Below are 144,179 nucleotides of genomic sequence, written 5' to 3'. Positions count from 1 at the left end.
ACCCTTCCGACCAGTAAAATTGCGTACAATTACGCGTTCTAAAAGGGTTTATGGGGAGAATTAGGGCTAGGTTCTTGACCTGCCTTAAAAATTCAATATTTTTTATGTTGTATGAATCGATGGTATTACATAAAGTGCGATTTAGTTTTCGTGCTACTTTTAAAATGAAAAATAGTATTTCATTCGATGATATTATGAGATCTTATTAACGAATTTATTTGTATATTTTATAACTTGTATTATCAATGTTTTTTTTTTTGTTGTTTATTGTTTTGAAACATCGTACTTATGTATATTATTTTAATAACAATATTTATTGCTTAGATTTATAATTTATTTTCGTACAAGATAACTGAGTATAATAATGAGTCATAAGCGATTAAGTATGAAGATAAGTAATCTGTGAGATTTTTGAGTAATTAATATTCAGGTCTGTTTTTCGTGTAACTTCTAGAAATTGAAAATATTATACATACGTATAAAAAACGCGTTAGTTAATAGTTTCTTAAACAGTACTGAAGATGAGAAACATATATTATATAACCATTCCAATCAATCGATTTTTTTTATAGCAAAGTTGAAAGCTGTGTAAGTGCTGTTATGTTTTTTCAGGCGCTATATAAAATATTCTCAAACAGAATTCACCGCTTATTCTAGAAATAGAAAACTGTATAAATATGACTATTACTAGTAAGGTATATAAATGTCTTTAGTAGCGCCTACCTGTCCCCGTGCAGCGCCGCGACGCCGGGCGCCGCTGACGGCGTCCGCGTGACGCCGCGCCCTTGTCCCTACTCCCCATTTAAATTATTCCTGATTACATCAAACGTAGCCCCTTGCTTTTAATATACATGTTTATATTAATATTACAATAGACCAAAGATTTACACATACTACTAGAGTTAAACAAATATGTTATATTAATTAGAATTACAAACATCTATATCATCATATATGTTTTCATACAAATGTTTAATGTGCAATGTGCCTCCTAATATATGCATAGCATTGTAATTGCATTAATTTTTTTAAATTTTGATAAGCAAATTTTAATAACAGAAATAATTAGAGGTGTCACTTGTTAAAGTAGTTTAAGGATTCAGCCTTTAGCCATTTCTGACATCCAAACCGGATACAAATACAAATATGCATCCTGAACGGGAATCGAACCCAAAAACCGTCGGTGTTTAGGCGCGTATATGGCACACGAACGAAATAAAATAATAAGTTTGAGGCTTATGTTAAATTTTGTTCATTTTTTTATAAAGCATAGGCCCATAGGGTATCACTTGCTACATTGTCATATAAATTTGACATTATACGTAAAATTTTATACAAGTCAATTAGTAAAATTTATAAAGTACGACTTTATAAAATTTTAAATGTTATATTCCTATTTTGACAAGTGGATCTAACTGATGGTAACATTAAAATAAAGATTTTTTTATAATATTTATATTAAATATACGGGTAAATTATAATATTAAATTACACATCATTATTTAGTTCTTTACTACTACGAACTCTCATGATCTTAAATTTTTTTATATTTATTGTCTCATTTGTCTTCATTATACGTTACATTTTTAGTAAAAAAACTTACAGCTAAAAATCACTTTACAGGAGTGTGCTAAATTTGCTCTCATGACTCACTCAAAAATTATTAGTTATTGATAAAGTTCATTATTCAAATAAAAGTCAAAAGCTCCTTATTCAGGATGAATAAATTTGAAAAGAAAAAAAACAATCCAAGGAGATACAACTTGCATAAAAACCGGTAGCACTTGTTGTAACCACAGTTAAACAGCAAATGTGCGGAAGAAACCGGAAATCTTACTGCAACTTTTCGCGCCACTAAATCTATATATTATAACTGTTATTAGAATTTTGTAAAACAAACAAACTATATTTAAACTAGCAATTTTTTTTAAATTACGCTGTTTGTGTAGATAAAATTATAAAGTTTTCTAACACGACGCCACCCTTGCCTGACAGCGATATTTGTACATGATAAGTATGTTTGTAAGCGCCTTTATGTACATTTTACATGCTAATATAAATTCAGTACGTGTTAAGATGACATACGAGTTGCTTTAAATTAAATAAAAAGGGTTTTAAAAAAAGAAATTTACGTTCTGCTCTTTGAATGTTAACGCGTTGGCGCAACGCTCACAGCACTGTTTTGTGGCTGTTGCGTTAGTGGTTGCAAGTTCGATCCCAGCACATGACAAACATTTGCATTTGCCAAACATATGTTTGCCGTGGTCTGGGTGATTGTGCAGTCCTTGCGGGTCTCCCCACCGTGCCTCGGGAAGCATGTTAAACCCTCGGTCCCGGTTGTTATCATGTAGGTACACCTGATAGCGATCGTTACTTACAGTAGAGGATATATCCGCCAATATGATAGATTAAGCTCTGATCCTTCTCCTACATAGGGTAAGGGGCCTATGCCCAGCAGTGAGATATTACAGGCTGAAGCGTAGCGTTTGAATATTGGTAAATAAAGATACGATAGATAATAATTTAATTTGACGTTTAACCAGGTTTTGTTCGTCTTATTTTTAGAGCATTTACGAGTATAAAAGCTCTAGACTCAGCTTACAGCTGCTTTTTAGACCTCACTTTAACAGTGAAGTTACGAAGTTGTGAAACGGTATATTTTAAATTAAAAAAATACGGTGGAGTTCAGTGACAAACACACGCACAGAAGAAATATACATATTTAAGTTAATAAAATAAAAAACAAATAAATATTTAACAAAAAAGTTTCTATATGTGACCTAGTGAGCAGCTACGATTTATAAGTAAAGAAAAATTCGAACCGAAAAACAAATCAATTCGGTGACAATTGTCAAGCGTACATAAGAACTTTGGAATAACAATTTTATTTATAACGAAAATATTTATTTCTATATACTTTAAAGGAAAATATAAAGGTAATATTGATATTTAATTTTATGGTGAAATTGGTAAAAAGTGAAATTTTTCGTAGGTTTAAATGTTTATTGTTCGTGAGCAAACGCATATTTATAGTTTTTAATTGATAATGGGTAAGTCTATAGATTAAGACCCCTTGAATAAAAAAAAAATTAAGCTAACCTATCTAACTTCAAAATTTGACCGTTTATCGTCATAATATCTTTTCAAAATTAATTCGACGGGTCTTAATCTAAAGATATATACATACAAATATATCTTTAGATTGTTATAAATCAATACAAAGTTACATACATACATTAAAAGTACATAAATAAAAAGTTGTAATAATATTCTTATGTAATAATCATGCATTTAAATAAATATTACACTAAAATAAATAAACGAATTACACTCAACGGCCGCCAGAAGGATGGAAAACTGTTTCGGGGTGATAACTCAAACGCCGAGACCACTACAATACATTTACGAGTAGGTATATGGCCAATATGAATATTGTTGTTGCCAATCGTTGGCGAAATAGTCACTAGACTGTTTCGCTAGCGAGTTCATTTGCGCAAATTATTGTTTAGTTTGTAAAAATATTGTCATAGTCGGGGCTTTTATTCTCGTTTGAATGCATGTGCGTGTATTTTCTATTTAAATATAAATCTATTCAATTATTAATGAATATAGGTACCTCTTCTTTTCTCTCTTTTCCTGTATTCCCTTTCCTGTAACCTGTATCCAGTATTCTGTAACAGGATCAGAATGCCAGAGGGGTTGAAGATTTCGCAGAGCGTGTCCCCGGCGACAAGGGCGGGTGCGGGAGACATCTCAGAGAGGGAGCTGAGCAGGGAACTTTGCCACTTGACCACTCCGCCTGCGTGAGACCATTCACATATTTTAATAATTAATACAAAAACTACGTATAGAACCAAATAACCTCTTTTTAATAAAAAAAAGAGTTACGCATTTGTTAATGATTCAACTGTTTAGAGTAAGGGTAAATGTTGAGCCTAAAGAATGAATAAAAAATATTTTTACTGACACTAATTTATTCGTAGCTTACTAGATATTTACTCTTGAAGCTTTAGTCTTGTAGATCTGCATAAAACAAGAATATTAATTCAAAAAATTAATAAAATATTTATTGAAAACAAGACAGTTAAAATTATTATAGTATCCTATCTTTATTCGTCTGTTTGTTTAATAATAATAATATTCTTTATTGCACACCATTAAAAGATACTAACAAAAGACGTACAATTAGAGGAAGATGTACAAAGGCGGTCTTATCGCTAAAAGAGCGATTTCTTCCAGACAACCTTTATTTGTTTAAACGCGATAATTTCAGGAGCTAGTGAGTCGAATTGAAAAGTTATTTCTGAGTTGGATAGTCCATTTACGGAGGAAGGCTATAGATTATTTTATAAAATTGTTGTTTAATGAAAGTAATAAGATTCGAACAAATCCAAATATTTCAATATTTTTTTCAGGTCTTGTGCAAGTGTTTAGGAAATAAAACTGAAATTACTTATTTTAATGGCTTTGAAATACACAGGCCGAAGACGGGCAGCGTCTTCGGTGCGACAAAGCCAGCCCTGCGGTCGCCAACCCGCCTACCCAGCGTGGTGACTATGGGCAAAACACATAAGTTCACGCCATTTTCGACGCGAACTTGTGGAGGCCTATGTCCAGCAGTGGAGTGCGATAGGCTGAAGTGTGTACTTATTTTAAATATATCCAACATTTTGTATAGATTTTGCAATAGTGCATAGACTTATGCAATACTTTTGTTTCTCAGAAACAAAATTTTATCCATCCATCCTCCATTTTATTTTAATGTTTTATTTCAAACGTTTAGTAGACTTCTCTAGCTTGTACATATTCGAGTCCTATTTACAATAAATAAAATTAATTGTACCTACATAAAAGTAATGTTAATGTTTGTTTTGTATTATGTATTAAATTATAACTAGTGGTAGCCCAGAGGTCGAAATTCGTCCATTATTAAAAATTTCAATTAAAGAAAACCAAAAAATAATGAAAATGAAGAACCTTTTTTTAAAAAAAATTCAATTTAACTTCAGACTGACAATCAACAAAAAAGTATAATAAGCGTGTGTGTGTCAAATGCATGGTAGTGTGTGTAATGTTTTTTTTTAAATCGATTTAATGTACTTTTTATGCATAATTTAAAAAAAAAAAATATCAGCACTTTGCACTTCTTCTTTATATAAACTATAAGTTTGCGAAATTTTCTACTCCTCCGTCCGCGTAATTCTCATGAGTACAAAGTTTTTGCTTCACGTATTATAGATAATGATACATAAAAATTATGAAGAAAAATAACATTCGCGGTAATATTTACATAGCAAATAAAGTACCAATTCACGGAGCAAAAGTAGGTTATTTTCATTAAAAAGTACATACCGTTTAACAATATAGAAAGAATAAAGTTTACCAGCACTCAAACACAACTTGAAAACAACTAAGTTCGAAGCAAAGCCGCACGACGTTTTAAAATGTTTTTTTAATAATCGTAAGCAACGAACGCGTTCGTATTCTAAAACAAACGTTATTATTATGTTTATTGTGATGATATTAAGCTATATTTTCCTCATATCGTCCTCATCTAAAGCCGCGTAACAAGTTCCACGTCATGGGGAACAAGTGGAGTCATAAAATCGAACCGAACAATATTATAAGGTAAATTATTATTTTAAAACGTTATGAGACCGATGAATGAAATAATTTAAGGAAAATCGTGGAATTATAATGTTTGAATCATTATAGAAAAATAATTAAAATTCTTGTGTACAATAGTAGCCATACAATATTTATTATGGTCTGGACATGTGACTTTGCGTTTTATTTTTCCAGACGCCCAATATTGGTGGCTCTCTCTTGGGGACCGTTTTGTGTGAGGTTGTTGAGGTTTTAAAACCCACTTGTCTCTTCGAATAATTTTTACTAGTCCATGAGAAAATAATGATAAAAATGGAGTAAATAAAATTTAAAACCATACACTTCGAATATTTATTTATTTATTTATTTACTCTTTATTGTACACCACAATATGCAAATACAAAATAATAATAATACAGACAACTTAAGAATGTGTAGTACAAGAGGCGGTCTTATGGTTAGTTAGCCATTTCTTCCAGACAACCCGAAATAGGATTGAATACTATTTATTTGAGGATCGGGTAGGTGGTGCAGTTATATTGTAATAAACTTACATACAAATATCTACACATTAATACTCACAAGCAATACATATATATACATTTGATTAATATAATAAAATAAACTAATAAATATAACAACAGTATCTCATAGCAGTTACAATCAATTTCGCCATAAATAAAAAATAATAAAAATTAATAAATAAATAAATTTAATTGGAATCGCTCTCAGTATTAAGGTAATGTATTTTAACTAATCTTTTGAACGATGGGAGTGATTTGGCTTCTTTGATAAATAATGGTAAATTATTCCATAGTTTAATTGCCCGAATGGTGAAAGATTGACTGAAAAATGTTGTTTTATGAACAGGCATTTTTAACATAAGTCTCCTCGAAGATCTTAGGGAAGAAGGGTCCCCGAGAAATTCGAACTTATCTTTTAAATAAGGCGGAGCCTTAGGATCAAACAACGCACAGTACAGAAGAGTTAAAGTTTTACATACACTTCGAATATTTAATACAAGCAAGATTTAAATACCAGATTTTAATCTTTTTATACTTTTATCATATCTTAAGATTGCCATTCTTACAATAACTCATTTAACACATTAATTAACATACTCCTTTATTGAGATACCCGGCACTACGTGTTGTAGATATTAATGTAATACTAACTGTGCCCCGAGGTTCCACAAGCTTTAATTTGAGGAAAAAAGACGAAATATTAGAGCTATTCTGATGTCCAAAATAAACCAAAAGATATATCCAAGAAATGCTGTCCAGTCACTATTCCACGCGGACGAAGTCGCGGGCACAGCTAGTGGAAAATAAACATCATTGGCGTCAATAATGTCCTCACACTTGTGACAACTTATAGCCTTCTTCGGTAAATAGGCTATCCAACCAATAAAAATCAGGTCGAAATAGAATTTCTTGAAATTAGCGCGTTTATCCATTATTACAAACGAAAAACTTTTCAACTTCGATATTATTATATAAAGATATAATTCGTGTTGTATATATAAGATAAGGCTGATATAAAAAAGTATGACTGGTTTTTAAGACACGATGAGATAATATATATACAAAATATATACAATTAAAAAGGTTAGATCACCGAAAAACCCAAGCGAGTTGCTTGATTCCACTACAGTCTCACGTCTCGGTACAGATTCCATGCATTCTTTAAAGATATTTACTAGCAGTGAGATTTAACAACTAGTTGTAATATATAGTAGTCATTATAATGCTGTTTCATCTAGGCGTTTACAAAGAACTTACCATAAGAAGCAGTTGTTTTCGACGCCAGTTAACAAGTTTACTGCAAAGACCTCAGTCCCAAGTGCCAACTTGGAAAGGATTCGCAGCTGTTTAGACGAGTACCGGACTCCGTCGAAGCCTGCTAAAATAGGGCCTAAAGCTGTTTCTTTGGAGGACTTGACGCCTACTAAGAAAATCAAAAGTGAAACGTAATTCTAATTTATTCTAATAACTTTATTTAATACTTCATGTGACGTCGATTCTGGTAGTAGATACAGTAAAGCTACCGCGCAGGCAATAGCTCAGCTTGCAGAACGCGATAGTTTTGACTTTTTGAGAATCGCAAACCTTATTCAGTTCTAAATTCTAATCATGTTGAGTCTTAATTATCTTGAAACATATTTGATATTTTACGAGTACGATATATGAAACTCGTAAAATATATAATCATCTTGCAGGTCTAAATGTTTGATTCCCGGTAAAGGACAAAAATATCTAAAATTTCTGTTACTATTAAATTAATATAAAAGTATACAATTTTGCACATTGCATAAAAAGTCAAGTGTAATTACTTTCCAACAGTAAAGATGGTAATTTGCATATTGTGAAGTCACCCGGACTGCACGGTATCGCTGAAGAGCATGCTGCTGCGAGGATTGGGAAATTTATGCTGTTAGTTTCATGGAGAAGGCGACGCGAAGAAATTAGGTGTGTGCGAAAAACTTTGGAGTTTCAGGTGACTGTTTTTTTTTTCTTAATTGCAATTTTAAACCATTTTTGATAAGGGGCTACGGCAGATGTGCCAAACTTCCACAAAATGTGAAGTTTCACCAATTTCTGGACCACTTTTGTCCAATTGTATGACCTAATATCTGAGTATAAATTGTACAAGCCCTGAAAAGACTAATATCATAAAGTAAATAAACGTATAGTTTTTATATTTTTAGTACTTGTCGTATCTCTATATATTTTACTACACGTTCCCATATTTTATTCTAGGTAAGCTGTTCTGAACGGCTACGTATCCAAGTCTGCACCCTTAAGTCTTTGCTGGACTCTGACAATGCTAAAGTGCGTTTGGCGATAAGAGAGTTGGAAAGACTGAAGCAGCTGCTGAAAGAAAAAGAACTGGAGAAATCTATCCTAGAGAAGGTAAGGTTCCTTGAATCCTAAAAGAAAACTCCTATATGAGTAAATTAACTTTAGCTTGAATACTGGTTATATAAACATTTTTTGAATATCATATCAAAAATTGACCGCTCCAGCGGGATTCGAACCCGCGTCTCCGACTGACCGTGTCGGCGCTCTAGCCAATTAAGCTATGGAGCGATGTACCCGCCAGAGCGAAATTTTTGATATGATGATTTTTATTTTCGGTTTAAGCGAACCGTGGCGCCGTCTATAGTGAGTTCTTTTTAATGTTTAGAATCCCTAATGTGTGGGTAAACACAAAAATAAAAATCGTACATATTATGGTTATATAAATCTTGATACTTTGATGACACGAAAGACATTATAATCAGGAAATGCTTTAGCAAATATTTCAGATAATCGTTAAATATTTGTAGTTATGATATTTCAGTTTCATTTCAGGAAAAATACGCGTTGGAACAAGATGTGTGCGCTGCAGAAGATCGCGCGTCTGAAATAAGTATTGGTAAGCTTCAAAGACGTGTTCTATTCGCTATACTAATTTTTTATTTTTTATTATTTACTATATTAATTATTTTACTCTCATTAAAGTATAATAATTAATGATATATAATTTGTGATGAATGATATATAATTTGTTGTCTGGTTACGGCATTAAGAACATAGCTATCTCTTCCCGTGGGCGTCGTAAGAGACGACTAAGAGATAACACAGTTCGACTACCACCTTGGAACTTGAAAAGTTGACCGATGGCGGGATAACCATCCAACTGCTGCTGCGGTCACCAACCCGCCTGCCCAGCGTGGTGACTATGGGCAACACACATGAGCTCACGCCATTTTTGGCGCGAACTTGTGGAGGCCTATGTCCAGCAGTGGACTGCAATAGGCTGAAGTGATGATAAATAGTTCATTTCATAGTAGCTATGAAACAATTGTAGGTGTGTATTAAAATCCTTACAAGCCCGTAATAGTTGCTTTATTCTATTTTATTACTAGGTACATATTATATTAATAATTTTCTGCATCGTCATTCTGATCGACGAGCTTAATGCCAGGAATGTGTCACACAATTGTACCGTATAGTGATTATAGCGATGATCACAAGGACGTACGACTATAAATCACTCTATAAACTGAATAGTTTTTTATTGTATTAATTATATATACTAAAATTATTTTTAGGCTTTTTAGGACAAGTTGGCAATTTCCGCTCTTGATGTACACCACATAGCCTCATGAGCTTTATTATGATGACGATAGGGATTAGGGAACATGTTTTAGATACTGAGGGATTTTGTCCAAAAGCCCAAACGATGACGTTTGAAAGTGGATATTAAAATATATTTAATCTTACATTTAGCTAGGGCTTGGCAAGATATATTTTGCTCAAAATTTGGTTAAATCAAATAATGCTGCTCTCAAGTAGCGTTATACTCTTACGGTGAGTTTGGTGGCCAGAGCTCCTGGGAAGATTGGACAACGAGCTTGTATTGCTTGGTGTTGCAGGCGTCAATAGTAACCGCTTACATCAGATTGTCCGTAAGCTTGTTTGCCGACCTAGTCGTATAATAAAAAAATAAAAATAAAAATAAAACAATTGTCTTACATAATATTTGTAATATAATTTGTGTGTTGATAATTTATCCTATATCTACTGATTATTTTGGAAAAATAAACCTAGATAGTACCTAATTATCGATTTATAAATATTATATCAGACTAACCGTACCCCACGGTTTACACGCGATAATTTGAGGAAAAAATAGCTTCCTTGGTAAATAGGCTATTAGTTATGGAACTAGTGGTCCCTGAGATTAGCGCATTTAAACAAACTAACAAACTTTTCAGCTTTATTACATTAGTATAGATTATAAAATGACGTTTGATAAGTGCTTTTAGAGTCTACTCAAATGAAGATAATTTTGATTTTTAATAAACATAAAAAGAATATATTCTACAGCCTGTAATATCCTACTGCTAGGCATAGGCCTCTTTCCCCGTGTAGAAGAATTAGAGCTTAATCCACCACGCTGTTCCAGTGCGGGTTGGCGGACAAATTAATAATAATAGAATTTGTTTTTTTATTTTATTTAATTAATAAATAAACACCGTATATCAAAATTATAATATAAATTGTACTGTGAAAAACTCTATGATTCATATTTTATAAAAAATGGGTTTTAATAATTATCAGTTGCTCTTAAGATATGAAACTTAAGGGTCGTAAGGTTAAGTTTATTTTAAATGTTTCATCACTTGATAAGAACAAAATAAATCACTTAATTTACGTTAAAATGTAAACACGGAAAATGTGAAGGAATATATCACAGTCACCAATAATATCTATAGATAATAATAATCATAAGCACTTCACACTCAATGGTTCCCAGTACGATTTGCTCCTGTGTCGGGGGTCCGGAAACAAACGCAATACACACGCACAAACTCCCAGACCACGACAAACATATATATGGCCAATAGAAATGTCTGTCGTGTGCGGGGATCGAACCCGCGACCGCGAGCGCAACAGCCAATGCCGCGACCGCTGCGCTAACGCGTCGTTTTATAGGATATCAGATATAGCACGGACGCGGAGCACGAAGAGTTTCGTACAATGACCTTTTTGCCTACTGCCAGTGGTCCTCAAAATTTTTATATAAAGTGCGAAGCTTTAAAAAATCGGTAGAGTTTAGAATTTGGGATGTCTTAGAACTCGTTTTTTGCACACTACACTAAATATTACTGCTGCTGTCTGTTCGTGGATCAGTCTAGTCATAGAATAAAATATTTTTTGTTTAATCATAGCAAGGAACATATATATCATTACAGCCTATCACAGTCCACTGCTGGACATAGGCCTCCAAAAGTTTACGCCAAAAATAGCGTGAACTCATGTGTTTTGCCCATAGTCACCACGCTGGGCAGGGGGGTTGGTGACCGCAGGGCTGACTTTGTCGCACCGAAGACGCTGCTGCCCGTCTTCGACCTGTGTATTTCAAAGCCAGCAGTTGGTCCAAGGTGGTAACGGAACTGTGTTATCCCTTAGTCGCCTCTTACCGAGAAATTCTTCGTGCTCCGCGTCCGTGCTATAGAGCATGTTAGTAGATGTAAGGCACCGGTTACGCTGAGCACGCCCACAGGCTGGCGCGACTGTCGCGGCGAGCTGGAGCACGCGCGCGCCGCGCTGGCCGCGTGCGAGCGCGCGCTGGCGCTGGAGCGCGCCGAGCTCACCGGCGTGCGCGCGCAGCTGGACCGCTCCAGCGACAGGGTGACTGCTTTTGGAACTAACGCTTCCTTACACGCACTTGACTTGGCCAGCGACCTGGTGAATCTGCAACGAGAGCGTTGCAAACATTTTCTTTCTCTCTTACTCTCATAGCCAGTTATGTTTCCGTCGCAGTTTGGGATTACATAGTAACCTGTTCTATACTGAATCTTCCCTTATTTACGTACAGTTTCATTGTAATAGTTTTTGTGCGAAAGATAAACATGCATTCAGTCCCCATCATAAGCAATCGTATTTATGGTATTAATGTGATTAAACACTTTATTTATTTAAACTTTTTTCTTTTACGGTGGACACCACGATTGTCATTTTTGATATTTTCGGTTTTTCGGTGACATTTTAGACGCTATGGTCATTTGTGAAAAATACACGAAGAAGATTGAATTAAGAACTGGGTGACTGGTCTTTTCGTGCTACCTTGCGATTTTACTTACTCTGTCATATCTGTCTCACTACTTTACACAGTCGTAGCACGGCAGTGATGTTTTATCCTGATATCATAGGAAGAAGATATTAACCCTGTGAAAAAACTCCGATATAAAATGTTAAGGTCCATTGGGGATCCTGATATTGGATCGAAAAATGGCCTGATAAAAATTGTATTTTGACGTATCAAATTTGAAAAAAGTATTTGGAATCCCTGCTTCACACACACAATAATTTACAATAACTTCCCATCAATCATCGTGTTTTTTTTTTGGATTTATCTGGAACTTTCAGCCGGGAAATTCAGTTCAGTAACTATAGGATCATTAAAGATCGATTCCGAACAAACAATGTCCCTCTTTTTGACATTAGTTAAAGGGAAGAAATGCATGTAAGCCAACTGTTAGGACAGTTGTCTGCCTCAATACAAATATGTTCGATACAGTTAAAGATAAGTCATTTGTACTGATATCTTACTTGAATGTTTGCCCCGTGGTTTTCTTTTCTACATCTGAAATTCAAAGATCTGAGATGCGAACATCTCCATCAAACTTGTTTATATATAAATTTTAATACACTTTATTTACTATAACATTATATAGATAGCCTCATTGGAAGACGATTTAACGCATCACGAGACGTTGCTATCGGCCAGCGAGGCGCAAGTGACGATGTTGCACAACGAGATTAACAAAATGCAAGAACAACTTGATCAGTCTCGCGAGGAACTGCGACTCGAGCGGGAGTAAGTTATCTTTTTTAATTAAACTCTTATTAAATTTTAACTACAGGGTCTATTATTACTATATTGGCCTTGGTTATACTTGGCAGTGTTTATGTTTACTGAATTTGTTTACTGAATAAAATAAACGCCTCACCCTCAACGGCCCCCACTTGGATTTAGTCATGTGTCGGCAAACATCTGTATGGCTAACATATTTGATAAAATGGTTCGATATCCGAAAATGGTATACATTTAAAGATTAGCCTTTTAATATTTAATTAATTGATTGATTGGTTTTATTCGTTCTGATATTTTATTTTACGTACAATGTAGTTAGCAGTTGACATATTAGGGGGGGTACGAGGAATGGGTTATGAAGTACTTCATGCGCCATCGCAAACGGAGGATCCTCCAACCAGACGGCTGTTGTGTCTGGTGGGCTAACGCCCCGACGGTTGTTGTCGGGTTCTTGTATATATACTCAATAGCTCTGATAACTTTGATATCGCGATGTAGGATACGTCAGTTTTCTCTAGTTGCGTAGTTCGTATGTTGCTCGATAGATGTCACTACACATATATTAAAAATGCTTTAATTAAGTACGAGATGCAGACAAAAACTTCTTTTTGGCTCTAAATATTTCTCGAGTAGACATTGATCGTCTAGAATTTTACAATATTATTGAAGTAAAACTTCTATACGCACGCTTGACTTGGGGAGTAAGCTGATGAATATGTGACGAGAGCGTTACGAAAAGTGTGATCGGGCGAGGCTAAATGAAGGTTTCCGTTCCGGTCATAGTACAATGTCAGCTCTGGTGAAGGTAACCGATGACATACGATGGGGTATGGATAATAAGCGCCTAACGGTACTCACTTTACTTGACTTCAGTAATGCGTTTAATACCGTTGACTTTGACTTACTGTTAGGTCTGCTGCGCTCTCTTAACATATCTCCAGCAGTGGTTGATTGGTTTCGAAGTTATCTTAAAGGGCGCCGGCAACGCATTCGTATTGAAGAGACTTTCTCTTCGTGGTGTGATGTAATGGCCGGTGTACCCCAGGGTGGTGTATTGTCTCCTTTACTTTTTTCATTGTATATTAATTCAATAACTTCCAACATAACTTCTCTCTCACACATGTATGCAGACGATGTACAAATTTATCTCCAGTCTTCTCTTGAGGGGCTACCTACAGCTGTCTCTGTTATCAATAAGGACTTGGAAATTATTTGTGACTGGAGCAGGATGTACGGCCTCACAGTAAATCCTGCTAAGTCTTAGGCTATTGTAGTTGGCAGCCAGAATCTGATTTCTAGAATCGATTGGGTGGAATTACCGAAGCTAAAATTCAACGGAACCGTCATACCATATAGCAAGAATGTAAAAAACCTCGGTTTATACATAGACTCCACGTTATCGTGGACCTATCACATTAAAGAATTAAGCCGAAAAACTATAGCATCACTAAAATCTCTTCAGAGGTTGCGCTATTTTCTGCCAATTCCTACCAAAATTATGCTAGCCCAATCTCTATTCCTATCCATTCTCGACTATGCCGACGCAAGCTATCTCAATTTAACCGAAGAACAAATGAATAAACTTGAGCGACTTCAAAACATCGCCATACGTTTCATATTTGGTTTGCGCAAATATGATCACGTCTCCGAATTTCGTTCAAGGCTCAAATGGTTACCTATTCGTCTTCGCCGGAATCTGCATGTTCTCTCGCTATTGTACTGTGTGTTATTTCACAAAAATGCACCAATCTACCTCAAAGTTAAATTTGAATTTCTTGGAACTCACAATAAAACTCTTCGTTCAGCAGAGAACCTGACACTAAGGGTTCCTGTGCACAACACCAAATTTTACAAATTGTCTTTTTCTGTACAGGCAGTCCAATTATGGAATGCGTTGCCACTCAACATCAAAAAAGCACAATCACTTATCTCCTTTAAAAAGTTAGTTAAAGCCTACTATCTCACTATGATTAATTAATCAGTTTAGCTTTTTCCGATTTGCATCACTTTTACTTATTTTATCTTCTATTTCTATTAACTTTGTTAAATTGTGACGACATGTTATGTATGTATGTATGTATGTATGTATGTATGTATATATGTATATGTGTTTGCATGTAAGTACGTATGCTTTGTATGTATGTAGATATTTTATGTATATATGTCTATGTATGAAGTATTTTTTTTTTCTATATTTTTTGAGTAGGGAACGAAAATGCATCATGTTTGCATGCATAATGTTGAATTTACAAATTATACAGATAATTGCGCTGCTACCTTTTCAATGCATATTATCCTATATCTAAAGGTTGTCTGGAAGAGATCGCTACTAAGCGATAAGACCGCCTTTGTACATTACTATCTCTATGTGTAAATAACTGTTTTATCTAATGTTTTTTTTCCGAGTGGTGTGCAATAAAGTATATTCTATCTATGAAGTTGCGAGGGAGATATAAATTAGATGGAGCTAAATAAGTTTTACTTCAGTCGTGTGGTCTAAAGAATACTTGTTTTTTTAGTAAAGAAATTGTCTACCAATCCACAAAGAAATATAGGGCCTTGACCAAACTACACAGCTCCTGTGTGATGGAGGTTTTTAACCAGCAGTAGAAGGCTTACAGGTATTGGCCAATTGGCCATCCAGATGTTTGCCGCGGTCTGGGCATTTGCACTGGTATATTGTGTATGTTCCCGGAACCCCGACACAGGAGCAAATCTTAGTGAGGGCCGTCAAAAAATATATAAATAATAAATTAATATAATTGTAAAGAAATAGACAAAATTTTCTTTGATTTGAATGTTACGTACTGGCCGTAAAGCAGTGCTGTCAATGCAAATGAAGAGATTATAAATTGATGGATTAGGAAAAAGATGATATTGCGGTTAAGACTAAACCTTATTTAATTTGTTTAGATTATTAAAAAAGATTAATAAAGAAATTGACACTGTGAATAATAAACGTTAAATGTCGTTTCTTTGTTTACAGTTGAGTTTTACTTAAGTTTAGAGTGTAATAGTGTGTAAGTTTCTAATAGAATATAACTCAGGCAAATAAACCTTTGTTTACAGAGAAACACATCGTTTTATTTCATTGTCAATAAGATCCGTACATTATATAATATAATTATAATATAAATTAATTAATTTATTTATTATTGATGTTATTACAATGTATCGTATAGAGCCCACGAGCAGTGCTCACACGAGCGCTCGGCCCTGAGCGCGCGCGTGTCCGGGCTCGCGCTGGAGGTGGCCGCGCTCCGGGTGCAGCTGGAGCGCGAGCGGCTCGCCTGGTGGCCGCGGCCGCTCACCAGGTGAGGTATACGCACACACACACATCAGCCTATCGCAGTCCACTGCTGGACATAAGCCTCCACGTGTTTGCGTCAAAAATGGCGTGAACTTATGTGTGTTGCCCATAATCACCACGCTGGGCAGGCGGGTTGGTGACCGCAGGGCTGGCTTTGTCGCACCGGAGACGCTGCTGCCCGTCTTCGGCCCTTGTATTTCAAACCCAGCAGTTAGTTGGTTATTCCGCCATTGGTCGGCTTTTTAAGTTACAAGGTGGTAGTGAAACTGTGTAATCCCTTAGTCGCCTCTTACGACACGCACGAATACGTAAACTCTGCTTGTGAGAACGAAGCTACTTAAAAAAAGTCAGCTGAAATATTCTGGATATTTCCCCTTAACAAACATACTTTTTTTTTCGAAATGTCACATCCCTGATACATACGCTGCTTTACCTTTTTGCTTAATTTATGAGACGGCAAACGGCACTGGTTCGGGGTGCTAAATCTTAATATACGCCACTACATATCATCTTAATATACGATACAGTATATATTTTTATACCATTATGGTAATTATTTAAACCGTAAATTTTGCATATGGTAAGCGGATTCCATAGCCTTCGTACATCATCTACGGTCCTACCCCAATCTATTAGGCTAAGGTACTATCTCAGACTGGCTGCTTCAAATAGCAGCCAAAGAGCAGGATATTTCCTTATATTTTTTTAAAATATCATATCAAAAATCGACCGTTCCAAAACCTGTTGGGCATAGCCCCGTAAAAGAAGACGCGTAATCACGAAAGTCGTTTTCTAATTTGAAAATTGAAAACAATGTCTGAAACATTTATTTAGTGTAAAAGTAAAATATATTTTATGCCAAATGAATAATAAATAAGATTATATGTCTGAATATTTGCCATAAATTTAGATGTTCTACTAATCTGCAGTAATTTTAGATATAATTTCAATTCAGAATGCTCGGAGTAGCGCGATCTTGGATGCGCAATCCGATGTCTCTACCTGAAGTCGTTCTGTGGACTCTCATCCCGGCAAGACGTGGTTGTTAACAAAACAAACATGTATGAGTAATCAAATAACTAATATAGTTAAGTATATATGTTAGGGGACGTACCCATCCTACGTGACCCTTTTTTTACAAAATTTTTACCCCTTACCCTTCGGTGACCATCCGTAGTATTTGCTCCTCTCCCTCGAGTTTTCACGTAATAATTTAGTAATATGATTTCAAATCATTTATTGCGTATAGGAAGTTGAAAAAAGTTGACCTGCGAGTTTGAAAAGCGCTAAACACTGTGCGCCATATTTGATTATAGCTCGAAAAAGCGTGAGATTTTACGAGAGGATATTGACTATACGACGAAAATCTAAAATCACTAGCTCCCGGGCCCCAGTTTCCCAAGCATGGTATATTTGAAAACTCCCTTCCCCTCCTGAATGAATCACGTTTATGAGTACGTTCCCTTAGTCGTAAAATTATTTCAAAATTATTATTTTTAAAGGAAAAGAAATTCGATAATTGATTGTAATTTACATTCTTTATGAAGAATCATATTTGAGTTTTTCTATTACTTAATTATGTTTATCCTTAAAATCTGTCGTCATTTTTATTTTTATACATTTTTTTTTTGGTACCTATCTATAATCTGTCAACTTTCGCGGCAAAATTGTAAAAATGTTGAATACGATTTTGCTAAATGATATCGACAATTGTTTGAACTGAAATTAAAATATTTTTCGAATAATATGTATAGAAGTTTGGTAAGTATATTAGTGTATTAAATTGTTACTTATTGCTTTCCGCAAGAGGCGGTTTTGGATATGGGTAAGTATTAGAACTTATTGTTAGTTTTTTAAGAATTGTTACCAATTTAGTATATTAAAATACACTATCATTATAAAAGTTTGATTTTATTTCTACTGTTCCTAATAAATAAGGAATAATTGTTTTAAACTTATTATCTATTAGAGTGTAGTGGGCTAAGAAATCATAAACAAGTAAATAACAAAAATTAAAATAAAAAGAGACTATTTTAAACTGTATGTTACCGCTCGGGGGTTTTAGTCGCGTTATCTGTTATCCATTGGGAATGAAATAAACAGTAGTCAGGATACTTTTTATTCACTAGTTTTTGCGTAAATGTGTAGCAAACATCTATCCCCAAAAATAATAGATTTATAATATCTATACTAATAAATGGAGGACAGGTTTTTGGTTTTTTGTTCAGTTATCTCCGAAAACCGATAGGAATAACACGTATACCATAAGTTGCAGCGTGTTTCGAAGAAAGTTTTAGTATATAATATGTTGGTGATTACTTATCGTGTAACAAAATATGGACATACAGAGGTCGCTAGTGACTTATGTAATAACTAACTGACCTTAAGATCTTTATTGAAATTGTCACCTACAACCTACAAACCTTAGACTAACAATAACTTACATATCAAAAGAAAGAATTATCCAATTTGGTGCAGTCATTGGAAATTAAGCGCGTGTATTTAATTTCGGAGATTAATTTTTATATACTACTTACCATTATATACCAGCTGACCTGCCGAACTACGCACCACTCTTTTTTTTTTATTTGTAATAAAACTATCGCGGTCATGAATATATGTTACATATCTGTGCAAAATTTCATTAAAATCAGTACACTAGTTTCGGAGATTAGCCCGAACAAACATCGTGACACGAGATTTATATATGTATACTAGCTGACCCCGCAACCGTTGTTTTGCCATATATTTTATTAACCTTCTCAATCAACCCCCTTCTTATAACTTAGGGGAATGAAAAATAGATGTTGGCCGATTCTCAGACCTACCCGATATGAACACAAAATTTCATGAGAATCGGTCAAGCTCGAGTTTAACTACAAACACCGCGACACGAGAATGTTATATATTACACAGATAGCAATCAAAAACCAAGGTTTAAGCCTGCGCTATCTTAAGTCTCTTAACAATAATGGGGGTTTAGAAGAGGTATAAATAAAACAAAATTTCGTCAATGTTACTTTAATCGTTCAGTCTTACAATTCTATTCAACAATCTACGACAAAATATCAACATTTGGAATGATTTGCTATGACTACAACTTGAGGGTATAGGCCTTAGAGTTTTACTAGAAACTTACCAGAAACGAGTGTTCATTGTGCGTATGAGATGAAATTAAATACAGAATTAAAACGATTACAATTTATTACTTTTAATCATTAACAACTTATTATTTTTGAATTAATCTTTATACATCTGACAACGACAAGATACTACAACATATATGATAAAGGATTGTTCAGATTTGTGATCACATAAGGTCAATGCTTTATACAAATTCCAAATATGAATAATATACTGATTCACACAGAGTAACAAATAAAATTTCGATATCAAATCAACACGAATTAACAGAAATATATCGCTAGTGTCCATAGGCCTGAGCTACAATCTGTTAAAAAACATATTCAGGATTTATAGACTTTCAAAAAACTTAATCAGGATTTTTAGACTTACGCCGAGACAAAAAAAGCAATTTTTAATCAGTTTGAATCATTTTTCTTATTATTTTTTTATTCTTATAAAAAAATATCGATTTAAGTGTAACAAAAAAAAAAAAAAAAAAATAGATAATTAACAATTACCAAACAGAAAAATGTCCCTTATAGAGTACTCAAAAACCGAAAAGGGCAGCGCAATCAGAGATTACTATCGGCTGTAGCCTACCCTATGGAAAAAATCTCATCATAAAAACTGACAAAAAAATGGACAAATACAGTGACGTACTGAGGGTGGGCAAGGGGCCATCATGCCCCGGGCGCTACACACAGAGGCGCCAAATGGTCCGCAAAACAAAAAATTGCTGGACATATTATATGGTTTTCGAATGGGGGGGCAATAAAAAGGTATTGGGCGCGACTTAAGCTCGCTACGTCACTGGACAGCTGCGAGATATTTAACATAGATATATATATTTATGAGTATAGGATTAGGACTGTAGTCGGTAATTATCTGTATTTACCAAGTATTCGTTAAATTACGCAACGTCAGTTCAACCTTTTTACACGTTTTTTATTAGCTTACCTTTGTAAGTTTGAAACCGACTCCTTTGAAATTTATTTTGACCGACTTCAAACGTTCAGATTTCATTTAAACTTAGTAGACTTATCAAGGACCGATGATTATACACTAATTTGATAAGATTATTCCTTTTTAGTTTGGTTTATTTATAAAAGAGTGTTTTTTTAGTTTCTTTAAACTATTATTTATTTTATTATTATATCCATATCTATTTTCCTATTGTCTCATACATCCATACATTCATTTAGAAAGACAGACAGAGGCAAAATAATTTTTCTTAACTTACAATAAATAAATTATTAAAAATTAAATATTTTTTCACAATGACTAGTTCTAGAACAGACTTGTTAGTGAGAATAATAAAAATTCAAGCATATATTTTATAGGCCACATTAGTGTTTATTAATAGCACAACGTGTAAATAAATTCAATTAAATCTAAGAACACTTATTTTTTTGTATATTGATGACTATTAATAAAATGACTTCACCAGTATAAAATAATTTTAATTTGAAATATACTTGATGTTCCCCGCATCTATACCCACGTAGCAGTTAATTATATTTCTAAAGAAAAAGAAACCACTGTATATAGTACCAAATATATTTACCTAATTTAAAATTGTTAGTTTATTATTTAGGGCCTCTTTGTGTTTGGTTTTATAACTTTAAAGTGGTGGACTTTTATAGGAAATTTTACCCATCCCATCCAAAATCCTTTATGGTGTATACTGTATAATTTATAATCGGTCATGAGGCCAACAGTCACTTTCGCTGAATTAAAACCTGTTATTTTATAAGTGTAGAACAAAAAATATTTTTGAGACATATCTTTTTATGCATACATTTAAAATATAATTAAAAAAAAAACAATAAATTAAAACGAATAAATCATACATAGGCTTTATTGAAATTCAACCTATAAAATTGAAAATCTTGGAATATGATTATTGCTGTAACAAACAATTAAATTTTTTTTCATCTAATAACTCGTTTTCAACGGATTATTCCTGATGAAGTCATATATCATTTTAACTATTGGGTATTTATATACAATGGTATATTATATTTTTACAAGTCGGAGATATGGCAACATGTAAACTATCTTTATGCTGCTTATTATTTAAGTGATAGTAAACTTAATTAGACCTTATTTCACAAACGATAAGGAGGCGTTCATAAAATACGTGAGATGTTCAAGGGGGGAGGGGGTCGAGTCAAATCTCATCTAATCTTACGTTGGAGAGAGGGGGGCCTTTTTACAATAACAATCAAACGCCTTTACGTAAGAAACCCACATTTTAAAAGATCTCATGTGAGATTGGGGGATGGGGGAGGGGGTTGAATAAAATCTCACGACATCTCACCAGAGGGGGGAGGGAGGGACAGAAAATTTAAAAAAACACCTCACGTAATTTATGGCCGCCCCCGAATCTTAAGGCATTTCGAAAAATTTATATTAGTTTTAAGGCCGTTAAAAACAAAGAATGCTTTCTTAGACACCTACCAAAAAAGTCGTACCCAATAGTATTAAACTAATTTTAATATCTTCTACCAAGCAATCGATAGCACATATGATTATTTAAAAAAATACTTAATTTCGACGTATTTAAGATACTTATTGCTTTTTCTTTTAATTTATACAAGCCGTTTCTTCTATAGAACTATAATTAAAATAAACGTTAAAAGTATGAGGTTATACATAAAATACATCAACCGTGTATTCTTGAACATTTGAAAGTAAATTTTGAAGATATTAAAACAATTTGGGTTGTCTGAAAGGAATGGCTAAATAGCCATAAGTCCGCCCATTGTACTTCACAGTCTGTAATATAAATCTATAATCTTAAAATAATGTTTACTGTGTAACATGTAGTTGTGTATATAATAAAGTATAAATGAATAAACTTTGATAAAGTATGTCATAAAAATTGTTCTATTTTTTAGTTAGGCATTAGTAAAATTTTCCTTTCTATTGTCTTACGTACAGACAGTAAATAAGCGTGACACATTAGTGTATTCTAACTTTAGAACCTCGGTGATAGCCTCAAAGTGCTTTTAAAGCAGAATTAAATAAAGTAAATTTGAACTTTTCCCTATATAGTGCTAAATTAAATGCAGCATTAAATGCATATCTCTAGTCTCGTCCATTTGACTTAATGAGTTAGGTGTTGTCACACTGTTGATTTTTTTCCACACTAAAAATTCTGTGTGAAATTATATTCATTGAAGGATATTTTAGGAGACGTCTTTATTATTCTTAAAACGCATTTACATTTTATATTTTAAAGAAATAACAAACATGTCTATTGTTTCGTAATTTACTAAGTTTATATTCTATTTAAGTTTTTCTATACTAATTATTTTTTAATCAGAATCGTAATTTGTACAATTATTTACAAAATGAAATAATACCAAAATATGACTGAAAAGAAAATTAAAATCTGTGTCAACATATCCTCTACCACATACCTAAATATTGACAAATACAAAAAAAAAACTTTTTTTTTAAATATATTGTTATGTAAATCAAAATTAAACGCATAAAAAAAAAACATTAAAAAATACACAAATAAAATAGGTTTTTGAAAACCCGTTGAAGCCAAGCGACGGTTGTGCCCTACGTGACGGACCGGTATTATTGTCGCTTTCAATTCCTGAAGACGGACAGTCGAATGGATGGATCTTCTTTATTAAATATTTCTATCCTAATTTAAAAGTTTTACTAGTGCACAGAACGACAACACACGAAGTTGTCAACCCACACTCACGCACAACTTTGCACAACTTTGTACAACTTTGCACAGCTTTACACAACTTTACACAATTTACACAAGTTTACACAAACTTGCATATTGCAACTGAATAACTAAACACAGACGCACATAGTACGAATGTGTTCCTTAATAGTATTGTTTAGTTCCTTATAAAATTTCCAGCATTATAATAAACGAATTACTATTTAATATTTAAAGAGATTAATGCAACACGGCTGCAGTACAAGTTTACATATGGCAACTTTTTTATTTGTCATATTTAAATTTAAATTATAAGGGTCGTGGACTTAGAATAATACACAATAATGTCTTTGTCGTATCTACATTAAATAGAATATCTACTTTAAAATATAATTTCATTTATAAGTAATGCGAAAAATTCTTTCATAGTGCGTTAAAGCAACACTTTTATTTGGAATTATGTATATATACAGATGTACATTTTTCTCACGGATAATGTTTACTCGCTACCTCAAACTATAATATTAATATTTGAAACAAAACGACTATTATGAGATCATAAAGGCAGATTTTATAACTATCAGATCTGCTTATTTTTTATATGTTAAAATAAATAACACAACTAAGTATTTATATACAAACATCTATCTTTGACTTATGTTTCAATTTTAACTTAACACAACCAAAATCACAACGTAGCGCTACACACTACCCTGATCTTAATTCAAAACAATTATGTTATGATATTGTTTTCTATAGTTCGCAGTTCAGTTTTTAGTTTGTAGTTCGTATGGCGCGCGATAGATGTCGTTACTCTGGTTTAACAATTGCTTTATAGACCTAATTATTTTTATAAGCCTTCACAGCAGAGTAATAAATAAAACGAATCATTTAAAGGGTATCATGATAATGGCAGCCTTTCACTGAAGAGACTAGAACGAAACTAAAATATAATTTAGTTTATTATAGATTTGGAAGCCAGAAATGAAGAAATAATATTCTCGTACTAAATTAAAGAATTTAAATATGCAAGCATTAAATGAAGTCAAGTGGTATATTTTTGTGGCATAAGACTCAAATGTTAAAAGCGTCCCCTTTACGTCTCAAAGCTTTTTGTTTTCCTTTATATTTTGAGAATAAATTTCCTTCCTATTTCGAGCTATTTAAAGCTACGCCACGAAATATTTTAATTTCACCGTTATATAAATATTACTATATAAGAATCTCACAAATCGTCTACAGTATTTCTGTACAATCTACACACTAGACTCGATCTTAATATATGACTCACTTTTCAAAAGTTTTATTATACTTAGTAATCAACGTGTCGTTCAATGTAAAGATCGAAATATACGTTATATCATTCACTCACTCGTTTTCTACACTGGAGCGAACATTTTGCCAACATCTGTATTAAGAATATAATATGCGCCATACCATTCACTAATTCATTAATAATTGCACCTGTCATGAGGCTGTATTTTCTTCATACAAATAAATCGGCAAAAAAGGATACAGCTCACCTGATGGTAAGCGATTACCGTAGCCTAAACACGCCTACAACACTAGAAGTATCGTAAGCGCGTTGCCGACCCCACCCCTGACCCTCCCCAGAAGTTCTGGTCACCTCACCCACCACAGGAACACGACACTTGAGAGTATCATTTAGCTGCGATCTCCTGTGAGCCCGAGGCAGTTCCAGGCGCGTACCCTAGATCATGCCGAAGCCCTCGCCGCCCTCGTTGATGGCCCACAGCAGCGCGCGCACCAGCTGCTCGTAGGAGTCGTAGTCGGGCAGGCACAGCTGGTTGAAGCACGTGTGCGCCGTGGGCAGCGCGCCGAACGTCGGCGCCGCCGTGATCTGGAAGCGCGGGTCCAGCTCCTGGGGACAGTGTACATGCACACTCGGTCGTCTGTTGCTTGGAGAGTGACTTGGTGGTTTGTTTGGGTAAACATTGACTGATACGGTAGAATCACAATACGTATACATATATATATATATATATATATATATATACAGACTTACTTGAGGCGGGTAGTTACACATCTGGTGCCGCCAGTCGCGGGTAGTTACACACCTGCTTCCACCAGTGGCGGGTAGTTACACATTTGGCGCCGCAAGTCGCGGGTAGTTACACACCTGGATCCGCCAGTAGCGGGTAATCACACACCTGGCGCCGCCAGTCGCGGCATCACCCACCTGGAAGCCGCCGGGCGGCAGCTGCGCGCAGCCCGTGGTGAACTGCAGCAGGCGCGCGCGCTCCTCGGCGCTGAAGGAGCCCACGGCGGCCCACAGCCAGGCCACGCGGCGCTGCCAGTCGCGGCCGGCGCCGGCCAGCAGCGCGTGCGCGCGCCAGTCGGCCACGCTGAGCTCGTCCGTGCCGCACGCCAGCAGCTCCAGCTCGTTCTCGTCGAACACGGCCAGCAGGTGCGGCGGCACCAGCAGCGCCAGGCCGCGCAGGAAGGCGTCGGTCTCGCCGCGCCGCCGCGCCGCCAGCCGCCACTGCGCCAGCGCGTCCAGGTACTGCAGCTTGTTGGCGTTGACCACCTGCCCGCAGATACCACCACCGATACACATTTACCCTGATTCCTTAATAAGAGACTAGTCGTAGATCTTCTCCGAGAATCGTCGCCGGCTCTAATTCCACACTACTATCTATTAGCCTTTCACGATAGGCTTCAAACGGACCGTCTCGATGACGAAATTGATCGGCTATCATCATCAAATGACCACTATACGTTTAACACTTTTATAGAACCAGACACAAGCAACGCATATTTCAGTGTAAAGGAAGAATTGACACCAATTTATCTTGAAAAGTCCATATGCGGTAATCTGCCGAGCGATAACGACACCTCACTTCGACTTCTTCCTTAATGTCCTTCTTTGATCTTATCATCGATAATGGATCATCAGCAGCTAAATCACTATCTTAAGCAATATGACTTCGAATATACATGTGATACCACAAACCGGAAAATAAAGTTTTTTTTTTCCACACAAGCGAACCAAAACACAACACTAACCCTTATCGTAGAGCCATTGGGAACGAGGTCCCGCGTCTCGATGAACTTCCCCGACGAGTCGTACACGTCGTCCGCGAAGTAGATCTCGGGCACGGAGTCCGACGCGTCGAGGTCCGTCTCCAGGATGTATTTAATTTTGGACAAATACAACTCCGGATCGTCTTGTTCGAAGTACTGAAATGATTTGATATTGTTTTAATGATTTTAAGAAAACAAACATTAATTCTCAACATTTTAAACTTAGTTTTGAGTTGCTTGAAGTATGCTTGGAATGGAATCTTTGGGATCTTGGGAAGGGCCGAGCCTACAAGTATTTTGGACAGAGTGAAAATGGAAAACCTACAAGAAAATGAAAAGAAAGACGAGTATGTAGAGAAACTAAAAGAAAGTTTTGAAGGCACAGAAGAGATAGGTGTGATTGAAGATTTGTGGGACACATTTAAGAAAGGGGTCGTGAATGTTGCCACTGAGGTATGCGGGGTAGCTAAAAGAAGGAAAGGAATAAAGAACTATGTGTGGACCGATAAAGATGTACAAAAGGCTGTGCAAGAAAAAAAGAAAGCGTGATTGGATTGGTTAGCGACAAAAGCAAACCAAAAAGTTCAAAAGGCAACGGATGACGAGATAAATCAAGCAAGAACAAAGTATAAAAAATTGAAATTAGCGGCGAAAGAAGTTGTGTCTGGAAAGAAAGAAGAACGAAAGGATGATTTTGATAGAAGGCTCACTGAAGATTTCCAGTCAAACATCAAGTTTTTTCTGGAAATCCATCAAAACTGCCAGAGGAAAAACCTCTACCTCCGAACTGAGTACAGTCAGGAGTCAAGATGGGAGCATTATAAAAGGAAAAGAATGTGTGTTAAAGAGATAGAAAGAGTATTTTGAAAGTTTGTTCGAAAGAGAGGAAGTGCAGGTACAACATACGGCAACTTCCATGGAAGAGAGTATAAATGGTGATGAAAGTGCGATAAGCATGGATGAAATAGTGAAAGCGTTGAAAAGTATGAGATTAGGTAAGGCTTCAAGGTATGACAGGATTACCGTCGAAATGCTGAAGACTGGACATGGCATAGTGGCTAGCCAGCTGAACTGCCTTTTCAATTTGTGCTGGCGAAATAGGCAAGTACCGGAAGACTGGAGCAAAGCCGTAATCGTCCCATTGTACAAGGGAAAAGGGTCACGGCGGGACTGCATAAATTACCGCGGTATAAGCTTCCTCAGCGTCGTCGGTAAATTGTATGCAAAAGTGGTGATTGAGAGGGTTGTGAATGAAACAGACGAAAAAGTATGGGATGCACAAGAGGGATTTAGACGGGGAATGGGATGTACGGATCAGGTCCTTTCTTTGCGGTGCATAGCCGAAAAGTGTTTGGCTAAAAACAAAAAAGTCTATTGCGCGTTCGTGGATTTAGAAAAGGCCTATGATAGAGTGATGAGGAATGTCCGTGAATGGTGTGAGCAGTGTCCTCATACGAGCATTGCAATCTCTTTATAGGGATTCTAGTGCTTGTGTGAGGATGAACAGGGCATACACTGAATGAGTGATGAGGAATGAATTGTGGTTAGCATTGTCCGTGAATGGTGTGAGCAGTATCCTCATACGAGCATTGCAATCTCTTTACAGGGATTCTAGTGCTTGTGTGAGGATGAACAGGGCATACACTGAATGGTTTAATATAGAAAAAGATGTTAGACAGGGATGTGTAGAGTCATCGTGGCTGTTTAATCTGTTCATCGACAATTGTTTGACAGATTTAAAAGAGAATGAAAGTGGGTTGAGAATGAATGAGTTACTCGTCAAATGTCTTCTCTATGCTGATGACCAAGTATTACTTGCGTCTTCGGCCGAGGAGTTGCAGGGATGGTAACTGCTATGAGTGGAGCTTTTGTAAGGAAGGCAATGAAGATGAATGTAAAGAAGACGAAAGTGATGGTGTTTGAAAGAAATGAGGCAGTGACAGACTGCAATATCGTGATTGGAGATGAACAAATTAAACAGGTGAATGAGTTTGTGTATCTGGGTTCGAAGTTTACAAGAGATGGAGAGTGTGAGAGTGATATTGAAAGAAGAGTGAATGCAGGAAACAGGGTGAATGGAGCTTTGCACTAATTTATGAGCAGTCGGAAGATGTCTAACAAGGCTCGTTTGGCTGTGCATGAGGGGGTGTTGGTTCCGACACTCATGTACGGAAGTGAAAGTTGGGTATGGCAGAAGAAATATGAATGCAGAACAAATGCAGTTGAGATGAGAGCGTTAAGAAGTATGGTAGGAGTTAAACTGAGTGACAAGGATAAGAAATAGTGAGATAAGGAAACGTTGTGGTCTGAAAGAAGATGTAGTGACAGAAATTGAGAAAGGTATGCTCAATTGGTTTGGTCATGTCGAGAGAATGAGTGAAGAACGATTGACGAAAAAAGTGTACAAGGTGAGTGTAAATGGAAGGGTTGGAAGGGGTAAACCTAGGCGGTCGTTCCGAGACCAAATAAGGGACGTCTTGAAAAAAGGCCATGACAAGCATTTGTATTGGCCATACAGGTGTTTGTCGTGGTCTGGGTGTTTGTGCAGTCCTTGTGGGTCTCCCCACCGTGCCTCGGAGAGCACGTTAAGCCGTCGGTCCCGGTTGTTATCGTATACACCTGATAGCGATCGTTACTTAAAGTAGGGAATATATCCGCCAACCCGCATTGGAGCAGCGTGGTGGATTAAGCTCTGATCCTTCTCCTACATGGGGAAAGAGGCCTATGCCCAACAGTGGGATATTACAGGCTGAAGTGAGTTGAAAAAAGGCCAGGTCAAGAGTACCCTAAACCGCAGTGCATGTATGAAGGGAATAATGAAAGTGGACAAAACAAAAGAAGTATGTAAGGATCGTAGCAAGTGAAAGAAGTGGTCTCTGCCTACCCTTACGAAAAAAAGGCTTGATTATATATGTGTCTTGTGTTGTGCCACCAACGCCACTGCACAAACAAAAATGTCGACCCTCGCATTTGCATAAGTACAGCGCCACGCTCACGACTGCTCAGTCGCCGGCGAGCTACAGTCGGGTCGGGCGTGTGCCCAAGTGGGCCACAGCACAGCACGCCCACCTTGTAGTGCACGCGCAGGCCGATGATCTGCGCCAGGAAGGAGCGCGCCAGGCGGGCGCGCACGAGCTGGCGGTAGGCGCCGCCCAGCGCGCTCTCGTACAGGCACTTGCCCACGATCTTGCCCGCGAACTCGAAGTGTTTCAGCTGAAACACGCCCGATCATATATCCATTCCAATCTTTATAACACTATGATGGCAAAAAGCGTACAGCTCGCCAGATGATAAGTTACATCATCGGGAGCATCACAGACGTGTAAGCCTTTAAACATCTTTGCACAACCCACTTGAGCAAGACCATACCTCCGTAGACCTATGAACTTAGCAAAATTGGCAGAGAGAATCGTTTATGGGAGAATGTAGCTCCAAAACATTGTATCTATAATAATCCTGGGAATGGATAGATATCCTTTGAATTTTATGTGTACATTAAAAATCCAGAATGCAATAATTGTTCTCTCGTCTGAACCCAATAAATATTAAGGACAAAGAATATATAAGACTCAGTAATCAGGCGGTTCTCGAAATGAAGGCGAGGTCACCTTGAGGTGCGGCGGGCGGTCCGGGTTGGGGTGCACGAGGCCGGCGGGCGAGTCCTGGCACGACACGAACAGCCCGAACTTGCGGTCGAACAGCTGCGCGCACAGCTGGGAGAACCACTCGCGCCGCACGCCCCCCCAGTCCACGCCTGCCACATTATTAGCTAAGCTAGTAGTGCTACAGGGTTAACACGGGCCGAGAAGGTCAAACCAATCTTTTAAATTACAAGTTTCAATAATCAAACATCATTTATCATCATCATCATGATGAATCATGTTTGATTACTGAAAAATGATTTAGTCACGTCAAAATAAAATAAAATAAATAACGAGTGTATTTTAGACCACACGACTGAAGTAAAACTTACGCGTTTCGTAACTATCTCACTATCTTCACTAACTTACATCTCCTTTTCAACTTCCGTTCACCTCGCCCGATCACGTTTTTCATAACGCTCTCGTCACGCATTCACCAGCTTAACCCCAAGTCAACCATGCGTAAATAAGTTTAACTTCGAAAGTAACTAGTAGGTATGCGGCTGGAGCGCACGAGGCCGTGCACGTATGTGTGTGGGGGGGACTCGTGTGGGGGGTGGGGGGTGACTCGTGTGCACGCACCCTGCTCGCCCTGGAAGCTCACGTCGAAGTTGCGGCACCAGTCGGCGAGCGCGAAGTGCCTCGTGGCGCGGTAGCTGGAGCGCACGAGGTCGGCTCGGTGCACGTATGTGTGTGTGGGGGGTGGGGGGTGACTCGTGTGCACGCACCCTGCTCGCCCTGGAAGCTCACGTCGAAGTTGCGGCACCAGTCGGCGAGCGCGAAGTGCCTCGTGGCGCGGTAGCTGGAGCGCACGAGGTCGGCTCGGTGCACGTATGTGTGTGTGGGGGGTGGGGGGTGACTCGTGTGCACGCACCCTGCTCGCCCTGGAAGCTCACGTCGAAGTTGCGGCACCAGTCGGCGAGCGCGAAGTGCCTCGTGGCGCGGTAGCTGGAGCGCACGAGGTCGGCTCGGTTCACTCTCAGCGCGATCTTGTCGTGGGCGTGGCGCGCGTGCGCCTTGCGCACTTCGCTGTAGAAGAAGTCCTGTTTGTTCTGCAACAGGCATCGATCCACTACAACCTCGTTTCCGATGGTTTAGGAATTGTTTCAAGTAAGTGACACACTTCCGTGCAGCATGCTTCGGATAGATTCTATCTAGTAGGTAGAATGTCGACTATCAGCAGCAACATAATTACTGAAGCTGTTTATAGTGGTATAAGGAAGTTTTACTGTATATGACATTGAAATTTCGAAGTGATAAGTATTGAAACGGGACGGACAGGGTAATGAGGCGAAGGCTACACACCTTGAAGCCGTCTTCGCCCCCGCAGTTGGCCAGCAGCAGCTGTGTGAAAGCGGCGGCCAGGAGATCCCTCTCGGCACTCCAGAGCCTCAACGCGGGCTGCACTCCATCATCCAACGTCAGTTCCCCAGCCGGACCCGAACCCGCACGCGCTGCCAGCTGCAACCTCGTAGAAGGGCACAGCCGGAACGAAGTTATCCGCTTCGGGATGAACCGCAAGATGTAGTCCTTTATAGTGGAAATAAAAAGAATTATCTATCGTGATTATTAATTTGATGTAATAGAATAACCTTAAAATTTCCACTAACTTTTAAATCTATACTAATACTAGCTGTGCCCGCGGTTTTTCCCGCGTTGAAATCAGTGTGTCACAAAGTTTTCCCGGCAAACTTCCCAGCCCACCCACCTTCACCAGCAGCTGCTTGGCGCTCAGACAGCACAGCACGCGGCGCGCCCGCCCGCCCACCAGCCGCGCCTCGAAGGCGGCGCCGCGCCGCCCACTCAACTGTCGCTGCACCGACGCCGTGTCGCTGGCTGCAACCGGCACATACTGGGGGCTGTTCTATGTATGTATGGTCATTGATTATCTCTATTTAGCTGCGTGTGTTACGTACGTTTTACACACGATCAATCGCTTACCATTAGGTGTCCCGTAAGGCTGTTGGCCGACCTAATGTTATAATTAAAAAAAAAAACACCGGCGATATGCTGGTTCGATTTTCGCTCGGAATAGATATTCCTATTGATCCTTCCCTTGTGGACCTCCCCACCGTGAAACATGAATAAGTAGTCAGTGCCAGCGCCACACGCACCCGTCAGGACAATGCAGTCGAACTCCCCGTTGTGCAGCAGCACGCCCTCGTAGTACATGGCGGCGCGGAACACGCCGGGGCTCGGGAAGCACAGCGACACGCTCACGCGCTGGTTCACCGCGTCGTACTCGAAGGACGCCGCCGCGCTCAGCGAGGGGTCCGGCGCGCCGCCCAGCGGCCCGATCTCGACGGAGAAGCCCTGCGGGGAAGGCGGCACATGTAGCCCGTTGCGGCGGGTGCGGCGGGGCGGGGGGGGCGGGCGCGACCTGGTCGGCGGGGCGGTCGAGCGTGGCGGGGTTGTCGAAGCGGTCGCGCGGCAGCACGTGCAGGCGGCGCGCGCGCTGCGCCGTGCACACGAGCGCCGCCAGCGCGCGGCCCACGCGCGAGCGCCGCGCCTCCGGCCGCCCCGCCAGGAACCACTTGCGGAACGGGCCGCCGGCGCCCGCCTGGCCGCCTGCAACACGCGGGGGCGACCTCATTAGCAGCCCACTCACTCGTCAGTCAGCTCAACCTATTTCAGTCCACTGATGGGCGTAGGCCTCCCCAAATTCACGTCTGACATGCCGGTTTTTCCGCAAGGTAAAGCTTTAGACTAGGAAAAACCGAATTTCGGGACCGTGGGGAAAGGGGAGGGTGGGGAACGCTACCCCTGGTACCACTGTCACACTTCGAAAGCTCATAGTTATGGAGATATCCATGGTTAAAGTTTTGAGGTTAGAAGAAGAATTTCGTAGCTTTCACACGTTATTTTCACATTTCACGCGCGTTTTTCTCACACTTCACACGCTATTTTCACATATCACACGTTGTTTTCACGTTTCATAAGTTATTTTCAAAATAAAAACGATCTCGACTCCAAGATCAAAAAACGATACAACTTACGTTACTCATGCTGCGTTCCGTAGTTTTCACATGTTATTTTCATATTTCGCACATGATTTTAACATTTCACACGTTAATTTAACGTTTTCACACGGTTTTTTAACAAACGATACAACTAATGTTTAACAACTGAGAAAAAGATGTTTTAATAAAAAATGACAGGCCACTTATCGTTTCGCTCCAAAACAGCTCCAAAGCATAAATTCATTGTTTTTGTTTAAATAACTGTAAAAGCAAAGGTCTAAGACCATACAGCCTTGTTTCATGTTATGTTTTTTACTTAAATATATTTTATTTTTATTTATTTACTTTTATAAACGAAAAATACTCAATATTTTAGTTCATTTTATATGACAATAAATAAATAAACAAATAAAATATAATGAAGTGAAAAACATGACATGAATAAAAAAATTACCATAATCTATTTGACTTCAGAAAGGGGCCGTTTATAGGCATAATTCCGTTACAAAAAAAACCCTAACCTATCTAATTTAAAAATTACACCGTTTATAGACATAGTTTTGTTGCTAAAAAAAAAAATAGCAATAACCTATCTAATTTAAAAATTACACCGTTTATAGACATAGTTTTGTTGCTAAAAAAAAATAACCCTAACCTACCTAATTTAAAAATTACACCGTTTATAGACATAGTTTTGTTACTAAAAAAAATCCTAACCTATCTAATTTAAAAATTACACCGTTTATAGACATAGTTTTGTTACTAAAAAAAAACCCTAACCTACCTAAGTTAAAAATTACACAGTTTATAGACATAGTTTTGTTACTAAAAAAAAAATTACCCTAACCTATCTAATTTAAAAATTACACCGTTTATCGACGTAATTTTATAAGAGTAAATAAAAATAAAATATATTTAATAAAAAAAAACATAACATGAAACAAGGCTGTATGATCTTAGACCTTTGCCTTTACGGTTATTTAAACAAAAAAATGAATTTATGCTTACATTGCTTTGGAGCGAAACGATAAGTGGCACGCCATTTTTTTTTAAAGCATCTATAACTCAGTCATTAAGCATCAGTTGTATTGTTTGTTAAAAAACCGTCTGAAAACAATAACTTAACGTCTGAAATGTTAATATCAAGTTCGAAATGTGAATATAACATCTGAAAGCTACGGAACTAAGCATGGCTACCGCAAGTTGTATCGTTTGCTGATCTTGGAGTCGAGATCGTTTTTACGTACTCCTGTTCGAAAATAACTTATAAAGTTGCGAAACGGCGCATGAGTGGCACTCCCCATAGCGCCAGAGCTAAGGTGAAGTCAGACGCGGAGCTCAAAGGTATTATAACAGCTTTAAATTCTTCCTCTAATCTCAAAACTTTAACCATGGATATCTCCATAACCATGGGATTTCGAAGTGTGGCAGTGTTACCTTGTATAGCTTCCCCTACACCCTCCGCCCTCCACCCCTAAAAACCCCATAATTCGGTTTTTCCTAGTCTCGAAGTTGTTACGGCCTAGTTGGATAGTGTGGCCTAAGTAAATATAATCCTGAACAACTTCGAGAAGAGTATCATCGACCGATACCGGTCTCGGTATGACTTGATTGTTAAACATAACTTTCGTTTTGTCCAAGTTCATACAGAGACCGGTATGAGTTCGCGTCTATTAGCAGGTAGTCGTTACGAAACCATTACAATAAAATAATACGTTAAGTTTATAAGTTCAAACATTAAAAATTGCTTTGTCTTTTAATGTAAACAAAAATTAAATATATAATTATGTATATTGCCATATGCTTTTTGAAAAATAAATTATGCAAAATTACACTAATAAAGGTTTTACTTAAGTTAACTTGGCCCATTTTAACGACCTGGCCGAATCGTATCAAACATCTAATTTACTTTTCGAAAGCAATTTCAGTTCAAAAGTTAAGTGCGTCATAAACACGTAATAAAACGCTGAAAGCAGTGCACTCACCGATTAAAATATTAATAATGTAGACGCCGGCCGTTCGGACGGTGAACTTGACGCGAGCAGTGTTGGCCTTCGCAGGGTCGCCCGAGCCGAGATCCACCACCGCTGCTATCTAGATGATAGTTACTTTTCAATTATCAGACCTATACTTTGCATCAATGAAATGGACGTTTTTTTATATTTATTGTATGCCCAAGTTCTTAGACTTGTGAATTGAACCAACCTTTCAAAAATAGACATTCATAAATTGTTAAAATGAAAGAAACCAACAGGTGGTTACGAAGAAATGAGGATACCATAAAAAGCTCATTTTCAAATAGTTCTTAAAACAGACTTCAGTTTAGCAACAGACCAAGAAAAATTTACAAATTTATGATTTCATATCACTTCATAACACCAAAACCTACCTTCCTAGTTCCATGCGAGATGTTAACCACCAGTTCGTCGGTGTCGCAGATGGGGTAGGGCTGACCATTCCGTTGAAAGCAGAACACCGTGAAGCACATGGTGTCACCTACCGCTTGGGGCTCCTCCCAACCCCATTCGACCTTGAAATTGGCGATTTAAGCTAATAATAGACAAAAGACGGGGTAACATTTCTACTGTTCGGATAACGGATGGACTCGGTCAACATTAATGGTTATTGTGTAACTGCGAGTCTTGTCAAGATATTTCATAGCCTATGCCTCTTATGAAAACACATAGTACAGACAGAATTAGATGTAATCGGGATTTAAGTGAAATTATAGGTACCATATTTTGTGTTTACTCGTTGAGTAGAGTTAGGCTATCTAGAAGTCCCAATAACTAGGAGACCTAACTTAACTAATATGGAACACATTGTAGTATCAAACATGTGGATATTTATGTTATATATCTTTTTATTAAATGAATGAAAATCTTGATCTATATAAAGGTGGCCATCAAAGATAGAAAATCAAGATGAAAGAAATAGACAATTTACATACTAAATATTCTTCACAATTCTACCTTACAACTCGGCGGGTGTAGATATTTCCCGGTGACGTATTGCAGCAGGGAGTGTTTGGCCTCGGGGGCCAGCGACGGCTGCGTCATGGCGGCCAACGTGACCAGGCCACATACTGATATGGATACGACTAGCATTCCACCTGAAAAATTTACAAGACTAGGCAATTAGATGGTTTCTGTCTATTGGGTCTGCTGTAATAATGATTTTTAACTGGAATGAAAACCTATATCTTTTGGACATAAAATTGGGTTACGGAATTTTTAGTTATTGTTAGGTTTGTTGATACATAAATAAAAGCTTAACATTAAGCGACACCCAGTAGGATTTACTCCTATGGAAGCGGTCTGAAAACACACAATACACGAGCACAACGGCCTAGACCTCGACAAACATCTATTTGGCCAATACAAATGTTTGTCGTGTGCGGAGATCGAAACAGCGACCGCCAGCGAAACAGCCAGTGCTATGACCGCTGAACCCACGCGTCATCTACGTACTACGTGTCAACGTAGTACGAAATAAGTACGAGTTTAGGCAAATGTCAAAAATAAGTAGATAGACTGGTTATATTCTACCCCAAGTCCAAGCGTCTTGGTGCTTGCTGCTCTTCACGACTGCACTCCACAAGTCCGACTTGAGAGACTGGAGCGCTTCTTTGCCGGTGGGCAGACTCTGTCTTGCCGCTGACCAGGCGTTGAAATCCTTTGGATCTATCACATGTCTAGCTGTTGTATCTTCCAACCAGTAAACATCTTCTAAGGAGGAAACGTCCAAGCTGAGAAGTCTGAAAAGAAATATTTATTACAAACGTTTACTTTTCGAGATAAATCTATAGTTTAAATATATGATAAAATGAGTTATGTCTGTATGTGTACATAGGAGAGATATTTATAAAAACAAAATTTTAAGTCCATTATAAGAGCAACAGAAGCCGGAAAGTTTTAATTGGCCTTCGTGTATACGTTTCTTTGAAAATATTAATTAAAAAAAAAATGAATTTTGTTCTCTCCTTTTGTATGTATATTTGTTATGGCATCACGCAAAATGTTCTTTTTAACCGACTTCCAAAAAAGGAGGAGGTTCTCAATTCAACTGTATTTTTTTTTTTTTTTTAATGTATGTTACTTCAGAACTTTTGATGGGGTGGACCGATTTCGACAAATTTTCTTTTGATCGAAAGGTGGTGTGTGTCATTTGGTCCCATTTAAATTTATTTGAGATCTAACAACTACTTTTCGAGTTACATCTAATAATGCGTTTTTACTTGACGCTTTTTCGTCGACCTACGTTGTATTATACCGCATAACTTTTTACTGGATGTACCGATTTTGATAATTCTTTTTTTGTTGGAAAGGAGATATCCCTAGTTTAATACCGTGATAAGGAAACCAGGATCTGATGATGAAATCCCAGAGAAATCGAGGGAAACTCTCAAAAATCCGCCATAACTTTTAAGTGGGTGTACCGATTTTGATAATTTTTAATTTAATCGAAAGCTGATGTTTATCATGTAGTTACGTATAAATTTTATCGAGATCTTACGTTACTTAACTATTTTTTCGTCGATCTACGTTGTATTACTTGTCGATGTAATTGAAGTCGGTTTTTTATCGTTTGCAAGCAAACACAATTATTGAATTTGAATACATTTGATTGCATCATGATTCACCTTCTAGGGTTTAAGAAATTACTAAAGTCATTTTGTATAAGTTGTTTTTTTAATTATTTCGTCTACCATAGTCTTCACTACGAATACTATGATAAAATCTACGCTAAATAAATTTGTCTACTTGTCTTTTTGTGCGCATAGAAAAGAAGTTCAGTGAACTTAAACTCAGGGCGTCAGGTATGTAGAACACATACTGCTGCAACATTCACACTACTTTACTTATCACGGGTTTGAAAGATTCCCATTAAACACCTAGACAAAAAGTAAGTGTGCTTTAGACCACACGACTGAAGTAACGTAGCTCAGAGAGAGTTGCGTTTCGTAAGTTAAGAGAGAGTACTCTTTCTTGCCTCACCCGATCACACTTTCCGTAACGCTCGTGTCAAGCATTCACTAGCTTACTCCCCAAATCGGGCGGGCGTTAAGAAGTTTTACTTCAAAAATATCTTATTCTAAATTCACGAGTAAAAGCGAGGTGTAAATAAAACAATATTTTTTATCCATCATGATCACATACTACAAATTTAATTTCGTCGCTCGCATAGTTTTGATCGTGCCTCATATTATTCAAAAGACGCATTCAGCCTGTAACATCTCAATGCTGGGCATAGACCTCTTGCTGCGTGTAGGAGCTTGATCCACCACGCTGCTCCACTGCGGGTTGGCGGTATATTTTATATTTTATTTTTTATACAAGTGATATACATCCACGGGCTTATGAACCCATGTCCTTTTTTTTTCTAAAAACATAAAAACATGCAATTTTTATTTTTATTTTTTTTTTTATTTCAAGGTAGGCGTTACTCAGCAACATCGCTGTTCAAGTTAGACTAACTTAATGTCTCCAAAAGAGACGTAAGTCCACCGACCGGTTCTTATTCTAATGTATGGTACAATTTATCTATGTTTTTTTTCTTTTTTTTATTATTATTTTTTTCTTCCTTATAATACTATACTTATATCTAGCTTAATCTTACATTATTTACATGCGTAATCGTTTTCTTAAAAATATATATTTTAATATTATCTATATCACCACCACCTTACGGCGGGTAATTCTCTACGGCGGGTATATTCTCTACTATCAGTAACGATCGGTATCAGGTGTTTATGATAACAACCGGGACCGACGGCTTAACGTGGTCTCCGAGGCACGGCGGGGAGATTCACAAGGACAGACATCCAAACCGGGAAGAAATATTTGTACAAATACAAATATCCATCCCGAGCAGGAATCGAACACGCAAACCGTCGTTGTTTTAGGCGACTACCGCACCACTACACCAGAGCGGTTGTTGTTCAGAAGACATAATAATTCAAAGAAAAGTAAAACTCGTTAAAATCAGTTAACCGATAAACATACAAAACGTAAAGTTTCCTTAGTTCTTTTGGAGCAAAAGAAACCGAAAGTGAGGAAAAACTAAACACACGAACAATAAAACATTCGAAAAGTCTTAGATTGCTTAGCATCTTCTTTTATATAACACGTTAATGGGAGCGATCTTCGTGCAAAGATTTCTAAGATGAGATTTATTTTTACGACCGTCTTGAAGGAGCTTCAGAGCTACGCGAAATAAAATGAAGGGTAAATACGTATTACGTTGAATATTATCATAGAAATGGTGAACGTAATGATTCATAAAAATATCATATTTAAAAAACTCTTTGACATACTCGTATTACTATGGTACGTCCTCTTTACCATAACTCGAAGATATAAGAATTTTACAGTGCAGGTACATCGTAACATAACTTTCATGAAACCTTCGCAGAGGTTTTGATAAATAAGCTATTTTTCTAAATCAAGAAGAGAGTAGTATTTGGTTTTGGAGTATATAAACAGACTTTTTTGGTGATCAAATATTTTTAAATAATAATTGACAACTTAAAATAATTATAGCTTCCTATCGTCATAGTTATATTTCTTTAATCATAGATAGGATATTAAAACAATTACGTCGCACTAATTTAAAAATGCTTTCAAGACCAAAAGATAAACTAAGTTTAAAGTCAATTAGGTTTAGGTGATTTCTTTGACATGGCAAAAGTTACGAACGAATCGCATTAAAAAGGTACAAATATTTAGTGTTAATAACGTAAGTAAATCTGCTATCAACGGAAATATAAGTATATAAAATATTTATTAACTATATTATAGTACATAAGCATGCATACTTATATTAATTCTCAAGCTTACACATATAACCTGCAAATATTTTGTCCCTTATATACACCCAAACTCTTCGTCAAACCCGTCTGTTTCAACACGCATGTCTTTGTTTGAGGTTCCTTGAGAAGTGCGATCCCGCGTAAACAGAGGTGAGAAATGTCGGTCGAGAACAACTCGGCATACATTTACCGACACTATTTACTCGCCGGTATTCCTTTGTAACCGACTTACCGAGCGAACATTTGTAACTATGTATACATATTCGAATAAAAATATGGTCTGTCTTTCGTTTAACTTGGTTATCATTGCAAAGCTAGAATTATAATTAAATAGTATTAGTATAAATAGATTGTTAAACTTAAACGTGTTTTTTTTCAAGAAAGTTGTTGGTTATAATTCTTCGATCAATGTTAGGAGAATTGTGAATGATTTTTTTGGTTCTGGATTGGTTTTTTTTTTAATTGAAATTATTAAGTGCTCCACAGTGAAGCAAATCAATAATTTGTGCTGCAGACATTACATAATAATGCTTACAGATATGTAGAAAGATAAGCAACAAATAAAGCATAAAGGTATAAGATGTACTTATCTCTAGAAGACAGAAATATTCCAGCATACCCAAAAAGCAATTTATAGACAAACTAGCTGTGCCCGCGGCTTCGCCCGCGTTGAAATCAGTGTTTCACAAAGTTTTCCCGCCAAACTTCCAGAGAAACTCTCATCAAAATCGGCTAAGTCGTTCCGTAACCCTTCCTCTTGAAGCCCTCTCTCCATTGGTGAAATCGCATGAAAATCCGTTCAGTAGATTTTAAGGGAATCGATCACATACACTTTTGGTGACTTTGTTTCATAATACACTAACTGTTGCCCGCGACTACGTTCGCGTGGTTATGAAGATATGCATTACTATTAAGATGTTTAACGCAAATTATTTTTTTATTTTTTTTTAGTCACTTGACATGTTTATCACACTGAGTAACTTTTTTAAAGGGACAATTTAGTATAATTTAACAGTTATTTTTATAAAACCTCTATATACACTACATTTTTAGCTTTATTTTCAGGCTGCAGTATAAATAACCTAGCAGGCGAACTTATAGCTGCAGTATATGTTTCATACAAAGTATCAACCCCAATTAAAATCCCTTAGCGGTGGAATATCGCAAAATCCGTTCTTAGCGGACGTCTACTAACTATAATCTACCTCCCTGCCAAATTCGTCTCTGTCCATCCTGGATGGATGGACCATCCAGCGGTTTTTGAATTCTCGTGAAGAGTCAGTCAGTGACCTTTTTCTTTTATATATACAGATTACGATGCACTATTTGGACACCTTCTCACCATCTATAGAGCATACATTTTAAATTTCAAGTCTCTTACTTCAAAAATATAGGACTTTCATACAAACTCCCAACCCCCGTTTTATCCCCTTTTAGGGGTCGAGTTTCGTAAAATCCGTTCTTAGCGGATGTCTATGTCCTATAAGGAACCTACCTACCAAATTTCAAGTTTGTAGGTGTTATAGTTTCGGAGATTTCGTGATGAGTGTTTTTTCGCTTTTATATATAATATAGATTAAATAAAGTATACAAAGAAAAAAGTAAGTAAGTATTAATCATCATCATAACGAAACTTGGAAGTTTCGGAATTCATCAAACCACATCAATGTACATTCGTCAATTCGCAGTAAAGGTTAACCTAAAAACCTCCAACTCTTTTCTTCCGTAGAAGTGGCATTTGGACAGAAGACGGCTTTTTAGTACTCTTAGATCGTCACTGTACTGTAATGTATTTGCTCAATGTTAAACTACCAAATTGTTCGAAATAAAATTTCTCCTAAAAAGAACTGGCAAGAAACCAGAAAAGCTACTGGAAACTACGAAAGTGATAAATGTTAAGAATGGGTTACGTTTCGACCTTTAATATCGTTAGTTGAAGGTGAACAATTTTCTATGGAAGTTTAAAAAATTGGAAACGCTGCAAACACCCAAAATAAAATAACATACGTCTTTTTAGAATTAAGAAAATTAAAGTAATAAAAAAATTATTGTTGAAATTGCTAAATATTTAATTCTTGAAGATTAATCGGAAGACCGCTGAATGAAATTATAACCTGATATACAGAGGGGATTATTAGATTACTCCGCGAACGACCAGATTAAATGACGCCCAGATCACTCGCTTCGAGCGACAGATTTCTTGAAATTCCGCTTGCATTCTTATATAAAGTTGAATACTTTTATTCCAATATTTTAAATCTTACTTTCCAATCTGCGAAGTAATATTCAGTATTGTTTACTTTCTTTCTCTGCCATCTTAATAAAAATAGAGTAATCACTATTGTTTTAAATCAGTTTATTTTCCTATTTTACTAAGAGAGAAAAACAGTTTCTATACAAATTTACAAAGACACTACGGATAATATTTAAATTATAAAAAAAAAACAAGTGTGCTGTGTCGAGTGTCGTGTGTTCTAAGCGACTGAAGTAAAAGATCCTTAGTAGCCCCTACAGTAATATACGAAACGTAACTCTCCCTCTTTCTATCTTCACTAACTTATATCTCTCTCAACTTCCGTTCGCTTCACCCGATCACACTTTTCGTATCGCTCTCGTGACGCATTCACCAGCTTACTCCCCAAGTCAAGCGTGCGTATAGAAGTTATACTTCAATAATATTGTAAAATTCTAGACGATCAATGTCTGAACTCGAGAAATATTTAGGGCAATAGAAGCCAAAAAGAAGTTTTTGTCTGCCTCTCGTAATTATCTCCCTCTCATATTACAGTCAGAGCAAGTAAAACCGCACGAGTGAGCTAGTAGTAAATAAAAAAGGAACAAAACAAAAACTGCTAGTATCAAAGGTACACAAGTGTGTGTACAAAACACAAGAATAAGCAACAAGATCTCTTATGCCCGAGGCGATGTCAACAATAATTGTGTTTGCTCGCAAACGAAAAAAAAACCGACTTCAATTACATCGACAAGTAATACAACGTAGATCGACGAAAAAATAGTCAAGCAACTACGCGTTATTAAAGATTACTCAAAAAGTAGTTATCAGATCTCGATAAAATTTATATGTGACCACATGATAAACATCAGCTTTCGATTAAATTAAAAATTATCAAAATCGGTACACCCAGTAAAAAGTTATTACGGATTTTCGAGAGTTTCCCTTGATTCCTCTGGGATCCCATCATCAGATCCTAGTTTCCTTATCACGGTACCAAACTAGGGATATCCCCTTTCCAACAAAAAAAGAATTATCAAAATCGGTATATCCAGTAGAAAGTTATGCGGTATAATACAACGTAGGTCGACGAAAAAAGCGTCAAGTAAAAACACATTATTAGATATAACTCGAAAAGTAGTTGTTAGATCTCAAATAAATTTAAATGGGACCAATTGGCACACACCACCTTTCGATTAAAACAAAATTTGTCGAAATCGGTCCACACGGGCAAAAGTTCTGATGTAACATACATAAAAAAAAAAAAAAAAAAAAAAAAAAAAAAAATACAGTCGAATTGAGAACCTCCTCCTTTTTTGGAAGTCGGTTAAAAAATATATATGCAATTTTACTTGTTACTTTTTACTAAATAAAACCCACGGAAACAAATGCTATTTAAGGTTTAAATACATTGTCACACATTTAAAACAATTATATACGCTTGAATAAAAGTTATGGGACCGTGAACAAATTGTTAATGTTATTAGAGGATAGATAATCTCGCATATAAATGAATGTTCAGCGAATTAACGGCTCAAATAATTAGAATAATATGACAGTGTTATAATTATATTACAAAAAGTAGAAGTCTTTTACGCAATTGATTTTGAAATAAATTTGATTCAAGCCCATAAACAAATCGTCGAAAAGCATTCTTAAGCTCACAGACTTATTTAATATTGTACTAAAAACTTGGATGTTTGGCTATTTGTATTATAATTTAAATACCTACAACACGTAATAACCGCCTAAGGACAGACTACTTCGTTCCCCGAAACGAGGGGACAAAAGCCCATCGTGATGGCAACAAAAATAGCTTTCATAATAATTTGACATTCAACATTTATCAATTTACATTTACATATATATACATTATATTAAAATAATATCTTAATGACTAAGAAAACTTTGTCATCAAGATATTATATTTCGTTCTTGTAAGGTAATTCTATATTATGACTGTCATCTGTAAGATTCAGGTACGTAAGTATCTAAGAGGACTTACGTAATCTAATACTCGCTAAATTTAGCAATATTTTGGATATGCCCTCAGTAATATCGAGAGGGATTTTTTTAGGAGCAAGGTAATATCGAATACGGTACCAAAAATCCAAATACACGTACGTTGGAAAATAATTCGATTTGGAGACTTGCAATGCTTTTATCTCTGACCTTCGTCGGATAATGCTGTGGAGTGCCAACATTTACAAGATAAAGTTACGTATCTTTGACAAGTATATTATTAAAAACCGCATTGAAATATTTTATAGCGTAACAAATGACAAATATATGAAAATTTACATAACATCGTTCAAATATAATGTTTTGGTAAACATTTGTAGAAAGCCTCTATAATCGTTTACTTACATTATTTGCAAAATGTCTAACAACCCATTGATTGAGACCACTTAGATACACCTAACGTAAGTCAATAAGTCAATACGTCTCAGTACTATATAAATTGTGTAGCAACTGATGTCGTTTAATTTGAATATATTTCCATGGGGACGTTCTAACTTGTACTTTAAGAGGAGCCAAAAATAGACAGTGCACTGTACAGGCACTTGTATTTTTAACCGACTTCCAAAAAAGGAGGAGGTTCTCAATTCGACTGTATTTTTTTTTATTTTTTTATTTTTTTTTTTTTTTTTTTTTATGTATGTTACATCAGAACTTTTGCCCGTGTGGACCGATTTCGACAAATTTTGTTTTAATCGAAAGGTGGTGTGTGCCAATTGGTCCCATTTAAATTTATTTGAGATCTAACAACTACTTTTCGAGTTATATCTAATAATGTGTTTTTACTTGACGCTTTTTTCGTCGACCTACGTTGTATTATACCGCATAACTTTCTACTGGATATACCGATTTTGATAATTCTTTTTTTATTGGAAAGGGGATATCCCTAGTTTGGTACCGTGATAAGGAAACTAGGATCTGATGATGGGATCCCAGAGGAATCGAGGGAAACTCTCGAAAATCCGTAATAACTTTTTATTGGGTGTACCGATTATGATAATTTTGTAATTTAATCGAAAGCTGATGTTTATCATGTGGTCACATATAAATTTTATCGAGATCTGATAACTACTTTTTGAGTAATCTTTAATAACGCGTAGTTGCTTGACTATTTTTTCGTCGATCTACGTTGTATTACTTGTCGATGTAATTGAAGTCGGTTTTTTTTTCGTTTGCGAGCAAACACAATTATATCTAAACAAATATACACCAAGTCTTTGTAGGGAAACAACTAATAACGCAAATTAGAAGACCGCAAAATTAATTATTAATAATATCATTGTTATGAAGTTCAATTTAAAAAATCCGATTCCACACCAAACGACCATAATTTAACCGTAATAAAACACCGTTTATTCTGTGATCTTCGTGTGTAAACAAAAATATCAATGACTTGTGCGATGTCCCAAATAAATATATTAATATAATTATAATTATCTTTCTAGTAACATTTTATTAAGTTTTGTTAAACTGTTACGTTTGCGGTTAATCAAAAATGTCACGAAACACAAACAGCACAAGTACAACCGCATAGCCTAACGTAGCTGAAATAGCGCGCGCTAATACAGAGCCAGTGGCAATCATAGTGGCAATAGCTCATCGTAAATTATTAATCTCGATATTCATCCGAGTATAAAACCGTATAAATTTTCATCAGCCCGAGATAATCTGTATTAATCTACTAATCTAATCTAATATTCGCTTACTCGTACCAAGAGGCTTAGTGAAATATATCTAAGTAGGTGTTTTTCTCATGATTTTTAGAGTTTAACTCCATAAGAATCAATTTTCATATAAGGAGTAAAATTTACTGAACGAATGACCTCGTTACGTTTTTTTAACGTAATAAATGGTGTTATTTGATAAGTTTATTTGCCATTTGATATGGTATTAATCTTTTTCTTAGAATAGTAAGCCTTTTTTATGCCTATTTAGACAGTCGATCTGAAGGAGTAAACTCCAGTCGTGCGTCGGAGCTGACACACACTTTTTTTCATATATCTTTTTTAAACATGTATATAAGATCCGGTCACCAACCCGCCTGTCCAGCGTGATGGACAAAACAGATGAGTTCGCGCTATCTTTGGCGTGAACTTGTGGAGGCCTGTGTGCAGCAGTGGACTGTGATAGGCTGAAATGATGATGATGATGAATGATGATATAAGATCCAAAAACGTCACTCACAGCCAGTTTTAGTATTCTGTTTATTATTCACTAATTAGGATTAACGGCTTCCAATAGTGCCAGAACAGCACGGATGATTTCAACAATGTCACTTTAGACATACTAAAAACAGAATTTAGTTACAAACTCCACATTCTAAGTCATTTTAGAAGGGTCTATTTAACATGTAAGTTGCTGATAAATTTATCTAATTATATTACAGCAACTAACACATAAATAATCGTGTTTGCTAGCAAACGAAAAAAAACGACTTCAATTACATCGACAAGTAATACAACGTAAGTAGACGAAAAAAATCAACAAACGCACTAGTCGCCACTACGATTTCCGAAGATTCCCCTCGATTCATCTGGGATACCAACTATCAGATCCTGGTTTCCTTATCATGGTGCTACTCTTGGGATATCTCCTTTCCAACAAAAAAATAATCAGCAAAATCGGTTCATAAACGACAAAGTTATCCGCGAACACATAAAAAAAATATTTATACAGTCGAATTGAGAAAACCTCCTCCTTTTTTGAAGTCGGTTAAAAATGATACACGATATACGACTGCTTCAAAAAGTGTAGCTGTCACAAATTATTTATTTATATTTCCAATATTTTTTTATCAATGTCGTGATTTAAATAATGTCCTCAAGCTGCGACGACATAAATGCGATACAACGTCAGTTCGTAACTCGATGAAACCGTCAGACTTGTCAGTTTGATACGGAGATTTACGTTTTATACATTTTATACGCCTTTCAATCTAGAGGTAAACGAATAATCATTCATTTATGCAATATTTCTTTGTTATATAAATCACAATGAAAAGTGAAAAAAACATTACTGCCCTTTACCTAAGCACGACACTTGCACGATACATATGGGGTTTAAGTTATTTGAATAATAAAATTACTGTTAATTAACTCTCAAATTATCAATGAGACTAAAATGGTATAGGACCCAACTGTATAACGATTAACATGGATTAATTTGAAAAATATTAGGTAAGTAATCCTATAAAAATTCTCAAACATAATACCGGAACAAATCTTAAATTACCGTTGCTAACTCGATTTAACACCAACGAAGCCCCAGGCTTTAGCTACTAATTAATATGATTATCAGAGCCCTTTCGTATATAATCTGTTCCGGGCGAACTTATGATATTACGTTACAATCTAAACACGGACAAGAATCTATGAACTAATTAAAGTGTTGCCGGCGGTTAATTTACGCCTTAATTAGATTTACCCAACTATGGGTAGGTGCTTAATTTGCATCTGACTTTAGAGATAAGATGTCTATCCTAGCTGTCTAGCTGGCTTAAGCGAAGGTACTGCTTTAGGTAAGGGACTTTGATGGCAGTTCCTTTAAATTAAATAAAACATACATACATACATATAATCACGCCTCTTTCCCGTAGGGGTAGGCAGAGACCACTTCTTTCCACTTGCTACGATCCTTACATACTTCTTTCGCTTCGTCCACTTTCATTATTCCCTTCATACATGCTCTGCGGTTTAGGGTACTCTTGACCTGACCTTTTTTCAAGACGTCCCTTATTTGGTCTCGGAACGTCCGCCTAGGTCTACCTCTTCCAAACCTTCCATTTACACTCGCCTTATACACTTTTTTCGTCAATCGTTCTTCACTCATTCTCTCGACATGGCCAAACCATTTGAGCATACCTTTCTCAATTTTTGTCACTACATCTTCTTTCAGACCACAACGTTTCCTTATCTCACTATTTCTTATCCTGTCACTCAGTTTCACTTTACTTAAATAAATAATTAAATAAAAACTTAATAAAACATTATTTGACAAACTTAGTTAATTTAGAAGTACTTGTGCTAAACGAAAAGAAGTGCCGCCCACAGTAAGACGCGGAATACTGTTCTTAGCGTATGTAGGTTTGTCATTATCAATCTATACTAATATTATAAAGCTGAAGAGTTTTTTTTGTTTGTTTGTTTGTTTGGACGTGCTACTCTCAGGAACTACTGGTCCAGTTTGAAAAATTCTCTCAGTGTTCGATAGCCCATTTATCGAGGAAGGCTATAGGCTATATCACGAGCACCAATGAAGAATGTTTTAAAATCGGGGGTATTTTTTCCCTTTGAGAGCTTTCGCTGCGTGCGCTGCGTAAACAGTTAAAAGTTTCGCAAAAATCACGTATGACAGAATTGTTCCTATTCCACGCGCACGAAGTCACGGGCAGAAGCTAGTTTAAAAATATAAGGTTGTTTTTAGGATACCAGTACCAGTACAAACTGGAGCGGCGACGTATACATACGTACATATATATATATATATCACATCCTTCTCTTTTATGAAGAGGAGACATTTTGTAATATGGATCTTATCTTTCGCCATAATGAAGAGTTCTTTTCTTCCTCAAAAATATGATTCAACGTATTTAACTTTCAACATGTTAAGATGATGGATATTAAGCGAAAACGTTTACATTTCATTTCCAAGTACCGTTCGTAATTTTTGACATCGATCCATCTGGTCATAAGAGTTTAACTGGCACGGTGAAAACTGTGAATAGCTTCAGCTTTACCGTTTGATTTATATCGGTAATATTGATAGACTTTATTGCCCTTTAAAAACACTTTTTTTTTATAAAAAATAACGCTTCAGCTTGTAATAGCCCACTGCAGGGCATAGGCCTCTTTACCCATGCAGGATAAGGGGCAAAGCTTAATCCACCACGCTGGTCCAATGCGGGTTTGCGGATATATTCCCTACTATGAATAACGATCGCTATCGGGTACCTGTAAATCGAGAAATAGGTTTAACAATATTTTTGTGGGAATATGTTGATTGAAATTAAATTATTACTTGTACATGTAGTATATAGTAAAACTATGCATTTTTTGCCTGCTTACCAAAAATATTGGAAGTCAGTTAAAAATTACTTTAAACCAAAACGTTTTTACCATTTATTTTAATCACCAAACGATTTTTAAAACGAAAATTAATTCAGAAATTTAACATTTGTATATCAAATATCTTTGAACTAAATTCAAACAAAATAAATATTATAATTCTGCAAGCAAACAAAGTAATGCAGTAAATGAATCTAGGATTGAATTCGCCGATCGTAATAATAAACCTCGACTCGTCCCTATTACAATTAATTTTGTTCAGCGCTCAAATATTCATTTACGATCCCGTTGAATACAACCCAAACGACAGAAATCGTTTTATATTAAAGACTAGCGACCCGCCCCGGCTTCGCACTGGTGCAATGCTGATACTAAATATACTACAGAATGTCTTTATTTATAGTGTGAAGCTATAGCATGGTTATTAACATAATAACAACAACATTCAAATATGCGTCGTTAGATTACACGTTGTCACAGAGTGCATTGAAGAAATAAAGGTTCACTGCTCGTTCCCCGTAGGTGATAGCGTGATAATATGTATATGTTGACCCGACTTCTTAATAATATTCGTGTCAAATTTGAAGTAAATCCATGCGATACTTTTTGATTTTATCCCGGATATACATACAGACAAACAGACAAACAGACAAAAATTCTAGAAACTATATTTTTTGCTTCGGTATCGATTGTAGATCACAAGTATTCTTTTAAAAAAATATTCAATGTACAGTTTTGACTTTCCTACCATTTTATTATATGTATAGATACTGCGAACGTTTCTATTGTATTTTCTATCTGAATCACTTACATATTAAAGTTTCGAAGTGAAACTTTTTTAGAATCGTGATTTGAAACTCGATGAAACGAAAATGCGTCACGATAAAGAAACAAACATATCCATCTCACTCTCGTAAATTAGTACGTGACTGTTCCGCTGACTTTCCATTGCCACCGGGCAGCTCATAGGATTAGCTCCGTGTGACAAAAGATAGATATTAATTAATTCTTTGACTTTTGAAGAGACATGAATTTAATAATATACTATGTGAGAATCAGAAACATACCAGCCTCCAAATTGGCAACGTGTTTCTCGTTTTATTTCTCAAGTTTAAATATAAGTAGTTATTTAAAACTAGATACAGTTCCGAAAATTTTATAATGGTATAATATAAAACAATATTACACAAGAGATATTAAAAGTAAAAATTCCCCAACTTTTGAAGTAAAATTTCTTTACGCACGGTTGACTTGGGAGTAAGTTGGTGAATGCGTGACAAGAGCGTTACGAAATGTGTGATCGGGGGAGGCAAACTGAAGTATAAGGGAGATTTAAGTTAGTGAAGATAGAAAGAAAGTTACGTTTCATAAGTTTTACTTCGGTCGTGGGGTCTAAAGCACACTCGTTTTTTTTAACTAGAATAAATTATACTTTAAAGATTCCGAAGTAAAGTGTGTCCGAAGTGTGCACGACACATACGTATATATACGAGTTTCAATATTCCCTCGTAAAAAATCGATAAATTTTAAGCACGTCGTTAGATTCGTCTGTGAGAAAGTCATTAGAAAGATAAAAATTTAAAAAAAAAATCTAATCACCGATTTTTAACGTTATTGCATATAACTTGATGTTATGAAGTTATCAATTACTTTAAAAACAATAATTTCAACTATATCACTGTATTCTGTTAATGGGATCTCTTTTGTAAATTTTATATCTTTAAGGCTTCTATAAAACCGATTTAATTTTGCATAATTTTTTTACAGATTAACAGTATTAATTACCAATTTAAATAAAATAAGAAAGTTCTCCATTAGTATAAATTAAAAATCAATTTGAAAAAAAAAACATGTGATGTTGTGGGACACCAGATAGAAACAAAGTTCGTTATTATAAAATTTTAATTCCAAGTAGTCTTATAAAGATTTTTTTATCGATAAAAATATAAAAAAATTTACTTAACAAAATTATCTTAGCACAATAACACCTTTATTTTATTTACAATGATTTATAAAAATATATAATAATTATCGAATGATATAATAACAATAGCAAACTGCAATAATAAAAACAATCATCACGTAGACTATACATTAAACACTGTATAGCCGTCATACATGACTATTGACTATATATAAAGAATTTACACTATCTTTTATGGACGTTTTTTGCCGCGCCAAAATGCGCCATAAGGAACTTCGTTCCAAAACAATATAAAAAATAGTACCTAAATAATTTCTGATAGTTAGTTAATATTAAAAATAGTAGTGTTTGCTCACAAACGAAAAAAAAACCGACTTCAATGACATCGAAATATAATACAACCTATAAGCAGACGAAAGTGCAAGTCAAAAGTTCGGAGGTAACAAACAGAAAAAAAAAAATTACAATCGAATTGAGAACCCATTTTTTCGGTTAAAAAGTATAAATTCTGCTTCTATTCACGTGCATTAAGATTAACATATTATAGTTTCAAAATAACTTTGAAATATTCAATACAAAACTATTCTAATATAAAGTTATAAAACGAGTTTTAGAAGATGTTTCAAGAGACGCCGATCTTAATCGTTTTGAGAATAAAACTCAAATTTTAATGTTGTTTTATTCTTCTAAAGCAAGCAAAAAAATAGATAAATGTATCTATAAATAAATAGAGAAATGTATATATATAATCACGTAACGTATACGTAACGTATACAATACAGAAAATATTATTATGCTAATATTTAAAGTGTTAATTTATAAAATTAGGTCTTGCCCTGTCTCCAATGTCCATCTCTTGTGTGACGTGCTGTGTCAATAACTGCATCAAACTCATATCAGGCAAGTCTTCCTTGCCGTCTGTTATTAGCACTTTCATCATCATCATCATCATCCTTACAATGTATATTTTCATTCATGGTTGATTACGTGATTGTCCTGGTGGTCTAACCGTGCCTCCGAGTAGATAAAGAGGTCTATCTCCGTTGCTATCATAAGCACCTGATCACGGTGGCTATTTTTAGGTAGGAAATTTTTGTAAGCAGGTGGTGCCATCAAGAATACCAGAGACGAGATGGCAATCGAACTGCATAAAAATCAATAACCGGTATTTTCGGTCTAGAATCATAAACCTTGGCGAAAATAATATAAATATTCTAGGTATAACAAAATAATCCAACAAGCTCATTTAGTGATGTATGCACCTCTATTGTGTAAACTTTCATGGAAAAACCTTCAATCTACGTTATCCATGCCAAAAAAAATATTTTCTCATACGAGCTCAGATGTAAAAGGCAGCTTTATGGAAAACGTCGCTTACAAATTGGCCATCGCATAGCTATTTTTAGACTTTCAAAAAAGGATGTGGGCCTCAATTTCATTGTATTTTTTATGTTTGTTAGTTCAGAACTTTTTACTGGGTTTTGATTTTGACTATTCTTGTTTTAATCGAAAGCGGATGCTTGCCTTGTCGTCCCGTTTAAATTGTTGCCGCTATCCAATAAATACTTTTTGAATAATATTTGATAACGTGTATTTACTGGACTATTTTTTCGTCTACATACGTTGTATTACTTGTCGATGTAATTGAAGTTGGTTTTTTTTGTTTGGGGGCAAACACAATTATTGTTCATCAACAAAAGAGTATATGAGACAGAACTTAGAACGGTCTAACGAAGCATTGTTATTAAAGCGTGTATTGACAGCGTAATATGGCAATGGCAAGATATAATTTATTATTGCCCACCAAACTTGATATCTTACATTAAGAACTCACAACGCAAATCTTTTTCGAGCCCTGAAGGACAAGCATTGATTTAGTACTAAACAATAACGCGATGACAATGATACTCTGCTGGTCGCAAAAGAATTCCATAAATTTGTTGGAAAATCCGCAAACTTGGTAAGAAAAAGTTACAAGAGGAGCGATATTTTGGAGCTAAAACAATTTGGTCTACAAAAATCCGTTCGCAAGTCGAATCCGCTAAGATTGCGGATGAAAACGTTTTTCACAGTTCTAGTCTAAGGATGCGATGATTTTCCGCGAAAGCACGTTTTCTGGCATCGAGAAAAATGCAATATACATTGATCATCATCATCATTACAGCCTATACAGTCCACTGCTGGACATAGACCTCCACAAGTTTACGCCAAAAATAACGTGAACTCATGTGTTTTGCCCAAAGTCACCACGGTGGGCAGGCGGGTTGGTGACCGCAGGGCTGGCTTTGTCGCACCGAAGACGCTGCTGCCCGTTTCCGGCCTGTGTATTTTAAAGCCAGTAGTTGGATGGTTTTTAAGTTCCAAGGTGGTAGCATCAATATACATTGATACACTTTACGAAAGCCGCGTTTCCAGTGTGCAGCGGTAGATGAAAGTCCTTAAGCTCCTTTTCCTCCTTCTTATTCTTTCCATCGCAAATCGATTTGTGAATAAGTCAAAAGAAATGGACACGTGTCTACGCAAATGAAATAAATCTATACAAAGTCTATTTAGGAAATACTAAAAAATCTATATAAAGTCTCTTTCGAACAACTGCACAAAACTGGATAATTCTTTGTGTTCTGGTATTTATTGTTAGGACAAGGTATTGTATGAACTAATGTTTATAAATAAAAAAAAATATTCACAAAAAAATGCAGTACGAAGTTCGTTCGGTCAGCTAGTAATAGATGAAAATCTTGTAATCATCACTAGATATGCATCTAATCCTTACAGACAAACTCTTTATTCAAAGTTTTTCTTCGAAAACAAGATATATCTTTCTCGTATATTCAGTTGGATTATACGAAAGTATTATGTTTCATGCACAAAACGTTAAACAAACAAACAAACGACACGTTAAATAAACGCTAAATATTTACGACTGGCGCAAACCATTGAATGTATTTGTGACTGAGCATTTTGCTAGAATACGGTCTATGCAAATCATTTTCATCAATATCGATTTATTTTAGTTTAAGTCAGACTGCGGTTACTGCAGGGGGTTATATATTTATTGTATGGAAAATAAAACATACATAATTTAAAGAATTGGCGATCAACTGCAATTTTCACCATTTACAATTCTGATTATATGTCGCTGATCAGTAGAAACTGTGTTAATAACCGCAGTCAGAATTCCTGTACTTTTTTATTCCTGTATCTTAGTTTATAACGCAGGAGGTAAAATTTAAATAATCGCATTATTTTACAATTAGTGTGCCAACGTACCAACGTTAATAATAAGTGTAGTGTACAAACGTAAAGAAAATTAAAATGATAGAATTAACGATATACATAAAAAAATAAAATTCCAAATTTAAAAAGCGCTAAATAGTTGTCTGAAACCCACAAGTAGAAAGGTTATGAAAAATTAAAAGTTTAAACTTCTTTAGATGGAAAACCACTAACAGAATATGACATAAGTTTAAAGAGGGTAGACTGAAATATGGTAAAGGTAAAGCACAAAACGTTTACGACCCAAGCAACGACGCGGTGCGCCAAGATATGATCCCGAGCTGCGAGCTGACTCGGCGAATATTATTTATGACAGTCAATTTCAACACCATTTATCATCGCTTTATCTCGCTAACGGCTTAGTCTTCGCGATTTATTTCGTTACTTGGTCAATGTGTTTGTGATGCAGACATTTTTTAATTTACGCTTTTAAATGCCAAGCACTAAGCATTGAATTTCTTTTGATTACTTTTTTTTATTTACTACGTTTTGATGGTTTTAAATCTATTTTTCTGTCCTTCACTACATAGTATAAAACAAAGTCGCTTTCTCTGTCCCTATGTCCCTATATCCCTATGTCGCTATGTATGCTTAAATCTTTAAAACTACGCAACGGATTTTGATGCGGTTTTTTTTAATAGATAGAGTGATTGAAGAGGAAGGTTTATATGTATAATAACATTCATTAAATAGTGGAGAAATACTGTTATTTTTGAGGTGTCTAATGTGATGTCGTAAATAATTACATTTTTTCCGCTTACATTGCAAACACAGCCTGAACCCTACTAGATTTATCAAAATAATGTAATTAGTATTATACACATTGACAAGGTCTACAGAAAACTCCGCTATGGTATATGTCTATCTCTTATGGATATCCCACAATAACATTTTTTTGTCATTTACTTTTTACGACAAATAATTGCTAATTTTCAAAGCGATTTTAACCAATACAGCATTAATCATTATATAATGAAATACCTTAAATACATTGTTGATTTAATATAGATCTATATGGTCCTTTACAGCATATGGTTTAAATGAATATTTTCGAAGATATTACAGATTTAAAAATTGCGGTACGTAGCATTTGCGGCGGTTCCGGCCGGCTTTTACTCTAAAGTTAACGCGTGTGGGCCACGGGCAGTAATGAATAAATCAAAACTACTGGATCGATTTTAATCATTTTTTCAGTGAATGACATAGGCTATAATTATATTTTATATCCGTGCGAAGCCGGAGCGGGTCGCTAGTTCTTCATATAAATTATTATAAAAAATTACTTTCAATAGAGTGAATATTTATTATATGTTACCCTCACCATTAGGTTCTTGTTTGTTTCCAACAGTACAAAATAAAAATTGCGATAATCGTATTCCACGGTTCTACATCATATATAAAGTATGCAAAGGTTTTTTTAAATTAAAAGATAGTGTAAAATATAATTTTGTTAAAATTTATTAACATTCAATGCAATTTAAAACACAATTTACAATATTTTCAAAATGGCGCGAGGTATTCTATATTTAATTTAGTCTGATTTTTTTTTTGCTATTTTATGCGCAATAAAAAAATTATCGATTAAAATATGTTTTATACCGATTTTTAAATATTTAATCGTTCTATAAAAATGTCTTCGAAATGGATTCTATTCATATTTTTATACGCGATAATGAGTCTGTTTCAGATTTATGAAAGGCTGTGTTTTAATGAGCGGAGCTTTACAAAATTGCGCGGCGACCATTCAAACATTTAAGATGCAAATTGTTCTGTAATTAAGTATTTGTATGTTTCTTAAAACCATGCCCTTGGTCTTACTTTTATAAAAAAAAAAAAGTAGTAATATTAAATATATTCGTGTAACTCACAGCATACACACATTCACATTCGCGCAGATGGGTTAAAAGAAATAAGAAGCGGATTAAAGTTTGTATAGTATAGTCCAGCGTTTTCTTCCAATGAACGTTTTATTGATTTGCGTCTATTAGTAATAACATGTTAATTTTAATTTCATTATCATGAGAGCTACCCGCATTGGAGCAGCGTGGTGGAATAAGCTCTGATCCTTCTCCTAAATGGGAAAAGAGGCCTATGTGCAGCAGTAGCATATTACAGGCTGAAGCGTAGAGCTACCTATTAGATTGAAGCGAAGATTACATTTCACAGCCAAGTTTACTCAGAAAATAGAAAACGCAAATTTCAAATAAAAAAAACCGTGAAAAAAATCTTAAACAAAAGAAACTTTAATGCCTGTATAGTTAACACGGATATTAAGCACTGAGCTTCGAGTTCACTCCAACATTTTATGGATACAGATATTTTATGAGTATGTACTAATACTCATTTTGATTATTATAAAAATAAATCATTTTTTATTTTGATTATTTTTGCGGACAATTTTTTTTTTCTGTTTGTGACTTCTGTACAATTCACAAATCGATCCCTACTCTGTCGCCGAGAAGCTCGAAACAGAGCAGGATATCTAATCATCCCAAAACCTAACAAATTTCTCAGGGGATAAAACTTTGGCAAGAATTTTATGGACTAAGTACTTAAACTTACTTAGAATATGCGTGCTGTAGCTTGTGCGTGGCCAGCCACTGCCGCAACACGAGCCTCTGCTGCAACACATGCGCCGCCCGCCGTAGTCTCCTTTCCTCCGATGCGGGCAGTTCCGGCAATCTCTCCATGTTTTCTGGTGACGCGCACCCTGATAGCGTCGATATTCCTATAACAATAGGTTATTATTAGTTATGTATTCTAGTCTAGACCATTGGCACAGTTTGCAATGACTGTGCTTTCTGCCCTGGGGCCTGTGGGCTGATTTAACGCGATTCTCATCACGAGTATGGGTGTAATATATGTATTTATTTATATATGTATCGAAAAAAAAAAATGATCGAATAGTTATATCAGTCGGCTGTAACTTAACATAGAAACTGGAAATTGGAACTAGCATAGTAATTGAAAAATTTCAGAAAAATTAATCATTTAAACTATACTTAATATCTAAGATTTTATTTTTGTGTTTACCCACATTAGGAATTCTAAACATTTTTGAATATCATATCAAAAATTGACCGCTCCAGCGGGGTCGAACCCGCGTCTCCGACTTACCGTGTCGGTGCTCTAGCCAATTAAGCTATGGAACGATGCACCCGCTCGAGCGAAATTTTCGATATGATAATTTTTAATTTCGGTTTAAGCGAACCGTGGCGCCGTCTATAGTGAGCTCTTTACAGAAACCCGTAACTATTCAAAGTTTCATATTACAATGAAAATCTTTGACAGGAGACGACACCGTGCTATTTTTAATATCTAAGATTTTATTTTTGTGTTTACCCACATTAGGAATTCTAAACATTTTTGAATATCATATCAAAAATTGACCGCTCCAGCGGGGTCGAACCCGCGTCTCCGACTTACCGTAACGGTAACGGTAACGGATAACGGATCAAAGATTTTCATTGTAATATGAAACTTTGAATAGTTACGGGTTTCTGTAAAGAGCTCACTATAGACGGCGCCACGGTTCGCTTAAACCGAAATTAAAAATTATCATATCGAAAATTTCGCTCGAGCGGGTGCATCGTTCCATAGCTTAATTGGCTAGAGCGCCGACACGGTAAGTCGGAGACGCGGGTTCGACCCCGCTGGAGCGGTCAATTTTTGATATGATATTCAAAAATGTTTAAACTATACTTCTTGCTTTCAACAGTCCGCAAGACAGGACAAGTCTATCGAGTCAGCTGATAATTATAAAAAGAGTTGTTTGTTATTGTTTGTTCAGTTGTATCAAGAAGGTCAACTTTGACTTTAAAGATATTAAATATTTTCATTTTCGTCGAAATTCACAATCAGAAACTAATTTAAATCAACATGAACAACTGCACTATCTGACAATAAAAACGTTCGTAAGAAATAATAGTATCCTGGAAAACATCTACAAATACAAACAAAATGGAACGACATAATCTTCATAACAAAATTTAATTAGAACAATAATTTCTTCACTCAGCACCACAAGATTACAATTCCATTTCTCCAAGACCGCTTCAAATCGTTAACTTAATTATAAGTGGGTTTGTAGATTTCGTTTTAATGAAGCCTGTGACTTCTAACCTATTGACGAGAACCAGATGACAAGAATCTTTTTACAATTCAAATCTTCGTTCGATAGCATTTATTTGTGTCAATTTGACATAACAATTTCGCCAATTTCAGAGTGACAAAGAAGACACTTCTACGAGCCACTTTACAAATAAAAATTTTACCTATCGTTATAAGTGAAGCTACTACCGTAAAATATAGCGTCACTTAATCTACACATCTTTGTCATTTATGTAATCCTGCACCGAAAAATGGGGTTTAGGTAGTAAATTCTATTTAATACAAACTTTAAATTTACTCTCATACAATTTAAAAATTGTTTGTGGGATTTGATTAGCTATACATACATGTAATAAACAAATACTTAGAAACAATCCTTTAATGTATATTATTGTATTGATGAATACATTAGCAAAGTTATCTATTACGAAACAAACATAAATATACAAAATTACATAAAGCAAACAAGGTCTTGTTACTAAATAGGTACATTTACCGTTAAATAAGAAAGTTTGTTGTAGGCGAGTTACCAGGCAACAGAACGACCTTCACTATGACTGTAAAATATAGAACACAACCTTTACCTAGACATAAAAAAATGACTAAAAGACGGAGACAGAATGTATGTTATACATAATGTGTATTATCTACAACGATTGTTTATACGCTTCAGCCTGTAATATCCCACTACTGGGCATAGGCCTCTTTCCCCATGTAGGAGAAGGATCAGAGCTTAATCCACCACGCTGCTCCAATGCGGGTTGGCGGATATATTCCCTACTATGAGTAACGATCGCTATCAGGTGTACATGATAACAACCGGGACCGACGGCTTAACGTGCTCTCCGAGGCAAGGCGATTGTTTATTACTAATATAATATTGAAGTATGGCACAGTTGGAAACATCTTGCTCAAAATCTGTAGCAGCTCGACTGGGAAAGTAATTCAACTTCACGAAATCATTACAACTTATACTTTCCACTGCTGGACATAGGCCTCCACAAGCTTACGCCAAAAATAGCATGAACTGAGGTGTTTTGCCCATAGTCACCACGCTGGGCGGGCGGGTTGGTGACCGCAGGGCTGTCTTTGTCGCACCGAAGACGCTACTGCCCGTCTTCGGCCTGTGTTTTTCAAAGCCAGCAGTTGGATGGTTATCCCGTCACCGGTCGGCTTTTTAAGTTCCGAGATGGTAGCGGAACTATGTGTGTAGCGGTACTTTACGAAAGATAAAAGCCAAATAACACTACTCTCAACAAATGCTGTATTTTCTACGCAATGGGGATGCAGTGTTGAAAGTAAGGGAGGGTAGCAGGTGGAAAACGTTCTAGTGATGCTCTTGGTGTCGCAGACCGTGCTTGTTAGCCACTATAGATTAGTAAAAAATATAATCATAAATAGATGATGTCATAATTTTTTCATGTGACCCACGTTGGGCGCCAACTCCAAATATATTAGTCATGCGTTCTAACATTTCTATTGAAATAATTAAAACTAAAGTTCGCGTGCTATTTCACACGTAGAATAACATATATGCGAACCTAACCGTCGTTTCGATTCCGAAGGAAAAATAACAGCTGCGTAAAAAAACCTTCGGCGAAAAAATAACTGTCAATTGTCACGCCATCGTAAAGTTTTTATATCGTCCAATTTGCTTTGAACGCGCAAGTTTTAATGAACCACGTCATAGCAAATATCTGTTAGCGTAGCAAGAAATGAATCAGTATTTCAAAAGCCCTTTATCTAAGTTAATATTGCTTTACTTGTCCGGAATTTATATACGCAATAACGGAAGAAAAAGTGTTATTTTAATATTTATTTATTTATACTTTATTGCACACCACAACTACATTTTAAACACATTTAAAAAAACATTTACAGACTGTGAAGTACAATGGGCGAACTTATGGCTATTTAGCCATTTCGTCCAGACAACCCAATTTATCCAACCCAATTAATCCAGATAACTAAATTTATTAATTTACTATCTTAACTAAGCTAAAATAGTCAAAACTTTCCACAACAAACAATGGCGTCCTTTCCAATGTTTGAAGCCTTATTCTCTAATACGTCATGTTGCTCCACTAAGGTTTAACGTACAATTTTTCTACCATGGATCGCAATCGCTATCAGATGCCAATGATAACAATCAGGACCCACGGTTTTACGCGCTAACCGAGGTAACTGAGGGACATGCCCAGACAAGAAATAATCATTTAATATAAGTACGTAAATATCTGCAGGAAATTAAACCTTCGACCACTAACGGAACATTTTTTTTGTTCAAAATAAATTTATTTGAACTTAATCAGAAAACAACTACATTTTTACTGTTATATAAGAGTGCAATGGTAAAATTGAAAAATAAAATTATAAAATAAGATAATTTAGTTGTTTACTTTAGGAAATGACCAGTGTGTGAATTTTTTTTATATAATTTCAAAACCATCCGATTTTGAATCTCGTGACATTGTTTTCGTATTTTTTTATATTTTCCTTTTTATTCCTTATTCTTTGATCGAAACTGTATAAAACCGCTGTGATCTATAATACTGATGAAAAAAACTAATATAAAAGCAAGAACCGAAATCAAACTACAGTGATAGGTAAACACATCAAAGTTTCAGAACGTAATTACTAATGGCCCATCAAGAGAGGCGTTCGAAAATTGCCTTGTATCGTGTCTCACGCGAAGCCTCTTTTCCAACTTTTCTTGACCTTCCGAACTTAACAATTACCGCTTCAATTTAGGCGTTTGATTTTCTGTTTCGAAATATACAGGCTTTAAAACAATTTGCCGTATTTATTGTAACAAAAGTTTAATTACTTTACATAATTATTACATTAAATGTAGCTTCATCATTACAGCCTATACAGTCCACTGCTGGACATAGGCCTCCACAAGTTTACGCCAAAAATAACGTGAACTCATGTGTTTTGCCCATAGTCACCACGCGGGGCAGGCGGATTGGTGACCGCAGTACTGGCCTTGTCGCACCGAAGACGCTGCTGCCCGTCTTCGGCCTGTGTATTTCAAAGCCAGCAGTTGGATGGTTATCCCGCCATCGGTCGGCTTCTTAAGTTCCATGGTGGTTGTGGAACCTTGTTATCCCTTAGTCGCCTCTTACGACACCCACGGGAAGAGAGGGGGCGGCTAAATTCTTTAGTGCCGTAGCCACACAGCACAATGTAGCTTAAGAACTTATAATTTAAAAAGAAAGCACTTCAAAGTTTCCAACTTCTAGTGGGATTAAAAACCTGTTTCGGGGTCAAAAAAACATACAATGACGCAGCGCAAGCATAACAAAGTACCATGACAAAGACGGTACAATTTATACAAACATGGTTTAGTCTATACAAACATTTGTCATAAGCAAGGATCGCCACTAGCAAAATGGCCTATTGCTGGAACCACTTTTTTTACGTGCGGAAAATCCCCGTGGATACCATTCCGGCTCGGGGGTACTAGAATTGTTATGCTAGACTCTTACTGGCTAAAAACCCCGCGTGTGCTGCTGCGGAAGTTGCAGCAGAGATTTTTGGTGCGACTGAGGGTGCCCACCCAGACGGGTGCCTCATACTCCGAATGACTCCGGAGTACAGCTAACGGAGGTTGTCTCTCGTGCCACCCACTTTCAGCAGCAGCCTTCGCAAGGAGGCGGCGGCTCCCACGACTTTCGGGGCCAACCCGGCAAAGTGAACCCCTATATTGCTGAAAAGACTGCGTCAACCTATCCTCATCCATTATTTACTAAAACCGCCATTATTGTTTCATTTATTTGGTAAGTTGCCAACGTTGAAACATTAAAGTCATACCACTTACATTCGGTAATACCTTTTATACACATTTAATAAATTTTCTTTTCTACTAATTCACATGCGTTTTGGTTATAACCGTAATCCAAAAAATAACGTGAACTAAAACAAAACGAGACAGATGTTGACACTTCTGAAAATAAATCCAAAGGAAATCCAAACAATGCTAGAAAAATATACAATTAATAAAATAATGAATTGTAAAAGTTGGTAGTCTGGTGTGGGTAGCCTGGAAGAGATCACTATCTAGTCATAAGACCGCCCGTTGCATGCGATGTAATCATTTTTTTTCCCTTTAAGCTTTATTCTTATGTAATTGTTATATGTTACTGTGTGCAATAAAGTTATTTATTATTATTATTAAAAGTTAACAAAAAATCAAAAAATAATCAGTTTTTAATCTTATTACTTAAAAATAATTGCAACACTTGCGTATTGTTTAAAAACATAAGCTTTTTTAATTTACTGAAATCTTTATTGTTCGTTTTTATTTTGATTAGTTTGTTGTTGTTCGATTCCCGCCTGAGTCTAGGTGTAACATTTGTATTTATATATTTTTATATGTATGATTTCTATGTGTATTTAAAAATATATAGTCATATGAGTCGTCGTCGTCTTACCTCTACCACAAGCATCAAGTTGCTTATTATAGAAACAGACGACCGTGTGTATGTTATAAGATATTTATTTATTTATAACTTAGACTACTTTCATTTTAGAACAATACCTATTTTGTTAAATTCCACGCGGCCAAAGTCGCGGGCACGGCTAGTTATTTATATAAACAATTGTTTTACTAATTTTATTTATGAGAATAAAGAGTTATTATTATTATTAATATTTACAGATAGAAAAAAGAAAAATAGATACGCAAAAACGACTGTATGAAAGCCACAATTTGTACTGTTACTGTCTACGATACAAAGAAAACTGTGTCCTCTTAAAAGGAAAACATAATGAGTCAGGTTAAATGTCAAGAGTCGTTAGATACCACGCCATCCTCTAATTAGAATAAAGAGCAGATGGAATGCCACCACAATTGCGATTAAAGCTTCGTCAAGATAAAACATAATTTGAAACAGTATGAAGACGAAAACACTAAGCATTTATTAAATAAATAACGTATTTCATGCAGATTTTTATGTTTGACAAAGCCGAGGTCTAGAGGTCTGGAGAGGGCGGTTCAAGTTCGAGAGACGTTCACGTCGGGCCCTCAATCGCTACATCGCTGACTATGTAGCACTGGGGATAAGTGCAGCATTAGCGATACTACTTACATAATTCAAATGAAATTGTTCGAGAAGTTTCTACACCTACCTAAATAGGTACAGTTGTGTATTTTGTACCTATTTATATATATATATATATATATATATATATATATATATATAAATTATTAGTTTCTATGCGAGCGGAGCCGCAAGCAACTGCTTAACTATATATCTTTTCCTCCGTTTCTATATCTTATGGACAAAGATCATTATACTCGTGTTCTAGCTAGGGGCGAGAAATTTCCGCCACTACCTACAATTGTGTTCCATGAATCCCCAGAAAAAAGATCCCTAGAAAAACATACGTAGACTTTGATGCAACCAGAAGTATGGAAGGAATTTAAATACAATATAATGGATAATCGCATTTGATTGATTTGTTTAATGGCTTTCGGTTTTATATTTGGAGCTAAGTTAACCCCGCCAATGTCACGTAAAGTGGAGACTACACGAAGGAGATTGATCGGTGCGATTGAGATAACCGTCTTAATTTTATTTTGAAACACGTATAATAGTCGGACTCTCATTGATACACCTCATCCTAAAACAACACAAACATTTTAATGTTAAACTAAAACTACAGCTATTAGTAACAAAAAATTACAAACTATTTACACTAAGGCAGACACGATTTATTTACAACTTAATTTTATTGATTTCAAACAATTCACACAAAAATTAACAGTAACTAAACACAGAGAAAAATCACAGAGAAGGGTGGGACAGGAAAAGAGGATGTGGGAAACATAATAGTATTTTAAGTTAGACTTTACAGCAAGAAAATGTGGATGGAGGATGTGGGAAACATAATAGTATTTTAAGTTAGACTTTACAGCATTGTTACTCGCTTTATTAAACCTAGTGGGTAGACCATAATTTAGTAGAAGTTTCGCTAAAATCGATAGATTTATCAACACTGCCATCTGACCCGAATTCATATTTACGTAATGTTGCACTTTGATTTTTTACAAAAGAAGCTTTTAAAATTGGTGTTTAAAGAATTTAAACTGTTATGGTTGATTTTTTATATTATATTTTATTATAAAGAATATATTCTTGAATTAACTTTATTGCATTGTATAATTACATCACATCAACTGTTATAGTTATAACTACGACTATCTTTATTGGTAACTTAGTTTTACGGTACGGCAATAAACATTTTAAAGCAATCTATAAGAAGTATCAAATCTAAGCTAACTAACTAATCGTAAGTGTAACAATAACCAAATGTAATCAAAGTTAAAAATCGAGTTTCAAGTTTATCTCTTTCGCTTGTAAGAGTTTTGTCGGTACCTAAATATTCCCAAACGCTTAAAAGACAGAAAAGTGTGTTTTACATTTGTTACTTTTAAAAATTTCTCAGGTAGACAGAATTGCAGTCTGTTCTGTGTAGCATCTAATTGTTTTAAAAAATTTTACGGAAGGGAAGAAAAGATTACTTACAAATTGCTATACGGGTACAACTGATTTATTATCTGTAGCTTAGTCAATACAAAGCCACGGGCGACAGCTAGCGAGCAATATAAGGGATAACGGAATCGATGCACTTGTTGCTGTAAGTAGGGCACAGAAGTGGGCCGGCGACCGCCCCCGGGTTGCAGGTACCCTGGATATTTGTGTAGCTGTCATCATATCGGAGCAAAGACCTCGTAAACGGTTATTGAAAGGGCGAATGCCGAAAGGTTGCCTTTGTTTCTGAGCAGATATCGGAATTTCGTATTGAAATTTTGTTGATCTATTTATATAAACATTAATTATAAATCGAGCGGAATAATTAAGGCATTTTACTTTAAATTTTCTACTTTCTTGTTAGAAGTTATAACCAAATTAAATTTTAGTAAATTGCACAAAAAATGGTCATTATTATAATAATGATTATTTAAACTTCATGCGTTTGATAGTTCGCGAAACAGGACATCATAATGAAACAACTTTTTCGGATTTTATCGCGGTTTATTAAGTTTTTTAGATAAGCTGTTTCATTATAATGAATGAATTTCGCGTAAGCATTAGAAAACAGTATGAAAACAGAACGTATAATATAAAATTTTATCGTAAATATCAATTGCACTCATATGATTTATAAACCGTTTAATAAGTCACAGGCAGATCAACGGTATTTTTTAAGAAGTTTGATAGGAATACAAACATCGTTGCTTTTTAAATTTTAAATTTAACTCACCGTTTGGCGCAGCAAAGTTCGATTTTTGCCAGCTCAAATATACATTTGTAAATATCAAAATCCGGGCCTCTTACGACACCCACGGGAAGGGAGGGGTGGCTATATTCTTTACTGCCGTAGCCACACAGCAAACTATACATTAAATTGTCTAAATTAGGAACCGACTACTATGAGTATCTTTCAAACATATAAAAAACAGCAAGCTTTGATTTTAAAATTTATTACAGGTTAATAGAAAAAAAACTGATAAAATATGAGAAAGCTTGATAATTTCATCTTCTGTAGTAAGATTCTGATGATAATTTTAAAACTAAATAATTTATGTTATAAATAAAAAATACACGTTATAAAATCCTCACTTTGCTGTGTGGCTACGGCATTAAAGAATATAGCCACCCCCTCTCTTCCCGTGGGTGTCATAAGAGGCGACTAAGGGATAACACAGTTCCACTACTACATTGGAACTTAAAAAGCCGACCGCTGGCGGGATAAGCATCCAATTGCGTGCGTTGAAATACACAAACCGAGGACGGGCAGCAGCGTTTTCGGTGCGACAAAGCCACCCCTGCGGTTACCAACCCGCCTGCCCAGCGCGGTAACTATGGGTAAAACATATGAGCTCACGCCATTTTTGGCATGAACTTGTGGAGACCTATGTCCAGCAGTGGACTGCAATAGGCTGAAATGACGATGATGATGATGATGATAAAATCCTCACAATAAGGACATATAAACATTTCATTTTCATTTAGCATGGAACAGTTTTCAATGTCCTATTTATCTGATTTGACCCAAAAAACTGACCTTCATACAAAATTCACTCATCAAAGTTTCACGTACCACTTTTTGTCACAGTTCATACATATTTTAACTGAATTAACCGTCACGAGCACACGAGGGATTACACTAGGGTTCCATTCTCCATTCATAATATATTTTCCAATAAAAATATTTGTGAAATCATCATCAACAGCCTATTACAGTCCATCTGCTGGACTAAAGCCACCTCTAGGTTCTCACAAGAGACGATCTCCCGCTTTAGCCATCTAATCACTACCAGCTACCCTCTGGCATTGTTCGTTTGTGAAATAGGTGTAATTAAATCAATAAAATAATTTCACCAAGAGGATCTTTGATTCAGAGGGATCTAATTGCATGGTGTACTCGAAGTCTCGAACACTGCATAGCGCTGGCTTCCCGCCAAATTCGCCGCCATCATGGTCAGGGATGCGCAATAAAAGTACGACGCGACACCGGAATAGGACACTTTAAATATTGACAGTTGCTAACTTGAAACAAGCCAAGACACGCGTTTACATTGGTTTAGGTTTTATTTTCACAGTCCGACTAAAATCCATTATTGCTTACGTAAGCAAGCCATTTTTTTTAATTAAAATCATGGTAAAATTGTAGATCAATGATGTTTTGGCCACTTCATAGTGTCTGTTTTTAAGAAATTTAATTTAAAAATAATAAAGAAATAAATCCATTATACTCAATAACTCCAGTAGAATAGGAATCATGTGTCGAATATCCAGAAACACTTATTGACCCCAGCCCAAACCATGAGAAAAATGGATAATGCTAATACAAACATTCCACACGTCCAGGGTCACCATTTTTACTAGCTCAAAAAAAAACCCGTAACCACTGCACCAATCCACCATAGAGTAGAAACCTGTTGCAATGGTTTTACATTATTTTCTGATGACCTACAACCAAGTTTATCACAAAAAACTCATATTACAACCAAACACGCCGGTGGCGCGGCACCACAACGACACCCCTAAAAACCTGATTTAATTCAGTTGTTTATGTTATCCCCATGAACAAAAACGTGGTCTTTAAAGATACATATCAGTTAATTTATGCAAAAAATTATTTACGCTTATTATACATTATGCAAATCGCCACTTGACAAAACTTTAGTATAATATTCGAGGATACTTTTAAAAATATGCATTGTTGTAAAACGCCATCTCTTTATGTATAAAACGCCATTTTCTTTATGTATAAAACTTAGTCTAACTACCGATTTATTTTGTAAATTATTACAATGTTGCTTTCAAAAATAAATTACACTGTTAAATTATTGTTTACTAGCTGTGCCCGCAACTTCGTCCGCGTGGAATTTAACAAAAAAATTATTATTCAGTTCGCAAAGTTATATAATTAATAAATAAATTTCTAGAATAAAAGTACATCCTTATTACATCAGCTATCTGCCAGTGAAAGTTCCGTCAAAATCGGTCCAGCCGTTTCAGAGATTAGCCCGAACAAACAGACAGACAGACAAAAATGGTAAAAAATGTTAGTTTGGTATATGTACCGTGTATACATCAATCGAATTGAGAACTTCCCCCTTATTTGGAAATCGGTTAACCAGCATTATCAAACCCAGTACATTTACTTAATTAGTATACCAGTACATATGCATTTAGTAAAAAGCTGTTCTTTTAATATTACAAACAGACACTCCAATTTTATTTGTTTAGATTATCAAAATATATTTTAACTTACCTAATTGAATAAAAAATGATCTCGATTATCTTACAAAAACATTCAATATTTAGGACAGAGGCAGAATTATTACAAAAACCTCTTACTATTATTTTACACAGTCCAATGCAATATCATCGAAAAAAAAAACTTTTTTAATTGTATTAATAACACCTTTGTAATGAAGACATATAACCGGATATTTAGAAGTTATGTCGTTAATTATTCAATTTCCGATATGGATCCGTAAGTCACAAACGACCATAGCGCTTTTTTATAGATGGTGGCTGACAATATTACGGCCGGTACAGGCCACGGGTAAGCAGTTACTATGGCCTCTGGACTCCTGCAACGCCACAGAACACTTAGCTTACTTATCACAAGAGCATGACACTAATTGTGAGGAGTATTATTTGGCTATGGTCTTCTGTAAGGTTGAGGTACTTGCCCAGTCGGGCTGCTCCAGATTTTGAGCAGGATATTTCCTGATGTATCCTATTTCAGTTGGCACTTGGAACATTGCTGAAATATAGGAACTTAATTTCTTTATTAAAGACAAATCTGATAAGTATCGGTGGCGTTTGTTATCATAAATACATGATAGCCATCGTTACTAATGTTACGGAACATATCGATTAACCCGCGGTGGAGCAGCGTGGTAGATTAATCTCCTATCATTCTCCTACATGGAGACGGCCGAGATAGAGGCCTATGTCCAGCAGTTGGATGTTACAGGCTGAACCGTATGATAAATATACAATTTAACATGTTCACAATAGATAATTAGCGACTGGAAGTTTAAAAAGTTACATTTTAATTGTCTTGTTCGTTGTTTGAAATAGCACTAGAGCTCTGGAGAGCGGTTTCGAGACGGGCGCCCTCCACGTATGCGGAAAGTCAATTAGCTGAAATATTGTCACGAGTGTGTTATGTAAACCGTTGCGTTGTTGGGGTGAATGAGACGGTTCTATTTAGAGAATGGGGTGCTGCTTATAAACTATCTGTTATTCTGTATTTCATACATAGACATGACTAAATTTATTATGGTTAGCAGTTTTGAACCTTAACAAAAATGATAAACCTTAACTTTTTCTCGCCTCAACCTGTAATATCCCACTGTTGGGCATAGGCCTCTTTCCCCATGTAGGAGAAGGATCAGAGCTTAATCCACCACGCTACTCCAATGCGGGTTGGCGGATATATTCCCTACTATGAGTAACGATCGCTATCAGGTGCATATGATAACAACCGGGACCGACGCCTTAACGTGCTCTCCGAGGCACGGTGGGGAGACCCACAATGACTGCACAAACACCCAGACCACGGCAAACACCTGTATGGCCAATACAAATGTTTGTCAACTTTTTCTCTTACTTCATATTTCACTGTTACCGTCGGTCTATGTGTCTTTCTGCGGCTTATTTTTTTATATATACAACTAGGTCGACAAACAACATCACAACACAACAATAACTAACTATACAACTTTAAACATGAATGCGATTTAGTTATTAATGTCTAAACTTCGAATATATTGTTGAAAATTTTATTAGATTGTATATAACCGTGTACAAAGGCGCGGGATCGGAGGTTCTCGCTTCAATGGAGGGTGACCTATTCGAATTAGTTTCAAATAAAGGCGAAGGTTACTTTTAACACTAAAATCGATTACGACGAATTGAAATTATACTTTGCTTATCTATAATTTTGCTTTCGAGGTTTTACATGCTTAATTTCCTATTATTAAAAAAAAAAATCAACACAAAACTACAAATATTCTTTTTGATTGTGGTTAAGGGGAGGTGGTAACGGTATTTTTAACTTTGGTGAAAAATGTTCCAAAATGAAATTAAAAAAAATAATTGTTTATTGTTCACGAAAGGCCTAATAAATGGCTACAAAGAAGAGAAGAGAAATAAATATATAGCGGTCTCTTTGAACGTCCTCTCAAACTTTCCCATCTAAAACATTTAGAAGCAGTAGGAATTTTGACGAAAGACTCATTCATTTAACCATAAAGTAAAATAAATAGTTTCTTTCTTTTAAAAGTTGGTTGGTAATTGATATACCAAATTGTTCCAATAATTTAATTAAAAAAAAAAAATAATAAAAAAACAGCCAAATTATTTTGCAAAAAGGAGGTAAGTCTAATTTTGTCTTCGGTCTTAGATTCTCCAAAAATTGATCTAATATTTTCAACGGTATCAATTCTTTTCCAAAATGATGTAAAGTATTTTCGGCTTAAAATGGAATTATTTCGTAGTTTTTTTTATTTTATTTTTTAATAATTTTTTTATTAATTACTACTTAAAGCATCCTTCTAGCTTCATGGCCGTACATTAAGATATATGTACTATATGTTACTTCTAAGCTTTATATAAATCAGCTAAATAGAAGCAGTTATACAGAGATCTAGCAGTTTAAGTCCAGTCGTAAACCTATCGTGTACCCCAACTACAGTTAGAAATGACATGTACGTGGAACGTGGTTGAATTTAATGCATCTTATTTGCATTCAGCCTGTATAAGCTTCGTATTAAATATTTCTGTAATTATAAGTTTTTGGGAAACTTAGGCTGAATTGTTTATACTTCCTATATAACTATATAATAGAAACGTAGGTACTTTAAACACACTGAAAGCATTTCTGGTGTTGTGGTGGAAAAAAGCTTTTGAAGTAAAACTTCTTTGTGCACGCTTAATTTGGAGAAGTAAGCTGGTGAATAAGTGACGAGAGCGTTACGGAAAGTATAATCAGACGTGGCGAAAGGAAATTGAGAGGGAGATAGGAGGAGATATAATTTAGTGAAGGTAGAGAAAGTTTTACTTCAGTCGTGTGGTCTAAAGCACTCGTTTTTTTTTTCTTTTAACCTACTTAAGGCCTTTTTAAGGCCTTTTTAAGGCCTACCGCATCGAATTCGGTTCTCTTTTGAAATGAATATATATATTTGCACAAATATAAATAAAACGCCTATTATATCTGTTTCCAGGTTGGACATTTGGTCTTGTAGGTTCTCCAGTATCTAACAGAGCAAGTTAAGCCGTCAGTCCTAGTTTTAATCGTAAGCAGCTTACAACGATCGTTTCTCTTGGTAACATGCTCTTTACGTTCAATCAGTTTAGCTCAAACAGATTTAATACTTTTTTGTATACACCACTATGATAACCGTACCCTAGTTTAGGAGTATCGCAACCGCGTTGCCGACCTTACGACCGCTGTCAACACAGCGTATCCCCAGGAGCTATCTGCCTTACAACAAGAACACAACATCACTTGAGAACAGTATTATTTGGCCATGATCTTGTATTTTTGAGCCAGATATATCTGTGCTTTTCTCCACTTCAATAGCTTGCAATGAATATAGTAAAACTGAAGTTTATTTTTTTTTAAAGTTATTCAGTTGTTAGAACCTTTTTTAATTACATAACCGGTTTTCAAAGAAAAAAAAAAGTTAAGAATCTAAACAATTTTTAATATCATATCAAAAATCGACCGTTCCAGCGAGGATCGAAATTGCATCTCCGACTGACCGTGTCGGTGCTTTAGCCAATTAAGCTATGGAACGATGTAGTCGCTAGATCGAAATTTTTGATATGGTGATTTTACTTTCGGTCTAATCTATAATATAAAAATGAGTCGCTGAATCTGTTGCTAAGCGCAAAACTCGAGAACGGTTGGACCGATTTCGCTAATTCTTTTTTTAAAATATTCCTTGAAGTACGAGGATGGTTCTTACGGAGAGAAAAATTCTAAAAAAAAAAAAAATCCTGAAAAAGTCTAAAAACAACACTTTTCTATACTCCCATACAAAAGATTTGTGATAATACTTAAAAGTCAATTTGAACTTTAATACCATACGATAAAGTTCGTGTTAGGCGATACGAAGTTCGCCGGGTTAGCTAGTATATAATATAATAGCTTAATTGGCTAAAGCACCGAGACGGTAAGGCGGAGATGCAGGTTCGATCCCCGCTGGAACGGTGGATACACGGTACATATACCAAAATAACATTTTTTACAATTTTCGTCTGTCTGTCTGTTTGTTCCGGTTAATCTCTGAAACGGCAGGACAGAGTTTGACTGTACTTTTACTCGCATATAGCTAATGTAATAGGGAGTAACTTAGGCTAATTTTATTTTAGAAATTTATTTTGTAACTGTGGGAACAGTGGAATAAGTTTTTTTTAATTCCAAGCGGACGAAGTCGCGGGCACAGCTGCTAGTACATAAACATAACTTATCTATTAAATTGCGAAGTATGTAATTATGTAGAAGACGTACACCATATTTTGACGAAATGCGTCCGTTACAAACGGAGCAGACGAGACTTGGTGTCCAAGTTAGGCCTGAATTTATTGGAAGTCGGCTTGTTCAATCAGATCTTGTCTGAACCAACTTTCCAATGTGCCAAATTTATACTAGAGTTTGTAATTAGTAGTATTAAGTTAAGATCTAATAATAATTTAGTATTATAATTTCATCATTATCATCATTACAGTCTATACAGTCAACTGCTGGACATAAGCCTCCACAAGTTCATGCCAAAAATGGCGTGAACTCATGTGTTTTGCCCATAGTCACCACGCTGGGCAGGCGGGTTGGTGACCGAGTATTATAATTTAGTTTATTTAAAAATGTTAAAATTGTTACTTTTATAATAGATAAGTTTAGTATAGGACTGTCATGTACATATGTATAAAAGTCCCTAATAAAGATATTTAAAAAAAACCTTATCTATTAATTCTATTATATTAACAAACAAAACTTCCTATATATGAGTAAAGTAACATTATTATACAGTAACAAATGAATAGGTATTGTCTGTCTAATAAATACTATTATCTAACAATAAACAACAACACAAAAGAACAACTAGCCGTTATTACCATAGCTTGTAATTTAGGCGTTTGTGATCGCCAGTCATCTTTTTCGTCCTCGGTCGCTAATGTAAGAGGACGGTAACAAAGGAATATACAAAAAAAAAACCAGCATGTTTCATATTAAAAAGTGACTTTAAGTAGGCACAGGAATCATTATCAAAAATTATTTAATATCTTACGCTAGTCTCTTATTTTTGTTATATTTAGAAAACAAAATTCTAATAACATAAATATTCGATAGATATATAAATTGACACTATAAATCAGAAGTTTTCATTAATAACAGAGCTATATTAAACTCACTATCAGTGACGTAATTATTTAAGCCGGTTATCGGCAAAAATTTTACGAAACATAAAAAAAAATCGGCTAAACTCCTCGTTTTTTCAAAGTCGGTCTAAAATTACCTGAAAACGTCGACATTCCCGACAATAAGGACAGACCGGAGTGCCGGCTGTGAGACGGATGGATCATCCCGATTGAACATATCTCGGAATCCTCGAATTGCCACATATTTAGATCGAAAATATTGTCAACGAATTAAATTATAAATCACCGTATATATGAATGAGTTCTACCACTTTTAACGCGGAAACTCTTTTAGTTAATATTTAAAAATCGTCTTATTTAGTTATTCATGAAAATATATTAAAAGTACAGTTTTTATCACATAATAAGAGAATGCGGTCATATTTAATGACGTGTAATGTGCATGAGAGACGTGCTCACGGGTCGGTGTCTGCGGCGCGACTGAGCGAGTGCGGGCGGAACTACCCCCATCCACCTCCTGTATGAGGGTGGTGGGCGGCGAAGTGACGTCATGGGACATCCAAACCCGAAATCTCATCCTGTAGGTACATGTTTCGACATTGCGAATAAATTTCTAGAAGCCATGTTTTTTTGTTTTTAAAGGTTTTTTTTTTTATATCAATGGATGGAGTTTTATAATGAGAATGAATTTTTTAAAATAAATGATTTCTAATGATTTTGATTATGTTAATTGTTTGTGTATAGCTTTAAATGTATACAATAGCTAAATTAAATTATAAGTATAGCATCCTCGCGTACATAAACAAAAAATTATAGTATGTACCAATATTTTTTTTACTTACTTTAAATTTTAGGCTCACAAGGCTCACAAGTTTTATATATTTATTTCAACGATATTTTAGCCCACAACATCCTTGATATACTTGGCTATTAAAAAGTATTCTTATTTTTATATAAAAAAATACTTTTTAAACAGTATCTCAGTATCAGTATATAATATATAGAGTTCCCGGCTCCATTATGCTAGAACACTTACTCCAAATTGTTATCAGAATATGTCTAGAATTTATTTTGTATATTTAATTTTTTAAATCATAATTCTATTGGAATACTCAATCGTGCCTCAAAATAAGACACATTTTGTATGTGATTTCTTAAAATGGACTCTTTGCAAAAAGCGGTATAAAACGGTTCCTGTTGGATACAAATTATTATTGCAAGAAATATGTATACAATAAAAAACACTCAGAATAATAATGTACATCCTTAACCTTCAGTCAATTCACTAGAAGTGTGTCTTCAAAGCAAATAAAACCATGTTGTAGTATTATTAAAAAAACTGCCAGAAAACATAATGTTTCATTTTTATTGTTTTTTTTTTTTGTTTTCATTTTTTTAGTGTTAAGGTGGTTAAAATTAGAGATAGTTTTCAAATCTAAAAAGCCAATTAATTAGGTTACAGATGGGTTACAGATAATGTTTACTTATTTTATAGATGTGTTCAATATATTTTCTGGTTTTAATCTTAAAATATTTAAATGATAAATATGTACATTAATTATGGCTTTACTATTTATAATATGAAGTTGATAAGGAAAGCGAAGTAAAACAAAATGTAAAAAATTAAAATTATTGTTTTCTAATATTTACGCAAATTTTACTCATTTAATGAAACAACTTTTTTCGGATTTTATCGCGGTTTATTATCGTTATATTATTTAGTCCTCCCGTGACCATGGTTGCTGTAAAGTATCTGAAACGTCGGGAATCAAAAGTTAATAATAAACCGCGATAAAATCCGAAAAAAGTTGTTTCATTAAAATTAAAATTACTTAAATAATTTGATATTTAAAACTATTTAAAGAAAAAATAGTAGTAATGTTATTAATCTATACTAATTCAAAATGTAAAATATTTAACCATGAATATTTTTAAAAATAAAATTCGAATAAAAATAAAAACATTAAATCAAATCTAACCTGCTTTGAGGATTTTATGTTTAAAAAATATAAAACACATTTAATATAAAATTTAACATATTTAATACTATTAAATGTTTCGTTATGCTTATTATTAATGTTGTTAAACAAATACGTACCAAGTTCTTTAAATAATTTCTTGTAGTCGCCGAGTTCATTCTGTTCCAGCCATTCGTCGACCTCAGAGCTCCCATTTTCGAATATCTCACTTAAAACTATCCTAGTTATATAAACTAACGTTAATAAAAAGAATACTGTGCTACAATATTGCACCCGTTTAAGCATTTTCGCAACTTTTAGTCATAAAAACATCATTTAGCGCAAAACAAACAAAAGTCTGCAGTTCTGCACCCTAAGTTTTTGCGAATTTTTGACAAATGTCATCATAGAGACTATTGACTTTGATATTGACGCAATGTCATTGTCATATGCGTTCCTATCCACCAGAAAAATCAAAATAATAACACATGTAGGTAACGAATATTATTATTTGAGAAACACAAGTAATATTAACTAATTACATTCATGCTAACATTGCTAACTTTTTGTTATCTACTAATTTCAAATTTAGGGTAAGATCGTTATATATACAAACGTGCAAAAGATGCATTATTTTAGTACTTTTAAATTAATAGGTACTTAATTTTTTTAATGACTAACCACTTAAAAATATATCTACTGTATCACAAAGTGTTGAAGCATCAGGCTTTAATTTGGCAAAATTATTTAATTAATATACTGCTAGCACTGCTCATAGTACGATCTCAGTCTTTTATTTTAAATTTCCTTGGATTCCTGAATTTTTAAAACCCCCTGCACGCACACAAAGTTTATTAAATCTTTGCTGTATCATTTATACCATTTACAATTTTAGGTTTCTGAGACATGGATTTTTTTTAAATATACCACATATTAAAATAAAGCCTTTAATGGTAATTTTAAGGAATTTTGCCAGCCTTTGAAAAACTGTGCTTACTCTACAGGCCACAATGGTATAGGGTCCCATGTCCTCTGTTTGGGTCTAAACACAAACAATACAAAAACCCAATTACCATGCGTAACGTGACCAGACGCCCAGTTTAGAGCAGCGCCGTCCCGTTTTTCGGTTATGTGTCCCAGTGTCCCCAAAGATAACATTAGGACGCAAAAGTCACATTTTTCGAAAATTTTGTGTACTTAGTTGGACTAATTTAAAGTAACAATACAAAAAAACTACTCGACGCAACAAAGTAATTCTTTTTTGTTTGAAAAAGCTTTCAAAAAAAGAATCATGAAATTGGTACCAATATAAATTATGAGTAGACACATCAGTTAAATTGAGAATCAACCTTTTTTGAAGTTGGTTAAAAAATGAATATACCTGCTAATTAAAAAGAAAAAGTTAGTATTGCTGAGTCATGGCAAACATTAATGGTCTATAAAAACATGTCACTAGCGGGAAACACAGCTTTTGTTAATCCAATAGTCAGTATCAGTAGCCAACAGCAACTTCTCTTTTTATAGAAATAAAATTGGACATACTAAAGTTTTTTTCAAATTTAGTTTTTGATGCGATGTTTATCCTTACCAGTAATATGAATGGTAAAACAACACATTTTTCAAAATAAACTGTTAACTTCATTCTATTAAACATGTATTAAGAATTAATAAGTTATTAAAAAGTAACAAATATGTATAAAATACAAAATATTATAAATGCGTATTGCATACCTTTAATAAAAAGGAGAGGTTTAAAAATTAAACACACATAAAACATTAAATGTAAAATACATATATATTAAAGGCATTATCACAAGGGGTGCTTAGACAGTCTAAGATCTGCATAAAGCTGGGTGTTTAGATCACACGTTACTGAGAAATAGTTTGTGATGTGAAACTACTAAAGCGGGGTCATCTTAATTCTTCAGCTTAATTTTATCAGCCAGCGAGCAAGATAGTCCAGTTCCATCGGGCTCAACATTCAAATTTTCAACTTTGCCATCATTGATCACCATTGAGAAACGTTTGGAGCGAAAACCACCAAGAGGAGGCAGATTGGTACCAAGATCCAATGCTTTGATGAAATTGCCACTTGGGTCAGCTAACATGCGAACCTATAAGCATATTAATTAAAATTATAATATATCATTAATATTTATTTATTAATTTACAATAAAAGCTAAACAATTATTATAAATATTTATTTAAAAAAAAATTTTTAGTTATGATTTGATTGTAATAAACATTAGTTTTTTTTTTTTAATTAATTTTATACTGTCGGAAAATGTAGTAAACAGGTATTAAAAAAGTAATTGCCTAATTTCAATTCATTGCTTAAACAATCTTTAGTATGAATACTAAGTATAACTGATAACTCTTTTATAAGTCAAAACAAACCAAAAAACTTTAGTATGACAAATATAATTGTATGGCAAAATAAAATAAAAATAAAAAATAATATTTTTAGTTATGCAATCGATTACTTTCATTACTACAAATAAAATATTCAACAGCAACACAAGGTTTATGAATAATGTAAAATGTTACTGCTGCTAGAGGTTAGAAGGTCAGTCCACAATCAATAATGTGTACACGGTAACAGTGCTTATCATTGTATGTTTTCAGTTTTGTAAATAATTTATTTTATATTGTTTTTTAATGTCTACGTTAATTTCACTCATTGTAATGAAACAACTGTTTCGTATTTTATCACGGTTTATTACGTTTTTGAGATACCCAACGTTTCACACGATACTTTATAGCAACCAAGGTCACAGGATGACCTAACGAACTGTGATAGAATCCGAAAAAGTTGTTTCATAATAATAAGTTTGTAATTTCTATATTTATGAATAAAAATTTACTAAAAAAATTAAAATAAATTTAAAAAATTAGGATGTTACTCTTTCGGTACTTTTTGTAAACCTCTAAATTTATACAGCCTATATTTAACTCAAATTTGACATCCCTTAATAAGAATAATTGGATCAAAAATGTTTAGAATAATTGGACGTTAATTTACTACATAACAGTGGGTCATCACTAAAATTTTTTTTTGGTCAGAAATTTTTCCATAATTTCCACACATTTTTGCAAGTCAATTTATGCTTGTAAAACGAATTTTGAAGACAAATTTGGTGCCAGCCCGGCTTTTAACTAGCGACCGTATAATTTTGACTAACAAGTTTCACGAAGATGGATAGAAAAAAAAAAAACGTACTTTTCCTTTAGTGTTGTGTTGCGCTCCCCAAGCGGCCATCACGTATGGATCATTCACAGACACGCATACTATTTCCGAGACTCCCTCCGACTTCAATTTGTCAGCGCTTTCAACATAGCCCGGCAAATGCGTCTTCGAGCATCCAGGAGTAAAAGCTCCGGGAACGGCGAAAAGAACTACTTTCTTTCCAGCCGTCAATTCACTAATATTAACCTTATTTGCCGGCGAATCCTCAAACAGATCAACTGCCGGCAACTTATCTCCAACCTTCAAGATAAACATTACATTAAATAAAAGTTATATAACTTTAGATGATCATAATATTTTAAAATATAAAATACCTTAACTGGTGCCATTGCGAATAAGCTCGTGTGTACTCTTCTGGACGCTTGTTCAGCGAATGCCGAAGCGGCTCGAACAACACAAACAGACACAGCCGTGAAAAACATTTGTGTGACTGATTGATAATTAATTTTTAATCTTTGATTGCTTTTTCAACTGTTTTATAACAGATTATCAATTTATCATACTGGAAACAATGTTACCACTTTAATATTGATATACAATAGAGAAAAAATCCTAGAATTAAAATGAATGGTATCTTATGCCATATTTAGTAAGAATGGAGGGCGCTGAAATAAATATTTGTACGGTCTCTAAATTACTTATAAACTTATGTAGCAGATTTTGGGGAGCCATGCCGAGTTTTTTTTTTCATTTACGTCGTTTTTTATCGTGTTTTACTTGCTTAAATTATTTTATTATCTGTGGAAAACGTTAAATTGTTCGGTTGTCGTTTGACGATTTAATTGACGTGGCTGTATGGATTATAGTCCTTTGCCTTTCCCTATTGGGGATAAATTTTAAAACAACATTTAATTGACGTTGTTAATGTTTGATTCCTCTCGATTTTTGAGAACGTTTTCTTTTTCTAATTTTACTATTAGAATATGATGGTGAATTTACTTATTTATATTGGAAGATTTTGAAATTTTCCTGTGAATAATAGAACCCACAATGGAAGCGCCTTCTATGGATACTGTTTACCAGGCCATTAGTGCCTTGTATGATAACCCCAACCCAAATGAAAAAGAAAAGGCCTCGAAGTGGTTAGGAGAAGTACAAAAATCTGTAAGTGTCTTGTAAATAAACATTGCTTTTCGTGACGTGAATAAGTGTATATTAGGAATATTTGTTGTTTTTAAATAAATCTTACCACGTTTCGATTTTCCAGATTCACTCATGGAACGTAGCGGATCAGCTTCTGCAAGAAAAGAGAGATGTACAATCATGTTATTTCGCAGCTCAAACGATGAGGTCGAAAGTGCAGCATAATCTATCGGAGTTGCCTCAGGACGCCATTATTTCACTTCGCGACTCTCTCGTGGCTCATCTGGAAGTAATCTCTCCTGATACGAGCCCTGCTATCCTCACCCAGCTGTCTTTGGCCCTCGCCGACCTGGCGCTCCAGATGACTACGTGGAGTAACTGTGTCGGTGACTTGATCAAATTGTTCTCAACTAAAAATGAATTTGCCCTATTAGAAGTACTTACAATGTTACCTCAAGAAATCGACTCGTCAAGCTTAAAACTCGGCGAAAACCGTCGGGAGGAAATCAAAACTGAACTTAGAGCTAATTCTCAAATGGTGACATTTTTTCTTAAGGAGTCTTTAAATAATTCTCAAAATACTCACATAGCTCTAAAGATTGTTAAATGTATGACTTCGTGGATCCAAGTTAAGGCGATGAGTATACAGGAGGTGCCACAGAATGCTGTTATAGGGTTCAGTTTACAAGTATTGAGAGATCACAATTCTATTAATGTACTGCATTCTGCCGCGTCTGATTGTGTTTGTGCAATTCTCCATTGTTTAGAGGACAATAATAATAATGAAGAAATAGAAAAGTTACTGTTTGATAGTGTTGCTTCCCTAGAGGAGAGCTACCACATGGCTGTGGCCCATGAAGAAGAGGAGAAGGCTTCGAACTATGCAAGATTGTTCACAGAGCTAGCGGAATCGTTTCTGGAAAAGATAATCCTATGTACTGCTAACGGTAATGCACATTTTGCAATGAGGTCACTGGAGCTTGCTCTTGTGTGTGTCGGACATCACGATTATGATGTAAGTAAATATTTCTTTTTATAAAATCATTTAAAATATTTAGACTTTCTTTTAAAATCTACAACAGTAATAATAAATATTGTCAAGTTTTCTTTGAAGAAACATTGATGATTCTATTTAAAAACATTTTTCTTGCTGTAATAATTTAAGATTTCATTCACCCTGTAACATCTCATTGCTGGGCATAGGCATCTTTCTCCATGCCAGAGATGAATTACAATATTACGATACTAGTATATTAGCTAATTTTTCTACCAATAATCCGATTAAGCTGAAAAGTTTGTGCGTTTAAAGTGACTGATTATAAATTACAATTTATATCAATCTGTGATCAGAATCAGTACAAGTCAGTACTACAGCCAGCTAAACTAATAAGAATCAAGACATTAAAGTGAAATTACTGGGGGTGACTGGGGTCTTTGTAAAAAAACAATATTGTTTATTTGGTACTTTGTTTTTGTTTAGTACTACTACTAGTGGTACTTTGTTTTTGTTTGTATTCCATACTTTTAGTACTCTCTTTCCGTGGGTGTCGTAAGAGGCAACTAAGGGATAATACAGTTCCACTAACACCTTGGAACTTAAAAAGCCGACCGATGGCGGGATAACCATCTAACTGCTGGGTTTGAAATACACAGGCCGAAGACAGGCTGCAGCGTCTTCGGTGCAGCCAGCCCTGCGGTCACCAACCCGCCTGCCCAGTGTGGTGACTATGGGCGAAACACATGAGTTCACACCATTTTTGGCGCGAACTTGTGGAGGCCTATGTTCAGCAGTGGACTGTGATAGGCTGAAATGATGATGATGATGATGATGATAATTTTAGCTACTCTTATAAGAATATATTTATGCAAAAATTCAGTTTTTAACAAAAAAAGGAGAAGGTTCCGAATTCAACTGCATTTTTTTCACATATGTAACCACAAAACTTTTGACTAGGTGGACCAATTTTGATGATTTTTTTAAATCAAAGTTGGTACGTGTGGTCATTACTAGTAATACTCATGTAAATAAATCGCACTAAATAAGTTAAAAAATTACTTACCGTCAATCAAGTTGACATTGTTTCAAAATAAAAGCCGTCCTATATATAATTTTAATAATTAATTTACAAAAACAAAAGCAATAACAAATTTTTTAGTTGTGGATGCTGGTAGGAGCAAGCAATTATCAATAAAATGATATAATTTCATAATTTATGTGGAGTAATTGTGACGTTTTTTCTAAAAAGGGAGGCAAAAAGAATTCTATTCAAATAATACAATTATATTTTAAATATATCTATAAAACTTTTGGCTAAATTTCCAGATAGCAGAGATCACATTTAATTTGTGGTACAGACTATCAGAAGAGGTGTATGAGAGAGACTACCAACCTCTCACAGATGTTTTCAAGCCACATATAGAGAGGCTAATAGAGGCGTTGGCTCGGCACTGTCAGTGTGAGCCGGATCACACAACACTACCCGATGAGGGAGATGAATTCTATGTAAGCACTTATCGACGAATTGACCAGTTTTAGCTGACTTCATATTACTTTTTAACAAATATAAAAAAAAAAAATAGGTTCTCAGTGGTGAAACATTCCCTTAATATATTTTGATAAATTACCTGTAAATTAACTAAAAACAAAATTAGTCCATATGATAGTTTTTATAGCACGCTCATTATACACTGTTATTTATACTATGGAAATTTCTTCCAGGAATTCCGCATGAAAGTAATGGAACTGATAAAGGATGTGGTGTTCATTGTGGGCTCGAGTTCAGTGTTCCGACAGATGTTTGCGGTGCTACAAGCCGACCTGCCTTGGGAACAGACAGAGGCTGCGCTGTTCATTATGCAGTCCGTCGCTAAGAATATATTGCCGTTAGTATTAATATTATAATTTCAGTGTTATTATCACTTCACTTCAGCCTATCGCAGTCCACTGCTGGACATAGGCCTCCCCAAGTTTGCGCCACACATCCCGGTCTTCCGCAATCCTCATCCAGCCTACACCGGCAATCTTACGTAGATCGTCGGTCCAACGGGCCGGAGGACGTCCCACACTGCGTTTGCCAATTCAGTGTTATTAATAAGACAGAATAACCGTCTGGTGTAGTTATGCATGCAGGCACCTAAAACAACGGTTTACGGGTTCTTTTCTTGCTAGGAATGGATATTTTGTATGGAGAGCATGTTAAGTTGTTGGTCACGGTTTTCATCATAAATACCTGATAGTGATCTTTACTCATTAGTAGAGAATATATCCACCAACCCGCAGCGGAGCAGTGTGGTGGATTAAGCTTAATCCTACCCAATTAATGAACAATAAACGCTTCACACTCAACCGTTAATTAACAATAAACGCTTCACACTCAACGGATCGTCCAGTTGAATTTTAGTGTTCTCGGGGTCCGGAAATACATACAATACACAAACAGAACACCCAGACCACGACTAACATCTATATAGTCGATATAAATATCTGTCGTGAGCGGGAATCCAACCCGTGACCGCTAGCGCAAAAGCCAGTGCGTTAACCGTTGCGCCAACGCGTCGTCAAAGACGCTTATGCCTAGCAGTGAGATGTTACAAACAAACTATGGATAAAATTTAAGAATTTTTAACATGAATCTTTAAAGTTATTTTGTTAAATGTTATAACATACATTATGTTAAAAGTAATTTAATTACATACAAAAGATACTATTATTGATTTCAGTGAAGAATATGAATATGTGCCAAAAGTAGTAGAAGCTATATTATCGATGCCAGAAAACACTCACCCGGCGGTGAGGAAGACGTGCATCCTTCTACTGGGCGAGTTGTGTGAGTGGATTGAAAGGCATCCTGAATGTCTGGAGCCATGCCTACAGAGCCTCATTAATGCTTTACAGGATCAGAATCTTGCTAACGCCGCGGCTATGGCCTTACAGGTACTTAGAGTGTTAGATTTTTTGTAATTTTAAACAGAAAATCGGTTAAAGATTGAGGCTGATTACATTCGCATACAAGTAAAATTATTTTTGTATTTTATTTTTTTATCGTCATTGTTTCTTTATGGACCTACATATATATCTACATGATAAAGATACAAATTTATCATTTAGATAGTCGACTGGTCTGACCCTGACCCTGCTTTCTGCTCTTGGTGTTGTGGGTTTGATTCCCTCCTGTGTCTTGGTGGTATATATGTATTGGAAGGTGTATTTGAAAGTGATAGAAACATAGTGATCATAATGAGTCGAAGCTGAAGAGGCTGTGCCATAAATGTTCCGAGTGGTAGTCAACTCTAATGTCCACAATAACCATTTCAACTTCCCAGAGGTCATCTTGACCTAGCCGTGGATACGGTAGTGTTATTGTTCGTTTGCGTTGTGTTGTGGACACGAAGCATTAATAATCATGATATACCTTTTTAAAATCCTTGTATTGTGCCCTTCAATTTGATACCCATATTGTAGTATTCGAGAAAAAAATTTTTTTTTCATTAACTACAATGGCTTTGCGCAGCCGCCATGTTTGACTTTTTTTTAATGTCATCTATCTAAGAACACTCGGGCAGCTAAGACGAACCTAACGATACCTCAATTATGTAAATCCGCTCAGTGGTTCTGAAAATATGAGGTAGTAAAGAATATTACATACAAATATACATACATACAAGATACGCGCGAAAAACATAACCCTTCCTCGGCAGTCGGGTAATAACAGTTAAGCGTCTCGGTGAAAAGATTATCGAAAGATATTTGAATTTCGAAAGAGGGCTACGGCCAGCAGTGGGACATTACGGGCGGAAGCCTGCTACATCTGCCAGTGACCGCCCCCCCCCCCCCCCCCCCCCAGAACATCTGCGCGGCGTGCCGCACGGCGGCGGCCGCGCACTCGGCGGCGCTGCTGCGCGCCGCGCGCCGCGCCGACGAGCTGCCGCTGGCGCCGCGCGCCGCCGCCGCGCTGCTGCGCGCGCTGGCCGCCGCGCTGGGCCGCCTGCCGCCCGCGCAGCTGGCGCTGGCCATGCGCGAGGCGGCCGAGCTGCAGCTGGCGGGCCTGCGCGCGCTGCTGCAGCCCGCCGCGCCGCCGCCGCGCCGGGGCACGCGCTCCGACCCGGCGCTGTGGCTCGACCGCCTGGCCGCGCTCTTCAGGGACGTGGACGCGCCGCCCGTCGACCCGCACCCCTGCCTGCCGGCCTTCCGGGACGCCTGGCCCGTGGTGCGGGACATTATGACCAAGTGAGTCACTGAGTATGTAGGTGTGAGTATTTTGTAATGTGTAATGATAAAACCTTACGTACAACTAACCCCCCCCCCCTCCTCTTTAGAAGAATCATCCTCACGTATATAGCGAACGGTATGAGAGCCCTCCTGGGGTAAATCTGTAAATTAAGAACCATCGAATTTCGCAATTTTAGGGAGAAGGGGGTAGAGGAGGTAAGGAATGCTACCCCCGGTACCACTGCCACACTTCGGAACCCCATGGTTACGGAGATATCCATGTTTAAAGTTTCGAGATTAGAAGAAGAATTTCGCAGCTTTCACACGTTATTTTCACAAGCCATTTTCGAACAGCAGTACGTAAAAACGATCTCTTCTGCAACATCAACATACGACACAACTTACGTTACTCCATGCTCCGTTCCGTAACTTTTACATGTTATTTTCTAATTTCGCACGTTATTTTCACATTTCATACGTTAATTTAACGTTTTCACACGGTTTTTTAACAAACGATACAACTGATGTTTAACGACTGAGATATAGATACTTTAAAAAAAATGGTGCGCCACTTGTCGTTTCGCTCCAAAGCAATGTACGCATAAATTGATTTTTTGTTTAAATAACTGTAAAGGCAAAGGTCTAAGACCATACAGCCTTGTTTCATGTTGTTTTTTAATTAAATATATTTTATTTTTATTTGCTGTTATAAAATTACGTCGATAAACGATGTAATTTTTAAATTAGATAGGTTAGGATTATTTTTTTTGTAACAAAACTATGTCTATAAATGGTGTAATTTTTAAATTAGGTTAGGGTTTTTTTTTTTAGTAACAAAACTATGTCTATATACGGTGTAATTTTTAAATTAGATAGGTTAGGGTTTTTTTGTAACGGAAATATGCCTATAAACGGCCCCATTCTGAAGTCAGATAGATTATGGTAATTTTTTTTATTCATATCATTTTTTTCACTTCATTATATTTTATTTGTTTATTTATTTATTGTCATATAAAATGAACTAAAATATTGAGTGTTTTTTGTTTATAACAGTAAATAAATAAAAATAAAATATATTTAAGTAAAAAACATAACGTGAAACAAGGCTGTATGGTCTTAGACCTTTGTTTTTACAACTATTTAAACAAAAACAATGAATTTATGCTTACATTGTTTTGGAGCGAAACGATAACTGGCCTGTAATTTTTTATTAAAACATCTATTTCTCAGTTGTCAAACATTAGTTGTATCGTTTGTTAAAAAACCGTGTGAAAACGTCAAACTAACGTGTGAAATGTTAAAATAAAGTGCGAAATGTAAAAATAACATGTGAAAACTATGGAACGGAGCATGAGTAACGTAAGTTGTATCGTTTGTTGATCTTGGTGTCGAGATCGTTTTTATTTTGAAAATAACTTATGAAACGTGAAAATAACGTGTGAAATATGAAAATAGCGTGTGAAATGTAAAAGTAACGCGCGTGAAATGTGAAAATAATGTGTAAAAGCTGCGAAATTCTTCTTCTAACCTCAAAATTTTAATCATGGATATCTCCATAACCATGAGCTTTCGAAGTGTGACAGTGGTATCAGGAGGTCTGCCTCCAGCCTCCGCCCTCCACCCGCCAAACCCCCATAATTCGCCGGTTCTCAACCTAAAGCACAGCCCGGCGGGTGCGCAGGTACGTGCGCGAGGCGCGCGTGATGGAGCGCGCGTGCCGCAGCGTGCGCTTCATGGTGCGCAGCGCCGGGCGCCGCGCCGCGCCGCTGCTGCCCGAGCTGGGCGCGGCGCTGGCGGCGCTGTACGGCGCGCGGCCGCACTCGGCGCTGCTGTACCTGGCCGCCGTGCTGGCCGACGCGCTGGCCGACCCCGCCGAGCCGGGCGCGGCGCCGGCGCTGGCGCTGCTGCTGCGCCAGCTGCTGCCGCCGGCGCTGGCGCTGCTGCGCGCCGCGCCGCGCGAGCAGCCCGACACGGTGGACGACCTGTTCCGCCTGTGCGTGCGCTACCTGCAGCGCTGCCCGGCCGCGCTGCTGGCGGACGGCGCGCTGCCGGCGCTGCTGCAGCTGGCGGCGCGCGCGGCGCAGCTGGACCACCGCGACGCCAACTGCTCGCTCATGAAGTTCCTGCACGACCTGGCGCGCCTGGCCAACTCCACGCGCGACGCAGATAGCCAGATTAAAGGTAACTCGCGCGAGCGAAACCTTGCGGCCCGATACGTACAAGTTGCACTTTCATTAAATACTAGCTGACGCCGCAAACTTTGTTTTGCCATAAAACAAAATTTCAAATATTTTTCTGTCAAACTGTGTGTGTCAGGACAAATTAAAGTTAAAATAGAATAATATTTAATATTTAATGCTGCGATGGTAGCGCAGTCTACCGGATCCAATGTAAAACATTCCAAAATTAACAACCACATAAATGAAAGATTAGTTAAATAAACATTTTCCAGTGGACCAAATTGTAAATCTAAACCATCCTCGAATCCCCTTGAATTCACACAAAAAAATACATCAAAATCGGTCCAGCCGTCTAAGAGGTGTTCAGTGACATACACACGCACACAAAAAATGTGTATTTAAAGATGGAAAAACTCATACTAATGAATATTAAAACTAACGCTAAAATAAATTATATAAATCTATATTTTTGAACTTATATACTGTATAAAATCTCGTAATTAACAAGATGCTTATGGAGTATTTCCATGCCAAATCGAATAATTTGGACTTTGTATAATAAAATGAATACAATTCAACTATTAAGGTATTTTATTCTAAATTTATATGTTTAAAAAATGTCTTTCAAAGCGTAAAAAAAAGAATGAAAAGCTTTGGCCAGATCGAAAGGGTTCATTGTGGTCAATTTGGCATGGAATACCCCTTATATACTATTCTACATAATTATTTAATATTTAAAAAATATTTTTATGCATCCTGCTCAAAGGACCAAAAGATTAAATTAACATTTGTTATAGTAATCTATAACTATCGTTTTATAAATTAATCAATTCAAATAACTGTTTTCAGAACACGTCAGTGCGACACTAATACAGTACGGAGAGACACTCACATTCGCCCTTCTAGAAGCCTCCGTTCTACATTTGCATTCCTACATGCTGTCCGAGGTAAAAAGTACATATATATGGCAGTAAATTACAAGGTATAGCTCAATAAGTCATCTCGATGTGTAAGATGCCCAAAGTATTTAAGCAACAAAATTTTATTATGCATACTTTCTTTCCTTTTAAATCTAAAAATCTTTTCTTTAGACTTAAATGTAACTCACTCTCTTTCTATCATCACTAACTTATATCTCCTCAACTTCCGTTCACCTCGCCCGATCGCACTTTTCGTTATGCTCTCGTCACGTATTCACTAGCTTACTCTCCAAGTCAAATCCTATCGTAACTTAGATGCTATTGTTCCCCAGGTGGCAGAAGTAATGCTGGAGCTGACGGCGTTGTCGAAGCGAACTGGTGTCGATTGGTTGGCGGCCGCTTTACAACGCCTCGGACGCAATCCACCAGCCGCGACTGACCAGCAGTGCTGGCAGTTCCACCAGTGTGCTATGAGGTAACGACTTGTAACACTATCTCATGTATCTCAAATCATATGACGCTATGCTTCAGCCTGTAATATCCCACTGCTGGGCGTAGGCATCTTTTTCCATGCAGGAGAAGGATTGAAGCTTAATCCACCACACTGCTCCACTGCGGATTGGCGGATGAGTAACGATCGCTATCAGGTTTGTATGATAACAACCGGGACCGACAGCTTAACGAGCTCTTTGAGGCACGTTGGGGTGACCCAAAAGGACAGACATGCAAACCGCAAAGAAATATTTGTAGAAATCATATATATTTTATCTATCCCAAGCGGGAATCGAACCCACGGACCATCAGTGTTTAAGGCAACTACTAGCACCACTACACCAGAGCGGTTGTTCATATCGACCCCAGATTAATTGCGTTAAGAATACTGGTTCTTGTGATTGAAAAGTACGTTAGTTACTATGTTTTTGAACTCTATTGTACAATAAAGAGTTCTCACTTTGGCTTATGACTCGGTTCTATATATTTAACCTCCTAAAAAAATGAGATTCTCAAATCGACAGCAGGTAAAATTTTTTTCATAACATTTTACTGAGTGAACCGATTTTGATGATTCACTTTTAGTTGATAGCTAGTGCTGATCGTGAGGTCTTGAGGTGAGGAATTACTTGTCGATGTAAATTAAAATCGGTTTTATTTATTTGAGAACAGTTATTCATGTAACCTTAAACTGGTGCACTAACTTGACTATGAAAACTGATCTTTATAAAAAATATTTTATGCTCTCCAATCAGTTCTTATGACTTATTATTGATTAAAATTTACTAGGTCTCTGCTAAACTTCAAAAGTTTTTAAATATAAAAGAAGGATAATTTTGAAAAAACCATTTACTCTTTCCAGGGCAGAAAAATGCAAGGAAATGACGCGGCTACTTCGAGAATTCGCCCGTCTCTATCGATAGACCAGGGATTCCTTCGAGAGCACCGTGCTAAGACTGAACTTACAGACGAAGCTTTCAAGTGTCCTGTTTCTTTTGAAATATTACCGTTTATTTGTAACACCGAGAAGGCCACCTGGAAAAACTTGCAAAACTCACATGAAATGGGGATAGTTACCTAGTGCAAGTGATGTTTGACAAGCCTAAGCTCTAAGACATTCGGACTTTATCGACTTATTGTTTCATATAAGTTCTTTTTTTATGATTTGAAATAATTTATTTACGTTATGACGTATCTTTTCATCAATCTGTAAAAGTAAATATAATTTTACTGAAATTTTTTACAAGAACTATAAGTACACGTTAACCTGTAAGGCCCAACCTTAATTTAGGTAGCTATGAATTACGGTCCAACGTACTATAATTAGCTCAAAGTAGTTACGGCCCAAGACTGTAATCTCTTTTCCGCAGTCACCTACCTCTGCGTTCACTCGCAACAATTTTCTGTGTGAAAAGACAAGTTGAAATTTTTATAATTATGTATTCAAGGCTGATAGTACGCTGTTGGATATCTTATAATAAAAAAAAATAGGCTATATCTTCTCTTAGCTGTCATAATTTTAGGTCACTGGGCTGTCATTTCATGACATAGGAAACTGGATTGAGCTATAACACATAAATATTTTTGTCCTTAAATTTGGTCTTTGGACCTTACAAGGTTGAGTTAAAGGGGGAGGGGGGTAAAAATTTTACATGTTAGTAAATTTGTTTTCAAACGCTTTGGAGATGATTTTCAGGCAATAAAAAGCCTTTTTAAGCAAAGTAAAGCGCAAGTCTTATAAGGTTCCACACCGAGGATAAAGGCTTAGTTTGTCCTTTATCGGGACATGGATACATAATATTAAAACAACAAATATATATATTATTTGTCAGCTGCTTTTACTTGCAATTCTTTAAGCATTTCCTTTCTTTTTTGTTTCATACTTATCTACTACTAACCTGGACTGTTTAAGAATTTATTTACAGTTATGTATAAATTTTACACTACCAAGAGGTAGCAATTATTGAAAATTAAAAGAAAACGCATACATATTGTATCCTTTTATTGTATTATTAATTATTGTATTGTAACAATGAAACTCATAAGAAACAGGATTCACGTATAAAAATTGTTAACTATAGCCAATGCAAATGTAGATAAAAAAAAAATTATGAATATTAAAATATAACGGTAAATGTATATGAAATATGATGATTCCTCATAATTTCGTTAACTAGGTGCCTCTCGACCAGATTATATAAAATCTCATGTATAAAAAAGCAATAATTGCTATTATAGTATTATGAAAATTTGTCATTTGGACGATTCTGGTGTGACTTAATTCGGTACAGCTTCAGTTTCGCTTAGGTTAATGAATCACCTTGCGTTAGGTAAGTACAGACACTAGAATATATTTTGTTATATTGTATTCTCTTAATTTGAATGTGATACAACATGCAGTAAATTGTAAATATTTATTAAAATGTTTACCTTTTACACACGCCTTTTATTTTACCCCATTTTGATTTATTGGTTACTAATTGGAAAATAAGAACTTATGCCTTTAATATTCGAGATTCTAGTCGATCGAATCTCGAGATTCCAATCGAACGAATCTCGAGATTCTAGTCGATCGAATCTCGAGATTCTAATCGAACGAACCTCGAGATTCTAGTCGATCGAATCTCGAGATTGAGTCTGTCGAAACTCCGGATTCAATTTTTTTCTGTGTGATGTGATGTGTTAGGTTGTGGTTTTAATTCGAATTAAAGTTAATCGAAACTCAAGATTTGTAATCGCAGTAAGTGCTAGTGTATAATCATTTATTATTAATAATTTCAGGGGTAAATAACTCGACAGAATTAAAAATTAGCATAATATTTTAATACTCAAATTCTTAATAAAATAATATACATAGAAATCTTTAACATATTTTAACATTTTTTCTTGCTATTCTTAGGGCTTGAAAGAGTCACAAAGCTTACTCTTCTCGGAGCTTTTGGGCTCGGTATCGCTTTGTTAGCCACCGGCTGCTTCATATCGGTCACTTTAGCTTGTTTAAAGAAATTGTTACTTGGTTTTGATGTTGGTGTCACGGCTTGTTTAGGGGACACATTCGTTTTTACAGAAGATTTCTTTGAATTAGGGCTAACTTTTGACTTATTTGTGTCTGGAGATTTACTATTCTCTACAGGGTTTTCCATTTTTGAACTTTCCGTTTCATCATAAACTAATTTTATATCCTCGCTATCCTCTATAATCATGATTTCATCTTGTTTATTATCGAGTTCTGTTTCAGCTTCTTTAGGTTTTATGATATCGTTGCTAGAGTTATCTGACCACGACTGCATTGCAGTCTCAACTAACACATCTATTTTGACTGGCGTTTTTTGCTGATTGTTATCAGTTTTGGCTTCCTTATCCTTAGGTGACTTCTCGTTGGGTGTTTTGAACTTGATAAAGGAGTCTATTTTTTGTGTGTTGTGAATTGTTGTCTGTTTTATATCTATAGGTTTTATTTCTTCTGGAGTATCTTTGTCCGTTTGTTGCTGCTCATCAACTTCCATTGGTTCTGTAATTGTAATATTTATTGATTTAAACATTTTTATATAAATATTAAAATTGTATGTATAGAATTGTCTATTTTGAGTTATTTCAAACTATTTACTTAACATTACACGGTTAAATATTATTATATGTATTTTTAGTTATTTACCTGCTGCAGGCTCTGTTTCTTCAGGGAGAACCTCTCCTAACTCTCCTTCTCCGAAAGTCACAACAGAACAGAACCCATCTGTGCTTGAAGCGACTAAAATGCGACCACACGGAGACCATGTCAGATCAGTGAGCCTGTGAAACATAAATAACAAGTATGAATTTTTATAAATATAAATATATTTCATCCCCCATAGTTCAAAGCTAATTGGCGAGGAAAAATGCACCAACAAATTTTGAAATATAGCCAGGTCGGTCAAGTTATTATGTTACCTGAATAAGTACCACAACTTCGTGTAATTAATTTACAAGCAATTACTCAAACATCCTTTCAGATGTATGTTTAATAAATCGAAATCAAAGGTCAAGGTCATTGTCCTTGTCGAAGGTTATTATTACCCCATAGAAAATCATTGTTGCGCTATGCAATGTCATTATCACCCCATTAAAGGTCATTATTTCTTCACTGAAGATCATTATTGTTGTTGAAGGCCATTATTACCCACTGAAGGTCATTATTGACCCTATATCCAAGAACTGGACGGAAGAAGAATAATTATAGAGTAAAGTTCGTAGTTCATAGTAATAATTAAGAGTAGAGGTCATGGTTTCTCTGTCGATTGCGACCTAGATGCTACGCCCATCAAAATAACTGCTTACCTATTCTACAAAAAGAGCTATGTACAAGACCTGATTAAATGGCTTTAACATATCAAGGCTTACTGCAATAGCTTCCCTTTACTTTTAATGGCGGTTGCCCAGAAAGAGGGAACATGCTGTCACCTATTTGTATTATTTATATATTCATTTACCTGGTGTAGTGTACGTTAGAGACGAGGGCGACAGGTGTGCGTTGTTGTGTATCATACAGCACCAGTGACCGGCGAGTAGCGACAGCCAGGATCCGGCGAGCTCCGGGGAATGCACTGCTGAGCCTTGGCCGCGCTGCCAGCCGGACTGGTGACCAACGCACTGCTAGCGCTGGTTCCGAGCATGGCAACACACATACGGGCCTGCAGATAAACAAACACTGACTACTCTTGCCACTGACAGTGGTATGATTATGTGGTATTATGTGGTATTGATTTAAAGTAACATGAATTTTAACTTTTTTAACCCCCAACCACAAGAACGCAACAATACCATGATCTTCTATAAGGTTCTGTAAGTTGAGCTACTTCCCAAGTCAGGCTGCTCAAGATTTTGATCAGAATATTTCCTGCAATGCCCAACCTCAATAGGACTCATATAGATATAGACATGTAGAATCATAGATTTTTATTATCAAGAAGATTTCATTTTGGTTCTAATAATTTATACTTACATTTTTAATGAGTATCTTGTATAAATATAAACAGCATTCATAGGCTTCATTACGGGTTTACCCTGCTCAGGCTCTATCCGGCCGGCGGGAACTGGAACCCAAAATGAACATATGGTCTAATTATTCTCGTAATTATATTTTGAAATAAATTATTTCATAACATACATAACATTAATTTATTTCATATTTATGAAATGCTACTAATTCAACTTACCTGCGATTAAAAGTCCGTCAGGGCTAAATTGTAGTCTTCTAAAGTATGTTTGTAAGGTGTCATCATGATAGAGACGTACTTTGATGTCATGTAGAGCATGATCTTTAGGAAAGGGCAGTACTGCCTTGCTACTCCTTGAGATTACCTTCTTTGTAGATACGTCAATAGTGCGGAATACTCTGAAAGAAAATTAATTTAGCAAGTTTTAATTTTTTTACATTAATTATACGATTATATGACAATTTTGATGAAAAACAATCTAACATATAAAGATCACGATATAAAATTTTAATGACTTTTCTTAGAGAGGTAACCAAATCCTTAAAAGAAAATAAAAATCATACTAATTCGCATACTTTGAAGTTTTATTAAAAGAAAACTTTGTTTTATAGTTTTTATATGGATTGGATGGAGTTGTACATAAAAATATTTACCTATCAGTGCTTGCAGTGGCTATTAGCTGTCCCTTTGGGTCCCAAGAGACACCTTGCACAAAGCCTTTGTGGTCCGTCACGATGGAGCTATATCGGCCTCTACCAATATCCCATATGAGCAGTTTGTTGTCCACTGACCCTGATGCCAGTTGCAAGGAGGTGCTACACCAACTCATGTCGAGAATATCTTCCATATGCCCACGAAGTGTCTACATTTTTAGAAATAAATAATTTTAGAAATACACATTCATACATTATTTAATTGTGTATAGAACATTTATAGATTAGAATAGGACAATGTAAGTAAAAAAATGAAAACAAAATGAAATAACCTTAATTTTTTACATTTCTTGCCAATAATTGATTTATTATTATATTTTTTTTTCTAAATAAAATGATATATTCAGAAATACAAAAAAAAAAATACTAGTTGAAAATTGAGCAATTAGACAAAATCGTAAGCACAATATTGATAATACAAACCTTGTGTATTACCCATGTCTCTTTATATTGTTCTTCTCCTTCTAGAGGTGGCGCCGGATCTCCCGTTTTCTGTTTCCAAATAAATATAATTGATTCGTCATCACCCGAGGCCAAGTATAGTCCATTAGGGGACCACCTCACGACATTTACAGCTTTTTGATGTCGTGTTAGATCTGCAGCTACTTCGAGATTTACTGATCCTTTTTCTGTAGTTGATATATACCATACCTACAAAATAGTATGATATTGATATTGATGTTTTATTATATTATAAATAATATATTATATTGTTTTAAGTACGTAGATAGTTTTGATATTAAATGTATATTTACTAGAACATGAGAATCGGTGCCTCCAGTGGCAAGTCGCAAAGGGTCATTAGGTTCACATTTTGGCTGGAAGTCTACGCTTAAAACGGGGTCTCTATTGTGCCATGATATTTCAGGTATAGCGAATTTCATTTTTAAAATAGTTTCTTTATTTTTAATTTAAATAATATAAACAATTTAACTAAATATACTCGTACGACTAACAAGCAAACAAACTAAAAATAAACTTAAATATACTTGTCAGTTTTGGCGCGAAATGCAAATATGTATATGTATGAAAGTTTAGAAACAATACAGATAACTTAATGCAGATTATAAAAGCGAGATGTATTATAAATTAACGTACGGTTACGATTTCACGTTCATCAAGCTTTGAATGATTACATTTTTCTTCTTAATATGAATATTTATATGTATATGAATATGCTAGAAAAAGTTTGTTTGAAATAAATTCGTTTCAAACTCGCACAGATTAAAAAGAGAATAATCATAAACTTTACATAGAACGTCAAAGTCACTCGAAAATATCCTTCTTTTTAGTTGACGTTTGGTAGGTTGATATCAGACGAAATCAAAATGGTGTGTTTTTTTTTTAAATTATCCTTAAAAATCTTAATAAACGTTAAAGAATTAAGTGATTTATTTAGTGAAATATCTTTACAATGGGATTAATGTTATTGCGGCGCTAATATTTTACTCTCGACAACGTATATTTCAGGTGAACGTACCAAAACAGCGCAGGACGTACTGCAAAAAATGCAAAGTCCACAAGGTACACAAAGTATCACAGTACAAAAAGTCCAAGGAAAGACATGCAGCCCAGGGTAGGAGACGTTATGACCGTAAACAGCAGGGTTATGGTGGTCAGTCCAAACCCATCTTCAAGAAGAAGGTACGTTTCATATTCATAACCTCTTAATAATATCATATGCCGCTGCAAGATGTACAACTAAAGCATTAACAATAGTTTAATGAAGGTTTTTTACATTTTAAAACATATTTGTTTGTGGATATGTATGAGATAAAGTAATTAAATATTACTAGTTTGTAATAATCTGATTATTTTTCCCCTTTGAAGTACTAATCAATAAAAATTCAAACATGTATCTCTTGTTTGACAAAATCTTTCCTTAGACTAATTTGCTGTAAGCTAAGTATGCTGATTCCTTATAGAATATAGTCCATTAACTATGGTATTTACAGTTTTTCCCCATGGAACTTTAGATGCCCTGGAAATTTGGGAAATAAAATATAGTTTGTGTTATTCTGAAAGTTACAATAATGTAGTTTTGTTGCAATTGGTTCTGTAGTTTTTGTCTGGGAGAATAAAAAAACTACCATCAAACTCACAAGAATTAGTAAGATTGATTGTAAGAAAAGTTTGACTGTTGTAAATATCTTATACTTCGTTTTTAACTTATAGCTGCTTAATGATCTAATTCTAAAAGAATAAAATATATACATATTTATTGCAAATTTTAAATGATTTGTATCTAGATGAGTCAGCTGGTCCCTTTAACAAAGGCATAAGGTTGCCTTTCAATCAATCCTATATCGTAATTGGTTACCTTAACCTAGACGTTTGTAATACCAGAAGAACCTCAAGCACATTGCCGACCCTACTCCTGGTTTGCTGAACCTTTCCCAGGAGCTTTGACCACCTTCTCACCACAGAGAGCAGTGATATTTAGCTGTGGACTTCTGTAAAGTCGAGGTACTTCCCTAGTCAAACAATAATAAATTCGTTTTGTTCAGGCTAAAACCACAAAGAAAATTGTACTCCGTCTGGAATGCGCCGACTGCAAGGTGAGGTCACAGGTCGCTCTCAAGCGTTGCAAGCACTTCGAGCTCGGAGGTGACAAGAAGAGGAAGGGACAGATGATTCAGTTCTAAACTGCTAATAAATAAGATTCCACACTATGATGACTTTTATTTTTACTATTATTTTTTCTACCATTTATCTGAAAAAATTGGACTATATATTCCAATACTGGACATAGGCATCCAAAAGTTCGCGCCAAAAATGGCGTGAACACATGTGTTTTGCTCATAGTTACCAGCTGCAAGGCAGATCGGTTAGTGACCAAAAAAGAAATAAGACAATTTTTTTCCAATTTAGAAGAATCGAAAAGCGTGCTTTTAGAGCAAAAGATAAAATTAATATAACCATGATAAATAAAGTAAAACCAATAGATAAATACCTAGAATGTAAGGTAATAAAAATACTTAGTATGTTTCTCTATTTGTATTAAATATGATCAAATTTCTTTTTCTAGATTTTACGTTTTTATTTAAATAACTAGCTACCCGGACAGACTTTGTTGTGACCAAAGTTAATAGATTTTTATTTACATAGATTTTTTTAACTATTAAAACCTTCTGTTATGGTTATGGAACTTACAAAAAAATAAATTAGCCGAATTGGTCTAGCCATTCTCGAATTATTCATTTTCAAGTTCATACCAACAATTTTTATCTTTTCATATCCTAACAAAGTTTTTTATGAGCATAAGGTTGTAAGAAAAACTGTGTACAGCATATAGAAACAGTGCATATCAAAATTACTGTATTTAAATTACATAAAATGAAATTGTAATATTTATGAAGTACGTAATGTAGTCAAGATATAAAACAAGAGAACAAAAATATAGAGTACATTTTTTAGAAGTTTGTCTGTCATGATTTCAGAGTGGCAGATCTTTATCATTTTATTTATATAATTTTGATTTTTCTGTTATACTAGTTTCATCCATGTAATTTTTAACCTGTAGAAGTGTAGGGATAAAAAGTAGCCTATGGGTTATTCTAGATCACAAGCTAAATTTATTTATACATTATTGTACACCACAACTACATTTCAAACATTAAACATATTTTAAGACAGTTACAGACTGTGAAGTACAATGGATAGACTTATGGCTGTTTAGCCATTTCTTCCAGACCCCCAAATAAAATATACCTAGTTTTATCAAAATCAGTTCAGTTATATTGAGTGAGAGAGTAACAAACATCATCCTCATGTTTTGCATTTATAATATTAATTGAATAAAGTGCATAGTTTTCTTTAAATCTTTATTTTCACTGTTTAACAGCTTAAGCGTTGTACTATAATGACTATAAATATTAAAAAATATTGTGTAAAAATATATTAGATATAACAATCCTTCAAGCAAAGTTACAAAAGTATCATTTCTTTAATATTCTATCTAATTCATTAGGATCGAGCCCCTCTAAAGATATTTTTAACTTGACGGCATCTATGGGTACGCCGACTTGAACCATTTTGACGAATCGTTCATACTCTGGCTTAATTTTTTCTGCAGTATTTGAATTTTCTGGAATGTTCTCATTAGCTGCATTTATCTGTTCACTATTAGCTTCATTTATTTCTGTTGGTTGTTCAGTTACAGGCTCTTGAGGCTTTGCAGCGTCTGTTTCAGTGTTTACTTCAGGGATTGAAGATAACTGTAAATTATACCAATTAAATTTAAAGTTGTCTCTTAATGACAAATACAATCAATTAATCATATAATTATGTGAATTTTTCTTATGATTCTTACCCTTGTTTCCAACAAGACCATAGTAGCATTAATTTTCTCCAGTTTCCTTTCAAATAGCATCATCTTCTGTTCACATTTCTTAGCGAAATTGTTCAAAAACTGTACTGTTGTTATAACAAAATGATTAACGAATGCTAAAGTACGTTTTTGTTGTAATGCAGCGATCTGAAATTATAACTTTTATTTGAAAACTTCAAGGGCGTAAAACTAACGTATTACTTATTTATTATTTTATGATTACCTTCGATAAATCTACATTAGCAATTTCTTGGCTCATTACCGTATCAGGCATATTTAAATAATATATATATACTACAACATGCAATTTTTTTTAAAAAATATTGATCACAATCCTTTAGAACATATTTTTCAAAAATAGTATAAATTTTCTATTGATTGGTAAAATTGTGATTATTATTTATTATTTTTAAAGATATATCTATATAAATATTTGATTATAAGGAATATAAATTAGAATGTTTGATTTACTCGTTTTCTTGTTTATCAGATTTTCATAATCAAACACAGATGACAAAACTTACAATTTAGACTTAGAACAACATGAACGAATGAACGGCAAGCGTTTAAAAACCTATACCATTAATGTGCTTGTATTGTACATACTTTTTTGTAACAAATACATTTTATTATATCTTTTAAGAATATGAAATTTTAACCATATTATTAATTCATTAAGTATTTTTCCTTATTTGTTATTTTGTTTTTTTTTTTTCATTTTTAAATACTATTTTGGTTGATATGAACTTATATTGCTGCCATTTCTAAACACAACTTGACTAACAAATTACAATAAACGACATAGTCCTTTGCCTTTCCCTATTGGGGATAAATTTTAAAACAACAATAAACGACAGTGACAGAGAACAGAGTAGGTAATGTCATAATAATAACGCGCAAAGAACGGTGTTACATATTTTATAATTTTGTTATATTAAATATAAGTTTTACCAAAGATAAGCAATAATATAAAATGGCTGGAGAAGTTGTAGTGGACGCGTTACCATATATTGACCAGGGTTATGATGACCCAGGTGTTAGAGAAGCGGTAAGTTGCTCTATAATTTTTGTATATAAAAACTTACACTGCTTAAATGTTATAACTTGTCTTAGAAAAGGTTAAACTTTTATAAGATCCATACGGAAATACTAGAAATTCTAGTTCTTCAATCAATATTTTTAGTGAAAATTAAAGTGTTACAAATTTTGTTTATTCTTAGGCTCTGGCCATGGTAGAGGAAGAATGTCGAAGATATCGACCTACTAAAAATTATCTAGAGAATGCTGGCCCTGAACCAAGCACAGCATTTGAAACACCTGCATTGCAAAGAGAAATGGAAAGGGTACAGCAACGTTTGCCAATGGAACCTTTGTCTATGAAAAGGTATAAATTTACTACACTTAATCCCAATGTTTTAATTGAAAGAGAGTATTTATAATTCGGCTGTGTAGTTACGGCATTAAGAATATAGCCACCCCCTCTCTTTTAGTGGGTGTCATAAGAGACGACTAAGGGATAACACAGTTCCACTACCACCTTGGAACTTAAAAAGCTTACCGATGGTGGGATAACCATCTAACTGCTGGGTTTCAAATACACAGTGTGAAGACGGGCAGCAGTGTCTTCGGTGCGACAAAGCCAACCCTGCGGTCACCAACCCGCCTGCCCAGCCTGGTGATTATGGGCAAAACACATGAGTTCACTCAATTTTTGGTGCGAATTTGTGGAGGCCTGTGTCTAGCAGTGGACTGTATTGGGCAGAAGCAATAAGTGATGAAGTGATTTATAATCATTATTGACTTGTAAAACACGTTATATGTTTGTTATTCGTTTGTTTTGCAATTACAAAAATATTAAAAATAACATGACATAAACATGAAACCTAACATTCATAAAAAGTGTGTGTGTATGAGATTTTTTCACCGAGAGTATAAAATATTGTGTAATTTATTCTATCTCATTCTCTCTTGTTTCTTTATCATAAGTCGTAACACATTATCGTTTCATCAAGTTTCAAATCACATTAATTCTAAAGAGTTTTTACTTCAAAAATTATTTATACACCTATTCACGTACTACAATTTTTTGATCTGTAACAACTCTTGTTTTTAATTTGAAATAATAAATTCAATTTTCAGATATGAATTGCCACCTCCCCCAGCTGGCCGTCTCGGTGAACCGGGAGCCTGGGCGGAGGCAGTTGACAATTCTCATGCCCAGCTTTCACATCAAGCAACGCGAGTCCTAAACTTGGAGTTGCAGCTACAGTACAGTACGGAAGCGTGGCGTTCCTATCTCAATGTCTTGCAGGCTCTAGTGACGAGGTCTCAAAATGTACATGGTCAGTTACGGTAAGATTTACTTGTTTTTCTGATAATATGTTAGTTTTTGTTTGTGGTTTTGTTTATGAATTGAATAGTTTAAATAGAACAGTATGTTGACAATTATATTGCTTGCATTTAAAATATCACTATTTATACAAAATGAATATTTTGTTCAACACTATATGCCATATATTTATATATGTATGTATGTATTTATATCTATAACATGTTAAGTATGCAGTTTTCATAGAAATACATTTTCCTTACTAGAAGTACTTAATTCACCAACTACGTAAAAAACATCCTCTATTCAAGGTCACCTGTAAAAAAACACTTCGTTATAAAGAGGCCATTCCATTACACATCAATTTTATTTACTGTAAATTGTTGTATTTTTTCTTTTTTTTTATGTCACTAGGTCGGCAAACAAGTGTACGGCTTACCTGATGGTAAGCGATAACCGTAGCTTATAGACACCTGCAACACCAGAAGCATCGCAAGCGCGTTGCCGACTCAATCCCCAATCCCCCCAGGAGCTCTGGTCACCTTACTCACCAACAGGAACACAATACTGCTTGAAAACAGTATTATTTAGCTGTGATCTTCTGTAAGGTCGAGGTACTACCCCAGTCGGGGTGCTCCATATTTTGAGCAGGAAATTCCTGCTGTGCCCTACCTCAGTTATTTCTATATAGCGTGTAATAAAGTATCAAACTATAATTATAGTACATTGATTTCAGGAAACAAATAGCGTCCGTGAACTGGGAGCGCAAGCGGTCGCAGACTGCGAGCGGAGCCCGCCTGAGGGCACTGCGGCGCCGCTGGGCGCAGCTCGTGTCCGACAACTACCGCCTGGAGCGCGCCGTCATGCAGCTGGAGATACAGCTCGAGAAGGTGGCGGCTGTTTCCAGCGTGGCAAACGCTTGGCAAACGCTTGTATTGGCCATACAGAACCGTGCTCTGGGTGTTGTGCTTGTGTATTGTGTGTGTTTCCGGACCCCCCACACAGGACTTAATCCTAGTGAGGCCTGTTGTGTGTAAGGCGTTAACATGAATAAAAGTCTGTTCAACGAGAAGAGATACCAAACGTAAACAAAGCCCATCATTTTTTTGTAGCGACGATGGAATAAACAAAATATTGTGTATCTCTTTCTATCTTGTTTGTTTGTTATCTGCTGCACGTCTCTCTGCAAGGTCGAACGATATTTTAACTGGCTTTGAAAACATTCGCGCGGATGGCTCTTTGATTTTGTATTATTTATTTTTATTTCATTCCGTGTCCTGAAGCACTCGGGGTGATTTTTATATTGTGCTATTTATTATTTAGGAAGTTTTAAATCATACATAAATAATTATATTTAATTAATTATATTTAATTAATTAACTATCAAAATACAAATAAATTTTACATTTTAAAAATTTGTTTAAGTACAAAAAAGGTTACAAAACCCTGCATAGTTGAATGACCTCGTATTTGGTTTGTTTACGTTTGGTATCTCGGCTCATTGAATGCACTATAAACATTTCACTCTCACTGGATTACTCACTTTAATAAGATAAATATCCTTGTGTAACAATTGTAAACTTAGACCCTAAGTCGTCAAATGTGGCCCGCCGCCTGTTTATGTGCCCGCATCTTTACGAATAATTTAAATATGATAACTATCTAAAGTTCTAAACCGATTTGAGTGAAAAATCAAGAGTATGTTAAACTTTGCCAAAATGTGCCAAATAACTATAAATGCCTTAAAGACTTCCTAACATTTATTTTAACTGTAATCACTCGATATATAATGATAACGGCAGCGTATGTTCACTTGCAATTCGCATTTTTTTACACAGTTTACTTATGCTACGTTAGTAGTACTTTGTTATCACTAAGTCCTTTCTTAAAAAACCTACGGGAAGAAAGGTGTAGCTGTATTTTATTCTGTCTTAGCCATAGCACCTTAATATTATGTGACAAATATGAATACGGACCGAATACATATAAGGGGACAAATTAACAAACTCCTATTTAGTGTGTGGCCTGGCAAGGATATCTATTATATATTGCCATATATATACATATATACATACAGCCTATACAAATATTTGTCCTCAGTGGAAACCAAACCAGCAAGTTGCAACTACTATTTTTATTTTTCAAATATTGTGTAGTGTTTGTACTTGTGGACTTATCATAAACACGTGACAAAGATAATCTATGGTAAAAAATTATGAGCTGGTGAATAATGTTGAGATTCGATCCATAAACTTTCCACCCAGGATAAGAACTCTTCCTATTAGCCATCTACGGTCTTTAGTTCCTTTCATGTATTAAAATTTCTCAAATATTGTGTTTAATTGTTTCAGGCTAAGGGCCAAGCAACAGCAGATGATGAAACACCCGATATGGACATTGAAGCAGTTAAAAACTTGCCGGACAAACTCAACTCAGAGACTGAGAAAGAAGTGCAGAAGAAAATCGAAGATATGTTTGCAGATTAATGAATTAATTGCGATCATAAATAAATTAATGTTTATAAGTATATGGTTGTATTTTTAATATATATTTTAACCTGTAGTAGTAAGAATAGTTGTACGCTGTTAAGACATCATTCATCATCATCATTCCAGCCTATTGCAGTCCACTGCTGGACATAGGCCTTCACAAGTTCGCGTAAAAAATTGATGAACTCATGTGTGTTGCCCATAGTCACCACGCTGGACAGGCGGGTTGGTGACCGCAGGGCTGGCTTTGTCGCACCTAAAACGCTGCTGCCCGTCTTCGGCCTGTGTTTCAAAGCCAGTGGTTAGATGGTTATCTCGCCATCGGTCGGCTTGTGTTAAGACATACAATTCATTATTACAGCTGGGCATTAACTTTGTTAGTCTGTCAAATGTTACTTATCGAAGATAACATCTTGACTAATGAATTAACTTTTGTCAACTTCAATTTTTTTAACTTCTGTTAAATATCCCCAAGTCCATTTATCATTAATCTAGAGTGGGGATCACTTTTCGTATCTTACATTTCAAATAGCGATTCATGTACGATGCATTGGTGTAGATGATATCTATACTAATATTCTAAAACTGTTGAGTTTTTGAGAGAATAGTTCAACACTGGGAAAGGCTTTAGGCTATATAACATCACGCTACGACCAATAGGAGCTGAATATTTATAAGAAATGTTACGAAAACAGAAAAAAAATATTCTTAAATCTACCCAAAAACTATTAATGACTAAATGAATTGATTCCCATTAGCAGTTCTAAAAAAGTCCGCGACAGCATAATATGTCTATTTCTTACGGTTAAATAATTAAAACCTTTTTTATAGCAGGTAATCAAGTTTGTTCTAAAATAATGCACTATTTGCGAAGTTGCCTTTATAGACATGATATAAATCTTTATCCCAATAAATACGTTATTCATCATATAAGTGTTTATTTTTTAATAAATTTCTTGACATCATTTGATTTCAATGAATATAATAAAAATGTCTTAGTTTAAAAATAGCTTTGCAAGGAATTAATAATCACCAAAAAAAGTTAAAGGTGATTTTGTATGATTTGGTGATCAGTTCAGCCTATTGCAGTTCACTGCTGGACATGGCCTCCCCAAGTTCGCGCCACACATCCCGGTTTTCCGCAATCCTCTTCCAGCCTACACCGGCAATCTTACGTAGATCGTCGGTCCAACGGGCCGGAGGACGTCCCATACTGCGTTTGCCAAGACGCGGTCTCCACTGCAGGATCCGTCTGCTCCAATGGCCATCGGTCCTGTGACACAGCTGACCAGCCCACTGCCACTTCAACTTACTAATTCTGTGGACTATGTCAGTTACTTTCGTTCTCTCGCGGATAGTCTCATTTCTAATCCTATCTTTGAGAGAAACCCCAACCATAGCCGTTCCATTGCACGTTGAGTGACTTTAAACTTGTGGACTAGTCCCTTTGTCAGTGTCCACGTCTCGGCTCCGTATGTTAACACAGGCAGGACGTATATCTCGAAGACTTTTGTCTTTATGCATTGCGAAATCTTCGAAGTGAAGACTCGACGAAGCCTGTCAAACGCCGCCCAGCCATCGAAACGAATCCTTGCGAATGGAAAATATTTCATCAACAAGACAATTTTTGAAGATAAACTTTTTTTTATAGCGTTTAATTTGGACGAATAATTTAGTAGCTAATATAAAAACAAATGTAACGACGTCGCGTCGCACCGCCCACTTTTGTAAGTCGACTAAGTTGAACAGTAATGGTTTAAAAATATTTAAGTATGTTTTTACTTCAAATTAACGCAGGTTAAACGGTATGGAATAGCTCGTTTATTATAAAACATTAAGATTAAAATAAAAATAGTTCGGTTTAGTAAAAAGAAAATATCATCATCATCATCATCATTTCAGCCTATCACAGTTAAAGCCCTCTAAAAATCGGTGTGACACAAAGTTTTCCCGGCAAACTTCCAGTGAAACTCTCATCATAATCGGCTTAGCCGTTCTATAAGCCTTCCTCTTGAAGCCCCCTCTCCATTGGTGAAACCGCATGAAAATCCGTTCAGTAGATTTTGAGGGAATCGATCACATACACTTTTGGGGACTTTGTTTTATATATAATCCACTAACTGTTGCCCGCGACTACGTTCGCGTGGTTATGAAGATATGCATTACTATTAAGATGTTTAACGCAAATTATTTTTAACCGACTTCCAAAAAAGGAGGAGGTTCTCAATTCGACTGTATTTTTTTTTTTTATATGTATGTTACATCAGAACTTTTGACTGGGTGGAGCGATTTCGACAAATTTTCTTTTAATCGAAAGGTGGTGTGTGCCAATTGGTCCCATTTAAATTTATTTGAGATCTAACAACTATTTTTCGAGCTATATCTAATAATGCGTTTTTACTTGACGCTTTTTTCGTCGACCTACGTTGTATTATACCACATAACTTTCGACTGGATGTACCGATTTTGATAATTCTTTTTTTGTTGGAAAGGAGATATCCCAAGTTTACTACCATGATAAGGAAACCAGGATCTGATGATGGGATCCCAGAGAAATCGAGGGAAACTCTTGAAAATCCGCAATAACATTTTACTGGGTGTACCGATTTTGATAATTATTTTTTTTGTTGGAAAGGGGATATCCCTAATTTGGTACCATGATAAGGAAACCAGGATCTGATGATGGGATCCCAGAGAAATCGAGGGAACTTCTTGAAAATCCGCAATAACTTTTTACTGGGTGTACCGATTTTAATAATTTTTAATTTAATCGAAAGCTGATGTTTGTCATGTGGTCACATATAAATTTTATTGAGATCTGATAACTACTTTTTGAGTAATCTTTGATAACGCGCAGTTACTTGAGTATTTTTTCGTCGATCTACGTTGTATTACTCGTCGATGTAATTGAAGTCGGTTTTTTTTCGTTTGCGAGCAAACACAATTATTTTATTTCAGTCACTTGAAATGCTTACCCTGAGTAACTTTTTAAAAGACACAATTTAGTATAATTTAATTGTTATTTTTATAAAACCTCTATACACCACATTTTTAGTTTTATTTTCAGGCTGCAGTATAAGTAACCTATCAGGCGAACTTATAGCTGCTGTATATGTTTATTACAAACTATCAACCTCAATTAAACCCCCTTAGCGGTGGAATATCGCAAAATCCGTTCTTAGCGGACGTCTACTAACTATAATCTACCTCCCTGCAAATAATGGATCATCCAGCGGTTTTTGAGTTCTCATGATGACTGAGTCAGTGACATTTCTCTTTTATATATATAGATTACGATGCATTATTTGGACACCTCCTCACCATCTATAGAGCATACATTTTAAATTTCATGTCTCTTACTTCAAAAACATAGGACTTTCATACAAACTTCCAACCCCCGTTTTACCCCTTTAGGGGTCGAGTTTCGTAAAATCCGTTCTTAGCGGACGTCTACACTCTATAAGGAACCTACCTGCTAAATTTCATGTTTATAGGTGTTATAGTTTCGGAGATTTCGTGATGAGTGAGTGACCTTTCGCTTTTATATATATTATAGATTATAGATTATAGATAAATAAATAGATTGTCCTATTTTTAATATGTAATTTGTACAGTTTAGAGCGAAGGACTCGAATCCAGCTCTCTAAATAGTGTAAAAAAAAGAAGCTAATTGGAGCGAATGAATGAATGAATCAGGAATGAACAGTGCCGAGATTGCGTTTGTCACTTGTCATTTGTCAATATTATTTTTATTGAAAATTGAAAAATGGCGGACGATGCACCGAGCAGTAGTGCTTTCGCCGGCAATTCCGTTGAGAATTCAATAAATCAAGATGAATTAATTATGAAACAGCAACGTGAAATAGAGAAAGAGGTAAAGTCATCAAATTTGCTAATTTTTGTTTACGTATGTTTCTTTTTTTGCAGTCGAAGTGTAGCAACGACATGATGTTTGTATTTGTTTTTAGATATCAGAAACAATTCCTCTCGTCGGAGATCTCGAATCTCTGCAGACTTTAGAAAAAGAATACAATGAGGATCCCGTATATATGTTAAAAGTCAAAGATCTGTCTGCTAAATATAAGTACATAAGAAGAACAAGACCTGACGGCAATTGCTTTTTCCGAGCGTTTTCTTATGCTTACCTCGAGCACCTGGCTACTGATAAGCAGGAATATGAGAAGTTCTACGAAATAGCGAAGAACTCGAAAGAAATACTCGTCGCTTTAGGATTTCCTCAGTTCACCGTTGAAGATTTTTATGAGACGGTATGTATAATACTGTTTATTTTAATTTTTTTTTGAAAGTATTTTTACCTCCTAGTTGACCTTTATTTATGTACTAAATGATAATATGCTTAATTTTTTTTTAAATATATTAATCAATTTATTATTATTAAATATTAATTTAAACATGATCCCATACCTCATAATCGCAATATTACTGACTGGAATATTCTGTAGTTTAGTAGTAGTCTCATTTTCTTTCAAAATTTCAATAATTGTTGTCAAGTACTCTACACAGTGACAGATTGAATATACATTTAAAATGCAATTTACACAAAAAAAAAACTGGTAAAAGTAAAAATAGCAAAAACTGGTAGCTACCCTTAAGAATATCACTGAAACTTATGTTTCTGTGATATGTTTTTATAGTGAGTAAGGTAGCCAGAGCTCTAGGTGAGGATCAAGAGTGACCATAACCATATTCTTTTATGCCGAACTAGTTGTGAAGAAAAACAAAATCATACATACTTGTGTAAATAAAGGATATTTGTTGAACAACAAAATGCCCAACAAAAGCTTACACCCTGATAGAATATTTTTTTTCTTGTGAAATTTTTAGCTAAATAATAAATAATAATGTGTAGCCAGGAAATAAAAAAAGCAAGATTACATTGATGTATTAAATACATTAACTTTTTATAATTTAATCTTATATACTTGTGAGGCTTACCAATGATAAATTTAATCCCCGATGCGTTTAAATGGCTTCAGACATAGAATTTATATCAACGTAATATAAAATTGTTTTAAAATTTGAGCAGAGGCTAGCCTGTTGGTGCAGTTTGTCCTCCTTTGTACTCTGGGGTACGTGGGTTCGATTCCACCTGAGTCTCTAGAGTAATATTTGTATTTACTTATGTACTATTTCTATGTTAATGTATCAAATTTTTTTAGTAATGACTGTTACCTATTACTGTAGGAATAGACGACCCTGTGTGGATGTTTTATTATTATTACAATATTTTTTTTTAGTTTATGGAAGTAGTACAAAGAGTAGGTAAACACGCTGGGGGTTCCATGGATGAGTTGGGAGCGATAAGGCACGAGTTACACGATAAGTTTAATAAACAGGGTTACTCGGACTACATAGTGGTGTATTTGAGACTCATCACCTCAGGACAGTTGCAGACTGATCAGGATTTTTACCAGAACTTCATTGAGGGATCTCGTACAGTCACCGAATTCTGTAGACAGGTTGGTTTAATAGTTAATACTACATAATAAATTATAACTAGCTGTCCCCCACGGTTTCACACAAGTTCATTTGAGTAAAAATTAGCCTATAGCCTTCCTCGGTAAATGGGCAATGCAAGACATAAGCAAGATTTAATTTTAACCAGCAGTTCTTGAGACTGAGATTAGCACGCTAAAGACAAACAAACAAACAAACCAACTTTTCAGCTTTATAATATTAGTATGGATAGAAGTATGATTCATTAATATTTTACTCTTAATTATTACTCTTTAAAAATGCTTTTCCCAAGATATACCTGGTGTATTAATTAGCTTGTTGATGGATGGATGGATTAAGTTGTAAAATATTACATAAATGTTGTAAAAACTAATTAATAACCATAAACATAAGGTAATACCGTAGGTTTTATTATATGCATTGTCAAATTAAAAAGAAAAAGCTTAAAGTAGTTCCTAAACATTGATTGTGTTTTTTTATTTTTTAGGAAGTTGAACCAATGTACAAGGAATCAGATCACATCCATATCATAGCTCTGAGTAATGCTCTGAAAGTAGGTGTAAGGGTTCGGTACATGGATAGAGGTGAAGGCAGCCAGGTATGAGAAGTATTCAAGTATTGCTTATATATATGTATATATATTTTAATAGGGCTATGTTGGCAGATAAGCATTACCCGATGGTAAGCAGTTACCATACCCTATAGACGTCTGCAATTCCAGAAGCATTGCAAGAGTATTGGCGACCCTTTACTTATGACCCTCCCCTAAGATCAAGCTACTTTACTTAGCACAAAAACAATAATACTTGAAAGCAGTATTGATGTAATCTTCTGTAAGGTTGAGGTAATTCCCCAGAAGGCTGCTCCAGATATTGAGCAGTATATATCTTGCTATGCCCCAGCTCAATGGTATATTACAGATATTATACTATTGTATTTTTTCTTTTCTTTCTAAACTTCCCCGCTTTCACATTTCCACTTCTATCATTTCCTATGCCTAAAATGTCTGGAAAAAATTTCTGTTTTTGCGATATGACCACTTCTATACAACTCTTATTACTTTTTGTTTCTAAGTTGTACAATATTATGGATATTATTATTATTATTTAAAAAATTTAGTATGATATTACACTATATTCATATTGCAAACAAATCACATTGCACTTATTGCAAAATAAAATGTATACAGTACTAAGCAAAAATATGTATCTAGTTGATTATTTTTATTTGGTGTAACACATTCAAAATTGTACCTCTAATCTCATATTTCGTACATTAAAAAGTTGATTTGTTTTCGAAATAATTCTTTTATCATTTAATTTGTTTGCTTAATGTTAGGAATACAATTGATGAAATTATTTCTTTGAAATTTTTCTAATATATGTTCATAGAATTGCGTAATTACTATGTATTAATATAATGTTTTTTGTCGTGTAGGTAATAGCTCACGACTTCCCCGAAGGAGCGAAGCCTCTCGTCCACTTGCTGTACCGACCCGGACACTACGATATTCTGTACGCGTGATTGTGTTGTCCATTTAATACATATTAAAATTAATTATCTTACGCATTTGATGTTTTTATTTAATTCTCATTATCTTAAGTTGGTTTGTATTGACGGATGTGTTGATATTGATCAAAGCATTGATTTTACAGTCGCGGGTTCGATTCCCGCTCATGGCAAATATTATTATTATTATTATTACTTCATGGCAAATATTATTATTAATATTATTATATTTATTAGTTATCCTTATAGAAATCTGTAAAATTGAGTTCAGTTTTGGATTGTGAAGTGAGAATTTCATTAATGGTATTATAATATTTATGTTTAATACTGTAATACAATAAGACGTGCTTTTAGCCTTTGAAAGTTGTAAAAAGTGAAAGAAAAAATTTAGTAGGATTAAACCCATTGTAAAAGAAAGAGAATACAACGAAAATGAAAGGAAAAATAAATTACGGGCGATCTGAGGTCGGGAAGTAGTAGGGTGGGGTTGGGTTAAGGGTAAAAAACGGTTTATTTCGATTTCCGGCTAAATTACAAGTTCAAGATATACAGATGCAATAGAAAACTGGAATTTGAGGTGTCCTACTGGGGGTTGTTCCGAAGGACGTTACAAAAAAAAACTGGGATATGTCAATAGTTCATAATACTCATAAATTTGACGCTTAATTTTACAAGTGACAAAACCGTGCCAGGCTTCTCGCTGTATCAATAAAGAGTCAGGTCACTGGTTACACGCAAATCCGTCAAAAAAACTTGGGACACTTTTAGACAGTGAAAGTTTTAGGATTACTGTCGGTCTCCGGTTGGGAGTTCCATTGTGCTTGGAACACAGATTTCCGTGCGGAAAAGAGGTTGATTCTTTCGGAATACACGGCCTTTTTTGCAATAAGAGTTCAGGTAGGTTCCCGCTACAGTTACCTTGATGATACCATGATATAATATATAGCTCTTGCCACCATCGACGTTCCTGGTTTTAGCGATTGACGTTGGTTCCCCGGGAAAGGAGACGGGCGCTTTTATGAAAAGAAACCTGCGTTGATACACTTGCTCCGTCTCATGTTAGAGAAACAGCCTTAAAAAGTAGGAGCCGCAGCGGAGACAGCTGAAACGATTAAACGGCACAAATATTCGTCACTAATTTCAATTTACACCTTTGTGCCGTTTGCAGTCGAAATACTTGGACCTTGGAGTAGTTGTGCTAAAAAAATTTAAATGAGATAACTCCTCGCCTTATTGCCTTCACTGGTGCATTTTTTGCCCAGAGAATCGGCATAGCGATTCAACGGGGAAATGCTGCCAGCATTCTTGGCACAATTACACACAGACAGACAGATAGATTGATTTGTACCAAAAATATCTGTAAATATTTAATTCTTAAGTTGTGAATTGTAAATATGCATAGTGTTTAATAAACTATTTTAATCGTTAATGATCTTAGCATCTAAGCTTGGTACGAAAATTTGGTCTGCATTGATTCATGTTTTTTACGTACAGTTGTGAAAGTTACGACACCAAGTTTCTGTCTTATTTAAGCAAGATGTATGTTTTAGCCAGCCTCATATTAGAGTTGTCTATCATAAAGTTGAAGTTTGACTTTATCTGAGCAGAATTTTGAGAGACTTGAAAAATAGGCATTTGAATAAAATGTTTGCCTTGCTGTATGCTACCGCCGCGCCCCGAGACAAGAAAGGGACAGCTGCAAATCAGACCGTTTTAGGTATATAATTATTGACCAAAACAGCATTTCATAGTCGACTATTTTCTCCCCAAAACATACCAATTTTTTTGTGTAATTAAAAAAATTCCAGCTATGCCCCTATGTTCTCAGATTTTTGTAAATATGCGATTTTTTTTAATGAGTGTCAGAAAACGTATAAAAATTAGCCAATATTTCTAGTTTTTGAAGACTCCTACTCCCATAATAAGAATATGAAGAAAACCAAGACCGAGGGGCATTGTGATAGCAGTTAAAGGTTTTATGTTAAAAAAATATTTGATCTAGTGTCATTATCCAAGGAGAAAACAGTCGACTACGTTTGTATGGAGAAAAAACCGGTATCCTTTTCTCTTAACTGTAATAAATATTGAAACAAATATTTGTAAATAAATTAGGTTTGCTCTGAGAACCCTCATATATATTTTACATACGCAAATAAAAATTAGATCATTTATAAATGTTATTTATTTATAAAATTCAAGAGAATTAAATTAATGAATCTTATTTTCTACATAGAAATAAAAACATGTCAAAAGTAAATAACAAAATGTCACAAAGAAATTATCTGCAAAAGTAGACACCGTCTGGTTTACGTTTGGGTTTCATCCCCGCAAAGAATGCTTTGATATCTTCTTCTTTGACAATTTCTTTTTTATCTTTAAAACTCTTAAGGAAGTCCAATAGCTTGTCCCTCATTTTGTTGTACTCGGTAAGAGCATTTATTTGCTGGATTCTATCCAGTGACGATAGTGCCTGCATTCCTCTTTCATATTGAGTCGGTCTCCCGGTGACATTCTGTTTACCTAAATTCTCATAAGCACTAACTGTATCTTCTGGGTCTATTAAAAATAGAACTGAGAGGTCTTTGTACATTGATATGCATTCTTGACAAGTGCAAAGTGTCTGCCGAAAGTTTGATGGCCAAAATGTCGCACCTTTGTATACTTTCTTCACACCTTTTGGTCTGACGCATACTCCACTATCGAGTTTTTGTTTTTTAGCATCAATGTTATCGGAGTTTTCATCTACGTGTTTTCTCTTTTCGGAAACCTTTTCTGCGCTACTCTGTGCAGTATCACACTCAGACGTATTTTTATCAGGTATACTTTCAGATTCAATTTTATTTTCACTGGAATCATCAGTATTAACATCATTGTTTGTTGATGTGTCTTTAGTATTGGTACCAACATCATTTGCATTCTGTTCTACACTTTTACTAGGAGCTTCTTCTGAATTAACATTCTCATCAGAAGTGTTTAATTTTTCATCAACACCTGAATCAGCACTAGTATCCAATTTTTGTTCTTCCTTCTCATGTGACACTGTGTCACTGGTAATGTTTGAATCATTATTTGTAACTTTTGTGTCATTGGATAAATTATTTGTCTCATTGCTTGTTGTTGCTTGTTCAGTGGCAGTAGGATCATCTTCTGGATCAGCTAAAAGTCTATCTTCTACAATTTTCGTTGCATTCTCTTCACTTGATTTATCTACGGGATGATCAATTTCTTCCTTAGTTTGTTCTTCATCTGTTTTATTTTCAGACTGATCAGTAATATTTTCTTCAGTAATTTTATCACTATTATTTTCAGTTTTATTCACGACAGGCTCCTCGGGTACATCATTTGCATCATCTTTTATTTCAGAATCAGTAACTGCGCCTTCTTCGCCTTTTCCAATAGATTGCTTTTGTACACCACTTTCTGGGCTCTCTTCTGAAGCTGCATCAAATGGTTTAAGTTGGTTAGTTTCCATTGATTCCTCCTTGTTTGTATCTTGAGAAGAAATCTTTTCTTCAATATCACTTCCACTCTTAGAATCGAGAGGTAGATTGCCATCTTTGCTTTCTGAACTTAGTTCTGTGGCACTAACATTTGCTTCAAGTTTTTCATCTGTCATTTCAACATCAGTTTTACTCACACTTTCATTCAAAGAATTATCAGACTCTGTTTTAGCGTCACCATTGCTTAATTTAGAACTATTGTCAACACCATTAACCACATCTAAATCAACATTTTCAATATTAACAGCTAGTTCACTATAGTCATGTAGAAATGCATTCTTTTCCATACAAGTTTTGCAAATCATTTCCGAGTATTGATCATTATTAGGAACTGTTGCATCTAGATGTGACCCATGTAACCAATCTTCACAAACGATGCACTGGATCATAACATCTTCCTCAGTGGTCTCTGGGTCAGGATATGGCCTTTGGCAAATACAGTACAGTCCACTGAAGTTTTGGTTATAGTAATTCTCCTCATTAAGGTCAGCTTTGTTCGGAGTGAAGGTGCATGGATGAGAATTAAATTTGGGATTGCCACAGTCACATCTGAAGTTACGTTTTGTGTACAGTTCTACAAGTTCATGACTTTCATGGCACATCAAGCTACAAGCAAGGCAAACTCCAGCTCTCTTGCTCGGGTCTGATTTGGCTTCTGGGCAGCATGTTAAACATGCATATATGGCTTGCCTTTTTATATAACCCTGGAAATAAATAAAATATATATTCTTTATTACAATTAAGGAACTCTGTTTGCAAAATAAGTTGGTAATGTTGAACTTAAAGGTAAATGAACCTGTAAACTAACCTAACCTAATAACCTGTATTCAAATAATATTTAATGATATGTTAAGAAGTAATTTTCAAAACTGGTCACATTCAATTTTCCACAATTCCGTATATGACATTAAATTCTAGATTTGAAAGAAAATAGTAAAAGGCAATTTATATAGATATACAAATTTAAGGTCACTGAATTTATATTATGTTAGATATACTTTGAAAGGAATGAAATTGGTTTGAAAACCGAAACAAAACTTCTTTAAATGTTTACTGTACGGAAGATCTATTTTAATAAACGAAAACTAAGTAATAATAATAATATTTTCACTTATCAGTACATATTACAAAAAAAAAAAAATCATTTCAACATTGATTCAACACAACGCAATAAATCAACATTAAAATATTGTAAATAGAAAGTATCTATATCAGAACATGTGAGTTGATCACATTAATCTTTCATTACAGATGAATATACAATAATTAATCATGAGACTGTACGGTAATACCCCGCTTTACACAAGAGATAAGTTCTGGAAAAAAAATCACATTAAGTGAAGTTCCCGTATATTGAGGTTCAAAATTTATTACAAAAAATACAAATCATTTGAAGTAATCATTTTGATTTTAAGAACACTTTTACTTTCTCTGTTAACTTCATTCACATTCTTCCATCTTTAGCATCTCATACATACATACAGGTTTTGCTTTTGTACATGTAAGACCTTGACTTATCGTTAATGGCATGTTCTTCTTATTTAAAACTTTGATCCAGACTGACAGTAACTACGTTCGCATAGTCGATTCTGTGAGCCCAAAATCTCTGCCAACAGTTGTTGCTTTGCCTCCATTTTCCATTCTTAACAACTTCATTTTTAATTCCAAAGTTACGCTTTTATGCTCTTTTTTTATAGGTGGTATTTTTAATGTAGCGTTAAATTAAGTATCTCCAACAAACATTAGAACATGACTGCCAGCCGAGATAAACATATGGAATAAACGAAACAAATCAAAAAGAAGTTGCCAGATTTATTTTTGCGCATAACGAGTCCCGTAAAGCAGGGTATTACTGTATTACGATTATTAGTAATAAATTATTAAACATCTAATAAGACTTTCGAAACGAACGTAACGGTTGAAAACAGGTGTTAGCTTTGACCTTTGTCAGGTAGAAGATGGTGCATTAAGTGATATTTTGGTGTTATACGCAAATTTTACCTTAGAATATGTGCAGTTATTGTCGTCAGAGGCTCCTAAAACAGCGTTAGCGTCCTCTTCGAAATCAACTTGATCCTGTAAGACGTCCATCATTGTTACAACGTTTTCTCCGTCGCATTCAGACATGTCGGCGTCTTCAGTTACCGTTTTGTTTTCACTTGCCATATTTTAAGCCTCAACTTATAATAACACAAATTTAATCCGTTTAATTATTTAAATAATGAAATGAAAAAGCCGGGTGCTTTACAAACGCGCCAACAATTTTTCACTTTAGTCGACATCAAATAAGAATGAATTGAACGAATGGATTGAATGGTACAATATTAGAAAAGCGATGTTGCCAATCTGATGTAATCTTTAGTTGCAAATATTTTGTCTTAATAAATATATACATAATTTCAAATGTTAAAATTTATGTAATAATATTCTTTACGGACTTGTTGATTTCAATATTTTAAATTAACATGTATAAGCTATGTACTCGTTCGTATTTGCTTAAATCGTAAACGTACAAAAATAAACAGTTTATTAGTTTTTTTTTTTAAATAGGTAACCATTTTATTGTTTGTTCCTATAATTAAACTGCTTTTAATAGAATACAATACATTATACGTAGATATTAAAATGTATTTAGAAAATAATTAAGTTAAAATGAAATGTCTACGTCATGTACAACCATAAGTTGGTTTAAAAAAAACAATATTTACAACAAAAATGGTACATCTAAATTTTTCCTTCCATTGCCCACGTATAAGAAACCGCAGTTAGGCGTTTGAACTTTATGGAAAAACATCATTCCAGGCCAGTACAGACTCTTTAAATAAACTATACTCCCATTCTGCTCGAGTGACAAGTTCCAACAGCCATTCGGTATATCTTGATCGATGGAATCTAAGAAATCCATGCTGTAGTTATAATCCGGTCTGGTTAGGAGATTGGTGTTCCAGCGGTGTTGAGGTGGACGGATGTGGAGATACGACTTGAGATGCTTCGCTTCAGACGCAGTCAGTCCGTAGTAATTGGGATTTATTACGATTGTACCATCCGGGTGTTTTATGAGCTGTCCCCTTGCACATATCTCGGCCTCCTCACATATATTACTAATAGTTGCAGCGAGCCTACTCTCCTCTTTCATAAATTGACACCTGTCTGGATTATTTTCTTCTAATGCCTCATCCAACACTTTGATCTTCAAAGCTGGATCTCCTCGGAAAGGAAAGGTTGTTAGTAATGACAGATGCTTGTATTTCTTTTTCGCTTTGGGCAGCAAGCCCCAGAATTTAAAGTCAGTTGTGTAATAGTATTTTCTGTCTGCGATTGCATCCTTATTTATGCCAACTGCTATGTGATAATCGGCGTCTACTGCGAACAGTTGACCCCAGTACTGAATGTGAGTGAAATGATTCTCAGCTTGAAGGAGAGTGAGTGAGTTTTCTAAGAGAGATATCAGTTCATTGCTCAGCATTTTTCCGTTGACGTTTACGTATTCCTTGTACTCCCACAGTTTATGAACATTCATATTTCTTTATAATATTTACGTAGATTCAAAATTAATTCTAATTAACTAAACATTCTTTGTATAACAGTGATGTATTACTTCATTTTTCTTTCCATGTGTATTGTATATGTCATCATAATTTTTTTAATCCACGAAATTTTAGTTTTTATAAAGTTCACATATGTAACTAAAAGAGGGTTTATATATATCTATAATGTACAAAAATTTATAAATAGTGATTGGATTTTTGTGTAGGGAATAAATATTGAAGTAAAATTTCTTTACGTATGCTTGACTTGGGAAGTAAGCTGGTAAATGCGTGACGATAGCATTATAAAAAGTGTGATCGGGTAAGGCAAACGGAAGTTGAGAGGAAATATAAGTTAGATAGAGCTAAAAAACTTTTACTTCAGTCGTGTGATTTAAAGCACATTCGTTATCTTTTTATATTATGAAGGTTATGTACATACAATAGTAATGCAATTGTTGCATTTTATTAAAGATAAACTGGGGATAGGGCACAGCGAAATATCATGCTCAAAATCTGGAGTAGCTTGACTGGGGATGTGCTTAGATCTTACAGAAGATCACAACGAAATAATACTGCTTTCAAGCAGTGTTGTGTTCCTGTGGTGAGTAAGGTTACCAGAGCTCCTGGGGGATTGAGGGTAGGATAGGCAACGCGCTTGCGATATTATTGGTATTGCAGACGTCTATAAGTTACGGTAATTGCTTACCATCAGGTGAGCCGTACGCCTGTTTGCCGATTTATTTGTATAAAAAACTTTTTAAGTTAAACGGTTTTATGTTAAACATACATTGCAATGTTTAAGATAAATGTACTAAAAACCAAAAATAATAAAATAGATACAGTCGTGGGAATTATAAACATATGCATAGACTAGACTAAAATAAAACCGTGGGGCACGTCGATTGTCTACAATCGTTGATTAAAATGTTTGTTTTGTAATGTTACACTATAATTAGGCAGTTGTTCAACCGACAAAGATGGACGTGTGATAAGTAGGGCTAGAATGTGGAAACAAGCTAGCAGGCTCGATTATAAGCGAGTTTTAGGGTTTCATAGTGGTGAGCGAGTAGTACTTTTATCATATGTTTTGTCGATTAAAGACAAACTACGAGCAGTGAAACGATTCCTCGCCAGCCAGCAGTGTGAATGTCCAACGATAAACTAGTTGAAACATCTCTTTTATTTACATGGAGTGTATAACTATTGGAATTTCCATGAGCAAGAAAATAGTAAGTAATTTCCTCACCGTCTGCGGGCCAACTGCCTATTTTAACGACGAATTAAACGATTCTTCTATCGCACATTAAGTCGATAATTTGTAGACAATTGACGTGCCCCACGGTTTTATTTTAGTCTAGTCTATGCATATGTTTATAATTCCCACGACTGTATCTATTTTATTATTTTTTGGTTTTTAGTACATTTATCTTAAACATTGCAATGTATGTTTAACATAAAACCGTTTAACTTAAAAAGTTTTTTTACCTATTTTTATTTTCTAGTTTTTAGTTTTTATTTCGCATTCTGTTTAATTCATTTAGTGCTTCATTATTGCAAGGCCCATCTTAAATATTGAGGTTGTATAGTGCACTGTATTCTTCTTGTCAAGCCCTTTTATTTGATACCCATATTGGTGGGATTGATAAAAAATTGTTATCAGACATTTGGTAGCGGCGGCCAGCTTAGATTTCAATTTTGCATAGTAAATTGTATTCTACTTGTTGAGACCTTTCATTTGATACCCATGTTGATGGGATTGATAAAACCTAAGTTATCCGCCATTTTGTAGAGGCCGCCATCTTGGATTTTAATTTTATATAGTACATTGATTAAACTGGTTGAGCACTTTCATTTGATACCCATATTGATGGGATCGATAAAACCTACGTTATCCGCCATTTTGTAGCGGCCGCCATCTTGGATTTCAATTTTTATAGTATATTGTATTCTGCTTGTTGAGCCCTTTCATTTGATACCCATTTTGATGGGATTGATAAAACCTACGTTATCCGCCATTTTGTAGCGGCCGCCATCTTGGATTTCAATTTTTTATAGTATATTGTATTCTGCTTGTTGAGCCCTTTCATTTGATACCCATATTGATGGGATTAATAAAACATAAATTATCCGCCATTTTGTAGCGGCGGCCATCTTGAATTTATAATGATAATGAATAAACATAATTGTATTGTCACCAAAATCCAAAGTGTATACAAAATTTCAGATTAATCGGTTGACAGGAAGAGGGTGAAATTTGAATTACTAAATTTGACCCAAGAATAAATAATAAATAAAAAATAAAACAAACGGGGTGAGCTAAATAAAACCGTTTAAAAAAGATAACGTTAGGAACTATGGAAGTTATTCTACCCCGCTTAATGGAGAATTTGGTGTCAGAACAACATTCTATAACGTGTATCATGCTTCACGTTTCTCCGAGAAGTTTTTCTGTAAGTGTAACGTAACGTAAGGCGGACGAAATAAATTTTAACAATAATTTATAGCAAGAACCGAATATGACATGATAACTGTGGCCCTTTTTTATATTTTGAATTTTTATCGTAGTCAAAAACTATATGTAACATAGCCTAGTTAACACAAAAAGATCTGTGTGGTCAATATAAATATTTGTAAAGAATTGAGATCGGAGCCGCGACCATTTGCACAACAGTCAGTTGCTATGACAACTGATTTAACCCATGACAAATTTTTAGATGTATGTGTCTACTTATCTGCACTGAAACATTGTCGTAGAAAACGCTTTCACTGTGCTTTTTATTAATATCCTTTGAGCATTGTGATATATTTACAGGCCATTACCGTACAATAATATTGACGGTCAGTAATAAGCCACTTATGACTTAACACACCTTAACGGCGTAGATTGTTTTTCCGTAAGGGTCATCAAAAAGGGCAATGTAAAACTACACTAGGATCTCGAATGACAATTACGGTGCGTCGAATATTCGCCTGCCCTCTGTCGGCCGTAATTCGTAACAAGACGCCGCAGTTATCCAGGTTAACTTGAACCCTCATTTAAAGTACTCATGTAGTTGTGATAGATCAACATATTTCTGAAATAAGGATAAACTTGAGAGATAAATTAGGTATTTAACGGAATGTTAGTATCGTGTTGCTTGTTTGTAGACTCTTGGGTGACGTTATATAAAAAAATATTACTGTAACGATTTATGAGGGTGTATTGGGAAATATCAAATGTTTGCTGAAATTTGAAAATGTTTATAGAGATTTAAAAAATACATTATTACTTATTACGTTTTTGTGTTTTTATTTACATTATTACTATAGATAATACTTTATTTTAATATTATAACATTATCAATAAATTAATAAAGCTAAATACAAGTTTGTAATTATTTACCGTAGTTGTATTCTATTTATTATTTTAAATATTTTTAATAATTATATCTGATAGCAATGTAATATGTTAAATTTATGATGTTTTATAACTTTACATATACTAAATAAAATGTACTAAATAAAAGGGTTTTGTTTAAATTTTATTATTAAAATGTATTTTTATTGGTCTGACTTTGATCGAAATACCTAACGATACTAATAAGTTTACATAATTTGTTGAAAAGTATAAAGTAGTTTCACTTCAGCCTGTAATATCAGACTGCTTGGCATATGCCTCTTTCTCCATGTAGAAAAAGGGTCAGAGCTTAATCCACTACGCTGCTTCAATGCGGGTTGGCAGATATATTCCTTATTATAAGTAATGGTCGCTATCAGGTGTCTATGATACCAACCGGGACCGACGGCTTAATGTGCTCTTCGAGGCATGGTGGGGAGACAAGGACTAACAACCAGACTGGAAATAAATATTTGTGTAAACACAAATATCCACACCGAGCGGGAATCGAATCCGCGACCGTCGATGTTTAGGCGCCGCCGACATGACACGCGCCATTACACCAGAGCGTCGTAATGTAGTTTAAACAATGTATATTCACTACTGACCGCAAGATGGCGCTTAAATTTATGTAAAATGCAAACAGTTAAAATTCGTAAGAACTAAAAGTATACTTTTTAAAATACCTATAAATGATAAGCATTATGTAATTATTCTTATATTAAAGAGATTTTTTTTTCTGATTTAATAATGACGTTTTACGATACACTATCAATTTTTATTTTGAAACAGCTGCTTCTACTCCCTAATAGATGGCGTTATATGTATTAAAATAACTTTGGTTCACCGATATATTTTTTTTGGAATTACGTACAAATAAGAAAAAAAAAATTACCGTCACAGTTTCATCAGAAACTTGTTTTAAGTATTAAAGTTTTGTATTATTAGGATTATCATCATAAGGTAAATCTGTGATTCTTTACAGATAATAAAAAAGTAATCGCCTGCCTGTACGAGTAAGAAACTATGAATCTAGAGGTTTTTATTAGAGCAAAAGCAATGAATAACAGTTTAAAGTTTAGGGTGCAAGTTGTGGATAACGCTATTCGACAGATGACATTTAAAATTTTTGATCTGATTTGATTTTTCACAATTGAATTCCTATGTGTTTTTGAGATATTCCTATTCGCAAACGAAAATCTAAAATTTCATCTTCATCATCACTTCAGCTTATAGCAGTCCACTGCTGGACTTAGGCCTGCACAAGTTCGAGCCAAAAATGGCGTGAACTCATGTATGCTGCCCATAGTCACCACGCTGGGAAGCCGGGTTAGTGACCGCAGGGCTGGCTTTGTTGCACCGAGACGCTGCTGCCCGTCTTCGGCCTGTGTATTTCAAAGTTAGCAGTAGGACGGTTATCCTGCCATCGGTCAGCTTTTTAACTTCCAAGGTGGTAACGGAACTGTGTTTGTCCCTTATTCGCCTCTTACGATACACATGGGAAGAGAGCGGGTGACTATTCTTTACTGCCGTAGCCACTCAGCAAAACTTGTAGTTTTTTAATTGAGGCGAAGCAGGTCCTAATAGCCTTTTCTAACTACTCCTGTTAAAGTCTTGACGTAACTTATTTGCAGGATAAACTTTACCCACCACTTAGAATCATTTTTGTCTATCAGTCAGTACGACGTTGAACTATTAGTACTAGCGTAAGTAATATTAACTCAATCCAGTACGTACGCTTTTACCAGCATCACACAAATTTTGCTGCACGTAATTGAGGGCGGTTGTCAAGGCTATGTGAATACTGGAAGACTGACTTCAAATCTAATCTAGCTTTCTTCTTGATAAACTTGATTGTTTTGTACACACATACGCTTTTAACTAACTTCAAAAAAAGGAGGAGGTTCGAAATTCAACTGTGTTTTTTATGCATGTTACTTTAAAACTTTTTACTGGATGTACCGATTTCCATAATTATTTTTTTAATCGAAAGGTAGTGCTTGTCTTGTGATCCCGATTACATCTGATCGAGATCTGATGAAGACGGAGTAATCTTTGATAGCGCGTATTTACGTGACTATTTTTTCGTCTATCTACGTTGTGTTACATGTTATTGTAATTGACATCGTTTTTTTTTTGTTTACGAGCCAACACAATTATTTGGATTACGATTAGACTATGGCTCATATTTTTAGGAGCTTTATCTAACACGTATTTGAACTTATCGACTAGACTATTTAACCCATCAAGCTCTTTAATCTAGACGACATGTAACGAACTACACAACCGATTTTCCGGAGCGCGCGTGTTGCTGAGTGCGCGATGTACTATCGCGCGGGGGCGCGTGTCGAATCACGACACGACACACGACACAAGTGCTAATCGACACATGACACAAGTGTCAATCGACACACGTGTTCTTCATTGTTTAATCGACTTACTCGGCTAAGTACGTAGCGCAAGTGCGGAAATGTTCTTTTGATTTTCCGTTTATCGTTTGTAAGTGCTTTTGTTTTAGGGATGTTACGTGGTTAATATAAAACTTAAAAAAAAAATTTCAAGAGCGCTATAAGGGTTTCTACTGTATAATGTTTAACACTGCAATCTTCTTGATATAGATCTACTAAATGCTACGTGGTAATGAACCTTTTAATTTAATGCCCGTATTGCAGTAACCACCATTTTTTTTTTACTTTTAATTACAGAGCTGATCATAATTTTTTTAACGTCACCTATCTAAGATCACTTGGGTTATTAAGACGAATCTAATGATGTTCCTATTTATCTATCTATACGCATAATAAAATGGAAAGTCAAAACTGTACATTGAATATTTTTTTAAAAGAATACTTGGGATGTGATCTACTATCGATACCGAAGCCAAAAATATGGTTTTTAGAATTTATGTCTGTTTGTCTGTATGTATGTCCGGGATAAACTCAAAAAGTACTGCATGGATTTACTTCAAATTTGGCACGAATATTATGAAGAAGTCGGGTCAACATATAGGCTACATATTATCACGCTATCACCTACAGGGAACGACCAGTGAACCTTTATTTCTTCAACGCATTCTCTAAAAACGCATAATCTAACGACGCATATTTGAATGTTGTTGTTATTATGTTAATAATAACCATGCTATAAGCTAGCTTCATACTATAAATAAAGACATTCTGTAGTACTTATATTTAGTATCAGCATTGCACCCGTGTGAAGCCGGGGCGGGCCGCTAGTAAGTATATAAATCCGTTTAGAGGCTTGGAATATATGAAGTAATAAAAAATATTACATGCATGCGAATGACATTGGTACAGATAAGGTACGCGAAAATTACAACCTTTCTTGGCAATCGGGTAAAAACACCGAAAAAGACAAGTTATACGCATAGCCTCCTTTAATTACAAGCTACGTTTTTGGAATACGGCTTATATGTCATGTATTCCTAAACTTCATCAACTACTACCGCCAGAGACTAGTGATATATCGCGACTTCAATGTCATCTGTCCACCTAAAGTGAGGACTTTTAAACCTACGGAAAAATACAGCGAAGCCGAATAGAGTGAAACAGATGATGACTGTTGTTATAAAATAAGCGAAATCATCATTACATCATCATTACAGCCTATACAGTCCACTGCTGGACATAGGCCTCCACAAGTTTACGCCAAAAATAACGTGAACTCATGTGTTTTGCCCATAGTCACCACGCTGGGCAGGCGGGTTGGTGACCACAGTACTGGCTTTGTCGCACCGAAGACGCTGCTGCCCGTCTTCGGCCTGTGTATTTCAAAGCCAGCATTTGGGTGGTTATCCCGCCATCGGTCGGCTTCTTAAGTTCCAAGGTGGTTGTGGAACCTTGTTATCCCTTAGTCGCCTCTTACGACACCCACGGGAAGAGAGGGGCTGGCTAAATTCTTTAGTGCCGTAGCCACACAGCACAAGCGAAATAGGATTTTGTTTTATTCGTTTCATCTGACTACTTAAGAAAGTGGTTTTTTTTTACATTTCTTTTTGACGTAAGAACCAATGAAATAATAATACTTTTAAATTTACACAAATAAACAAAAAAAAAAAAATGAAAAATGTACACTTCTTAAAAAAATTGTGTTTGCTCCCAAACGAAAAAAACCGACTTCAAATACATTGAAAAGTAATACAACGTAAGTAGACGAACAAAATTAACAAATGCACTAGTCGTCACTACGATTTTTGAGGGTTTTCCTCGATTTCTCTGGGATCCCATCATCAGATCCTGGTTTCCTTAACATGGTACCACACCTGGGATATCTCCTTTCCAACAAAAAAAAAATAATAATCAAAATCGGTTCATAAACGACGAAGTTATCCCCGAACATAAATAAATATATATACAGTCGAATTGAGTAACCTCCTCCTTTTTTGAAGCTGGTTAATAAGGTAAAAAAGGAATTTCAAGCGTTTTTCAATAAAATATGGTAATCATTACAGCCTATACAGTCCACTGCTGGACAAAGGCCTCCACAAGTTTACGCCAAAAATAACGTGAACTCATGTGTTTTGCCCATAGTCACCACGCTGGGCAGGCGGGTTGGTGACCGCAGTATTGGCTTTGTCGCACCGAAGACGCTGCTGCCCGTCTTCGGCCTGTGTATTTCAAAGCCAGCAGTTGGATGGTTATCCCGCCATCGGTCGGCTTCTTAAGTTCCAAGATGGTTGTGGAACCTTATTATCCCTTAGTCGCCTCTTACGACACCAACGGGAAGAGAGGGGGTGGCTAAATTCTGTAGCCACACAGCACAATATGGTAGTTTACAACGTAAGTAATATTTTCCATACACTTATAAGTCGTCTCCGATTATCACCAAAGCGTGCGTACAACACAAAGCATTACAAAAATATTGCCCTCAAACAGGAGCCAACGTTCAATCCATTCAGAATCAATCAATTTCTCGCCGAGTTGTTTCAGGCCGTGTCTCTTGCACACCGAATGAGCAATATCAATGTGTACGATCAAAAACAATGCAGCGGTTCCCACAGCCTCGCCCCGGGCCGCCCCGGACCCTAATGCCCTATTAATGCTCGTTTAGACTCGACGAACGATTTTGTTTTTTATTTAATTGTTTTTGAAATGCCCCAGGGTGATACGTTGCAAGAAAAACAGATTTATAGTGTGATTTTATTGGCGTGTTGGTTTTCGGGATTAGTTCTTTTTATGAGTTACTTCTTAAGTTATATACATATGTATGATTTACTTACAGCTTTCTTCAAATTTTATATTATTTATAATAAAATTATGTCGAAAAATTACAAAACCTAACTATTATAATATATTTTATAGCTAACGGCAGCCTACCATCGGTTTTGTTATGTACATTCTATTGAGAGGGACCGGTAAGAAACTTAGGAGTTGCTCTTTAGAGATTATCAATACATCGTTTAGAAATTATAAATTTAATTTCATATTTATATATATGCTCAAAAATTAATCTTTGTTCAATAAAGCTGCTGAGCTCTCATTTTAGGACCGATTTACAAAATGGTAAATAATGTTAAATTTTTTAAATTATTACGTATATATTCTGAAGTATTCAAAACAAATCTTGATTGAAAAAGTAAAACATTGCGTTATAAATCATGTTAGTATTTCAAAGACACAAAAAACACGTGATTTGGTAACGAAATAATCTCCATACTAACATTTTGATGACTAGCCACTTCTGCTGCATTTCAACATATTTATTACATGTTTGAAATTACAAAATCAACTTTAAACTTGTCAATCAACTTTAAAATCATACCGTGAATTAAAATACCGAGATCCCTAAATCGCAACTAGGCCTTGTAAATTAGGAAAAGGCCCACTCGTATGGTTACTTTTGAATAGAATTCATTTGAAATTAATTCAGTTTACGTGGTTTTCATTGCATCCAAATACTTAGGAACAAGGTTTCTAATACTTTTTTTATGACATAAGTAAAGGATAACACATAGTTATTGTAGATTTAAAAGTATAAAAATCTAATTGTTATACTGAATAAAAGCTTTTCTTTGAATTTTTATATTTTGTCATCTAAATATCAAACCGGTCCGCGTTGGTAGAAATAGGTATACCTATTTAATAAAAAATGTTGGTATTTGAAAGCAATTATAGGCATTAGTTTATAAATACATTCGGAACCTGCGTCTCAGGTCTGTTAATTTGATTTCTAAGAATAAAATAATACAAAATAACAAAACAAATGAACAAGTTACAAAGTTTAGTTTTTTTTTAACCGACTTCCGAAAAAGTAGGAAGTTCTCAATTCGACTGTTTTTTTTTTATTTTATGTATGTTACATCAGAACTTTTGACCGGGTAGACCGATTTCGACAAATTTTGTTTTAATCGAAATGTGGTGTGTGTCAATTGGTCCCATTTAAATTTATTTGATATCTAACAACTACTTTTCGAGTTATATCTAATAATGCGTTTTTACTTGAAGGTTTTTGTCGTCGACCTACGTTGTATTATACTGCATAACTTTCTACTGGATGTACCGATTTTGATAATTCTTCTTTGTTGGAAAGGAGATATCCCTAGTTTGATACCATGATAAGGAAACCAGGATCTGATGATGGGATCCCAGAGAAATCGAGGGAAACTCTCGAATATCCGCAATAACTTTTTACTGGGTGTACCGATTTTGATAATTTTTAATTTAATCGAAAGCTGATGTTTATCATGTAGTCACATATAAATTTTGTTGAGATCTGATAACTACTTTTTGAGTAATCTTTGATAACGCGTAGTTGCTTGACTATTTATTTTCGTCGATCTACGTTGTATTACTTGTCGATGTAATTGAAGTCGGTTTTTTTTTTTCGTTTGCCAGCAAACATAATTATCTTATTTGTATTTTATATTTTATACTTTAAAATACATGATTGCCAAGATTTATAATTTTAAAGCGAATAAGTTACAGGTTAAATTTTTTACAATTTGCTTTTTAAAGTCGTGGATTATTTCTTCCCGACTAAAAATTTCGAAATCACTCAAGAAAAACTTTCTAAAAACATATTTAAACAAGCGCTGTATAACAATGCAACGAACATTGAATACCGTACAAAATTTACGTAAGAATCGCATTACACAAACATCTAGCAATTAGCGATATTCTCACAATCGATATCGCGAAATACGATTACATTCCCACAATTATACGACGCAAGAAAAGAAATGAACTCATGCACTCAGTCGAGTGGCGATTTCGTCACTGACAAAGGGCGGGAACACTGGGCGCGGAACAAAATCAAAGATTAAAATTTATTTGAGCTAAACACTCCGCCATTGTGATTGTGTCTACGCGTCGCTGGATCAAAAGTAATTGCTCATAAAACGTTTGTTATACAGATTACGTGTATTCTGGATTCATGAGAAAATTGAAAGTTATGCCATGATTTTTTGGTGTATTGTTTCGCCGTATGTTACTGAGGATATGGTAAAATAATAATGAAAGTCGTTCCCAACTGTCGTACATTTTCAACTGGGAGGGTGATATAGATATTATTATATTAAGAACAAAATATAGATTATAGATTTTAATTGTTGATTTGTAGTTTGCGGAGATATAGAGTAAAACTGATTTATATAAATACTTTGGTGCAGTAAATTAAATGGAGGCAAAAAAATTATAGTTTAGAAGTTTTTTTAATTATTGACTATTAAATTGTTGTCTTTAGATAGAGCATTCTATATATTTTTTATTTTTTTGATTATTTTAATTATTAGTTTTTACACTTATTACTCTTTCAAAAATCATAAAGATTTTAACAAATTTAAAAATACCAAAAAATACAATTATTAAAAAATAAAATCTCAAGTGTCGCGCGGCGCGATATGTGGCACGCGCCTGACCAAAGATAAACGGACGTAACGGTGTTTCCAGTGCGAATAATCATCGGATGATGGGGTTGCAAGTTAAAATAATTGGCACCCCGCGGGCAGACGCGCGCTAATGTTGTGATAATGACGTATGCTTGTATTGAGACATTTTGTTTTCGAATTTGTATATTATTCTATGGGGGAGGTTGTTTTGTAAATATGAATGTTTTTATAACAATACACTTTGTTATATTGTATTTACAATCGAGATTTATATTGTATTATTTGAATCTCCTTGTAATAATATTGAGTTAGTAAAATTTTGCCAAATGTAAAAAGGCGGTAGATTTTAACTACAATTTAAAAATGATTATCATCAAACAATCGCATGAACTCTTACCTTCTTCAGAATACTTTCTTAGGTGACGTCTCCTGAACACAATCTACCTCTGTGTTAAATTTATTTCACAAAACTAGGTAGATTTCGAGACTTCGTGTTTAGTTAACATATGAGTTATTGATCTTATGTTTTTGTACATATAAATTATCAAATTTAGAAAATAAACAATTTTATAGCAGCACTGACCGAAAATAAAATTATAAGACTTTTTTTGCTAACAAAAAAAAGAAAAGAAAAAAGCAGTTGTCTTTGAACGTCAGACACCTTACATAACAAAAGCTTGGGTAACGGTAGCAACGGAGCATGTGTGACAGATGGACTGACAAACCAACTTGATGGATTGATGTGACTTGTTTCTGTATTAATTTTTTCACGTGACTCTACTGTCGATAATATCTCGTTGTAGTAAATTCCTGTTTACGTAAAAACATAGTATATATTAAAAAGGCAAAAGCATACTTTGATTAGACGAGAGTTTCACCCATTTTTTGTTTTGTGTTTATTATTGCTTTGCTTTTATAAGTTGAGAGAGTTGAGATTAGCACGTTTTATAGCCTGTAACAGTTCCTCCAAATACAAAACAATTTAGGAATTAAAAAAGTGTACCTACTTCGGAAAATTTTTGAAAATTAAAAGAAACAAAAGAAAAGACTGTTTTCTATTACTGATATAATATGTATAGAGTTATAGACCAAACTATAATAGGTAGGTATATAATATCATTATGTTTTAGTGTAATCGCTTTGCGAAAGGAAGGATACATCGAGATTTAAAATTTATGGATTACTAGCTGACCCCACAAACGTTGTTTTGCCATATATGTTATTAACCCCCTTAATCCCCCCCCCCCTAAGGGTAACTTAGGGGTATGAAAATTAGATGTTGGCCGATTTTTAGACCTACCCGATATGCACACATAATTTCATAAAAATCGGAGGAGTATGGTAACTAACATTGACACGAGAATTTTATATAAGAGTACTCTTTCTTATGTTATATAGTTTTATCACCCTACGCTGCTTTGCTAAGAGAAATTTATAAGTTAACATAAAAAGACAAATTTATAAACAATATATGTAATTGTTCTTTTTAAAAAAATCCTAAAGAATAAGGTGTTAAGATTATTATTACTCTATAAAAAAGAATTTGTTAAATAGTTTGACTCAATTTTTTAAGAGAACTCCAAAAGCAATTTTTAAAAATATATTTAAAGAAGTATTCTGTCTGCAAATTCAACAGTTAACTTAAAACAAAAGTTAAATTAAACAGTTTTTTGTAATCACCATGTTAGAAATACACTACCTAATTTGTTTTGACTTTTCACTCAACATATCTGATTCCAAAGACAAAATTTATTATTTTGTATTCCTGTACAGCTTATTTAAATCAAAAACGAAACGTCCAACCAATTTTAATTACACTAACAGCGGGATCGTTTTATTTTAGTACCCGTTTTTATATACCCCGCATAACGCCTTCAATTTATTTAATCATGAATATTGTTAAGTGCCTTCCGAGAAAAATGAAATTAAAATGTCAGATTCGATTTCAGACAAAAACGGCCCAGACGCCACCACTTCATATGTCAAAAGATTTACTTCTAACCTACATATATACTAAACAAACGAAATAAATTTCGTATCAATGTAACGAGGCACGGATAAAGGGTGCGGCATCTGCATGAGACGCGACACGATCAATTATAACTATTGTCGTAAACCGACAATACGATCTTAACACGTCGTCGCATTGAGACATTTACTGTATAAAATACCCACGCTCGACGACGGACGAGCGGAGACTGAGCGGTTTTCGACTTTAACGTTCGAAATTTAAAATAGATTATTGTCTATGGGCGATGGTTGACAGGTGCGTTCGGAAACCGGGCCAGCCTCCCACTGCTTGCCGACAATGAGACAGTTGTCGCACAATGCGAACTTACAATTCGGGATCACGTGTCGCTAACGCATGTAAGGACTTAATTAAATCGACGTCTTCGAGAACTAACAGATGATATATTTAGAAATTATTCTCGAGGGATAACGAAGAGATACTGAATTGGTCTACAATGTCGTGGGAAATTATTATTTATTCCAATTTGTACTGATTTGTAACAAATGTTCGAATGTATCGTCTAATGTATCTACAAAGGCACAATCAAAATGTACAACAATACTGGCCATGACGAGAAATAGGTTTAAGAAAAGGGTATTTTGTTATTGTATTCAATCGCCACTTTCCTTAATCCCCTTTGCAAAGGCGAAATGGTCAACACTCGATGCGTTCAAATCGCAAATCCGTAACATTCGGACATACAAATAATAAAAATAAAAAAATGCCAAGTAATAGTTTGGCACAATCGCGACCCCCTACTGTTAAATCCGATCGGTTCAGTTAAGAAGCTCAGCAAAAAAAAAAAAAAAGTCTCCGAAATGGACACGAGACAGGCAACAGATGCATCGTAAAAAAAGTTGTGTTCAAAAATCTCATTACTACGATTTGTGGGGGTTGAAAAGGTTAAATTGTTTTGTAAATTGAAAGAGATCGAGCGAACGGGTGTCATGTGGTTTATGGCAATTAACACAACTTTTTTATTAATCCGTAGTTTGAGTAATAAACTCTGAAACGGATTTTTAAGGAGCTGTACCGTATGCATAATATTGTAATTTGTTTTAAACACTTGCTAAATATCTAACGACTCGCAAGTTCCTTTAATCGCAATATTTACTGACTGATTATTTTATTACCCGAATACGACTCAGCAAAGTGTGTATTGTATTTAGGTCGTGGGAGTTTTGTACTTCCTTTTTACAATTTATTGACTATTGTCTAGACCTCTAGCATGATTTTGTTTGCTAAGTTCTTTCGACCTTTTTTACGAGTTGGCATTGTTTAGAATTGCTTTTTTTTGTTAAAGTTTGGTTTCTTAGTATTTTTTTTTATTTTAGTTATTTTAACAACTTCTGATGAAAGAATTGATAACAAATGAATGTGCAACATAAGCTGTAAACAGATTCGTGTCGAACGCAAATGAAATCAATTAAAAACAGCGACACTTGAAGATTGTTGATTTAATTATTTTTGATGTTATAATTTTTTTTAGTTTTGTTGTATTCGACAAAATGTTGCTTATTAATTCTCATATTTTGCATATATATATATATATATATATATATATATATATATATATATATATATATATATATATATATATATATATATAAGATTATATATATATATATATATATATATATAAGATTATATATATATATATATATATATATAAGATTATATATATATATATATATATAAGATTGGAATACGATTAAATTGATTTAAATAATCTTTATACAGGCATATCATTTATTAGCAATTATAATTATATACTGTGAAAAGGTAACATTTCGAGATAATAATGAGACATTTTCGTAATGTCCAAACTAAAGTCAAAGGATACAAAGCTGTATTAAGTCATCAATTACAAGTTACGAGTCCAATCTTCAATTTATCAAGGGACACTAACAACTTTTTCCATTTTTTTTAGGCCATTCCTCAACCTAATTCTGGGCGTAACTTTTATGTTCGTAATATTTGAAAAAAAAACTGGCGTCTATTTTTAACAGGTAATAATACAGTTTCCTTATCTTACGTGTTTGTACAATGCTAGCGTTATTTTAAATCACGCTGGACATAAATAAATTATGGCAAATGGCACGCTTTCTACAACAGCTGTTCAAAGAATTTAAAACGAACAATGAGCTACTAATAGGTTTCCAATGCGTCTTCAGCGACAAATGTCAGCGGGGCACTACGCAAGTATGGAACTCAACATGGGTCTATGGTAACATAATGGTTGAAAGTGCAGGGTATGAATAAGTGTTTGTTACAGTTTTGATCTTTGAACGTCTGATTCTGATGAAATGTTTTGCGATATCGGAAGAGTAAAAAAAAAAAATAATTTAGTTAAATCAAATATTTGAAATTAAACTTATTTATATTATTAAAGAAACATAAAGTGTATCTGTTAAGACAAATGTAAGATAAAAGATTGTTTTTTTATCATTGGTTTTTTTATCATCATTTGGTAAGAGAAAATTAATACCTTAAATTACTGGCTAGTCACAGCTGGACGAATTCTGCCTCAACTTTTCGTTTATCGAACACAAGTTTTATAATTTTTTCGGCTTAATTATATAGTGTTTGTGCTGTTTGATTTTTAACCGACTTCCAAAAAAGGAGGAGGTTCTCAATTCGACTGTATTTTTTTTTTATGTATGTTACATCAGAACTTTTGACCGTGTGGACCGATTTCGACAATTTTTTTTGTAATCGAAAGGTGGTGTGTGCCAATTGGTCCCATTTAAATTTATTTGAGATCTAACAAGTGCTTTTCGAGCTATATCTAATAATGCGTTTTTACTTGACGCTTTTTTCGTCGACCTACGTTGTATTATACCGCATAACTTTCTACTGTAGGTATGTACCGATTTTGATAATTCTTTTTTTGTTGGAAAAGAGATATTCCAAGTTTAGTACCATGATAAGGAAACCAGGATCTGATGATGGGATCCCAGAGAAATCGAGGGAAATTCTTGAAAATCCGCAATAACTTTTTACTGGGTGTACCGATTTTGATAATTCTTTTTTTTGTTGGAAAGAGGATATCCTTAGTTTAGTACCATAATAAGGAAACCAGTCTCTGATGATGGGATCCCAGAGAAATCGAGGGAAACTCTTGAAAATCCGCAATAACTTTTTACTGGGTGTACCGATTTTATTAATTTTTAATTTAATCGAAAGCCGATGTTTATCATGTGGTCACATATAAATTTTATTGAGATCTGATAACTACTTTTTGAGTAATCTTTAATAACGCGTAGTTACTTGACTATTTTTTTGTCGATCTACGTTGTATTACTCGTCGATGTAATTGAAGTCGGTTTTTTTTTGTTTGCGAGCAAACACAATTATTTTTTTCAAAAACGTCTAGTGAAGCGTGCCGAGTTGGGATTTCTTTTGATTGTGATGTTTGCATAAAATTTTTCAGTGTCCGGCTGATATGATTGGCACAGAACCTTTCTAGTTAAGCGGCTGCATTGTTTATCATCTGTGCTGTCCTTGATTTGTTCGATGCTGTGTAGCAACGCTAATTGCCTAATCTAGAGTTTGGATTCTTTGGTCAAATGAATATACTTGTTTATAATTATATATCTATGTGTCGTACAAAACTGACTTCATGAATTCCTTCATAGAGTAATAGATTTTTTAGGTAGTAGACTTCATTGTCATTTTAGGCCCAGGAAACAAAGAATGTTGATTAACCAATGTTTTTACGTCATCAAGCCTTATGGTGCGGTTGTTATTAGTTTTATTTTTTACTTATTTATTATGACATATATAACGTAACAATAAAACATATTACATAGCAAACAGTGTCGGCTATATTGATGTTTGTCGTTGTCTGTGTGCTTGTGATTCTGTATTGTGTGTGTTTTCGGATCCCGTTATAGGAGAATATATCCTACTGAGGGCCGTTGTGTGTGTTTTAATCACAGACATATATTCCTCTTATATATCTGTGGTTTTAATTAAGATTCTATTAATAAAAATGTTATTCTAGACAATTCTACGTTAATATATTAATAATAAACATAAAATTAACGAAACCACCAAAAAATTACAAATTTCTGAAATATTAGATACAACAACTTAAACAGAATAAATAAATACAAAACCATATAAATACAGTAAGGTTAAGCAGAGTGGACCTTTTTCACAGTCCTCTGACAATGTTATTGAACAAATTCTATTAAACTGCACCGTGGCGCAGAGTCCAGGTGTTCATAATAACTACCACTTCAGCGGTTGAAGTGCTACTCGAACTGGGAATGTTATTTAAATTTTAATATTATCGAATAGCGCCGCGCATTGTTTCCTAGTTAACTTATAATGTATTTTAAAAGTAATAATATATATTATTACTTTTAAATTACTAAGATAACTAAAAGATCATTTTACTTTTGTATAAATTTAACACCCGAATTACAAAGCTATAGGGAGCTTTAGTAAGTTGTGGTTTTTGTTGAAATTGAGAGTGACGATGATGATGATGATGATGATTCAGCCTATAACATCCTATTAGAGTATTTTTTTAATATGTATAATATAATTTATAGATCATAAAGGATTTTCGAAAGGCGAGCAGCGCGAAAAGCTTATTAAAAGAAGAAGGACCGAAAAATATATGTATTATTATTTTATTAATAATATTTAAACATATTTATTATTATTTTAAATGTTCACAAGCAAAATATTCTTATAACTCAAGAATGCAATTCGAAACACTATTACGTACGCTTTATATATCTATATAAAACTATGTTCGTAAATATATGTATGTATTTGTTAAGACCTAAACCAACAATTTCTTACAAATACATTTGTAGATTAATAAATATAAATAGCACACTCCAAGCCAAAACTATTTATTTATTACATGTAATTCTAAGCCGTGTACTAAATCATAAATGAGAGTGCATTTACCGCCGCCTTTTTAAATACTTATTGCAATTCTAAATCAACTCCCCATAAAATACAGTTACAAACTAAACAAAAAAAAAAAAAAAAAAAATAGACCAAAGCCATTTACCATAGTTCCTATACATATATTTTATAATAAATATTTGTTGAAACGCGCAAAAGGCCGTGTTCGTTTCGTTTTGAATTTGTACTCGTGACAAATGAATTTATTACAATAAAGTCGAGGGTCTTTTGTTTTGCATCGAATTGAAAACGTTGCTCAATTGAGAGCTCGCGGGTTTTTGTAAGCTTTTAAATATTTTCTTTTGTAGATTTAGTACTTACTCGTGATCGAGTGTTGGGCATTTATTTTATTGTTAATTAATTTCTGATATAAGTGTTATTGTTTTGTGAGTATTTAGCATGTATTTATGTAAAGGGTATTTACACGTACACAAATAATGTGTTAATGATGTTATTTACCTATTAGAAGATTATATGTATATTACATTTTATATGTAAACGATTATAAAACAATGGATTTGCAGATTTTGTTGTATAAATTATTACGTGTAACTGGATTATATCGTATCAAAATAACGCGGGTAAAATGAAACGTCGCTTGAGATTATTAAAAGAGCTGTTTTGTAGGTACTATATTCTCATTTTTTATAGATTTTTTTAAAGAGAAAAATATGAAGAGAAAGATATGAAGTGTGCTTTTTGTAATTTTAACTAATATTACAATTTTATATAGAACTACATCGTAGCTAAGCGCTTTATAAAATCCTTACTTCTGAAATTACCTCAGTGTCAAGTTGGTTATAGGAAAGGTATAGTTCGACACATTTAAAACTGTATACCTTGATTATAATGAAATAACTTTTTCGGGTTTTGCAATACAATACAATATAAATATACTTTATTGTACAACCAAAAACAATACAAGTAACATAAAAGAAAAAGAAACACGGGTTTTACCGCGGTTTATTAAGTTTTTTAAATGCCCGACATTCTCCCGTGACCATACTTAACATATTTAAAAAACGTAATAAACCGCGACAAAATTCGAAAAAATTGTTTCATTATACTTAATGAGTGAAATTTGCGTTAATATTAGAAAATAATTCGTAAATCTTGAAGTAACTATTTCAAGGCTTTTGAAAGATAACACACAGTAAAAATATATATATTTGCTGTGTGGTTACGTTAGTAAGAATATAGGCACTCCCTCTCTTCCAGTGGGTATCGTAAGAGGCGACTAAGGCATAACAGAGTTCCACTTCCACCTTGGAACTTAAAAAGCCGACTGATGGCGGGATAACCATCCAACTGCTGGCTTTGAAATACACAGACCGAAGACGGGCAGCAGCGTTTTCGGCGCCACAAAGCCAGCCCTGTGGTCACCAACCCGCCTGCCCAGCGTGGTGACTATGGGCAAAACACATGAGTTCGCGCATTATTGGCGCGAACTTGTGGAGGCCTATGTCCAGCAGTGGACTGTATAGGCTGTAATGTATGTAACTGGCTATGAGAGAAGGAGAGAAAGAAAATGTGTGCTCGCACCACTCTTTCTTGTTCCGTTCGCCTCGCCCGATCATTCTTTTCGTAACGCTCTCATCCCCCATTCACTAGCTTACTCCCCAAGTCCGAGCGTGTGTAAAGAAATTTTACTTCAAAAGTATTGCTAAGAATCAACATACAAAAGATGAGATTTTTTGTTGAAGCAAAGAAATATGAAATAAATTGAAGTACACGTATTCAAGTGAATTTTCTGAAACAGGACGAGTAAGCAACTAAGTAGCGATGTCATCTTGAGCAGGCAGCTCGGTAATATTGTTGAAATATTGATTAATATTGTCGCCATCTTGTCTTGCCCCTCGAACGGAAGCGGAAGTCTCTCGTCACTTTCCGGTATACTTTCCGCTATTGTTAGTCAAGTTCGAGTTGAGTGTACTCGAAAATTGTATTTTTTTAATGTATACTTTTTTTACAAGAGTTGTGTGTTTAATCTATAGTGATGTAATATAGAGCACGATTTTTTATTTTTTTAAATCAATTTTTGTCTATTTGAACATAGCTCGAGATCAACGAGATACAATTGATATACCTATTACAAAAGAGGTTTATTCTGAAAGGTTGTAGGGTCAAATACATCACGCTATAACTCATGAGTGGAGAACAGAAGCCATAAATATTAATATTTTCGAACTGAGGCAGGGCACAACAGGAATTTCTTGCTCAAAATCTGGATCAGCCCGACTGGGGAAGTACCTCGACCTTACAGAAGATCACAGCTAAATAATAATGCTTTCAAGCAGTATTGTGTTCCTGTTGATAAGTAAGGTGACCAGAGCTCCTGGGGGGATTGGGGATTGGGTCGGCAACGCGCTTGCGATGCTTCTGGTGTTGCAGGCGTCTATAAGCTACGGTAATCTCTTACCATCGGGTGAGCCGTACGCTTGTTTGCCGAACTAGTGATATAAAAAAATATATATACGCCGTGTTTTTTTTAAAGTTATGGTTAAAAAAATCCTTTCTTTCACATTCATTCACAGTCTTGAACATATTACTAAGATTGTAATCTCAACGGTACTGACAAAAGTACTTCGTGTGTTTTCCATTCTGCGCGACATTGGCAAAATTAAGCGTGCTATTTTATCACTATAGAAAGCTTGAACGGGGCAACAAGCCTACATATAAAAAGAGGCAAAAGAGGCCTATGACCAATAGTGGGATGTTACAGTTTGAATGCGTAGTTTCTCTGTGTCGGAAGTCCGAAAATATATGAAACAGGAACAATCGCACAGACTACAAAAATCATTGAATGTCCTGTACAAATATTTACAATATATATCCAGAAGGATTAAAGCTTAATCTAGTACAATTTATCACTTTGATGGTGAGTTAGAGATAATTTTATACAAACTTATGGCAACTTATGGCAAGTTGTTACTCTTAACGATTAGTATGAAAAACAAAATAACTTTACGTTAATGAGACATGGCGATGGCGTGCTAATAAGAACCCACATGAATGCCCATAACCCTTAGATGAGAGAACTAGAAAATATATATTTGTACAAACAGAAAAAATATCATGTCGGGGATCAAACTTTCAACCGTTAGCGTAATATTTCACAACCCTCGAACGCTCCATCTCTGATTGATTCGAACAATCCCATCTGTTTGTCTGCAAATGAAAATCATTCATTTTTAATAATATTTAAGATTGATTAAATAAAAACAATAAATATCGCACAATGCGTATCACAGTATTCAGAACTAACCGCCTGTAAACAGAAGCCTGCGGTGCGCGCGCTGGCCCCTCAGGGGCAGGGTCGGAGGAGGGCCCGCGACGCCTCGGCCCAGTGGGAGATTAGTTTCGCTTTTTCATTAAATGTAATGTATATTTGTTTATTTTTATCAAATGAATATACTTTTGTTTTTTGAAAAAATAATGATAAATAATATTTTACGTCAAAATTTTTTAAAACGCTATTTTAATAATTTCGTAGTGACAGCAATGAAATTAAAATTATCCTTACATCTATAAATACTACTTAGCTGACCCCGCAAACGTTGTTTTGCCATATATGTTATTAAACCCTTTAATCCTCCCTATCCTTATAACTTAAGATGATGAAAAATAGATGTTGTTCGATTCTCAGACCTGCCCAATATGCACACCAAATTTCATGAGAATCGGTCAAGCCGTTTCGGACGAGTTTAACTACAAACACCGCGACACGAGAATTTTATATATTAGATTAACTTAATATAATACTCTCTTGGTTATAGTTATATACCATAAATTGAGAAGATCTGAATTTTTTTATGCTATTTGCATATAGTAGACCTATTTACTTATACTTCCTACGTTCATGTATACATAATATCACCGTAAGAAACTTTAGTAATGGCGGTTACGACTACGATATTTATATTTATGCAAGTCTAAGGTACAATTATCCATTCTCGGTCTCCCTGTCATGCTATGGAGCGTTCAGCATCATTAAACCCTAAAGATAATAATTAGTACGGAAATGGTAGAGTAGTGAAAATAGCTCTAAGAAATCCGTCACCTTGACTAAAGATCTAGAAAAGACTAGGAATATTAGTAAATCCAATTTAGAATATCTATTAGTAAAACAAAATGAGGATACAAGATACTGATAAGATTATTTTGCAATGTCTGCTCATAATTTTTACTAGCACAGTTACGTCCATGAATTCATTGTCAAAAGAAATATTTGTATATTAATTATATTTACAAACTAGCGGACTTAACAAAAAAGTTATTGTTCAGTTCGCAGAGTTATAAAATAAGTAATTGTTTGGAATAAAAGTAGCCTAAGTTAATCCTTACTATATAAGCTATCAACCAGTGAAAGTCCTGTCAAAATCGGTCCAGCCGTTTTAGAGATTAGGCGAAACAAACCGACAGACAGACAAACAGACAGATAGACAGACAGGCAAAAATTGTAAAAAAAAGTTATTTTATGTTATTATATGTATATTTATCGTGTATACATCCATATGCATTTAGTAAAAAAGCGGTTATTTTAATATTACAAACAGACAATCCAATTGTATTTATTTGTATAGATGATTAAACATAATAGTACAGAAGTGCCCTAAATATTCCATCTGTTAGTTGGAAAAACTACAGAATCATCGACGCCATAAAGGGCTGTTTTAATTTAGGGTGTTTTGTTTGTTCACACGTCCGATTGTGCGGGCTTCATCTTGTTTGTGTCTCTGTTGACGGGCTTCCATGTTGTTCTTATCAACGAGTTTTGGTACAGAGAGCATTGGTTTTTATTGTTAATCAAATTAAAAATATACTTTCAAGCTTTCTAAAGACCTCGGACACGTTATTTCAATAAAATATTGTAGATGATAGAGTAACCAAAACCAGAACGTAACATAAATAGGCTATTAATAGACGTCAAAAAGGGGAAAGGTTCTTAAATCAACTGTATATATTTCTCTCTCATAACTTTTTAATAGATGTACCGATTTAAAAGATTTCTTTTTTATTTTCTATGTGGATTCATCACTTACCACACTCACAGCCTATCACAGTCCGCTGCTGGACATAGATCTCCACAAGTTCGCGCCAAAAATGGCGTGAACTCTTATGTGTTGCCCATAGTCACCACGCGCCCAGCGTGGTGACTATGGGCATCACATAAGAGCCAGGCGGGTTGGTGACTGGTAATGTGGATTCATATCTGGTCTCATTGTCCTAGCGAGTTTCAAGTTAGGTATATCTTGAAGTAGATACGCGACCATGTTCAAAAATTAAACTCTATTATAACTAAAAATAAGAACACTATTTACTAGCTATTTAGATATATCATATCATATTATTATAACATACTCGTATAGGTACACACGGTCGTCTGTTCCTAAGGTATGCAACTTAATGCTTGTGTTACAGGTAACAGCCGACTGTTATAACCATATATTTTTTTTTGGATAAACATAAATAGAAATAATACATATATAAATATATAAATACAAGTATAATATTACACCCAGACTCAGGCGGGAATCAAACCCGCAACCCGCAGAACAGAAAGCAGGGCCACTACAAATTGCGCCAACGGGCTAGTCGATATAAATTGAAAGAAATACGAAAATATTATTATGTATATTCTTATTATTACTTTTCTTAATAAGACCGTTTCAATTGACGAATGTTTGTTATTCAATCATACTCGAATGGTCGAACGTGTCGAATGGTAATTTGCATTTAGTCTGGAATAGCACAAAGGAAATTTTTGTTCTAGAAAATGCATGAATCCCGGAGGACAGGGTTATTTTAGTGTTTCACAGAACACCGGACTGAATCATTTGCATTCTGATAGTTTAAGGATCAGAGTGAAAAACGCAACTCTAATGATGCAAAAATTAAAAAAATATACTTAAAAAAATTTACCATTCATGTTAGGAAATCTGCTAAAAAATAAAAAATACAACACGCATAATGTTGCGATTAACAGCTTAGTTTTGTATTAAAGCAGCTGTAAAAATCTTATTACTAAACTATTACAAATGAAATATTTGCAGTTTACAAATGTTAAATTATGATAAACAGTGTTACCTCAAGTAAATTTGATTAAAATACTCGCGAAATGTTAACAAATTCACAACTATTACATCACAATGGCGGTTTCAATTAATAATATCAAAGCAAGCTTACACTCGGTATTGTGAAGCGATCAAAGTGGCGCGTTTACGTCTTATTGCTTTTAATGTGAACGAAGTAATCGTAAATATACAAAGGATTGAGAAATCAAAAGTGTTCACATCGAACGCTAATAGCAAATCTGTTTAGTCTATAGTGTCTTAGAAAAACGTTTGGGATCGTTACATATAGATAAATCAGCGTGTTGTACTGTGTGTCTTGGCTTACTGTAATGTAATATTAAAATATCTAATTGTTAAAAAAAAAAAAAAACTATAGATCACAATATAGAGTCAAACTAACCGCGCGATGCCAAAAAAAAAAAAAAAATAGAGTCAAACTGTTCTTATTTTGAGTTTTTAACTTATTGTACTAATCAAAACTATGATATCGCACCCTTAATAAAACAAAGATGTAACTCAAAAATCGCAATTTGTGGGAATTGGCGTTTGAAGTTTAGCACTTTTTCCGCATTGTGTTTGATTAAAAATTACCAATTATTTGTAATGCTCTTAATGACTTTTACTATTGATATCAGTAGTTTAAAGTACAGAGATTAATAGAATAATAGAAAAACAACTGTGTTACAGTCTATAATAGCTGTAAAATGGAGATGAAAAAAAAGTTCCGACTTAAATCTCTTTATGCCAAAAATTACTTAATATTTTAGGTAGTATTTCAAAAAAATTCTCTTTAGTATTAAAACATAACAAAAAGTTTTAAAAATAAATCACAATGTTTCGTTTTATGATTATTTAATTGTAATTATGACGTTGTATGTATTAATGCATCATTTTTTTATAAAACGAAAACTGAAATTTATCACCTTTTTTTTAAATTAAACAAATTTTTATTAATCATCTCATATTTATATATCTCTTTATGGCTACAAATATTGTTTTTTAAACAAAACAAAAACTATACACTATTATAAGAATTAGGTACAATTAGTCTCTAGTAAATATCTCCTAAAATCACAAATAATTACTAACCACAAATAATCTAATATATAAAATTCTCGTGTCGCGGTGTTTGTAGTTAAACTCCTCCGAAACGGCTAGACCGATTCACACGAAATTTTGTGTGGATATCGGGTAGGTCTGAGAATCGAACAACATCTATTTTTCATACCCCTAAGTTAAAAAGGGGGGGGGGGGGATTAAGGGGTTTAATAACATATATGGCAAAACAAAGTTTGCGGGGTCAGCTAGTAAATAGTATAAAAATCAGCAGTCTCTTCTTTCTTATAATGTCTATCATCTTGTTTTTGCTCATTGTTTGAATTATCATATGATACACATAGATCACACTGACCTGTTTTTGGTTGGTGAAACCCTAAGTTAAATACCGTCGGAATCAATATTTTCTGCACATTTGAATCGTCTCGCCATAAGACTCGACCAATTCCAACCACCAGAGCAGGTTGGGTTTCGAAATGGCTACAACACCGTAGACCACATCCATACTGTTCGACAGATTATTCAAAAGACAGAGACATATAATCAGCGGCTGTGTATGGAATTTGTGGACTGCGAGAAAGCCTTCAACTGTGTCGAGACCTGGGCTGTCCTGGACTCTCTGCAGAGATGTCATATCGACTGGCGATATATCGTGGTACTGAGATGTATGTACGATGCAACGACGATGACCGTTCATGTCCAGGACCAGAGAACAATACCTATTTCCCTGTGGCGTGGGGTAAGACAGCAACATGTAATATCACCGAAACTGTTTACCACTGCGCTGCAGGGTATCTTTAAGATCTTGAACAAGGCATCAATGTCAACGGTGAATACATCACCTTCGTTTCGCCGACGATATCGTCATCTTTGCGGACACGTTAGATGAGTTAGGCCAAATGCTAGCCGGTCTAAACGAGTCCTCCCGACGTGTCGTTCTCTGTATGAACTTGGACAAAACGAAAGTTATGTCTAACAACCAAGTCATACCGAGACAGGTATCGGTCGATGTTACCCTTCTCTAAGTTGTTCAGGATTATATTTACTTAGGCCATACTATCCAACTAGGCCGCAACAACTTTGAGAAGGAGGCCGATAGGAGGATTCGGTGGGGCTGGGCGGCATTTGGCAGGCTTCGTCGAGTCTTCACTTCGAAGATTCCGCAATGCTTGAAGACAAAAGTCTTCGAGCAATACGTCCTGCCTGTGTTAACATACCGAGCCGAGACATGGACACTGATGAAGGGACTGGTCCACAAATATAAAGTCCCTCAACGTGCAATGGAACTGGCCATGCTTGGGGTTTCCCTCAAAGATAGGATTAGAAACGAGACTACCGCGAGAGAACGAAAGTAACCGATATAGCCCACAGAATTAGCAAGTTGAAGTGGCAGTGGGCTGGTCATCTGTGGCGCAGGACCGGTGGCTGTTGAAGCAGACGCGTCCTGGAGTAGAGATCGCGTCTTGGCAAACACAGTGTGTGACGTCCTCTGGCCCGTTGGACCGACGATCTACCTAAGATTGCCGGTGTAAGCTGGATGAGGATTGCGGAAAACCGGGATGTCTAGCACGAACTTGGGGAGGCCTATGTCCAGCAGTGCATTGCGATAGGCTGAACTGACTGACAAATATTTGGTTTATTATTGCAGTCAGAGTCAGAAGAACTTTGATTTTCAAACATAAAATTTCTTCTGTTGACAGGCTTATTAAACAACGTATTAAAATCTACAGTGCATCGTCGTCACTCAGGTCGACGTCACTTAGATCTGTGTATTATACTGGAGAAATATTGTAACTGGCCACACTATTGTAATTTCGTCGCTCTCTCAGCTGAATTTGCTCA

At 35.1% G+C, this 144,179-nt stretch overlaps 11 protein-coding genes across 11 annotated transcripts in view; 5 read left to right on the top strand and 6 right to left on the bottom strand.

Annotated features, from left to right (window-relative positions):
- LOC123655759 (rootletin-like) overlaps positions 1–17,334 on the top strand; it is a 19,529-nt gene extending 2,195 nt beyond the window's left edge. The window contains exons 2-10 of the mRNA XM_045591512.1: positions 3,681–3,803; positions 7,370–7,576; positions 7,935–8,103; positions 8,367–8,519; positions 8,961–9,024; positions 11,662–11,846; positions 12,836–12,978; positions 16,158–16,289; positions 17,241–17,334. Of these exons, the coding sequence (XP_045447468.1) occupies positions 3,688–3,803; positions 7,370–7,576; positions 7,935–8,103; positions 8,367–8,519; positions 8,961–9,024; positions 11,662–11,846; positions 12,836–12,978; positions 16,158–16,289; positions 17,241–17,334 (1,263 nt within the window). The 5' untranslated portion in view covers positions 3,681–3,687. The remainder of the gene's footprint in view (positions 1–3,680; positions 3,804–7,369; positions 7,577–7,934; positions 8,104–8,366; positions 8,520–8,960; positions 9,025–11,661; positions 11,847–12,835; positions 12,979–16,157; positions 16,290–17,240) is intronic.
- A 7,479-nt stretch (positions 17,335–24,813) lies between these two features.
- On the bottom strand, positions 24,814–75,457 carry LOC123655948 (apoptosis-resistant E3 ubiquitin protein ligase 1). The gene is made up of 16 exons (XM_045591685.1): positions 75,204–75,457; positions 56,637–56,802; positions 36,297–36,505; positions 35,721–35,860; positions 35,134–35,278; positions 34,734–34,838; positions 32,169–32,356; positions 31,903–32,101; positions 31,497–31,624; positions 31,094–31,318; positions 30,663–30,840; positions 29,756–29,901; positions 29,217–29,360; positions 26,130–26,303; positions 25,303–25,650; positions 24,814–24,984 (listed from the first exon to the last, which is right to left on the bottom strand). The coding sequence occupies exons 1-16, from the start codon at positions 75,367–75,369 to the stop codon at positions 24,814–24,816; spliced, it is 2,832 nt and encodes a 943-aa protein (XP_045447641.1). The 5' UTR covers positions 75,370–75,457.
- A 1,377-nt stretch (positions 75,458–76,834) lies between these two features.
- LOC123655949 (peroxiredoxin-5, mitochondrial) lies at positions 76,835–78,838 on the bottom strand. The gene is made up of 3 exons (XM_045591686.1): positions 78,625–78,838; positions 78,284–78,550; positions 76,835–77,177 (listed from the first exon to the last, which is right to left on the bottom strand). Exons 1-3 carry the CDS (start codon positions 78,730–78,732, stop codon positions 76,980–76,982), a joined length of 573 nt encoding a protein of 190 aa, XP_045447642.1. The 5' UTR covers positions 78,733–78,838; the 3' UTR covers positions 76,835–76,979.
- Positions 78,839–79,162: 324 nt separating this feature from the next.
- On the top strand, positions 79,163–89,144 carry LOC123655947 (transportin-3). Its single transcript, XM_045591684.1, has 10 exons — positions 79,163–79,414; positions 79,518–80,408; positions 81,717–81,896; positions 82,113–82,276; positions 83,114–83,327; positions 84,238–84,620; positions 86,284–86,783; positions 87,632–87,729; positions 88,035–88,177; positions 89,057–89,144. Exons 1-10 carry the CDS (start codon positions 79,301–79,303, stop codon positions 89,115–89,117), a joined length of 2,748 nt encoding a protein of 915 aa, XP_045447640.1. The 5' UTR covers positions 79,163–79,300; the 3' UTR covers positions 89,118–89,144.
- Positions 89,145–91,007: 1,863 nt separating this feature from the next.
- Positions 91,008–94,766, bottom strand: LOC123655761 (chromatin assembly factor 1 subunit B). Its single transcript, XM_045591515.1, has 8 exons — positions 94,636–94,766; positions 94,304–94,531; positions 93,821–94,029; positions 93,387–93,565; positions 93,173–93,263; positions 92,661–92,861; positions 91,850–91,983; positions 91,008–91,705 (listed from the first exon to the last, which is right to left on the bottom strand). The coding sequence occupies exons 1-8, from the start codon at positions 94,762–94,764 to the stop codon at positions 91,068–91,070; spliced, it is 1,809 nt and encodes a 602-aa protein (XP_045447471.1). The 5' UTR covers positions 94,765–94,766; the 3' UTR covers positions 91,008–91,067.
- A 358-nt stretch (positions 94,767–95,124) lies between these two features.
- Positions 95,125–96,552, top strand: LOC123655992 (60S ribosomal protein L44). The gene is made up of 3 exons (XM_045591715.1): positions 95,125–95,211; positions 95,351–95,524; positions 96,388–96,552. Exons 1-3 carry the CDS (start codon positions 95,209–95,211, stop codon positions 96,523–96,525), a joined length of 315 nt encoding a protein of 104 aa, XP_045447671.1. The 5' UTR covers positions 95,125–95,208; the 3' UTR covers positions 96,526–96,552.
- Positions 96,553–97,690: 1,138 nt separating this feature from the next.
- Positions 97,691–98,746, bottom strand: LOC123655624 (WASH complex subunit 3). The gene is made up of 4 exons (XM_045591384.1): positions 98,735–98,746; positions 98,434–98,545; positions 98,193–98,357; positions 97,691–98,097 (listed from the first exon to the last, which is right to left on the bottom strand). The coding sequence occupies exons 2-4, from the start codon at positions 98,482–98,484 to the stop codon at positions 97,819–97,821; spliced, it is 495 nt and encodes a 164-aa protein (XP_045447340.1). The 5' UTR covers positions 98,485–98,545; positions 98,735–98,746; the 3' UTR covers positions 97,691–97,818.
- Positions 98,747–99,071: 325 nt separating this feature from the next.
- Positions 99,072–103,066, top strand: LOC123655560 (pre-mRNA-splicing factor SPF27). The gene is made up of 5 exons (XM_045591329.1): positions 99,072–99,258; positions 99,431–99,594; positions 100,350–100,562; positions 101,276–101,429; positions 102,891–103,066. Exons 1-5 carry the CDS (start codon positions 99,184–99,186, stop codon positions 103,023–103,025), a joined length of 741 nt encoding a protein of 246 aa, XP_045447285.1. The 5' UTR covers positions 99,072–99,183; the 3' UTR covers positions 103,026–103,066.
- Positions 103,067–106,753: 3,687 nt separating this feature from the next.
- Positions 106,754–110,075, top strand: LOC123655491 (ubiquitin thioesterase otubain-like). Its single transcript, XM_045591269.1, has 5 exons — positions 106,754–106,902; positions 106,997–107,296; positions 108,287–108,508; positions 108,994–109,104; positions 109,944–110,075. The coding sequence occupies exons 1-5, from the start codon at positions 106,795–106,797 to the stop codon at positions 110,028–110,030; spliced, it is 828 nt and encodes a 275-aa protein (XP_045447225.1). The 5' UTR covers positions 106,754–106,794; the 3' UTR covers positions 110,031–110,075.
- A 2,143-nt stretch (positions 110,076–112,218) lies between these two features.
- LOC123655558 (putative E3 ubiquitin-protein ligase UBR7) lies at positions 112,219–115,804 on the bottom strand. The gene is made up of 2 exons (XM_045591327.1): positions 115,517–115,804; positions 112,219–114,219 (listed from the first exon to the last, which is right to left on the bottom strand). The coding sequence occupies exons 1-2, from the start codon at positions 115,679–115,681 to the stop codon at positions 112,294–112,296; spliced, it is 2,091 nt and encodes a 696-aa protein (XP_045447283.1). The 5' UTR covers positions 115,682–115,804; the 3' UTR covers positions 112,219–112,293.
- A 415-nt stretch (positions 115,805–116,219) lies between these two features.
- On the bottom strand, positions 116,220–117,035 carry LOC123655520 (radial spoke head protein 9 homolog). Its single transcript, XM_045591293.1, has one exon. The coding sequence runs from the start codon at positions 117,033–117,035 to the stop codon at positions 116,220–116,222; it is 816 nt and encodes a 271-aa protein (XP_045447249.1).
- Between the last annotated feature and the right edge of the window lie 27,144 nt (positions 117,036–144,179).

The sequence above is a fragment of the Melitaea cinxia genome, chromosome 8, assembly GCF_905220565.1.
Source record: "Melitaea cinxia chromosome 8, ilMelCinx1.1, whole genome shotgun sequence".
In the NCBI taxonomy this organism is placed as follows: Eukaryota; Metazoa; Arthropoda; class Insecta; order Lepidoptera; family Nymphalidae; genus Melitaea; species Melitaea cinxia.
This window is presented reverse-complemented; position numbering and strand designations above follow the sequence as displayed.

Coding starts and splice junctions, on each gene's coding strand:
- LOC123655948 (XM_045591685.1), bottom strand. CDS start 75,369: ATGCTTAAACGGGTGCAATATTGTAGCACAGTATTCTTTTTATTAACG. Junction 35,861..36,296: donor CCAAGACGCTTGGACTTGGG/GTAGAATATAAC, acceptor TAAATTTTTCAG/GTGGAATGCTAGTCGTATCC. Junction 31,319..31,496: donor CCAAGCAGCTGCTGGTGAAG/GTGGGTGGGCTG, acceptor TCCACTATAAAG/GACTACATCTTGCGGTTCAT.
- LOC123655949 (XM_045591686.1), bottom strand. CDS start 78,732: ATGTTTTTCACGGCTGTGTCTGTTTGTGTTGTTCGAGCCGCTTCGGCA. Junction 78,551..78,624: donor TCGCAATGGCACCAGTTAAG/GTATTTTATATT, acceptor TTTATCTTGAAG/GTTGGAGATAAGTTGCCGGC. Junction 77,178..78,283: donor AACACAACACTAAAGGAAAA/GTACGTTTTTTT, acceptor ATATGCTTATAG/GTTCGCATGTTAGCTGACCC.
- LOC123655947 (XM_045591684.1), top strand. CDS start 79,301: ATGGAAGCGCCTTCTATGGATACTGTTTACCAGGCCATTAGTGCCTTG. Junction 80,409..81,716: donor TCGGACATCACGATTATGAT/GTAAGTAAATAT, acceptor CTAAATTTCCAG/ATAGCAGAGATCACATTTAA. Junction 87,730..88,034: donor ATTCCTACATGCTGTCCGAG/GTAAAAAGTACA, acceptor ATTGTTCCCCAG/GTGGCAGAAGTAATGCTGGA.
- LOC123655761 (XM_045591515.1), bottom strand. CDS start 94,764: ATGAAATTCGCTATACCTGAAATATCATGGCACAATAGAGACCCCGTT. Junction 94,030..94,303: donor AGACATGGGTAATACACAAG/GTTTGTATTATC, acceptor CTAAAAATGTAG/ACACTTCGTGGGCATATGGA. Junction 93,566..93,820: donor GCCACTGCAAGCACTGATAG/GTAAATATTTTT, acceptor ATTTTCTTTCAG/AGTATTCCGCACTATTGACG.
- LOC123655992 (XM_045591715.1), top strand. Junction 95,525..96,387: donor AACCCATCTTCAAGAAGAAG/GTACGTTTCATA, acceptor CGTTTTGTTCAG/GCTAAAACCACAAAGAAAAT.
- LOC123655624 (XM_045591384.1), bottom strand. CDS start 98,484: ATGCCTGATACGGTAATGAGCCAAGAAATTGCTAATGTAGATTTATCG. Junction 98,358..98,433: donor CTAATGTAGATTTATCGAAG/GTAATCATAAAA, acceptor TTATAATTTCAG/ATCGCTGCATTACAACAAAA. Junction 98,098..98,192: donor TGGTCTTGTTGGAAACAAGG/GTAAGAATCATA, acceptor TATAATTTACAG/TTATCTTCAATCCCTGAAGT.
- LOC123655560 (XM_045591329.1), top strand. CDS start 99,184: ATGGCTGGAGAAGTTGTAGTGGACGCGTTACCATATATTGACCAGGGT. Junction 99,595..100,349: donor GAACCTTTGTCTATGAAAAG/GTATAAATTTAC, acceptor TTCAATTTTCAG/ATATGAATTGCCACCTCCCC. Junction 101,430..102,890: donor TGGAGATACAGCTCGAGAAG/GTGGCGGCTGTT, acceptor TAATTGTTTCAG/GCTAAGGGCCAAGCAACAGC.
- LOC123655491 (XM_045591269.1), top strand. CDS start 106,795: ATGGCGGACGATGCACCGAGCAGTAGTGCTTTCGCCGGCAATTCCGTT. Junction 106,903..106,996: donor AACGTGAAATAGAGAAAGAG/GTAAAGTCATCA, acceptor ATTTGTTTTTAG/ATATCAGAAACAATTCCTCT. Junction 108,509..108,993: donor TCACCGAATTCTGTAGACAG/GTTGGTTTAATA, acceptor TTTATTTTTTAG/GAAGTTGAACCAATGTACAA.
- LOC123655558 (XM_045591327.1), bottom strand. CDS start 115,681: ATGGCAAGTGAAAACAAAACGGTAACTGAAGACGCCGACATGTCTGAA. Junction 114,220..115,516: donor ATAACTGCACATATTCTAAG/GTAAAATTTGCG, acceptor ATTTATTTCCAG/GGTTATATAAAAAGGCAAGC.
- LOC123655520 (XM_045591293.1), bottom strand. CDS start 117,035: ATGAATGTTCATAAACTGTGGGAGTACAAGGAATACGTAAACGTCAAC.